This window comes from Hemiscyllium ocellatum, chromosome 1 (genome assembly GCF_020745735.1).
Source record: "Hemiscyllium ocellatum isolate sHemOce1 chromosome 1, sHemOce1.pat.X.cur, whole genome shotgun sequence".
NCBI classification, from domain to species: domain Eukaryota; kingdom Metazoa; phylum Chordata; class Chondrichthyes; order Orectolobiformes; family Hemiscylliidae; genus Hemiscyllium; species Hemiscyllium ocellatum.
The window spans coordinates 165,129,079-165,260,768 of NC_083401.1; the positions used below are offsets into that span (position 1 = coordinate 165,129,079).

At 45.6% G+C, this 131,690-nt stretch overlaps 1 protein-coding gene and 1 non-coding gene across 5 annotated transcripts; both read right to left on the bottom strand.

The window, feature by feature from the left end:
- Window positions 1-8,050: 8,050 nt before the first annotated feature.
- On the bottom strand, window positions 8,051-77,216 carry LOC132820735 (transmembrane protein 154-like). Of its 4 annotated transcripts, none has more exons than XM_060833017.1 (7): window positions 77,079-77,216; window positions 52,835-53,257; window positions 51,329-51,358; window positions 43,794-43,830; window positions 40,129-40,214; window positions 33,271-33,328; window positions 8,051-8,665 (listed from the first exon to the last, which is right to left on the bottom strand). In XM_060833017.1, the coding sequence occupies exons 1-7, from the start codon at window positions 77,164-77,166 to the stop codon at window positions 8,650-8,652; spliced, it is 738 nt and encodes a 245-aa protein (XP_060689000.1). In that variant the 5' UTR covers window positions 77,167-77,216; the 3' UTR covers window positions 8,051-8,649. The 4 variants fall into 4 exon arrangements, with proteins under 4 accessions (XP_060689000.1, XP_060688991.1, XP_060689018.1 ...); XM_060833008.1 differs by lacking the exon at window positions 8,051-8,665 and adding an exon at window positions 13,204-13,245; XM_060833035.1 differs by lacking the exon at window positions 8,051-8,665 and adding an exon at window positions 13,204-13,245 and having other exon boundaries at window positions 77,148-77,210.
- trnae-uuc (transfer RNA glutamic acid (anticodon UUC)) lies at window positions 60,353-60,424 on the bottom strand. The gene has a single exon. It is a non-coding gene; the product is annotated as a tRNA-Glu (tRNA).
- Window positions 77,217-131,690: the final 54,474 nt, after the last annotated feature.

The window sequence follows — 131,690 nt, forward strand, 5'->3', positions numbered from 1 at the left end:
ATGCAGAAAACAAAGAGATTGCTGGTTGGTGGAGACCTGATGTTTCCACCACACTGTCCCATTACCTGAGAACCAATCACACCATTGTTGGAAAGCAGAAAACCTTTGTCATCAATAACTGGTCCCATGTCCACAACTAATCAGCTTTTTGTTACTGCATCTGTACACAACCCATCAACCCCAGGTCATCTGTAACGTAGCTATAACCTAGAGCTGTACAAACAGAGTTCACAAACAGTATCAAATTACTTACCTTCAATTCAACCAGTTATCCTGGGTTTTTAAAACAGTTCTTTCCTCATTTCAGTCCCCAATTAAACAGCACAAAGAAACAAAAAGACATGGTTTTTAATTATCCAAACAGTCATGTGAAAGGATTTATCAAAAGCAGTACCTGAATCCTCAGCAATCTCTTGTCCATCATCAGTATATTGTTAACACGACTCTTCACTGAATATTACAATGTGCCGACATATTCACTGTCTGGGGATGATTAAAATCTTGGAGATGTCTCTGAACAGTTGAAGTCTTCTGCATCACTGTGGCACCTGGTCTGTTGCCTTGACATGCTGATGTGACAGAGGTAGGAAAAAGGTCTTCTCTAGAACCAGGATGGCGAGCAGTGTACTATATTGGGAATCAAGTAAAACTTCTCTTTGCTGGTGTTTCACACTGCGTGTGGTCATTTGCCAGTGCTAGGGGGAGGGGAGGAGGGGACTGCTCAGTCTGAGATTTGATGCCCTGGTTAGGTCGCTCAGTCCACTGCACTATCCCCAAGTTTCACTTCCCACTGGACTCTACCTATTTTAGTCTCAGTCCATTGCCCCTCTCTCTGGAGTCTGAGCTTGCCAGGTTCTGTCAGGTTTAGTTCAGGTTCATTGGTGTGACCGAAAACAGGAGTCTGACTATTTTGACTGCGACCAGTTTTGTCTGTTTGTTACATTTATTGCTGCTGTTATTCCAGTGTCAGGATATGGCTGTTGTTGCTGTCTGCCTTAAGGTTTGTCTTCTACTGGAGAGAGCTCACCTTCATTTGCTTCCTTGTGCAGGTCTTTTGCCTTTCTGTGGCTGTGCCCTGCTTTGACAAATTTTCTGGAAGTGGCTTATTGTTTTACAATTGAAGTATTCTGTTTTAACAGCGGAATATTGTTTGTAATTGTAGGGTTTCTTTGGACCATTGTGCTGGTGGCTGTCCTATCTGCAGTGGTGGCACAGTGGCTCAGTGGTTAGCACTGCTGCCTCACAGCACCAGGGACCTGGGTTCAATTCCCACCTCAGGCAACTGTCTGTGTGGAGTTTGCACATTCGCCCTGTGTGTGTGTGGGTTTCTGCCCACAGTCCAAAAATGTGCAGATTAGGTGAAATAGCCATGCTAAATTGCCCGTGGTGTTAGGTGAAGGGGTAAATGTAGGGGAATGGGTCTGGGTGGGTTGCACTTCAGAGGGTGGGTGTGGATTTGTTGGACCGAAGGGCCTGTTTCCACACTGTAGGGAATCTAATCACTGTACTGGCTTATCAGATATTTCTTTAGTGGTATATAACTTGGGAATTGAATGGGATACAAAGGTTTGCTACACCAAGTTTAATTTTCTCCCCTTCGGACAGAGATCCATGTTGCTTTCAGAGCATTGCTTCACTCGCCATCTGAATGGGCTTGTCTTGAGTCTGGGCTTCTTTGCACTATAATAAATCTAAGTCTGATCCATAATCCCAGCAGTATTTTGGTTACTGATTAATACAGGCTTTATGTCATGAAAATCACATCTATCCCCCAGTCTATAGAGGTTATTAATGAAATAGTCTATGGACTTTTGTCAGTGTTGTGTTCTTCTGCTAAATATTGTATTTTTAGTTCTGACGTTTAAGTGATTGTCAAAGGCTTCCAGTACCTCTATGAATGTGTTTGTTGTTTCTTTCACTTCTTGGTAAGAAATAACTGCATCTGCTATAATCCCAATTGTGTACAGCTGTGTATTTATTTGTTCATCTTCTGACTTATCACCAGTTTCAAACACAGTCCATATTTCTCAAGGATTGTTTTTTTCAGCTGGTCTAATTTTGTTTAGTATTTACCCCATCACTGAAATGAAATCTTCCTGGCAATCCTATTTCTTATGCTATTGTACCCTGATGTGTGAACCTACTTTGAAGATTTCCATGTTACAGTCTTGGTGGTTCCCGCACTTTGCTGTTTTCCTGGAGAGTTTCCCTAATCTTTGCAGCTATGATGGAGGAATCCCAGGTTTTTGTCCCGATAGTGGAGGAAAAGCAGCTCTACAGGAGATTCCCTGCCTTTTAAAGATATCATGGAGGTTTTTCCCTTCACTTGTGCCTTTATTGAAGAATTTCCTGTGTTCAGTGGCTGCAATGGCATCTCCTGCAAAACTCCTTCCTGCGTTAGATCAGGATTGCTGACTTATTAAAATTTCCCGATGTTTATTTGCTTTAAATGGCTACATTTACAATTTCCTCACTCCGCAGCCCCAGATTACACAAGCTGCCGTCCGGCCTCTCTAGGTTCTGTTTTTCGCCATCCTCATGGCACCCATGTGTATGATGATTGCAGCCAATCCGAGCTACAAATTGTTGCTTTAGAATCTCACCTTTTCAGCCTGAAGTACTGTGCTACTCAAGGTTCTCCCCTTGTACCAGAGATTTTTAAAAATTTTGATTCACTCAAAATGAATGCATGTTGGATCATTGGCTGAACTGGGATTTGAGTCTGCACTCACAGACCATGGGGTCTCCAGATGTGGTCTGGAACTCTGACTTTGTGCTGCAGATCTCTTCTGGGCTGACATGTCTTTAAGTAAGTCGGAAATGCTTTCTATCATTCTTTGAATTAGTCTCCAGTATTGAATGTTTCCACAAGGCATTTTTGGGGCTTGCTGTTCCTCAGCAATCAGTATTATTTGTCTTCCTTGAAGTCTCTCTGGGTTACCAACATGTTTGCTGCTAACTCGTGCTGCTAACCTCAGTCTTCCAATCACTATCCGATATGTACTGTCATCCATATCTCCTAAGTGTGTTGGTGATTTAGGGTCTTACGTGGTCTAATGAGTATGAGGGTAGCCACTTTCTGATCAAACAAGAAGAATCTTGTAAAGATAACAAGATGTAGCTGACTGCACTGCTCCCATGACTTACAGATAGCGAGAATAGGCCCACCTTTAATAACAACAGCTTACATTAGCCTGACATCTGTCCTCCACAAGATCCTCATGTACCAGTCCATCAAGTCCCTCAGAATACCATCAGAGTGGCTGGTGCTCATTGCACATGCAATCATGTCTTAACCCTTCCAGACCCATCAACAACAGGAACAAGCATCATCTTGTTATGTGAGAAGAAGAGAGGAAATGGGGAACTAAAGAGTAATGGGGGACATCACCCTCAGAAGAGTTGTGGAGCTGGGAGGAGTACTCCTATACTCTTTTGGATCACATGTCAAGCTGTGAAACAAACCAATGTCTCATAAGATGTCCAGGCTCTGACTTTAAGGTTGTGTCTGCTTCTCCTAGACAACTGAATCAGCAGGGAAAAAAAAACTTCTCTCAATCTGCTTCATCAGTTCCTTTCAAAACCTTAAATACCTCAGTCAAATAGTCACTTATCAAGCTGTATTCCAGGAAATATAGCCCCAGTTTATGTCATCTTTCCGCAGAAGCTAGTGCTTGGAGTCGCGGTGATATCCAGGTGAATGTGGGCTGTATTACTCCCAAGTGAGAGCTGGAATGTATGAAGAGTGGGCATTCCATCTGGAGATCGGTGGGAGGGCCAATTCCTGACTCCATCTTTGGAAGATGGTGCCTAATGTGCAGCAGCCAATCATATGCCACCTAGTGGCCAAGGGCATGAACACCAACCAAATGCTGTCATTTCTCGCCGGGGAAATTGAATCCCAAAGTGGGGATATTATATTTCAGTTATCCCGGGCACAGGAGAGACCACATCTCCGGGACTGTGCCCTGCAGTAGAGACCTTATTGAATGGGGGATGTTAACATATTGGAATATTTCGGAGTAGGATCACTAGATCACTACCAAGAATGAGTGGGTCATAAGGAAAGGTTGGACAGGCTCGGTTCATATTTCCTAGAGTTTAGAAGATTTAACAGCCCTGCCAGCTTGGATAGAGGGGACAGAGGAGGTCAGTAGCCTCCAGCAACCCTGGCTGTACTGCCACAACAGGCTCCATTCACTTTTCAGGTCTCCGAGAACGAGGGGGTCAGCGTTCTAGGAAGGGTCACGTGTGGAACAGGGAGTCAACTCTGGGATGGTGTGATGTGTTGCACACGTGTGTAAGGTGGTGTGATGCAGACATAGCATCGGCACAGCAGTAGGGGCTTGAAGGTAGGGCCGTGTCAGTAAAACATTTAATCCTGTATTTTGGTAAAAGGTGTTGAGGGGACTGTCCTGTGACCGAGTGCCATCCCATGGCTTACATGGTCTGACATTACCTTCACATACTCCCTCAGGGAATGCAGGAGAGGCGGCACCTCCCTGAGTCAGGAGGGCCAAATGTGAACCAGCCTGACCCCAGGAGTACATTTTTATCATCCCATCATCATTCACAAGCGGCTGGGGGAGGGGCACCAGATGTGAAACTGGTAGGAAGTGCACATTGATGGATTAAGACTTTGAAAGCTTGACCTACATCATGAAGCAATGGCCACTTGCGTGGTGAATGGTGTGACGTTCAAACGCTGACTCATACCTTCCAATGGTTGCAGTGTTTGTTATGATGAAGTGCGTCTCAGCACCCTCACCTCCTTCCTTTTTGTTTCCTACATGGACACAAGACCAGCTGGTGCAGGGACTGGCCCTGGGGCCAGACCAATGTTGGGTTTTGAGGAGAAAGAGAATGCCTGAAAGCTGCAGTGTCACATCCCGCACAACACTGTGCACCCGCTAAGAGACACTATGGTGAGTGTGTGGCTGTGGTTCGGCTCTGGTACCTGAGAGTGCTGGAAGAGGTACATGTCATGGCGAACCTGCACAGTTGTTTGACTGCAACAGAGCACAGTCTACACACTTCTTCTCTGTGCTGTCCAGCTGGTGAGTTGATGGGTACAATCGGTCACCCTGTACCTGTGGGCAGCAACCATGGCTGCACATCCTTTGCCTCTTTCTGCTTGACCTGGTTTGTTAAATATAAAAGAAACATCCCGATGGACATGATTAAACATGACTCCAATAAAGACCTGAAGACCTGAAGACTGGGTGCTGTGGGGTTCCACTGAGGTCTCCACATGAGACCCGAAATGAGCTGGAAGTAAAGAAGTTCACAACTACAGTTGTCTTTAAGGCCACAGACATCAGTTGGTTACCCACACAATTCAAGATCACTGCATCTCATCCAAAAGCATGTCATAGAGGAATGTTTCAGATGTCGTAGACAGTCTCTCCTCAAAGATAAAGTCCCTAGGGCAATGTTGCTCCTTTGCTCTATGTTAGATCACCCTGACCATGTACACTCAGATAACGCTGGGATCTCTGCCTACCTCTGACTGCTGCTGCCTCCCATACATAGCCCCACACTTTACAGTACCTTTCCCACCTTCCTGGATCTCATGTCATAACTATCGCTGGCCAATGGCATCTTCCTCCTACTCACTGTCCCCTCTCTGACCAAGGTGCCTTCTGCAGATCGCACAAGTTCCTCAAAGGAGACAGTGCTTCCCAGTACAAATGCTCAGTGATGACAGGAACACCTCGTTGCTGGCCCATTCCCTGAGATGGGTGACAGTTAGGGAAAAAGCACTATCTCCAAGCCAGGTACCAGCAGCCCTCAGTATAGGGCTCATCTCCACCTTTTCAGCAGGCTGTGAAATAGAGGGTGCCTTTTTTTTTGGTGCGTCCACCACAATATGACACGAGGCATGGTTTCTCCCAGTTAACTGAAGTTTCAAATATATTAATTGCTGGTTGATATTATCTTAAATGATAGATGGATTCTGACGTTCAGAGACTGGAGTGTGGTCTTACTGAAGGGATAGCATCTACTTCCCAACCTAATTACCCAGGCTGGATGGACCACCAGTGGGACTACAGTAATCATGCCTTTGTCAAGTGAAAATCAGCTCTTTAAACTTATCTTTATATAATCTTTTTTGGACGTGCTGCCTTAGATTAGATTACTTACAGTGTGGAAACAGGCCCTTCGGCCCAACAAGTCCACACCGACCCGCCGAAGCACACCCACCCAGACCCATTCTCCTACATTTACCCCTTCACCTAACACTACGGGCAATTTAGCATGGCCAATTCACCTAACCTGGACTGTGGGAGGAAACCAGAGCACCCGGAGGAAACCCACACAGCCACGGGGAGAATGTGCAAACTCCACACAGTCAGTTGCCTGAGGCAGGAATTGAACCCGGGTCTCTGGCGCTGTGAGGCAGCAGTGCCACCATGCCGCCTTATATAAACCTCTTCCCTTTACATTCTAGTCTTATATTTTCACAGAATCCCTTCAGTGTAGAACAGGCCATTTGGCCCATTGAGTCCACACTGACCCTCCAAAGAGCATCCCACCCTTACCCTTTGTGGAAAATATGTTTGTGAAAAATGCGTGTAAGTGTTACTTCTGCAGAAACCCCGAACAAGAGAGAAAGGGTTGCTTTAGCAAAAGCCACAATGCAGAAGTCACATATGCAGAAACCATAATACTCAGCTAACTTGTCACGAACAGAGAACTGGATAGGGTAAGGGTAACCAAATAAGGCTAGAAATAAACTAGCTGAAGAAAGAGAAGTAAACAAGGGCGGAGAGTTATGAATACTTGAGATTGGGTTGATGCTTTGCATGCTAAGCCAATAAGGTAAAAGGGGAAGAACTGAGAGACTCAAAGAAACTGTATAAAAATGTGCTGATCTTATCCTGGGGTGTGCCTACTTCGGGTCACCTGTTCTTGCAAGAACGTCTGAATAAAGACTGCTTCGGAATTTGACTCTGACTCAAATTATTTGGTATTGGGCTTCATTTCCCACACCTTTCCCTGTAACCCTCCATTTCCCATGGCCAATCCACATAGCCTCTACATCTTTGGACTGTGGGAGGAAACTGGAGCACCTGGAGGAAACCCACGCAGACACGGGGAGAATGTGCAAACTCCACACAGAGAGTTACCCGAAGCTGGAATCGAACCCGAATCCCTGGCCTGTGAGGCAGCAGCGCGAATCACTGAACCACATTGCCTGTCCTGTTTTTTTAAATACATTCATGCTAATTTCCCCTTTCTTGAGTATTTTCTCTACCCAATTATTACATTTTTGAGATTTCTGTGCATGGACCCCTTTTTTTTTGGAACTCTACAATCAAAGAACAAAGAACAGTACAGCCCGGGAACAGGCCTTTCGGCCCACCAAGGCTCTGCTGACACCGGAAGCCTTTCTAAGCATCTTTTGTTTCTACAGTCAGTATCCTTCTAGTCTCTACTTTTTCATTTAGTTATCAAGTTCCCTCTGAAATGTTGCGATTGTTTCCTCCTCCATCACCAGCTCCTCTGGCAGTACATTCTAAGCACTTACCATCCTCTGTGTGAAAAACTTGCCTCTCACATCTACTTTAAACATACCGGCTTTTATCTTAAACTTATGTCCCTAGTAATTGACATTTTCAGCTAGGAGGTTGAGTGGTTTTGTGTGCTGAAGTCAGCTTCAATAAGCATATAATATACGTGTAGACTATGTATTTCTTACACAAAGGGGTAAATGTAGGGGAATGGATGGGTTGCGCTTCGGCGGGTCGGTGTGGACTTGTTGGGCCGAAGGGCCTGTTTCCACACTGTAAGTAATCTAATCTAATCTAAAAATGTTTGAAATCTATAGAACTATCCATCAAATTATATATTATTGTCCTCACTATTCATTAATGTGACACCATATGTCTTTAACTAGATCTAATTGAGTGCGTGAGGGGATTATAATGTTAAAACAAGGGCCCAGATGGTCATCTTTAAAAGATGATTATGGTAAACTGAATAAACAGAATGAGTTTACATCTTAGAAATATTATTTACTTCCAAAATTCCATCCTGCCTCTACATATTTAGACATAGTTGTGCTGCATTAACAAGTGAGAAATGCAATACTGCATGTGTATTATTTTTTCCTCTCCATCTAATATTTGTCTCATGTTTGTCTTACATCAACTTTAACCTTGCTGAGCAAGTTACATTTTTTTAAAAACAGAATCTTAGTAGGTTCAGTAAATCAAATACATTTCTGTAGGAATCACTAAAAATCAGCAAAATCTATTTCATAAAACAGCTACATGTACAATAAAAGAAACAGAAAATTCTTGGAATAAGTAATTTTGCCAGCAGCTGGGAAGTTACCATTTCAGATCAGGCCCCTTCCCCAATTTACTCTTCTAAGCTTTTACAGACTTGCTGTACATTTCCATCATTTTGTTTATTTTATAAATTTCAGATTTTTAGCCTCTGCAGTACTAACCATTTTGCCTTTAAAAATCTGGTTAACAAACGAAAAACAAATACTTCCTGTTTAAAACATTCGTGAAATATGAATCCATAAACAAACATCTCTAAAAGAAGAAATAAAGCCTTCACAGATACACTGTTGTACAAATGAATGTCTCCATTCAAAGACAGGAATCAGTCTTTGTCAAAACTTGAAAAAAGGTTTCATAATTCCGGATCCCTGTAAAACAAGTTGAAAAACAGACAACTATCAGTCACAAGGAGTCTGAACAGCTCAGAAAGAAATAATACACTCCTTCATCCCACACTGCCATTCACAAAGAGCTCTGTATAACCAAGTAAATGCAGCACTGATGGAAACCCAATGTTGGCTGAAGGAGTTGAACCAACATTGAAAATGACAAGATTCCAACTTGAATTCACCAATAAGAATTTGCAGAAGTCCACAATATATGACATTGATTTTATTTTTCCAATTATTTAAACAGCTGTGAGCATCTGGTGATCGAGAGACACATTGAAAGGACAACCAAGGAGGTGCCAGGTTTAATTTCTAGTTTATGCTCAGTGAGCTGACATAGTTAAAAACCACACAACACCAGGTTATAGTCCAACAGGTTTATTTGGAAGCACTAGCTTTCGGAGCGACGCTCCTTCACCAGGTGGTTACGCTGACCAGCAATCTGTACTCTTCAATTTTCTGCAACAGTCCTGGATAAGAGAAGGGGACAGCCACCACGCAATGGCATTTCTTGTCACTTTCCAGTCACATCAGCTGGAATTTCTGTGCATCGTGTGAGGGCAGGGCCAGCTATGATGCCTATTTTCAGAGAATCGACCTGTTAAATCTAACTGGCTGAACTTACAGGTGAAAAATGATGCCATTTGTGTATTTGCAAAGTCCTGGCAATTACCAATACCTTTGCGGCCATACTCCAGAAACTGTTAGCAACTTCAGGGGAGAAAGGAGAAATGGGAAAAGGACCAAAAGGGATCGTTTGTGAAATCTACCATATATACTCATGTATAGGTCGATCTCATGTATAAGTCAACCCCTTATTTTGGCCAAAAAAATCCAGAAATTTCCAAATAGCTCATGTATAAGTCGATCCTAGTTTTTTAGAATTGTGTGTTGTATAAATACCTTGACCACTGGCTCATGTGCCTATTAGCTTCTGCTCGTGTGTAGACCTACATGCACATTAAGGCAGTGGTAACTGGAATAACAGTGTGACAGTACCATTCTACTGTTATTTTGTAGATAAATATTCAATAATGGCCATAAGTCTTTGTCCTTTTGTTGCTTTTTATTTTACGTAGCGATCTGGCTCTTATTTGTCCATGTTTTGACTCATGCCAAGCATGAATTTCATCCCCTTGAAGACAATACCTGGTGAATAAGTCGACCCCCCTAATTCCAGCTTTAAAAACTGTCTTCAAAACTTGACCTATACATGAGTACATACAGTATTCATCACTACTTGATAACAACAGAGGCAATTTAGACAGAGGGTGGTGGTGGTGGGTTGTTTTTCAGACTGGAGGCTTGTGACCAGTTGGAATGCCACAAGGATCGGTGCTGGGTCCTCTACTTTTTGTCATTTACATAAATAATTTGGATGCGAGCATAAGAGGTACAGTTAGTAAGTTTGCAGATGACACCAAAATTGGAGGTGTAGTGGACAGCAAAGAAGGTTACCTCAGATTACAACAGGATCTGGACCAGATGGACCAATGGGCTGAGAAGTGGCAGATGGAGTTTAATTCAGATAAATGCGAGGTGCTGCATTTTGGGAAAGCAAATCTTAGCAGGACTTATACACTTAATGGTAAGGTCCTAGGATATGTTGCTGAACAAAGAGACCTTGGAGTGCAGGTTCATAGCTCCTTGAAAATGAAGTCGCAGGTAGATAGGATAGTGAAGAAGGCGTTTGGTATGCTTTCCTTTATTGGTCAGAGTATTGAGTACAGGAGTTGGGAGGTCATGTTGCGGCTGTACAGGACATTGGTTAGGCCACTGTTGGAATATTGCGTGCAATTCTGGTCTCCTTCCTATCGGAAAGATATTGTGAAACTTGAAAGGGTTTAGAAAAGATTTACAAGGATGTTGCCAGGGTTTGAGGATCTGAGCTACAGGGAGAGGCTGAACAGGCTGGGGCTGTTTTCTCTGGAGCGTCGGAGGCTGAGGGGTGACCTTATAGAGGTTTACAAAATTATGAGGGGCATGGATAGGATAAATAGACAAAATCTCTTCCCTGAGATGGGGGAGTCCAGAACTAGAGGGCATAGGTTTAGAGTGAGAGAGGAAAGATATAAAAGAGACCTAAGGGGCAACTTTTTCACACAGAGGGTGGTACGTGTATGGAATGAGCTGCCAGAGGATGTGGTGGACGCTGGTATAATTGCAACATTTAAGAAGCATTTGGATGGGCATACGAATAGGAAGGGTTTGGAGGGCTATAGGCTAGGTGCTGGCAGGTGGGACTAGATTGGGTTGTGATATCTGTTCAGCATGGATGGGTTTGACCAAAGGGTCTGTTTCCACACTGTACATTTCTAAGACTCTATAAATCTAAGGCGACAGTGACATCTCTATCTGACAAGATATAATCAGCAAAATAAAAATAGATTAAAATGCAAATTTCAAAAACTGGCCAAAGCCAGCACTGAACTGTTAATATTCAGATTCTTGAATCAAATCATGATGTAAAATTACAGATGGAGGTTATGGTTAGCTGAAAGATTACAAACATTTCATACTATAAATACATTGAAAGAAAATGTTTATCCTAAAGTGCGAGCGATTAAGCAATCCTCCATCCAAAGTCACAGACTGAAAACTATGCCCCACACAAATTCCTCTGATTTTTGAGCAATCAGTGAGAATTTTGAGAGAATTGAGAATGTTTGCTGGGGTGTCAGCCGCACAAACACATCTCACATCCACTGCCTTGAAATGGCTCCCACCATATGGACTGATATGGACTGACCTGCAACTGTCGGTCTCTTTTTGCTCTTGTATTTTGTGAAGAGAGGGATAACAATTTCAATCCTTCAGTCCTCTGGACATGTTTAACAAGCACTGGACAATTGTGGACAAAACACCCCGATTTCAATCTCAGTAACCAAGGATTCTTCTGACACGGACAAGGTAATCCTTACTTTGAACCTGTTAACTATCTCATCTTTACCTATTTCTATCTTCTCCAGTTTCTCGACTGCCCGCTCCTTTGCTGTGACAGTGGTGACAACATCCTTGTTGATGTGAAGTCTTCATCTCAAACGTCTGCCTCATTCTCAAACTCCACGAGTAGATTTTTCTCACCAAGATTGACCCCATGCTTTAATTGACTACACTTTTAGGGTTTGGATATTTATTAAAATTGTTTTAATCTTTTATGCCATCTCTTCTTTGCTCTTCATCACATTTGTTAGTTGTACATTTATTCAGGCTGGTTCTCTACTGAATTATGAACCAGACATTTATCATAAGCCTCCTGTTCCTGCATATTTTAATCTCAATAGGTTTATTTATCCAACTACTCTAGAATTGGATGCTTGTGGAACTGTGCCTAGTTCTGGACCCAAACAATGCTGTCTTTAAAGCTTGTTTTGCAGTGATGGGGTTGTTGTGAGGTGCTGGGGCCAGGGTGCACACCTCCATCTTACGTTCTTTCACCAGAAGAACTGGGAGGATCATAGACTCCTTACAGTGCAGATGGAGGCTGTTCAGCCCATAGAATCTGCACCAATCCCCCTAAGAGCATCCCACCCCACCCACCACACCCTATTTCTGCATTTCCCATGGCTAACTTACCCAGCCTGCACATCCCTGGACACTACGGGCAATTTCCCATGGCCAATCCACCTAACCTGCACATTTTTGGACTGTGGGAAGAAACCAGAGCACCCGGAGGAAACTCACACAGACACGGAGAGAACGTGCAAACTCCACACAGTCAGTCACCCAAGGCAGGAATCGAACGCGGATCCCTGGTGCTATCAGGCAGCAGTGCTAACCAGAAAGAATGCTACCATTAAGAATGTATTTCAGACAATGTTTATATGTTGAGAGATTGTGTTCTGTGCTGTTTAAACCATGGTACATTTATATTTTAATCATTGTATTAATGAGTGTGTAAGATTAGATTAGAATCCCTACAGTATGGAAACAGGCCCTTCGGCCCAACAAGTCCACACTGACCCTCCGAAGAGTAACCCACCCAGACCCATTCCCCTTCGCTATATTTACCCCAGACTAATTACCTATTACTATGGGCAATTTTAACACGGCCAATCCACCTGACCTGCACATCTTAGGATTATGGGAGGAAACCGGAGCACCCGGAGGAAACCCACGCAGACACTGGGAGAATGTGCGGAGTTTGCTCAGTCACCCGAGGCTGGAATTGAAACTGGGTCCCTGGTGCTATCAGGTAGCAGTGCTAACCAGAAAGAATGCTACCATTAAGAATGTATTTCAGACAAGGTTTACATGTTGAGAGATTGTGTTCTATGCTGTTTAGACCTTGGCATATTTATATTTTAATCATTGCATTAGTGTGTGTGTAAGGAATGAATGCTTTGCAAACAGTGATTGACTCCAGGCCTGAGCTGAGGGAGCCTCTCACCTTGCTTTCTTTCATATTTGTCTCCTCATCCACAATTTACAAGGTTTCTTTTTCTGCTGGGACCTAAGGTATCACATAACTGTTACCCTACCAGTCCTCAATGCCTACCCTATTTCAAATCTTCAATTGCCATGTTTATTATCCAGAAGCAAATATAGAGCGATATCTGCTGTAAAAAAAAGAGAAGGAGAAATGTGTCACCGCTAGTACACAGTCTTGCTGCTGTCTCCTGTCCTTAGCTCTACATGCTGGGAGCTTGTGAGAGCATAGCCCATGTATATTCCTCCTTGGCAGCTTTCATATCTCAGAGGCGATGATTAAGACAGCAGTGAAAGCCACAGTGGTGAGTGTTCAGGAAGTGAAGAGGTTATCCTCTCCCCTATTCATTGTGAAGCAACATTGTAATATTTGGTAAAATATGATGAAGGCTGCCCTGATTACCTTTAAACTTCCTATGTATTTATTGACAGGTGAGGTGCCATGCACCTGTCCTATTGATTCCATTCATACTGTGAGCCGTTGCACAATTCTCCCCATCAGATAAAGGACCATTCTTCTGGTTAATATCCCTGTTCCAGCATCTCTCAAGCTACAACTAAACATGACAGAGATCTGCAGTTTGAGCTTCCTGAATACTCAGAAGCAGCACAGCTTGAAGGTGAACAGCGGGTATTTTAGAATTTCTGCATGAACTAAAACATCCCCATGATCTGTGCACTTTCTGTGTGCAATATGTGCTCTATAATGTAGGAATAAACTGATCGAGTGTTATGATGTACGATCAACTCAGTCTACAGTGCCCACATCAAACTGACTCCTGCCATAATGCTACTTTAAACTCAACACAGACCTGGACACAAAACCACTCAAAGTCAGGTAGTTAGTGTACTAGATGAGAGCAATTTATTCAATACTGAAGTCAAAGAAAGCTGTCAGAATTCATTCCTTTGTGAAATAATGACTGAAACAAAGATATAACAAGGGAACTGGCAGAACTGCAAATCCTTTGCAAAATGTTCACCAGAGCAGTGCTGGATGAGTTCCTGACATTTATATCAACTGGACCTCAATAGTTTCTTTATTTGAAAAGACTCAGTAAAATGCCAGGACTGAATCTTCACACAGAGCTTGAACAGTGCAATATTTGCCTCAATGGTACAGTTGCCTGGTATTCTATCCTTAACTCTAGAGGTCAGGCTTTGAGCTATTTGTAATTCGATAAATCAGAAGCAAGCCTTATGTTATGGAAAACCTCCATCTAACATATTCTCCAAGTCTTTTTGTACTGTCATCAACTCCAATCTCCAGCCAGAATATCAAACAGATGATCAATCTCAGCCTGCTCCAATGGTCTCCATCATCATGGATCCCAGCCCTGAGCCAATTCAATTTATTCCACATGACATCAAGAGATGGTTAAGGGCACTGGATGCTGCAAAGTCTTCGGCTCTGACAACATTTCAGTGATAGTACTAAAGTCCTGTACTCCAGGTGAAGGAAAATAAAGGGAACAAACAGCAAATGCTGGAGAAACTCAGAAGGTCTGGCAGCTTGCATGGAGCTGGACCCCTAGCCAAACTGTTTCAAAACAGCTACAACCCTGGCACCGACCCAACATTGTGGAAAATTGCCCAAGGTACATTCTGTACATAAAAAGCAGATTAAACTCAACTTGGCAAATTGTCATTCCCATCAGTCCACTCTTGCTCATCAAGTGACCCTGTCAACATCGCTATCAAGCAGCACCTACTCAACAATAACCTGCTCAGTGATGCCCAGTTTGGGTTCCCCCAGGACACTCAGCTCCTGACCTCATTACAGCCTTGGTTCAAACATGGACAAAAGAGATGAATTCCAGAGGGGAGGGGAGAGGGACAGCCCTTGACATCAAGGCTGCTTTTGACTGAGTGTGACATCAGGAACCCTGGCAAAACTGATATCAATGAATATCAGGGGGCAAATTGCCCACTGGTTAGAATTATACCTGGCAAAGAGGAAGATGGTTGTGGTTGCTTAGAGGTCAGTAATCTCAGCACCAGGACATCTCTGCAGGAGATCCTCAGGGTAGTGTCCTACGTCTAACCACCTTCAGCTGCTTCATCAATGACCTTCCCTCCATCATAAGGTCAGAAGTGAGGATGTTTGCTGATGAATGCACAATGTTCAGTATCACTCATGTCTCCTCAGACACTGAAGCAGTCCGTTTCCAAATACAACAAGCTCTGAACAATATGCAGTGATAGGTGGAAGGCATGTAACTTATGTGCCACACAATTACCAGGCATTCACCATCTGCAACAAGAGAGACCCTAATCATCGACTCTTGACATTTCAATGGCATTATAAATAATAACTCCTCATTGTTAACATCTTGGAGTTACCATTGACCAGAAGCTGAACTGGACTGGCCATTTAAATACTGTAGCAACAAGAGAAGGTCAGAGGCTAGGAAACCTGCCGTGAGTAACTCAACTCTTGTTTCCTCAATGTGTGTCCATTATCCACAAGGCACAAGTCAGGAATGTGATAGAGTACTCCCCACTTGTCAGGATGAATACAACTCCAACAGCAGCCAAGATTCTTTCACCATCCAGGACAAAGTAGCCAGCTTGATTAGTACTCCATCCACCAACTTCAACACTCACTCCCTTCACCACTGAAGCACAAGTGGCAACATCATGCACCATCAACAAAACACACTGCAGTAACATGTCAAGACATACTCAACATCACCTCCAAACTCACAACAACTAGCACCTAAAACAGCGAGGGCAGATACATGGGGACACCACCAACTGCAAGTTCCAGTTCAAGCCACACACCAGCCTGACTTAGAAATATATCCCGGGTGATCCAAGATGGCGGCGACCCAGCAAGACTGAGTCCACAGTGCTCTACCCAAAACTTGGGCAAAGTGGATCACCCACCCCCACCACACTCACTAAACCATTTATAATAGTTGTTAACCTTAAATAGTTACCTATTAGTACATTTAAATAGTCTAATACTAGCTGGAAAATGAGTAAAGGGAAGGGAACAGGCGGCTCTAAGAAAGCAGGGACCCCTCCCCCACCCTCTCCCTCTTCAGCTGCAACAAAGGTGTCTTCAGCTACTTCAGGAGATTTACCAATGAAGATGAGCTTTGAGGAGATGTTTGCCAGGTGGGAGGCGAAGATTGATGCTTTTATCGATGAGTCTCGGCAGAGCAGAGAAGCACTATCAGCCGAGCTGCAGAAGCAGGGCAGAGACATTCAGGAATTGGAGTGCCGAGTCAGAGAGGTGGAGTCGAAGGCCGCAGCCTCAGAGACTGCGATAAAATCACAGCCGACCACATCCGTTTTCTCGAGAATCGAGTCCAGAACCTAGAAAACCACATTGATGACCTCGAAAATTGATGTCGTAGAAAAAATATTCGGTTGTTGGGCCTGCCCGAGCAGGAAGAGGGAGGTCAGCTGACAGCATTCTTAGAGCATTGGCTGCCACAACTTTTAAATCTGCATAATGGATCAGGCCAGGTAAGGGTAGAATGGGCCTACCGGGTCACAGTACGTGGGCCCAGCTCAACCCAGCGCCCACGCCCAGTCCTGTTCCAGCTGCAGAGCTATAGGGAGAGGCAGATGCTCCTGGAAGCCTCAAGAAATCTGGGAAAAGATCCCCAAGCTATGACCCACAAAGGATCCAGGATCATGCTGTTCCAGGACTTCTCCCCAGCTTTGGTCCGAAAGAGGAAGGCATTCGATGAGGCGAAGAAGCGTTTAAGGGACTTAAATATCCAGTACTCCTTACGATATCCAGCGACGCTACGCCTTAGCCACGAAGGATCCATATATAACTTCGGATCACCGGAGAAGGCTAAGGAATTCTTGGACTCTCTTAAATAAACTGTAAGAGATTGTGGACGCTGGTCTGCCTTTCCCATTATTTTGGTTTACATCCCTCCATCTTTTCTTATCTTTCCCCCTATGTGTGTATGTATATATATATGTTGGTGCGTTTGGTTAATGTTGATGGGGAGAGGTGGTTACCTTATTCTATTTTACTTCTGTTTTTAGGAGCGGGGTTGTTTTTCTTTCCCCTGTTATTTTGTGGTATTATATTTAAGTATTACATGTTGAGATTGTAATCTTATAGTTATATATGGTATTCATATTCCCAAATATATTTAGGTGTGGGTGTGGGTGGGGGTGGGGTGTTCACTGTTAACTCTAGCTTTATATTATATTTGAATTCTCCTCATTTTATTGAGGAACACCTGGGTCAAGGGTGGGGCACTGGTTGGAAGAGGGTAAGATGGACTGTGGGAGAGGAAGTGACGCTCTCTGGGAACAAGGGAGAAAATCTCCAATTCGGAATGTTTTATATCTTTTATACTTAGAAAGAGTTTTTTGTCATATTGTTTTGAGTGTATCAGAGAGTCTTTACTTTTGTAAATCTTGTATGCTCCATGCTCGGGATGTTCTAGATAGGGTTTCCCCTCCCGAGGGGTCTCGGATCTGTCCAGACGATTATGGCTGAACAGTCGGTTAAGTGGTGCACCTGGAATGTCAGGGGGAGTAATTATCAAATCTTAAGAAGGAGAGAGTTGATATAGCTCTCCTACAGAAGACACACCTGTCGGATAAAGAACACTTAAAATTACGACAGGGCGGATTTGATCAGGCCTTTTTTTCCTCTTTTAATTCAAAAAGCAGGGGAGTCGTTATCCTTGTCCGGAAGAACTTCCCTTTGAAAATTCTAAATCAGATAAAAGACGAATCTGGACGATATATTCTGATTAAAGCCCTCATAAATGGAGAGGAATATGGGATCTTAATTGTGTACTGCCCCCCGGCACACCCCTTTAAATTCATAACGGAAGCTTTTTCAAAACTGATGGCCTTTGGTGCCCGTCATACAATTATAGGGGGAGACTTTAATTGTATTATGGATCTGGAAATAGACAGGATTCCCAAGAGTGCCGCCGGAGTATCTCCCAGATCTAGACAACTGGCGGACCTGAATAAAGAATTAGGATTGGTAGATGTATGGAGATGTCTCCATCCACAAGGTAGAGATTTTTCTTTCTACTCTAATCCACATAAATGTCACACAAGAATTGATATGTTTTTTGCCCCATCAATTTTTCTAAATTCTATAGCAACCTGTAAAATAGGTACTATAGCAATCTCTGACCATGCCGCTGTATACATGGAAACTAAGGTAAAGAACAATGGGACATCTGCTCGGCATTGGCGTATGGACCCCTTCCTGATAAAAGATAGCAAATTTTTAAAGTACTTCTCCCAAGAACTTAAAACTTTTTTAGAAATTAATACTGGTACGGCTAGCAATCCGTCAATGATGTGGGAGACCATCAAAGCTTATGCACGAGGTTTGATCATCTCCTATTCAGCGACCCAGAGGAAAATGAAGGGAGAGCAACAGCGTCTGCTCGAAGCTCGCCTAAAAGCAGCCGAAACAGCATACGCTGATAGACCTTCTATCACAAAATTGCAGAGGATTACAGCTCTTAGGACAGCTTTAAACACCGCGCTTACTCAAACGGCTAAAAGGGAAATATTATTTGCGAAACAAAGATTATATGAATATGGCGACAAACCGGGTAGATACTTAGCATTTCTTGCAAAGAAAAAGAAAGCCCCTCAAACTATTCCGACCATCAAGGAAAGTACAGGTACCCTGACTCATGATCATAAAAAGATCAATGCGACCTTTAAAGAATTTTATTCTGAACTATATAGATCGCAGGATTGTGAAGATAGGATTAGGAGGATGCAGTCATTTTTTAAAAATTTGACCTTCCCGGGCCTGACTCCGGAACAGGTGTCGGCCCTAAATACCCCTTTAACAGTCCAAGAAATACTTGAGGCAATTAGGCAACTTCAGAGCGGAAAAGCACCGGGCCCGGATGGTTTTCAAGCTGAATTCTATAAAGAATTTACAGGAATATTGGTTGACCCACTTATGGATATGTATAATTTTGTGCATAGTCAGGTCTGTCTCCCACCCACGCTGAAAGAAGCAAATATTTCTCTTATCCTCAAAAAAGGAAAAGACCCAGAAGATTGTGCATCTTACAGACCAATATCCTTACTAAATGTAGACTTTAAAATTCTCTCAAAAATGTTAGCACTAAGACTAGAAAGGGTACTGCCATATATTATAAAGGAGGACCAGACAGGATTTATTAAGGGCCGCAGATCATCCAATAATATCAGAAGGGTCTTGAATATGATCCAAGCCTGTCATCAGGGAAAGATACCAGGAGTAGTAATTTCATTGGATGCGGAAAAGGCATTTGACAGGGTTGAATGGTCATATTTATTTTACACATTGGAAAGGTTTGGCGTTGGACAGGTGTTTACCAAATGGGTTTCAACATTGTATAATGACCCCAAAGCAGCTGTTATTACTAATGGGTTAAGATCGGATGGCTTCAGTGTGGGTAGGGGCTGCCGTCAAGGATGTCCTCTCTCACCATTGTTGTTTACACTGATAATCGAACCATTAGCAGAAGCCATCCGGACTGATCCTAATATAACGGCCCCGAGGATTGGTACAGGTAAACACAAAATTACCCTCTATGCAGATGACGTTCTCTTATTCCTCAGTAATCCTTTAATGTCAGTGCCTCGTCTAATTCAAGTTATTAATACATTTAGTGCATTCTCAGGCTATAAAATTAATTTTTCAAAATCGGAAGCCATGCCAATGGGTGGTCTGGCTATGATACCCCACTTAATGGACGGATCCCCTTTTCCCTTCCGTTGGTCCCTGGAGGGCTTCTTATATTTAGGTATTTTTATCACGCCAGTATTTGATCAGCTGTATAGGGCTAATTTTGTACAATTAATGGAAAGGATAAGGCAGGACCTCCAGCGATGGAGAGACCTTCCGACTTCCTGGCTAGGGAGAATAGCATTAATTAAAATGAATGTTCTGCCCCGTCTCTTATATCCTATGAGAATGCTCCCGCTGATGCTGCCAAGGCTAGCCCTACGTAAATTATATGGCTGGTTGGGCTCCTTTATTTGGAACCATAGACGGCCCCTTATTAAGCTGAAGAAGCTACAGCTTCCACAGGCAAGGGGAGGACTGGACTTCCCAGACTTTAGGAAATATCAGTTAAGCTCCCTACTAAGTTACATAGCTGATTGGGTTTCATCTGATTCACAATCAATTTGGCTGGATATCGAAGCCTCCCAAGTAAAATACCCACTTATTAACCTTTTATTTTCAGATAAGAGGAAAATCATTACAGACCACTGTAAAAATCCCATAATATTAAACACAATTAAGGCCTGGAATATAATGCGGCAAAATGAGGGTAACTCACATAAAACATCCCCCCATGCACCAATAGTAGGCGCATGGGGATTCCAACCGGGGATTACAGATGCCACCTTTAAACTCTGGAGATCCAGGGGCATCTCATGCTTAGGGGACCTATTTAAAGATGGGATCCTGATGTCCTTTGAGCAGCTGCGTCTGAAATTCGGAATACCTAATGGGGATCTCTTTCGATACTTCCAAGTTCGAGATTATATACAGAGGAAGACTACATTAATAGATAGTCTTTATAAATCAGACAGAGAACGTAATGTCTTACGACCAGCGGGGGCATCCTCCGTTAGTACTATATACCATTTGCTACATGATGGAGTCTCAGGAGACATGGATGACCTGCTTAAAACATGGGAGCAGGACTTGGGGCTAGAAATCTCTGAGGATATGTGGAATGACATTTGGGAAAATGCTAGAAGAATTGCTATCTGTAACAGAACTCAGGCTATCCAACTAAAGATACTTCATAGGGCCCATATAGCTCCGGCTCGACTGGCAAAATTTAAGGCAGGAGCATCTCCAATGTGTCCCAAATGCAAAATAGAGGTGGGTACTCTTGCACATTGTCTGTGGACTTGTCAGAAAATCCGCAGATACTGGACTAAAGTGGCAAATACCCTGACAGAAATTTTAGGAACGGAAATTAGGGTGGACCCTGTATCTCTCCTTTTGGGCTTTTCGAACCTCTCATCTCTGGATATGCATGGGAAGAGACTATTTTCTATTCTCTCTTTCTGTGCAAGGAAAAATATTTTGGTGAACTGGGTGGCTGAGGGCCCCCCTGGACTTTCAAATTGGCACAGATTAATTATGGAATATATCCCCCTTGACTTCCTCACAAATATGGTGCACCGAAAGACTGAATTATTTTATAAAATATGGCAGCCCTTTTTGAATTATATAAATGCAGATATTTCGGCTATCCTAACAAGGGCTTTTATTTAGTGAAGATTTCAGACCGGGCTGCTCCGGGGCCCCTTGGGAGAGGAATCCTGCGCGAATACGGGTTTTATTATATTTGATGTTTATACATTCCGAGCATGTAAGAGACTTAGGTATACACTCTGGTTAGTTATAGGTTAGATTAGTAGAAAGTTGAGTTTTTTTTCTTTCTTTTTTCGTTTCTTTTTTTTTCTCTTTTTGTTTTCTTTCTTTCTCTTTTCTTTGTTAAATGACTATTGTATATATGATTTAATTGTGTACATCAATGTTTGTATTTGAGAGTTTTGTTTATTTTTGTAAATTTGCAAAAATGTTAAATTTCAATAAAAATATCTACAAAAAGAAAAGAAATATATCCCCTTCCCTGCAGTCTCACTGGGTCACTAGAATGGAACTGCCACCTTAACAGAATTGACAGTGTAGGAAAACTTCAAGGAATCCAGCAATTCAAGAAGGCAATGCCCCACTGACCTCTCCAGGGCAATTATGGATGAACAATAAATGCTGGCCCAGCCAACTATGGCGACATTGGATATACAAAGGATGGAGTAAAATCCTCAAACACTGTGTTACTAGTGTCTATCATCACGTGAGCCTTATAATTGCAGAGGTAGGATGGTTGGATACTGTCAAAGTAAAGAAAGAAGGTGAAGGAAAATATCGGGAACAAACAGCAAATGCTGGAGAAACTCAGGAGGTCTGGCAGCCTCTGTGGAGAGAGATAGAGTTAATGCTTCAAGCCTGGTATGACTGTACTTCAGAACTGAAAGGTGTTGGAAAATAGGTTTTTATTTACACTTTTGATAAACGTGGAGGAGGAGCAGGAGGACAGATGGTGTAAAAAACAAAGGGGTTGTGAACAGTGGAGAAGGAAGCAAAGAGATGTAAAGCGAGTGAAAACTGAAGTGTGACTGGGGGGGGAAGGGGATTATTCCCCTCGAAGTGCAGAGTAAACAAGATGCAAATGTGACAGCGTGAGGGAGGCAGCGTGAGGGAGGCAGTGTGAGGGAGGCACTGTGAGGGAGGCAGTGTGAGGGAGGCAGCGTGAGGGAGGCAGCGTGAGGGAGGTAGTGTGAGGGAGGCACTGTGAGGGAGGCACTGTGAGGGGGGCACTGTGAGGGAGGCAGCGTGAGGGAGGCAGCGTGAGGGAGGCAGCGTGAGGGAGGCAGTGTGAGGGAGGCACTGTGAGGGAGGCACTGTGAGGGAGGCAGTGTGAGGGAGGCAGTGTGAGGGAGGCACTGTGAGGGAGGTAGCGTGAGGGAGGCAGCGTGAGGGAGGCAGCGTGAGGGAGGCAGCGTGAGGGAGGCACTGTGAGGGAGGCAGCGTGAGGGAGGCAGCGTGAGGGAGGCAGTGTGAGGGAGGCAGTGTGAGGGAGGCAGCGTGAGGGAGGCAGCGTGAGGGAGGCAGTGTGAGGGAGGCAGCGTGAGGGAGGCAGCGTGAGGGAGGCAGCGTGAGGGAGGCAGCGTGAGGGAGGCAGCGTGAGGGAGGCAGTGTGAGGGAGGCAGTGGGCAATGGAAGGAAAATGGACACAAATGTTATTGTGGGGTTTGAGCCTTATCTTTATAAAGTGCATTCTGGGTGAGTGGGTTGGGGTGCTGACAGAATGGGATGGGATGAGCAGAGATTTACCCAGCTCAGCAGGATTAAATCGATTTGGTTGTGGCACTGTTAGTAACAGGCCCGTTAACCTAAGCCTGTTCAACTTTGGAGCTGCAGAGCCAACTCTGGGCAACTGAAGAACCCAACTGGAGTGAGGGAGGGAGGGAGGGAGGGAGGACTGAAACATCAGGGTGAAACTTGACAAGCAGTTCCCATCTCCAATTGGAAAATACTGGGCCGAGGGTCTGAGCAGCAATGTCAACAACCTGGTCTGGGGATGACATGAGTACAGTCTCTCACCACCCCCTCGGCTCACAGCCTCATTCCTGGTGAGGGGCGTTTGCCCAAAATCCTAATTCTCCCACTCCTCGGATGCTGCCTGACCCTCTGAGCTTTTCCAGCACCACTCTAATCTTGTCTCTAATCTCCAGCATCTGCAGTGCTCACTTTCGCCTTGGAGTACAGGAGAGTTAACTGAAAGGAAGTAAATGTCCCTGCGAAGGAAAACAACTGGTTAAACGGAGGCTAAGAAAAGACAAAAAGCAAACAGTCCTTGGAAATTTACAGCAATAGAAACCAGTTGTGGTTGTGCTCATCCTTGAGCAGCCCTTGTTTCTTTTACTCTTTCTGCTTGTTATCCTTCCTCAATCCCTCTCGCAGTTTTCTCTCGTCTCCCTGGGCAATGGCGATTGCCAGTCCAATTGTCACCACATCGCTTCGGCTCTCTAATTCCTGGCAATTTCTCCTGCCAGGCTGGCTCTCCTTTCCCAGACAACACCCTCCTTCATGGCTGCAGCTGCTCCTAGATTCCCATTTGAAGTTTATCTTCTTGCACTTTCAGACACAGTTAATAAAAATAAAAACCCTGCATCAAGCAGTCCTCGGTAACAAGGAACCGGAATATCCCTGAAAACAGAGACATGCAGTAACCTTCAGGAATTAACTGTGCTTCCTTGGGCAGCACCTTCCAAGCCCACAAGCCAGATCCATCCAAAAGGTCAAGGATATATATCGTCTTCCAATCCTCGCTACTGGTCATCGCTAAATGTGAACATCTGCTTTTGCTTTTAATTTGTTGAAATAAGAAGACATGTTGACACGGAGGAAATCAATGGACATGTCTGTTCCCGTGCTGTATGTCTCTATGATTCTGTGATTCTATCTCATGACTGCTTGAAGCTATCATTTGTTATCTGTGTTCCCTGACAATTACTGATCCGAGGTGAAGCATATTTGGAAGCAGATGGCTAGCATTGCTTATTCAGTGACAACATGATTGCAATTGCTCCTTGGAGGGCCATGAAGTGAATGGTGCAAGTAAGGAAAGGAAAAGGACCCTGTAACGTCTGCTTCCCACTTCACATCTGCCCTCAGCACCTGACATGGCAAGGTTCCAGTCTCATGTTCAGGCCCCGACCCACAAACTCTCCCCCCACTCTTCGTTCCCTTTTCTGTTGCTGCAGCCTAAGGGCCCTTCGGCCTCCCCGCATTTCAGTTTATCATCTTCACATCTCTATTAATGTGATTCATGTCACCATCTGAGGTGGGAAGGTGGAGCAAATCAAATGGTAGAACCAACACAAAGCAAATACAAAATGAACAGCAGACCATGACAGGAAAGAAAAGATGCTCCAAATCTAAAGTAAACCAATCGATGAGACAAGAATGTATGATAATGATGATATGAGCACCACAGAGAGATATGACCCAAGTTCAGGAAACCAGGTTGTAGAAATGGTATGACTCTATAAGTGATGAGAAATGATAAAGGCAAGAAGTCACCCCTGCACCTCTTCTCCCAACAGTAACCACATGACAAGGTGAAGCATAAAGGAAGACAAAATGCCAGCTTATCAGAAGGTCATGTCAAAGGTTAGGGGAGATTTTAATCTACCCTTCGACGACCAAGTTAGATGGGCAAAGCTAGCCTAGATTAGGAGTTCATAGAATGTTTTTGGGACATTTTCTTAAAACACCGTGTTCTGGACATTTTCTTAAAACACCGTTGGCTCCAGCAGGCAATACTCCACCTGTTTGTGCGAAGAGACAGGATTAATTAACAAGCTCATAGTGACGGTATCTCTGGGTAGAAATGACCCAGGTTAATATGGTTGAAGTTTACAATCTGTTTAAAGGAGGGGGAAGTGGGTCTAAGCCTACTCTTTAAAATTTAAATAAGGACAATGAGACAGGCATGAAAACAGAGCTGGCAAATTAGATTAAAGGCTAGACCAATGGAGATGGATTGCAAACATTCAAGCGAGCGTGTCAGAATACACAGAATAGATATGTTCTGGAGTATAAGAAAAAGTCCAATGGATAGACAACCATCTGCGGTCATGTCGAAATGAAAATTAAAGAACGAATAGATAACTCTGCGGAGAAAGGTGGCAAGTCAGAAGATTGGAAGAATATGAAAAACAGCAAAGAATGACCAAAATAAAGCAAAAACAAAATTGGAGTACATGAGAAAATTAACCTGAAATATTAAAACAGTGCAATGTTCTGTGAACATTCAAAGAAAATAAAGATAACAAAGTGAACACTGGTCGACAAAGTCAATCTGGAGAATTAAAAATGGAAAATAAAGAAATGAGAGATGAATTGACCAGGGATGGTGCATCAGTCTTCATTATTAAAGATACAAGTCACATTGCAGAGTCATAGAGATGTACAGCACGGAAACAGACCCTTCGGTCCAACCTGTCCATGCCGACCAGATATCCCAACCCAATCTAGTCCCACCTGCCAGCACCCAGCCCATATCCCTCCAAACCCTTCCTATTCATATACCCATCCAAATGCCTCTTAAATGTTGCAATTGTACCAGCCTCCACCACTTCCTCTGGCAGCTCATTCCATATACGTACCACCCTCTGCGTGATAAAGTTGCCCCTTAGGTCTCTTTTATATCTTTCCCCTCTCACCCTAAACCTATGCCCCTAGTTCTGGACTCCCACCCCCGGGGAAAAGACTTTGTCTATTTATCCTATCCATGCCCCATAATTTTGTAAACCTCTATAAGGTCACCCCTCAGCCTCTGATGCTCCAGGGAAAACAGCCCCAGCCTGTTCAGCCTCTCCCTGTAGCTCAGATCCTCAAACCCTGGCAACATCCTTGCAAATCTTTTCTGAACCCTTTCAAGTTTCACAACATCTTTCCGATAGGAAGGAGACCAGAACTGCATGCAATATTCCAACAATGGCCTAACCAATGTCCTGTACAGCCATAACATGACCTCCCAACTCCTGTACTCAATACTCTGACCAATAAAGGAAAGCATACCAAACGCTTTCTTCACTATCCTATCTACCAGCGACTCCACTTTCAAGGAGCTATGAACCTGCACTCCAAGGTCTCTTTGTTCAGCAACACTTCCTAGGACCTTACCATTAAGTGTATAAGTCCTGCTAGGATTTGCTTTCCCAAAATGTAGCACCTCTCATTTATCCGAATTCAACTCCATCTGCCACTTCTCAGCCCATTGACCCATCTGGTCCAGATCCTGTTGTAATCTGAGGTAACCCTCTTCGCTGTCCACTATACCTCCAATTTTGGTGTTATCTGCAAACTTACTAACTGTACGTCTTATGCTCACATCCAAATCATTTATGTAAATGATAAGAAGTAGAGGACCCAGCACCGATCCTTGTGGCACTCCACTGGTCACAGGCCTCCAGTCTGAAAAACAACCCTCCACCACCACCCTCTGTCTTCTACCTTTGAGCCAGTTCTGTATCCAAATGGCTAGTTCTCCCTGTATTCCATGAGATCTAACCTTGCTAACCAGTCTCCCATGGGGAACCTTGTTGAACGCCTTACTGAAATCCATATAGATCACATCTACTGCTCTGCCCTCATCAATCTTCTTTGTTCCTTCTTCAAAAAACTCAATAAAATTTGTGAGACATGATTTCCCACACACAAAGCCATGTTGACTATCCCTAATCAGTCCTTGACTTTCCAAATACATACACATCCTGTCCCTCAGGATTCCCTCCAACAACTTGCCCACCACTGAGGTCAGGCTCACCAGTCTATAGTTCCCTGGCTTGTCCTTACTGCCTTTCTTAAACAGTGGCACACATTTGCCAACCTCCTGTCTTCCAGCACCTCACCTGTGACTATCAATGATACAAATATCTCAGCAAGAGACCCAGCAGTGATTTCTCTAGCTTCCCACAGAGTTCCGGGGTACACCTGATCAGGCCCTGGGGATTTATCCACCTTTAACCGTTTCAAGACATCCAGCACTTCCTTCTCTGTAATCTGGACATTTTGCAAGATGTCACCATCTATTTCCCTACAGGCTATATCTTCCATATCCTTTTCCACAGTAAATACTGATGCAAAATATCCATTTAGTATCTCCCCATTTTCTGTGGCTCCACACAAAGGCCGCCTTGCTGATCTTTGAGGGGCCCTATTCTCTCTCTAGTTACCCTTTTGTCCTTAATATATTTGTAAAAACCCTTTGAATTCTCCTTAATTCTATTTGCCAAAGCTATCTCATGTCCCCATTTTGCCCTCCTGATTTCCCTCTTAAGTATACTCCTACTGCCTTTATACTCTTCTAAAGATTAACTCGATCTATCCTTTCTGTACCTGACATATGCTTCCTTCTTTTTCTTAACCAAGCCCTCAATTTCTTTAGTCATCCAGCATTCCCTACACCCACCAGCCTTCCCTTTCACCCTGACAGGAATATACTTTCTCTGGATTGTTGTTATCTCATTTCTGAAGGCTTCCCATTTTCCAGCCGTCCCTTTACCTGCGAACATCTGCCCCCCAATCAGCTTTCAAAAGTTCTTGCCTAATACCGTCAAAATTGGCCTTTCTCCAATTTAGAATTTCAACTTTTAGATCTGGTCTATCCTTTTCCATCACTATTTTAAAATGAATAGAATTATGATCGCTGGCCCCAAAGTGCTCCCCCACTGACACCTCAGTCTCCTGCCCTGCCTTATGTCCCAAGAGTAGGTCAAGTGAGCAGCACGGTGGCACGGTGGTTAGCACTGCTGCCTCACAGCGCCAGAGACCCGGGTTCAATTCCCGCCTCAGGCGACTGACCGTGTGGAGTTTGCACGTTCTCCCCGTGTCTGCGTGGGTTTCCTCCAGGTGCTCCAGTTTCCTCCCACAGTCCATAGATGTGCAGGTCAGGTGAATTGGCCATGCTAAATTGCCCGTAGTGTTAGGTAAGGGGTTAATGTAGGGGTATGGGTGGGTTGCGCGTCGGCGGGTCGGTTGGGCCGAAGGGCCTGTTTCCACACTGTAAGTAATCTAATCTAATCTAAAAAAGTTTTGCACCTTCTCTAGTAGGTACATCCACATACTGAATCAGAAAATTGTCTTGTACACACTTAAGAAATTCCTCTCCATCTAAACCTTTAACACTATGGCAGTGCCAGTCGATGTTTGGAAAGTTAAAATCCCCTACCATAATTACTCTATTATTCTTACAGATAGCTGAGATCTTACAAATTTGTTTCTCAATTTCCCTCTGACTATTGGAGGGTCTATAATACAATCCCAGTCAGGTGATCATCCCTTTCTTATTTCTCAGTTCCACCCAAATAACTTCCCTGGATGTATTTCCGGGAATATCCTCCCTCAGCACAGCTGTAATGCTATCTCTTATCAAAAACGCCACTCCCCCTCCTCTCTTGCCTCCCTTTCTATCCTTCCTGTAGCATTTGTATCCTGGAACATTAAGCTGCCAGTCCTGCCCATCCCTGAGCCATGTTTCCGTAATTGCTATGACATCCCAATCCCATGTTCCTAACCATGCCCTGAGTTCATCTGCCTTCCCTGTTAGGCCCCTTGCATTGAAATAAATGCAGTTTAATTTATTAGTCCTACCTTGTCCCTGCCTACCCTGACTGTTTGACTCACTTCTGTTCTCAGCTGTATCCGTCTTAGAGTGATCTCTTTCCTCACTATCTCCCTTGGTCCCACCACCACCCACCGCCACCCCCCCCCCCCCCCAACTCCCTCACCTTACTAGTTTAAATCCTCCTGGGCAGCTCTAGCAAATCTCCCTGCCAGTATATTAGTCCCCTTCCAATTTAGGTGCAATCCGTCCTTCTTATACAGGTCACTTCTACCCCAAAAGAGATTCTAATGATTCAAAAATGTGAACCCTTCTCCCATACACCAGCTCCTCAGCCATGCATTCATCTGCTCTATCCTCCTATTCCTGCCCTCACTAGCTCGTAGCTCCGGGAGTAATCCAGATATTACTACCCTTGAGGACCTCCTTTTTAAATTTCTGCTTAACTCTCTGTAATCTCCCTTTCAGACTCTCAACCTTTTCCCTTCCAATATCGTTGGTTCCAATGTGGACAATGACTTCCTGCTGGCCCCTCTCCCCGTGAGAACATTCTGCACCCTCTCTGAGACATCCTTGATCCTGGCACCAGGGAAACAACACACCATTCTGCTTTTTCTCTGCTGGCCACACAAACATCTGTCTGTACCTCTGACTACAGAATCCCCTAACACAATTGATCTCTTGGAAGCTGACATACCCCTCGTTGCATTAGAGCCAGTCTCAATACCGGAAACTTGGCTGTTCGTGCTACATTCCCCTGAGAATCCATCACCCCCTACATTTTCCAAAACAACATACCTGTTTAAAATGGAGATAGCCACAGAAGACTCCTGCCCTAGGTGCCGACCTCTCTCACCCTTCCTGGAGTTAACCCATCTATGTGACTGTATCTGAGACTTTCCCCCCTTCCTATAACTGCCATCCATCACATACTGTAGCTGTTGCAAATTCCTCATCGCTTCTAACTGTCTCTCTAACCGATCCACTCGATCTGATAAGATTCGCATCCAACAACATTTATACAGATGTAATCTGCAGTAACCCTTAAACTCTCTTTAAACTCCCACATCTGACAAGAAGTACATATCACTGCAAAGGCCATTTTTGTTCCTTCACAATCTACAGACCCAGAAAATAACACCGTCTTATTCCTCTACAAACACTGCACCAGGTTAAATTAATAGCTATGGCTTATATTTTAAGTTTAATCAAGAAACGTATCTCCAAAAACACAATGAAGAAAGAACCCACTGTACCCACTACTGCAGCCTTTCTCTTGGACAGACTTAAAACAACAAATAACTTATCTGATTCTGTGCTGTGAATTTCACCCAACACTTCCTCCAAGATTAGTTGTGAATTTCACTGTTTGTTAATTTTCCCAGATGCACTCCAATGTCCAGCGATGCATGAATTCAAACAGCAAAGGCGGTAACTGTGCAGGTTCTCTCTCTCTCTCTCCTGCACTGTCCTCACCATGTACTTCCTTTGTCTGCTCTTCTCCCTTTTAAACTGCTGTTGTTTTGACTTTCTTTTCCCAAAGTTCCAAAACAATACAACAGCGTATAAAACAGTAACTCCCGCTCCTGGGATTTGAGGAAATCACCTCCAGCACCTAAAATACCTCAAAAAAGGAGCAGCTCTTACAGCCAGAAATGTTTCCCGCCCTCCATCTTGGATTACCCAGAATCCAGAGATGTGATTACTCAGAAAACAGAAGGGAGAGATGCTCAGGAAAATCACAATCACTGGGGAAATGAGCAAATTGTTGGAGCTGTGGGTCAACAAGTGCCCGAGTCCGAATGGACTTCATCCTTGGATTTTAAAAAGAGGAGCTAGTGAGATAGTGGACGCATTGGTTTTAATTTTGAAAAACTCCCCTGACTCGGGGCGGCTCTATAAGATAGTAAACGTAACAGCTTTATTCAAAAAGAGAGGGAGGTAGAAAATAGGAAATGTCAGGCCACTCAGCGTCACGTCTGTCAAAGAGAAATGTTTAAAAGCTGTTATTGAAGAAGTTATAGCAGGGCATTTAGAAGAGCTCAAGGTAATCAGGTGACGACAATGCAGCTTTGTGAAAGGGTGATCATGTTGAAATGCTCATTAAGGAAGTAAGACATGCTGTATGGCTGCGAGCCCCTCCCCCCCTCCCCCCCCCCAACACCCCACACACCACCCCCCCCCCACCCCCAGCCCAATCACTCGCACCTCTTCTCCCTAGGCAGGTACACCACCCAAACACACTGCGACACAATCACTGCCCTCTTTCTGCCCTCTTCCTTGCAGGATTATGTAGTTCACAGTTGAATGGAGCAGAGCTGTGCTGCCCGGACACAAGGACACCTACATCTCCCCACACACACACACACACACACACACACACACACACACACACACACACACACCCCTCCCACCCCTTCCCTACACTCCCCACCGTGAAGGAGGTGATTTTTTTCACATCATGGTGTGGGCTGTGTGACAGACCCTGTGGCATCACTGAGGGTGATGGTGTGTGCCCAGCTCCCTCCTATCCTTCGATAGTGTGGGAGGAACAAGCTGCTTGATGGTGTGATCATGATCCTGTCACCTTGCTTCCCCACCACCCTTCATTCACGTTAACGTGCCCGTTCAGATTTCTTCATTTTCGAACAGCCTGCCAAGCCCCAGCAAGGGGACAGAGAGCAACTGCACAGCCCCTGATAGATAAGCCCCACCATTGAGTCTGAGGCTGCCACCAGCTCACATACTGGCATCTTCAATGTGGGCAGCATTAAAACCTGCACCAGCTGTGTCACTGGGCATAAGTGGACTTTACCCACTGGGGGGTGGGGAATGTTTAGTGCATCCATTGCCAGGAAGAAGAATGAAAGGAGTACACCCCCTCACAGACAGCATGGAAACAGGTCCTTCAGCCCAACAAGTCTAGACCAACTCTCCAAAGAGTAACCCATCCAGACCCAGCTCTGCCAACAGGCAGTGGAGGAGTCCACTGCCCAGCTGGTAGAGGGCATTGATAGATCTTGTTCACATCCTCTGATCCATCCCTCTGTCCTGCTATGGACACTGAGGCACGGTCACTACCATCTTCCTTTACCTTTGTAGCTTTTATCAGGATCACCAACTGCTCTGTCTTTTTTGAGAGGGTTTGACAGCATTCCCTGCTAAATCCAGGAACTCAACAAAAATCACGTCGAAAAGCATTCCAGAGTCCATTTCAACACTTTGCAATAGAGATCAAAACTTCCCACCGGCGTTTTAGCTGCTTGGCTGGTGCAAGGAAGAGAAGGGCAGAGGTCGCCTTGCAGCCTCATTCCCTGACCTTGCTACAGAGATGTACAACTTTGTTGTTGGCATAGGTGTTGCCCAGATTTGGGATCTTCCATTCCATCAGCTGGTTGGATAGCACTTCTCCACAGGCCCCTGAGCCAAACTGGCCATATCCTTGTGGGAACTATCTCAAACAGCCTTTACCTGCTGTCAGTGCTGTGCACCACCTGAAAGCATGACCATGCTGGTGCTAAGCAAATGAACTCCACTCCTATAAACTTTGACTTTGCAATACTTTCCTGTTTTGAAAGCAGAATTCTAACCCTGAAATATACTAAACACTGAGCCATATACACTTTTTATCTTGTATTCAAAATAATGAAACTTTTATTTTAAGAATCCCTGCAGTATGGAAACAGGCCCTTCAGCTCAATAAGGCCACACCAACCTCCCAGACACACTCCCCTATTACTCTACATTTCCCCCTGACTAATGCACCTAACCTACACATCCCTGAACACTATGGACAATTTAGCATGGCCAATTCACCTGACCTGCACACCTTTGGATTGTGGGAGGAAACCCACACAAACAAAGGGAGAACATGCAAACTCCACACAGACAGTCACTGGAGGATGGAATCGAACCCGGGTCCCTGGCGCTATGAGGCAGCAGTATTAACCACTGGGCCACCATGCCACCTACTGCTGTTTCATGACAGGGCTTTTCAATTACAGATAATGTTGGCTTCTTGCTTTCTTACAGTGTCAACATGTCAGAATTTGGCAGTGCCACAGCTCTTGTTATTATCAAACTAAATTGTAACACTCCCTTTAATTCTCATTGCCAAGTTACAATGAATCATCTTTCTGCTTTTGAACCCAGTCTTTGTGCTGCCTCTGGTGCTGTATTCTGTACTTGTGCTGTCTGTCACATGAGTCGGAACCACTTCCTGCTAGTTCTTGCTGGGGCATGCCACAGTTCATATAATTGTGGCTTTCCAGTGGAAAGTGTAATGAAATACACTACTGTATAAATTTGATTAATGTTGATAAATTATTTAATTAACCTGTAACCAGCAAAATGTTTCAAAATTCGTCATGATTTGTTTTTATGCTACATTGCCAAAGCAATTAAATACAGTGAAATATTTTCCTTCGGAATTATAAAACTGAGATTTTCTTTCCCTCTTACTTTCTCTCTGTCACCTACCTTGATTTGGATTTCAGGTCTTTTTCTTCACTGATGTCTGGTAAACTGTCTTGTGGAGCTGAAAGGATTTAGGAAATTATTTAGGATTTCACAGATGGAACGCTTCAACACATCGAATGTTACATCGTGTCTGACTGGTGAACAAGGGCGCTCCTCGTTTGAGAATTTTCTAAGCTTCTTTCTAAGCTTAAAACAGAGCTAAACTTCACAGCGCCACTCAGGACACGGACAAGGAAAGCTAACATCAAAACACAACAGGTCAGACTGGAACCGCAATGTCCATACCTTGCTTCCAGATGTGAATGAAAATGGCAAACATACAAACATTTCACACATCAGTGCAGCAGGGATAGCATTAAACATTTAGAAACAGGTTAACTGGAATTTCATGGCGCATTTCTGATTTTGCCAAGGGTACATGGGGGTTATGGAACATCGGAGTCTTACAGGGTTAAAAAAGGCAGCAAGTTAGCAAGAGCTCAGGGTTGGTTCCCTGAGACAGCCATTGAGAGAGCCAGGGTAGGTGAGGGAAGGTAAACACAAGGTAGGAGTAGAGAAAGGTAATAGCACTGCCTGGAGGTCAGGGTGGGGTTTGTCCCTTATAATGAGGGCTCTCCACAAAGAGGGAGACCCAATTACCAAGAGTCTCATCTCCCCACGATTCAGATTCTCCATTGAGGAGGAGCAGCAGCATCAGAGGCAGGCAGGAGTGGGACATCGCCAACTTCAGAGCCTGCAACAGACCAACATCAGAGTAGGCAGGACAGAGAAATGCAGAGAGGAATATGGCGTCTGCTTCCTGCTGCAGAACAGGCTAATCCCAGGAGAGTGTCTCATGTCTGACTGGCTGGCTGGCAGTGAACCCCACAAATCTCTCATGCGGCAGCCATGGAACTCTGTGCCATCCTGTAGGGATGAGCTGGGATCCCTGGGGTTCAATGAGCTACCAATACTAAAGGTGCTGAAAGCCCACCGTGTCTCTGAACCACACCTCCCAATATTGCAGAGATCCTCAGAGCAGTCTCCCTGTCTGCAGCTCTTTGTGACATCAGGGAGGATAACTGGTGCCTAGCACCAAAGGTGACAATCAGGTCAAAGGTTCTACCAGCTTCAAGGCCATTGCTGGACACCCCCAGGGCTAGCCAGGCCCTCATCACCAGAAAGGCTTTCCACTCACCCAGTGTCTAACTGGTCTGTGACCACGGGAGATAGAGCCTTCAGGACTGTCTCCAGTTCTTGCGTAGCAGACGCGACATGTGTGTACTTCAGAAGTCTGAGGTGCTGCAGCTTTAAAAGTCACAAGTGTCTTCCAAAAATGGAAACTAGGGGACAGGAGCTATCTACCAAAGGCATGGATTTTCAGGCCTTTGAGAATCCCACACACAGGTGCAACATACAGGACAATCCATCATAGGTCAAACAGGGTGACAATCCAGCTAGGCCAATGAGCTCCTGAACAGGAGGTCTGGAGCCCAAACCAGTCTGCTGCAGGTCTTCAGTATGCCCTGGTAAAGGCCTCCTGAAGGTGGAGACATTGCTCACTGAAGACCTCCATGGATAGTGATGCCTCCTCCCAGGACGAAGTGTGGAGGGTTCCGTTGTCCTGGTGACACAAGATGGTGGATACTTTGCACAAGGAGAAAGTGAGGACTGCAGAGTCGAGAGTGTGGTGCTGGAAAAGCACAGCAGGTCAGGCAGCATCCCAGGAACAGGAAAATTGATGTTTTAATGATGTCCTGATGAAGGGCTGGTACCTGAAACATCGATTTTGCTGCCTGATCCCCTGAGCTTTTGGGTAAGGCTCAGTAAGATACAAACAAGTGGGGACAGGAAATGCTAATACATTGACACTTCTTACAATCCTGATGCCCATCCAAACATATTCCCTGTAGCTTTGGGCTGAATCTTATCTTTTTTGGCGAAATGTTAGTTCACCAAGTTTCACAGAGGGTTTCCCTCCATGAGGCCGAATGCATTTTCTCACTGCATCTTGCCAAACCTGCCTAACTAACCACCTAGCCCATCCCTACGGCTACCTGCTCGTCCAGCTCTAGCCTTATTCTGCCACTCGTTGGGCCCGGAGCAAGGTCCGGCATCCCCGATGCTGGTCCCATCTTTACAAACCTGCTTTGGGCACGCACTGTCAGTCTGGAGCTGCCCTCTGTGCTTCCCAACAGTGGCTGATGTCGCGGGATCACTGTCCTACTTTGTGGGCAGCTTCAGGAAGTGCTGGGAAATGGGATTTTGATCGGGATTTCCTCTTTGCCCAGGGATGATGGTGGCAGCTACAACGCTGGAGGTCAGGCCCCAGACCTCTCAGGCCCCCAGTGAAGTCTCGCCGGTCTGGATAAATGCCCAGCGCTGTCGATAAAACGTCAATGAGCTTCTCCAATCCGCCATTGCCTTCTCTCTGAGACCTCATGCTCTGTGTAACTGTGCTCCTGCTCCCACTCCTACCAGGCCACTCTCACTTTGGCACAGAACATCTTCTCTAACTCGTGTTACGACATAGGATAAACCCCTCTGCTGATTGAAACCAGCAGCACAGAAATGGTTTAACCTGTGCTGTCATTTGTGAAAATTCTAGAGGCAAAGAACTATCCCAAAAGTCACTACTTAAAGTAAAAATGAACAAGTTTAATTTTTTAAAGCCTAACAGAGAATAATTAACTATAACTATTAACAACTTATTTACCTAAACCTAACTTTTACCATCCCCTCCACAATACAGGTCTGATAAACCCCCCTGATTAAGATTTACTGAAAAATTCAAATTTCAAAACCAGCCAGCTGTCGAATCTTCTCTTTGTAGATTTGCTCTCCAGGTCAGTGTCGATGTTTCTGTCTGTGCCAACCCCTTCTCCAGACAGGTACCTAGCAGAGAGTTCTCACTGGCAGCCTGCTGATCGTTTTTCTTTTGGTTTTATGCCCCAAAGCATTGATCGTTTCATCTGTGTTAAATTCAATACTACACTCAAACGTGATTGGAGCTTTGGTATTTTGGGGCATAATTTAAACTGATTGGCCGAATTTGAATTTAGTTTTTGTTTCCTAGCCACCCAGGTACTGCGAGCCGCTGTACATTCTCCAGCGCCCCATGTACTTGCTCAATCCCTCAACTCTCGTAAAACCCCTTACACCTTCATAACACCTCACCCCTTAAGAAAAAAGGCACCATCATAATGAAAAGATGGCTTCATTTTTCTCTACTCTTTAAACATATTACCATAACATACACATAACTTTCATCTAAGTTCATCTTAACATTTTCCATAGATATATATTTTATATATATATATAAAAAACATTGCATAAGCACAAATCTCATCTGAAATTTATCCGTTAAATCTGCGATAATGCATCTGCAATTACATTCTTACGACATCCTTGCAACATTTACAGTTTTTAAATTAAAAGTCTGTAACCTCAGACTCCAATGAAATAGTCTCACATTCATAGAACATAGAAGAATACAGCGCAGTACAGGCCCTTCAGCCCTCGATGTTGGGCCGACCGAAGCCTACCTAACCTACACTAGCCCAATAACCTCCATATGCTTATCCAATGCCCGCTTGAATGACCATAAAGAGGGAGAGTCCACCACTGCTACTGTCAGGGCATTCCATGAACTCACAACCCGCTGAATAAATTCTTGTTTTTAAAATTTCCAACGCCCACCTCAGTCCCCAACATCAGTAACCCTGCATACCCTCTGCACTGCCTACTCATTCACTTGAGAAATGGCCCCATCTTTACCAACAGTGATTACTGTGCCACCCACTTTCACTTCCTGTAATAGCTACCTCTCAAAGAGGCTGGGCAAGGCAGTGAGCACCCATGTCAGCTCAGAGTGAGTGCGTGCTGGGATAGTGAGTGAAGAGCAGTCCCGGAGTTGGGTGCATGTACCCCTGAGAGCACAGTGCCCTTGCTGCTGCATTACAATGTGAGTTGTCAGTGCAGTCTGAGGTACAGAACCTTCCTGCGGTTGGATCAGAGATATGCCATGTGTGGTTATACAGGCTGTTGAACATTCACGTCAGAAGCCATTATCAGTGACTGGGACGAGGATTACAAATGCTGGAGGTCACAGCCAGGTCAGACAGCATCCAGAGCTGGGATCCCTGGCTAACGTTTCGGGTCTAGATAACTCTTCATCAGAGCTGTGACTGTGAGGTGCATGTGGTTGGTGTCTATGGAGAACACTGAGATGTTGGTGCCTGGCTTCCAGCACTACACGAGAGCGAGGCTGGTGAGGGGCTTTCCTGAGGGCAGTGAGAATTGGAAAGGGAAGTAACACTTGCACGTGAACCCTTTCTAGAAAGCATAATGGCGGATTGTCCATATTTTCCATTCTCCTGTGAGATATAAGCACAGTGAGGTGCTCTCCTTAATAAAAACAAATTACTGCGGATTCTGGAATCTGAAACCAAAAGAGAAAATGCTGGAAAATCTCAGCAGGTCAGTTAGACTCGAAACGTCAGCTCTTTTCCCTCCTTACAGATGCTGTCAGACCTGCTGAGATTGTGGAGGTGCTCTCCTGTACCTCCAGCTGGTGGAGAGGCAGTTGCTGATCACACAGCCTTCGGGATTGGTGACTCCAAACCCACTCAGCCCTGGTCCACTGGCGTGCAGCACCCACTCCTACCCACTACTGCTAATATCATAGTTACTGAGAGCACTGTGAGGGACTGTCCACACACAGGGCTCCATCACAGGAACTCTTACCAGAGACTCATCCTCCATTTTACAGCTGGAGTAGGTGGACTGTTCAGTGCCTGTGTCCTCTCTTCTTGCCAGTGTTACATTGAGCTCATGGAGAAAGCAATCGTTTGTAAGACTGTGCGTATCTCTGGAGTTCACGCAATGGTCGCTTGTATCTAGCTGCCCGTGGGGTGTCACCACCCTCTCGATGGTAGAGATCAAGAAGCACATCATCTCTCCTGGCCTTGACGCACTCATCCACTATCCACACCCGGGGGGTTCCAGAGCTCTGCAATCGCCATCAGATGCCTCTTCCCTTCTTGCTGCAATTTTGGGTGGGTTACCAACAATGTCGGAGGCCTAGCAGCAGCCCAGGGCTCAGCCTATAACTCAGACATCCCCCCTAGGCCCTGAACTGTCAGTGGCTTCACTGTCACAGCCTTCCTCAGCCACAGGGACATGCCTCGGGCCCTGATGATAGACCAGGCTGGGGATCTGACCCCACAGGGAGCCAGCAGGTGATACCACTCATGCTGGTGAATGGAAAGAAGGAAATGCACCCCCTGAGGATCCCTCCTCCTCCTCCTCAGGAACCAGTCCTCCCCAGACCCTCCAGCTCTTCACTCTTCAGCCAGTCCCCGGCCTGCAGCAGATAACAGCAACGCCGAAAGGTCAAGGGCTGCCTGTCTCCTCTTCCCAACTGCCATTTCTGTGGGTGTCCAAATGTCCGCTATGTCCCTGTGCTCACTCATTCACCCGCTTGGTTGGCACGGTCAGTGGGAGGCTTCCTTACTGCTGTGCCATGCCCAGAGCCTGCTCACGGGGTTGGGAACATATAGGTTTGCCAGGCCCTATGCTGAGCTTGGACCTTCCCCTGCTGTGGCTTGCTCACACAAGACAGAACACCGCCCCACATCACTCACATTAGAGGCAGCCCTGATCTCTGTGACAGGGCTATACAAATACCTCACAGATATGGCCGTTCTCAAGAGGTGTGGGGCTAAGGGATCAGTAGTGAGAGTTGGGCACCTCTCTCCATGTTGCTGCTCTGTTTCTGGCAGAGTACGGTCTTTGCTGGCCGAGAGATATGACCTATCAAGTCCACACCTTGGCAGGCTGAAGGAGCGCAGTGATGTGCTTGACCCAAGTTCTCTGGCTGACCCTCCCCTTTGATCCCTGGCCGGACTTTCAGGGTCATGCTTGGCTGGATTCCTCCTCTGGTCCCTGGGAAGGAAGACCCTGATTGGAATTGTAGCCGGGACAGGAAGCTGCCAAGACAGTGAACTGTCGATCCACCTTCCCATGTCTCCATCCTGCCTTTCTGGCTGAAGGCTTTTGCTCAGTTCATTCCGTGCAGTCAGTGGTCAGACGGGCGATTGTCCATGTAAGGCGGGCAGACCCTTAAACAGGGTGCTTGCTCCTGCCCTGGCATTATCCACTGCCATCTTTGTTTCCTGTGTTTACCATTCCATTGGTCGGCCCCTGTTCCTCGCCTGATCTGATTGGCTGTTATCTGTAAGATGGCGTGGGCCTGAAGGAACGAAAGTGGCACCTGCTGCCTGCCAGCTCCTGCTGCCTGGCCTTGGAGTCATGCAGTAAAGCCCAGCCCAAGGTCTCTCCACTAGAACCTAAACTGTGTTACTAATGGACATTTGGCCAAAAGATATTACAACTGCTGAAAAATGTGGTTCTGGAAAAGCACAGCAGGTCAGGCAGCATCCAAGGAGCAGGAGAATCGATGTTTCGGGCATAAGCCCTTCTTCAGGAAGGATCCTGAAGAAGGGCTCATGCCCAAAACGTCGATTCTCCTGCTCCTTGGATGCTGCCTGACCTGCTGTGCTTTTCCAGCAACACATTTTCTGCTCTGATCTCCAGCATCTGCAGACCTCACTTTCTCCTAAAAGACATTACAATGATGGAGTGTTAGGAGAGATTAGCGAAGGAGGGGGTGAGAGGGCTGGCAGCAGAAGAAAGTGGTGAAAGAGATAAAGCAGAGTCGAGGGAGTTCCATCATGTCAATACATTTCACATTGAACACAATGGCTTCCTGCAAACCCATTAACGTACAATCACTTTTGTAGAGAACCGATGAAAATTATTTAAACAGGGCAAATAATCACTATTGAAGAATTCTGCACTGTTGGATTCTGCACTTACATATCTTCTTCATGTTGCCCATCCATCTATCGAGTTCATCCATTTCAACTTCCATCACCGAGGCGACATCATCCTCAAAGATTGGGCTGCGGAAGGAAACGCACAATGAGCTGTTCGTGTCTTCACCGTTTTCAAAGCAGTGTGCCAAACGGTGGGCAGCTTTTCACTTTGTCAAGAATATTGGAGCTGAAAGTTTTCAAGGCACAATCCTGACTAGAATTCTAAAACCATGCCCCACCAGCTGCTCCCTCCACACTGCTGCCTTCTGGTCCTGGTGCCTGGTTTATGAATAGACACAGGGATGTCCAGTCGTTTTCATACAGAGAGCAGATGCACACTCTATGGCTAGCTGTCAGCTATCTACCTCCAAAGGTGATCTTACAGTCAATAACTAAGGCCAGATACACTTTATTTGTACCTGCCAAGTCTTTGAAGGCAAAGGCCACAACCCACAGCTGTTACCATAGCGACCACTGGACCTCTTCCTTTGCCAGGTTTCCAAGCCTCAGAAGTTCCAAGGGGTTTCAGAGATGCCAGGGCCATCAGCCCCAGTGCTGCCCTGCCCATGACAACAGGTTTGAGTAGGAAGAAGGAGGAGCTCTCTGACTGCGGTGGGTATTTGACAGCTTCTAGTTACACTGTGAACCTTCCATTGGAGCAAGAGAGGGCAAGAAGTAAAGACATCCCACTCCGAGCCCTCAGTGGTGAGTGATTGGAACAATGGTTAGGTCACACAGGGTGTGTAAACTATTGGTTATTTCTTTATCTCTCTCTCTCTCTCCTGCTGCAGAACCCTGATGCTGTGAGTCAGATCGATTTTGTTGAGCTGCTCAAGGACATCTCATGACAAGGACAAATTGACCAGCCATTGATATCCTGTTGGGTGAGACCAGTCTGTACAATTGATCAAAGAAAGATCCATAACCGCATCAGCACTGGCAACACTCAAGCACTCTACATTGTGGTCATAGTTTAAACAAGTTTCATTGCTACTGGGATCGCTCAATGAATTGCTCAAATTTAGTGGAGGCTAGTATGACAAAAGATTGAATAGGCCATTTATAAAAAAGTATTTAAAATACTCCAAACCTAATACATCTGTAAAAACTGTATAAACATCAGCTGCACGGTTAAATCTGGCTATTCAGTTGCTGGTTAGTGTCAGTATGATGGAGACAGTACACTCTACAGTATCACAAGTGCCTGAAATACCATCCTGCTGCCTCTCCCCTCCCCTTCTGTTTGAGTAAGTTTGTGGAAATCAAAAGTTTTTAACTTCAGAGGAAACCACAACAATGTCTGTGGTGTAAAATATCAAAATTCACAGGGTAAACTCTGAATTTTTATAGCCATTGACAGCAGTTTGATAACCAGTGAGAAACAAACATTTATCTCAGGCTGGAGGCTGGATGTGTATTTGAATTCGGGCATGAATCTTGATAAACAGGTAGTTGTCTAATGCATGATCAGGCAGGCCTTGTCAGGAACAGTTTAAGTTTCAATTGATGTACTGAGCAGCCATTTGATTCCAAGTCATTTGCCCAAGGAGGAAGCAGTGCTGACTCATCTCTGAACATCACAGCCACAAAGCAGCTACATGTGTAATGTCGCACCATTTATAGCTGGATTTCATCTGAGAGTGTCATACAGGGGTAAGCTATTAATGAAGTACTGGAAATATTATAGGAGAAGTTAGATAATGGAACAGAGAAGTTTGATGTGGTCCCTAAATTTCAGGTTGGATGCTGCCTCACCCCAGCTGCAACTTTAGAAAGAGTTCACCAGAACCCAACAAAAGGTGGCAGAGACTTAATTCTACTCTGCCAACCATTCCTGCAGTTTGTAGGTTTGTCTAATAACAGGAGGAATCTCTATCCACCCCTTCCATGCTCAAACATATCACAGCAGAGCACCCAAAGGGGTTAAGGTTAGGCATTCCTACATTGGGAGTTTCTGTTTTTCCAATTCACTTCAGACACACTTTTGATAGCAAGACCCATTGATCTACAGTGATGTGCAGCAGAAGGTCAAGATGAGGGGGATGGCCCAGGTTTCGGAAGTTAAGAGAAAATGTTTTTCTGTGCAAGTCTAGATCACAAACCTGCTCTCATCCCACCTGTACGGAGGAGTTAGAAGGAAGTTCTGTGTTCCTCCTCCACCTGAACAGCTGATGGGTTTACTGATCACACAGGGCTAAGAGGGATTTGTACTGGCATGGACACCACTTTCCCCAAACTGGTCTCCTACTGGGCTGCAGTCTCACATGGACCAATCACATTCACTGGTCTCCTACTGGGCTGCAGTCTCACATGGACCAATCACATTCACTGGTCTTCTACTGGGCTGCAGTCTCACATGGACCAATCACATTCACTGGTCTTCTACTGGGCTGCAGTCTCACATGGACCTATCACATTCACTGGTCTCCTACTGGGCTCCAGTCTCACATGGACCAATCACATTCACTGGTCTCCTACTGGGCTGCAGTCTCAGGGGGACCAATCACATTCACTGGTCTCCTACTGGGCTGCAGTCTCACATGGACCAATCACATTCACTGGTCTCCTACTGGGCTGCAGTCTCACATGGACCAATCACATTCACTGGTCTCCCACTGGGCTGCAGTCTCAGCGGGACCAATCACATTCACTGGTCTCGTACAGGGCTGCAGTCCCAGATGGACCAATCACAGTCCATCACAGAAAGAAAGACAGGGAAAGAAATTAAGAAAGACTTCCTTTTATATCATACTTTTTATGAACTTAAGAGTGACCCAGTATGCTCAGCAGTCAATGTTCTGAAGGATTACAAGGAAGATTTGATTTAGATTTAGATTTGTATTGCCATGTGCGCTCAAGTACAGGAGTACAGTGAAAAATACATGATGTCACCACACAAGGTACCATCTTGGGTACAAGTACTGAGCTACAGTGTCTTAAGAACAAGATAGAAAGAAATAACAATGGTTGTAGTTAAACATTGTGTTCAGTAGAAAAATAAAGAAATAAAGTTAAAAGTCGAAGATTACAGTCTTTTGAAAATGCAGGGAGGCAGCTGTGGAAGACTGGGGACAGGACAGAATAGGAATTCCTTCAGTGGAATAGGTCTCATGATACAGAGCGACTGACTGGCTTACAGTCTCCTTTTGTCTGACTAGTTGTGAGGGATTGATTGCCCTTCATAGATACTCATTAGCAGTTATCAAATTATTGTTGCAATTCATAATGGCCTTTAGTCTCAGTAGTCTGAAATAATCTGAGTACAGAAGCCAAGCAGAACCAGAGTTGATTGATTACTTGGATGGGAGACTGCCTGGGGCTTCCAGGGGTTAGGTATCTTGTGTAGCGCCCCTCCCTCTAGGCCTGTTTCAAAATCCATTTCCCTGGAAGTGTGGCACAATGTGTCTGAACATATGAAAACCATGATAGTGAGAGATTTCTCAGATAGGTTCCACAGTAACACAAATGTGGTAGACCTTAGGTTGGTCGTCTCTAACAGTGACTATGTCCAGCATTATAGATTAATTCACAACTGGGTGGAAAGGACACTGTTGTAATACATTTACTGCTTGCTTCTGGGAAACTATTCCTATTGACAGACCTTTTCAATGTGTATATTTCTTATGTAGTCTATGTAAAATGTTATAAACAGCTTAAACACCATACCTGGCTGGATTTTCACTGTTAATCTCATGATTAAGAGCTGAAATATAGAAAGTTTTTGCATGTTTAGTAAATATATGTACTCAAGCATGTTTTCTGAAAATAAAGGAATTCATGAGCATATTTAACAAACACCAATAATGTCCAAGTGGTTCCCAGTCATAAAATACACAGAAATTGTTGTAATGACAGAAACACCATGACTAATTTATACCCTGCAAACTGCAAGCTCATCATCAGACCAGGGCCCAGAAATTCCAGTCAGGGCCAGGAATTCTTTTTCCGAAACACATTAGACTAAAAGTACCCTTCTTGTTTGATTTGCCTTTAGGATTCCCAGGCAAGAGAGAACAGCAGAAACCAACCTGGCTTCCAGAAGTGCAGGGAATCAGTGTGGAACCATCCTCTCCTTTACAGCTGAACATGCGATTAAATGTTCAGTGATTAAATCTGCCAGGTCAGTGTGAGGTAACCTGGCAGGGTGGGGTGAAGAAGGCTGAGGGGGTCAGGGTGGCAGCTACGGGACAGGGGGAGTATTGGGTAGGGGACCGAGTGCTTCGGGTGGGTTGATGAGTTGGATGTGAGGATTGGGATGGGGATGGGTGGCAGCATTAGCAGGTGGAGTGTTGTCCAATCACGGGTGAGAATGGGTGCCCTCCGGGGCGATAGAGATGTCATGTCAGGATTGGTTCAGTCGGGTGTGGGGTCCAGTTGTGTGCAGTACTGGAATGGGAGAAACGTGAGGAGGGCTTGGTCAGTGTGATGGGATCACTGTCAATGTGTGGGGGCGGGGGGGGGAGGGTCAGTGTGTGGGGGTGGGGTGTCAGTGTGTGAGGGCGGGGGGGGGCCGGTGTATGGGGGCGGGGGGAGGGTCAGTGTGTGGGGGTGGGGTGTCAGTGTGTGGGGACGGGGGGTCAATGTGTGGGGGTGAGGGGGTCAACGTGTGGGGGTGAGGGGGTCAGTGTGTGGGGATGGCTTTAGTGTGTGGGGGCGAGGGTTCAGTTTGTGGGATCAGGGGTCGGTGTGTGAGAATGGGGTCAATGTGTGGGTTCGGGGGTCAGTGTGAGGGGATCTGTATCAGTGTGTGGGGGTGGGGGGGTCAGTGTGAGGATTCAGGGGTCAGTGTGAGGGGATCTGTGTCAGTGTGTGGAGTCGGGGGTCAGTGTGTGGGTTCAGGGGTCAGTGTGAGGGGATCTGTGTCAGGGTGTGGGGTCGGGGGTCAGTGTGTGGGGGTGGGGGTCAGTGTGTGGTTTCAGGGGTCAGTGTGAGGGGATCTGTGTCAGTGTGTGGGTTTGGGGGTCAGTGTGAGGGTTCAGGGGTCAGTGTGAGGGGATCTGTGTCAGTGGGTGGGTTTGGGGGTCAGTGTGAGGGTTCAGGGGTCAGTGTGAGGGGATCTGTGTCAGTGTGTGGGTTTGGGGGTCAGTGTGAGGGTTCAGGGGTCAGTGTGAGGGGATCTGTGTCAGTGTGTGGGTTTGGGGGTCAGTGTGAGGGTTCAGGGGTCAGTGTGAGGGGATCTGTGTCAGTGTGTGGGTTTGGGGGTCAGTGTGAGGGTTCAGGGGTCAGTGTGAGGGGATCTGTGTCAGTGTGTGGGTTTGGGGGTCAGTGTGTGGGTTCAGGGGTCAGTGTGAGAGGATCTGTGTCAGTGTGTGGGGGTGGGGGTCAGTGTGTGGGTTCAGGGGTCAGTGTGAGGGGATCTGTGTCAGTGTGTGGGGGTGGGGGTCAGTGTGAGGGTTCAGGGGTGAGTGTGAGGGGATCTGTGTCAGTGTGTGTGTTCGGTGGTCAGTGTGTGGATTCAGGGGTCAGTGTGAGGGGATCTGTGTCAGTGTGTGGGTTTGGGGGTCAGTGTGAGGGTTCAGGGGTCAGTGTGAGGGGATCTGTGTCAGTGTGGGTTCGGGGGTCAGTGTGTGGGTTCAGGGGTCAGTGTGTGGGTTCAGGGGTCAGTGTGAGGGGATCTGTGTCAGTGTGTGAGGGTGGGGGGTCAGTGTGTGGGTTCAGGGGTCAGTGTGTGGGTTCAGGGGTCAGTGTGAGGGGATCTGTGTCAGTGTGTGAGGGTGGGGGGTCAGTGTGTGGGTTTGGGGGTCAGTGTGAGGGATCTATGTCAGTGTGTGGGGTCAGAGGTCAGTGTGGGGGGGTCAGTGTGAGGGGTCAGAGGTCAGTGTGTGGGGATGGGGTCAGTGTGAGGGGATCTGTGTCAGTGTGTGGGGTTGGGGTCAGTGTGTGGGGTCAGAGGTCAGTGTGTGGGGATGGGGTCAGTGTGAGGGGATCTGTGTCAGTGTGTGGGGTCGGGGGTCAGTGTGAGGGGATCTGTGTCAGTGTGTGGAGGTAGGGGGTCAGTGAGTGGGGTCAGAGGTCAGTGTGTGGGGATGGGGTCAGGGTCAATGTGTTGGTTCGGGGGTCAGTGTGTGGGGTTGGGGTCAGTGTGTGGGGGTCGGGGGTCAGTGTGTGGGGTCAGGGTCAGTTTGTGGGGTCGGGGGTCAGTGTGTGGGGTCAGGGTCAGTGTGTGGGGTTGGGGTCAGTGTGTGGGGTCAGGGTCAGTGTGTGGGGTCAGGGTCAGTGTGTGGGGTCGGGGGTCAGTGTGTGGGGTCAGGGTCAGTGTGTGGGTTTGGGGGTCACTGTGTGGGGTCAGGGTCAGTGTGTGGGTTTGGGGGTCACTGTGTGGGGTCGGGGTCAGTGTGTAGGGTCAGGGGTCAGTGTGTGGGGTTGGGGGTCAGTGTGTGGGGTTGGGGGTCAGTGTGTGGAGTCGGGGTCAGTGTGTGGGGTTGGGGGTCAGTAAATGGTGGGGTTGGGGTCAGTGTGTAGGGTCCGAGGTCAGCGTGTGGGTTTGGGGATCAGTGTGTGGGAATGGGGCCGGTGTGTGGGGTTGGGGGTGAGTATGTGGGGTTAGGGTCGGTGTGTGGGCTTATGCTCGAAACGTCGAATTCTCTATTCCTGAGATGCTGCCTAACCTGCTGTGCTTTGACCAGCAACACATTTGCAGCTGTGTAAAAATAGCCTGGCCATCAGGGTGCCTGGATCAATCTGTGTCTGATACTGACTGAGGGGGTGAATATTGGCCAGAACACCTGAGAAACCTCAAAACTCTTCTGCCAAATACGACATTAAATCTCTTATATCCACCGTACAGACACCCAGTTTAACTTCTCTGACAAAAAACAGCCATCTCGAACCATAGAACACTCCCAACAGTGTGGCACTCCTTCAGTTTTGATTTCTCTGTTTAAACCCTAGAGTGAGACTTGAAGCTGAACTCTTCTAGCCCAGAGTTACCACTACCACCTGGCATTGACCTTATTCTTACCTCCTGTTACTGGCAGATCATTGACACCTAGGTCAAAGGTTAACTTCCAAATGAAATCAAAGCAGAAACCAGTTCCATTATTACAGGTATTCTCAGGATCTCAACCTGATTTATATAGACACTGACTGGTTGAAAACGAACTTAACGTGTTTTCTTCCTAAACTGAATCATTAATTTTTCTTTTGATGATTTTGTACCCTATGAAGTTAGACTTGGCAGAGTACTCTTTTTCTGAGGTTGTAACTTGCCTGTCCCATAAGGTCTCATCCCCTGTGTTCCCCCAGGATGTCTCAGATTGTGAAGATGTTTTGGGATTGTTGGAGTGGTTCTGCTGCTGAGGTAACCAGCCCATAAATGTGGTAGTGTTCATTTCTGAAAACCTAACTGGCCACTTCACTTAAAGAAATACTTAAAAAAAACACATCGAGGTCACTCAAAACCCTTCTGCAGAAGTCAATGTGTTGCTGGCACACCTTCCTTTGCACAGCACTCAGGGAAACCATTAAATATACAAATGCTGACTTCTGCTGGGTTTTATTTTGGCCCCAGTCCTGTCCACTGCAGGTTTATGTGGTGGCTCTGTGTCTGGATGTGACTGCAGATTAAATCAGGCCAGCGCTTCTGCTCTGGGATAGGGCCCTCACCTTCCACAGGGACAGCCTCTCGCAGATCCTGAATTAAAATAGCCACAAACTGGAGCAGGTTGCCAAGGGGAGATGTAAGCTGCCCCTTTTCTGAGCCCTTGCCTCCCCTGTGTGGTTGAAATCCAGCGTTTGACGCTGGTGTGAGATGATTTCAGCATCACTGACCCAACCACCCATCTGCTGACATGATCTTCCTGCTCAGCCATTACTGAGAGGTAGGCAAGGAAGGCAAGCAGTGAGAGAGTTATATCTCCGTCAGAAACTGTGCCTTTGAGTAATGGAGACTACAAAGGACAAATTCCTTCAAATGAAATGAAAATTCATGTCTAAAAATGGGTTGAAAATAATTTTTCACTTCTGCATTGACAGAAGTGCAGTCATTAGGAATGCATATATGAGGATTCATGCACCAGTGCATCAGAATTTCCACCCATTAAAGTTCATTATTATTACATGTTTCAGTGGGTGACGCACCCTATCAGTAATGATATTCTTAACAGGCCCACTTTCAGATTGGAAACCAGCATCAACACGTTCGCAAAGAGAAGTACTTGTGCTGGAGTGCTTTAAGTAGCAAGCTGAGTATGACGGGTGGATGATAAGCAGGTCAGGTTGGAAATCTGAAAAAGACCTTCACATCCCACTGTTTCGTGTTTGTGTTCAAAGCACATTGAATTTCTTTCTGTGTTTTATGAACAATAGATTTAAATATCTAACACAGAGGAAGGTGGTGTGGTTGTTGGACATCAATTATCTCAGCCCAAGTACGTCACTACAGGAGTTCCTCAGGGTAGTGTCCTAAGCCAAACCATCTTCAGCTGTTTTGTCAATGACCTTCCCTCCATCATGAGGTCAGATTTGGGAATGTTTGCACCATTCATGACTTATCAGATACCGAAGCACTTCATGTTCAAATACAACAAGATCTGGACAGGGTCCTCGTATCGATTCCAGCCTTGGGGAAACTGTCTGTGTGGAGTTTGCACATTCTCCCCGTGTCTGTGTGAGTTTCCTCCGGGTGCTCCGGTTTCCTCCCACAGTCCAAAAAATGTACAGTTCAGGTGAACTGGCCATGCTAAATTGCCCCTAGTGTTAGGAGCATCAGTCAGAGGGAAATGGGTCTGGGTGGGTTACTCTTCGGTGGGTCGGTGTGGAGTTGTTGGACCGAAGGGCCTGTTTCCACACAGTAGGGAATCTAATCTAATCTAATCTAAGCTTGGACTAACAAATTACATTCATATCATACAAGCGGCAAGCAATGACTATCTCGAACGAGAGAGAATCCAACCATTTCATCTTGACATTCAATGGCATTGGTCACAATTGACCAGAAACAGAATCAGGCAGGCCATGTAACTACTGTGGCTACAACAGCAGGACAGAGGCCTGGAATTCAGTGCCAAGTGGTCAAAAAGGCATTCTGGCACACGTTCGCCTTCCTTGCTCAGTCCTTTGAGAATAGGATTGGCACGTAATCTTGTGGTTGTACAGGACATTGGTGAGGCCTGTTCTGGAATACTGTGTCCAGTTCTGGTCACCCAGTTGTAGGAGGGATATTATGAAGCTGGAGAGATTTACCAGGAAGTTTCTAGGAATGGAGGGATTGAATTATAAGGAGAGGCTGGACAGGCTGGGACTCCTTTCACTGAAGCATAGAAGTTTGAGAGGTGACCTTATAGAGGTTTATAAAATCATGAGGTGTATAGATAAGGTGAGTGGCAGGGGTCTTCTCCCTAGGCTGTGGGATTTCAAGACTAGAGATCACACTTTTGAGATGAGAGGAGAAAGGTTTTAAAAAGACACGAGGAGCACCTTTTTTGACACAGAGAGAGTGGTTCATGTGTGGAGTGAACTTCCAGAGGAAGTGGTGGACACGGATGCAGTTATAACATGTAAACGATGGTTGGGTGGGTACATGAATAAGGGATGTTGGAGTGTTATGAGCCAGGTGGGACTAGTTTAGTTTGAGATTATGGCTGGCATAGACCAAGGGGTCTGTTTCTGTGCTGTATGACTCCATGACTCTATGACTCACAATGTAACAAATCTCCTGTCTCCCCAGTTCTTGCTCACACAACACAAGTCAGGAGTGTGATGGAATACTCCCCCACTTGCCTGGATGAGTGCAGCTCGAGCAACACTCAAATAACTTGACACCATCCAGGACAAAGCTGAAAATGTGTTGCTGGAAAAGCGCAGCAGGTCAGGCAGCATCCAACAAGCAGGGGAATCGACGTTTCGGGCATAAGCCCTTCTTCAGGACAAAGCAGCCCACTTGATTGGCACCACACCCACCAGCAGGAAACTTCACTCCCTCCACCCACTATCACGCAGAGTCAGCAGTGTGTACTGTGGACAAGGTGCATGGCAGTAATGCGCCAAGGGTCTGTTGATAGCACTTTCCAAGTCAGCAACCTCTGCCACCCAGAGCACCAGGGAAGTAGAAGCCTGGAAGTGGCACAAACTCCCCTGCCATCCACACACCATCCTCACATCCAATCAGGTCACCATTTCTTTGGTGTCACTATGTTAAATTCCTGGTGCTAACTTCCTTAACAGCACTATTAGAGCACTACCTCTCCCAGGGCCTGGAGGGAGTCAAAAAGGACCTCTTACACATACCCTCCTTAGGGTACTTAAGGATGGACAATATATATTGGCCTAGCCAATGATACATCACATCCTGAATTTTTTTTTAAATCCCAGATTCTGAGTTAGCCATAGTTGCAAACAGCTATGCAAGAATACCTTAGGATATGACTGATTTATTCCAATTAGTTTCGAATTAGATGATTTTTGTGTTGTGTTTTTAAAAGGATGAGAGCTGTAGGTAATACTGAGTGACTACACTGCCATTTCACTTGGGTACAAATCCATCGCAGTCTGATTAAAATTCCTCTCTGCTGGGAAGCAATGTAATGAGGAAACGACACTGAGTTGGTTCTTCAAACAGTTCATAACAGCTTGAAGAACATTCCAGAATTTGTGTCGATTCAGATTAGCCATTGATACTTTTAAGGAACAATTCCAAAATGTATATTCTCATTTATCCGAGGAATTGTGTCTTCATTAACATACTGATGAAGTGCAGTTCTTGGTCTCCTGATTACCCAGAAACACGCCTCCTAAATGTACAACTGCTTTGAAGACACCAAGTTGTTTGATCAGAGAGAGAAAAACATACCTTGAAAACTGGCCAGAACAAAAAGTCGCATTTGGCAAACCGTGGGGATTGTTAATTCAAATCTTTCTCAATAAATAAGGATCTGTGACAGATTGGCCACTGAAGACCAGGTTTCTCTTTATCAAGAGCTTGTTATATATTTCACTGTTAATCCCCCTTGAGAACATCCCATAATGAGTTGTTCTTTTCTGACTGCACTAAATAATTGGGAATTGTGTAATATTTACCAAGTATTGTATATTCTATGAATGGATATAAAGAACAGCATCCTTAGAGATTTGAAAAAAATCTTAACAGTTCTTGTTGCAATGAGTTCAGTCTTTCAACTGTTATTTAGAATTATACAGTCTTCAGTTCAAGCCATCACAGGCTACAAAGAAACCAATATAGTGCAGTTTCTGCAGAGACTTACCCACTTGATCCTCACTCGCATGCTCTGCACCTTTTTAACAGAGGCATCAAAACAAAGGAATTAGGAAACAAAGGAGCAGCAGGAGGCCATTCGGCCCATTGAGCCTATTATTCCAGATCATGCACCTTTCTGCTGCACTATCCACACTCTTGCTAATCAGCAAATACCTCAGCAGGCAAACATGGGCCACTCTCAAACTCAGGAGTTGAAATCTGCTGCTGTCGTCCCAACATGACTAGGAATTGCTTTGTTGGCATCCGGGGCAGCCTCAATAAAGTAATTGGTGTGAAGTAGCCGGCACAGAACAGGGGCCCGAAAAAAAACAGGAGCAATTGATCTCGTTTTTAAAGTTTGTTCGGTCAGATGGAGCAGCAGTGTTATTCTGACCACTACAAGTGAAGTCTAAAGCCCTTCCCAGTCTCCAACTGAATATTGTCTGAAAAACATCAAGAATGATTACCATAGATTCCTGGCCCAATTCTTTTGTTGGTTCATTTGGTGAAGTTGGCACCAAAGGTTGGGAAGGAAAAGGCCCTGGGACAATTTAAAGTTGATGAGCCTGCAGCTCATACTGTTGGCCCATCTCTCACTGTTACCTTCTGGTTAAAATGAGGTTTATGTGTAATTATAGGGACAATGCAACTACAAAGGAAAAGTTATTACAGTCAATGTAAGCATGAAGTTTCAAAATTCCTTTCCAAATAAAGATTCATCAACTAAGTTGGTTCAAACAAATAGGCATTCCAAACCAAGAGGATTTGTTCATTCATTTGAATGGACCTCCCAGGACATTGCTTGCAGCAGGAGCAGGTAGAAGGAGTGATAGAGGTAAGGTAGCAACTCTACCCCAGCATTCAACTTGTTCAGATTCCCAGTGTCTGTATTATACAGCTTCATAAAATGATGAGTGAGGCATGGATAGAATGAGTAATCAAAATCTTTTCACCAGGATGGGGGAGTCCAAAACTACAGGGCATAAGTTGAGAGGGGAAAGGTTTAAAAGTGACATGAAGGGTGACTTTTTCACACAGGAACTGAAGCATGAATGGAACAAGCTGCCAGAGGAAGTGATAGACTCAGGCTCAATTACAAACACTGAAAAGACACTTGGACAGGTAAATGCATTGGGAAGATTTAGAGGGATATGGGCTAAATGCAGGCAAATGGGGTTAGTTCAGTTCAGGAAATGTGGTTGGCATGGACGAGTTGGGTTGAAAGGCTGTATGAATCCATGACACTGGGGGATAATTTTAACCAAACATTTGGGATTGGGAATGGACGGGGTCAGTGTGGCTGCTTGGCTGGGTCACTGGGAAGTAAAATCACTGACCCCTATTGTGCCCCCAAAACAAACCGAGAACGATGCTACTTCAAGAATAACAACATTTCCACCTTTACAGACCAATCATTTCCTTTCGGCTGTGTGCTATTTCCTCATTTAAATATCACACTATTTTGCATTAAGTTTGGTTCAGCAAATCAATAAAACAAAACGTTATTGCTTACGTTGTTTTTTCTCATGAGTATGATTTATCAGGAAGGCTATCACTAAACCAACCAAAGCAAGACCCAGAATTGGAAGCACAATCATCAAAATTACTTTGTTGTTCTCCAGGGGCGTCTTTGCAATATTTTTAGTAGCTGGCGGGGAGACCGATGGAGATGTAGAATTCCACAGGTGTTCATCGGTGGTTTTGCTGCTTGCAGCATTCCCTTTGTGGAAAGCTTCCAGAAATCTCCTTGTAGGTGTGTTCTGTGGAACAGTTGCTGATGCTTGATTACTCACTGGTAATGTGAGGCTGTTGTTAGTACAGAGACCATGATGTGTGATTGCTGTCGATAATGGAACAAATCTGTCTTTTCCTGATGGAGCTGGCTGGGTTGCATGAATCATTGATGTGGTGGTTTCATTTTTTTGTGATGAATAACCTGTTGAAATGAATCGGAGAAGTAAAAGAAAAATTTTGTTTGTGCTGTGCATGAACCTAGAGCAAGTCTCAACTCTTCTAGAGAATGCCTGCCTGGTTTCACAGTTCTGCTGTGATTTTCCCGATTCTAAAGCAGGGCTGAGGCAGGGGAGTGTGAGGCAGAAATGTAAATATGACCGTCACTTTAGATAAGTTTGTAATGGTCCACATACCCTCCATTCCATGCATAATACTCTTAACCCCGTGAACTTTGATGGGGTTAGTGACGGGCAGAACTGCTGGACACAAAGCCCAACTCCATTTCACCCAAAATATCAACCTTTCTTTGTTCTGGAATGTGTTTTATTAAAGAATTATAAAATAGAATCTGGTCACACAGTAGGAGGGCAGCAAAGATTCATGGGGCTGCACCAGGGATGCAGGTTTGTCAGATGAGGAGAGATTGGTTTAATTAGGCCTATATTCATTCAGAATATTTAACAGAGCTAGGCAGACGAGATACAGGAAGAATGTTTCCCCTGGTTTTGGAGTCTCAGAGCAAGGGACGCTGTCCTGGGATACAGGGTAGGCCAGTTAGTTCTGAAATAAGGAAACTTTTTTCATTTACTGTGGAACTCACTAACACACAAGGCTGTGGAGGCTGGGTCACTGAACATATGCAAGGTTTAGATTTGAAAAACATCAAGAGTAGGAGGAGAAAACGGGAATGTGGTATTAAGATAAAGGATTGGCCATGATCATTTTGAATGTTGAAGCAGGTTGAAGGGTTGAGTGAACTATTCCTGGAATTATATCATAGATTCCCTGCAGTGTGGAAACAGGCCATTTGGCCCAACAAGTTCACATTGAGTTACCCACCCAGACACATTCCCCTACCCTATTACTTTACATTTCCCCTGACTAACGTACCCAGCCTACACATTCCTGAAAACTATGATCAATTTAGCATGGCCAATCCACTTGATCAGCACATAGAGTCATAGAGTCATAGAGATGTACAGTATGGAAACAGACCCTTCAGTCCAACCCATCCATGCCGACCAAATATCCCAACCCAATCTAGTCCCACCTGCCAGCACCCGGCCCATATCCCTCCAAACCCTTCCTATTTATATACCCATCCAAATGCCTCTTAAATGTTGTCATTGTACCAGCCTCCACCACATCCTCTGGCAGCTCATTCCATACACACACCACCCTCTGCGTGAAAAAGTTGCCCCTTAGGTCTCTTTTATATTGTTCCCCTCTCACCCTAAACCTATGCCCTCTAGTTCTGCACTCCTCGACCCAGGAAAAGCCTATTTACCCTATCCATGCCCCTCATAATTTTGTAAACCTCTAAGAGGTCACCCCTCAGCCTCTGATGCTCCAGGGAAAACAGCCCCAGCCTGTTCAGCCTCTCCCTGTAGCTCAGATCCTCCAACTCTGGCAACATCCTTGTAAATCTTTTCTGAACCCTTTCAAGTTTCACAATATCTTTCCAATAGGAAGGAGACCAGAATTGCACGCAATATTCCAACAGTGGCCTAACCAATGTCCTGTACAGCCGCAACATGACCTCCCAACTCCTGTACTCATTACTCTGACCAATAAAGGAAAGCATACCAAACACCTTGTTCACTATCCTATCTACCTGAAACTCCACTTTCAAGGAGCTATGAACCTGCACTCCAAGGTCTCTTTGTTCAGTAACACTTCCTAGGACCTTATCATTAAGTGTATAAGTCCTGCTAAGATTTGCTTTCCCAAAATGCAGCACCTCGCATTTATCTGAATTAAACTCCATCTGCCACTTCTCAGCCCATTTGCCCATCTGGTCCAGATCCTGTTGTAATTTGAGGTAACCCTCTTCGCTGTCCACTACACCTCCAATTTTGGTGTCATCTGCAAACTTACTAACTGTACCTCTTATGCTCGCATCCAAATCATTTATGTAAATGACAAAAAGTAGAGGGTCCAGCACCAATCCTTGTGGCACTCCACTGGTCACAGGCCTCCAGTCTGAAAAACAACCCTCCACCACCACCTGTCTTCTACCTTTGAGCCAGTTCTGTATCCAAATGGCTAGTTCTCCCTGTATTCCATGAGATCTAACCTTGCTAATCAGTCTCCTATGTGGAACCTTGTCAAATGCCTTACTGAAGTCCATATAGATCACATCTACCACTCTGCCCTCATCAATCATCTTTGTTACTTCTTCAAAAAACTCAATCAAGTTTGTGAGACATGATTTCCCACACACAAAGCCATGTTGACTATCCCTAATCAGCCCTTGCCTTTCCAAATACATGTACATCCTGTCCCTCAGGATTCCCTCCAACACCTTGCCCACCACTGAGGTCAGGCTCACTGGTCTATAGTTCCCTGGCTTGTCTTTACCACCCTTCTTAAACACTGGCACCACATTTGCCAACCTCCAGGCTTCCAGCACCTCACCTGTGACTATCGATGATACAAATATCTCAGCAAGAGGCCCACTTCTCTAGCTTCCCACAGAGTTCTCAGGTACAGCTTATCAGGTCCTGGGGATTTATCCACCTTTACCCATTTCAAGACATCCTGCCCTTCCTTCTCTGTAACATGGACATTTTGGAAGATGTCACCATCTATTTCCCTACAGTCTATATCTTCCATGTCCTTTTCCACAGTAAATACTGATGCAAAATATTCATTTAGTATCTCCCCCATTTTCTGTGGCGCCACACAAAGGCTGCCTTGCTGATCTTTGAGGGGCCCTATTCTCTCCCTAGTTATCCCTTTGTCCTTAATATATTTGTAAAAACCCTTTGGATTCTCCTTAATTCTATTTGCCAAAGCTATCTCATGTCCCCTTTTTGCCCTCCTGATTTCCCTCTTAAGTATACTTCTACTTCCTTTATACTCTTCTAAGGATTCACTCGATCTATCCTGTCTATACCTGACATATGCTTCCTTCTTTTTCTTAACCAAACCCTCAATTTCTTTAGTCATCCAGCATTCCCTACACCTACCAGCCTTCCCTTTCACCCTGACAGGAATATACTTTCTCTGGATTCTTGTTATCTCATTTCTGAAGGCTTCCCATTTTCCAGCCGTCCCTTTACCTGCGAACATCTGCCCCCAATCAGCTTTTGAAAGTTCTTGCCTAATAGCGTCAAAATTGGCCTTTCTCCAATTTAGAACTTCAACTTTTAGATCTGGTCTATCCTTTTCCATCACTATTTTAAAACGAATAGAATTATGGTCGCTGACCCCAAAGTGCTGCCCCACTGACACCTCAGTCACCTGCCCTGCCTTATTTCCCAAGAGTAGGTCAAGTTTTGCACCTTCTCTAGTAGGTACATCCACATACTGAATCAGAAAATTGTCTTGTACACACTTAACAAATTCCTTTCCATCTAACCCTTTAACACTACAGCAGTGCCAGTCGATGTTTGGAAAGTTAAAATCCCCTACCATAATTACTCTATTATTCTTACAGATAGCTGAGATGTCCTTACAAGTTTGTTTCTCAATTTCCCTCTGACTATTAGGGGTCTATAAAACAATCTCAATAAGGTGATCATCCTTTTCTTATTTCTCAGTTCCACCCAAATAACGTCCCTGGATGTATTTCCGGGAATATGCTCCCTCAGCACAGCTGTAATGCTATCCCTTATCAAAAATGTCACTCCCCCTCCTCTCTTGCCTCCCTTTCTATCCTTCCTGTAGCATTTGTGTCCTGGAACATTAAGCTGCCAGTCCTGCCCATCCCTGAGCCATGTTTCTGTAATTGCTATGATATCCCAGTCCCATGTTCCTAACCATGCCCTGAGTTCCTCTGCCTTCCCTGTTAGGCCCCTTGCATTGAAATAAATGCAGTTTAATTTATTAGTCCCACCTTGTCCCTGCCTGCCCTGATTGTTTGACTCACTTCTGTTCTCAACTGTACCCGTCTCAGAGTGATCTCTTTCCTCACTATCTCCCTGGGTCCCACTCCCTCACCTTACTAGTTTAAATCCTCCTGAGCAGCTCTAGCAAATTTCCCTGCCAGTACATTAGTCCCCTTCCAATTTAGGTGCAATCCGTTCTTGTACAGGTCACTTCTACCCCAAAAGAGATTCCAATGGTCCAAAAATGTGAATCCTTCTCCCATACACCAGCTCCTCAGCCACACATTCATCTGCTCGATCCTCCTATTCCTGCCCTCACTAGCTCATAGCACTGGGAGTAATCCAGATATTACTACCCTTGAGGACCTCCTTTTTAAATTCCTGCCCAACTCTCTGTAATCTCCCTTCAGAGTGTCAACCTTTTCCCTTCCTTTATCATTGGTTCCAATGTGTACAATGACCTCTTGCTGACCCCTCTCCCCTGTGAGAACATTCTGCACCCTCTCTGAGACATCCTTGATCCTGGCACTAGGGAAACAACACACCATTCTGCTTTTTCTCTGCTGGCCACAGAAACATCTGTCTGTACCTCTGACTACAGAATCCCCTAACACAATTGATCTCTTGGAACCCGAGGTACCCCTCATTGCATTAGAGCCAGTCTCAATACCAGAAACCTAGCTGTTCGTGCTACATTCCCCTGAGAATCCATCACCCCCTACATTTTCCAAAACAGCATACCTGTTTGAAATGGGAATATCCACAGAAGACTCCTGCCCTAGGTGCCGACCTCTCTCACCCTTCCTGGAGTTAACCCATCTATGTGACTGTATCTGAGACCTTCCCCCCTTCCTATAACTGCCATCCATCACGTACTGTTGCTGTTGCAAATTCCTCATCGCTTCTATCTGTCTCTCCAACTGATCCACTGATAAGATTTGCATCCAACAACATTTATGACAGATATAATCTGCAATAACCCTTAAACTCTCTTTAAACTCCCACACCTGACAAGAAGTACATATCACTGCAAAGGCCACTTTTGCTCCTTCACAATCTACAGACCCAGAAAATAACAGTCTAATTCCTCTACAAAACACTGCCCCAGGTTAAATTAATAGCTATGGCTTATATTTTAAGTTTAATCAAGAAACCTATCTCCAAAAAATATATAATCAAGAAAGAATCCACTGTACCCATTACTGCAGCCTTTCTATCTTTGGACTGTGGGAGGAAATCGAAGCAAACCCACACAGACATGGGGAGAATGAGCAAACTCTATACAGATGGTTGCCTGAGGCAGGAATTAAATCTGGGACCCTGGTGCTGTGAGGCAGCAGTGCTAACCACTGAGCTACTGTGCCACCGTTTTGAATTAGCACACTAGTTCCAGCTCCTAATGAGAGCTAGCCAATTAGTCCTATGGTTTTGTTCTTTTCCATTTTTCTTCTTCAAATGATTACCCTATCTCTCCTGAAGATCAATTTTGAATAAGTTTCCATCATATTTTCAGGCAATGATGCCAGATCATAAAATTGTCTACACAGAAAGGATCTCCTCATCTCCCGCTCAATTATTTTAACATTTAACTTGAATCTGTGTCCTCTGGTCAGACATCTTCTGCCAATAGGACCACTTTCTCCCCATGGAGAAAGTGAGGACTGCAGATGCTGGAGATCAGAGTGAGAATGTAGTGCTGGAAAAGCGCAGCAGGTCAGGCAGCATCCGAGGAGCAGGAGAATCGACAGGACTGAGATTTATGGGACGGGGGCACTGAGAGATAAATGGAGCAGGGGTGGGGTTGGGGCAAGGTAGCTGAGAATGTGATAGGTAGGTGAAGGTGGGGGAGGGGCGGAGCAGATAGATGGGGAAAGATGGTGGACGGGTCCGGAGGGCGGTGCCGAGTTGGAGGCTTGAGACTGGGATAATGTGGGGGGAGGGGAAATGAGGAAAATGTTGAAATCCACGTTGATCCCGCGCAGTTGCAGGGTCCCAAGGCGGAATATGAGGTGTTCCTCCTCCAGGTGTTAGGTGGTAACAGTTTGGCAGTATGTATGCAATTAAATTCCAACTAATTTTGAATAATCTACATTAACCGTCTCTGCTCTCAAGAGAACAACCCCAGTTTCTCCATATAACTAATCATTTCTGGTATCGTTCTTGCTGTTTCCGTCAAAGTGTATCAAATCCTTCGCTCAGGTGTGACAAATATTATACCCTTCTCCCTCCTGAGGAGGAACTGTTGACAATTAACAGACTTCAAACCAATCTAGCAGCTCAAGACTGGGCTTCCCTGAGATGCTGTGGGCCATCAACAGCAGCAGAACTGTACTCCAGCACAATCTGTAACCTCATGGCCCGGCATATCCCCCACTCAACCATTACCATCAAACCGGGGGGGGGGGGCAATCCTGGTTCAATGCAGGAGAGCAAGCCAGGGGCAGCATTGGACATACCTGAAAATGAGATGTCAACCTGGTGAAGTCACCAAACAGCATGAACAGTAAGTGACAGACAGAGGTAAGCGATCCCACAACCAATGGATCAGGGTCTAAGCTCTGCAGTCCTTCCACATCTAGTAGTGAATGGTGGGGGACAATTAAACAACTCACTGGAGGAGAAGGCTCCATAAACATCCCCACCCTCAGTGACGGAGGAGCACAGCACATCAGGGCAGAAGGTAAGGCTGAAGCTTTCACAGGAATCTTCAGCCAGAAACGCCAGGTGGATGATCCATTTCGGCCTCCTCCAGTGGTCCCCAGCATCACAGATACCAATCTTCAGCCAATTTGATTCACTCCACGTGTTATCAAGAAACAGTTGAAGGCACTGGATCTTGCAAAGACTATGCACCCTGTCAATATTCCAGCTATAATACTGAAGCCTAGTGCACCAGAACCTGCCGCTCCCCTAGCCAAGCTGTTCCAGTACAGTTACAACACTGGCATCTACACAGCCATGTGGAAAATTGCTCAGGTATGTCCTGTACATAAAAAGCAACAAACCCAACCCGGCTAATTCCTGTCCCATCAGTCTCCTCTCCATCATCAGTAACATGATGGAAGGGGTCAGTAACAGAGCTATCAAGCAGCACCTGCTCAGCAATAACCTGCTCAGTGACTTCCTGTTTGGGTTCCCCCAGGGTCACTCAGCTCCTGACCTCATCACAGCCTTGGGTCAAACATGGACAAAAGGAATGTTGACAAATGTTTGCTTTCTCTACGTGACAGTAATCAAAACACCCGTTCCCTGACCGGGAATCGAACCCGGGCCGCGGCGGTGAAAGCACCGAATCCTGGCCACTAGACCATCAAGGAATGTTAAATTGACAAGTGTTTGCTTTCTCTTAATATTTTGATTAACATTCCTTGGTGGTCTAGTGGTCAGGATTCGGCACTTTTTACCGCCACGGCCTGGGTTCGATTCCCGGCCAGGGAACGGGTGCTTTGATTACTGTCACGTAGGTATTATTGTATCAAAATATTAAGAGAAAGCAAACATGGAAAAAGGAGCTGAATTCCAGGGGCAATTTGACCGAGTGTAGCATCAAGTGCAGCGCCACATATTTTGACTCTGATCTCCATCATCTGCAGTCAAAGAACAAAAAGAACAAAGAGCTCTTCAAGCCTGAACCGATCCAAATCCATGTCGAAACCTGTCGCCCAATTCCTAAGCGTCTGTATCCCTGTGCTCCCCATCTACTCATGCTTCTGTCCAGATGCATTTTAAATTAATCCACTGTGTCTACCTCTACTACCTCTGCTGGCAATGTGTTCCCACCACCTACCACCCTCTGTGTGAAGTACTTTCCGCATGTATCCCCCTTAAACGTTTCTCCTCTCACCTTGAACATGTGACCTCTCATTATGGAACCCCTCACCCTGGGAAAAAGCTTATCTATCCCTCTGTCTATACCCTTCATCATGTGTAGGCCTCAATCCTCACTTTCTTCTAGTGAAGTAGTCCTTGCCAAATTAGAATCAGTGAGTAGCAGGGGCAAACTCTCCACTGGTTGGAGTCATAGCTGGCACATAGGAAGATGGTCATAATTGTGGGAGGTCGGTATTCTCATATTCAGGACATCTCTGAAGGATTTCCTCAGGGTGGCAGCCTAGGCTCAACTATCTTCAATTGCTTCATCAATGGCCTTCTAATCATCATAAGGTCAGAGGTGGGGATCTTTGCTGATGATTGCACCATGTTCAGCAATATCCACAACTCCTCCAATACTGAGGCAGTCCATGTTAAAATGCAACAAGATCTGGGCAATATCCAGGTTGACTGATAAGTGACAATAACATTTGCACAGCACAAATGCCAGGCAATGACCACCTCCGAAACAGACAATCTAATAATTTCTCTTTGACATTCAATGGTGTTACCACCACTGAATCCCCCACGAGCAACATGCTTAGCATTACCACCAACAGAAACCCATCAATAAACACAGTGTCTGCAAGAGCAGGTCAGAGGCTGTCCGTTAGCGACAAGGCACAAGTCAGGAGTGGGATGGAATATTCCCCACTTGCCTGGATGGGCTCCAACAACACTCAAGAAGCTTGATACCATTCATGGCAAAGCAGCCCTCTTGATTGGCATTGCATCCATAAGCAGTGACTTCCTCCACCACTGCTGCTCAGTAGCAGAAGCGTGTACCAGCTACATTCTCCCCGTGTCTGCGTGGGTTTCCTCTGGGTGCTCTGGTTTCCTCCTGCACTCCATTGATGTGCCGATCAGGTGAATTGGCCATGCTAAATTGCCCAGAGTGTTAGGTGCATTAGTCATGGGTAAATGTAGGGTATTAGGGTAGGGGAATGGGGCTGGGTAGGTTGCTCTTTGGAGGGTCGGTGTGGACTTGTTGGACCAAATGACCTGTTCCTACACTGTGGGGAATCCAATCCGATCTAACCTAAGATGTACTGCAAAAATTCACCAAAGATCATAAGACAGCACTTTCCAAACCTATGAACACTTCCCACTAGAAAGACAAGGGCAGCAACTGTATAGGAACCCCACCACCTGCAATTTCCCCTCCAAGCCAATCAACATCATGACTAGGAAATTTATTGCCGTTCCAACACTGTCACTGGGTCAAAATCCTGGAATTCCCCCCCTAAGGGCATTGTGGGTCTACTCACAGCAGCTGGACTGCAGCGGTTCAAGGGGCAACTAGGGACAGGCAATAAATGCTGGCCCATCCAGTGATGTGCATCTCCCGCGAGTGAATCTTAAAAAGTTATCATTCACCAACCCCCAGCCAGGTGGTTCCAGTTAGCTTTGCCACCATGGGGCTTTGCATGGCCATGAATGTTTGTTCTGATACCACAAGCTGCCTGTACAACAGTACTAGGTCACAGATATACAGGAACTTGTTGGGACAGTCCACCCAGCCACCCACATCTACATGGTAGTTACTTTAATTACAAGGAACTAAATTAAGCTTCTTTCAAAAGTAAAAATTCTGATATTAGCAATACTGGTCCTTTGAGAGACCACAAAGAGATTGCATGGAGAACATCTCTGTGCAAAAATGGAAATGCATTCCAGTGGTGATTTCAGGTGATAGAGATTACCACAAGGGGAAAGCGGAAAAGCTATCTGCCATTTTCAGAGATGACTATTATTTAAAACAAGGACTGTAGATGCTGGAAACCAGAGTCTAGATTAGAGTGGTGCTGGAAAAGCACAGCAGGTCAGGCATCATCTGAGGAGCAGGAACATCAACATTTCGGGCAATAGCCCTTCATCAGGAATCCTGCTCCTTGGATGCTGCCTGACCTGCTGTGCTTTTCCAGCACCACTCTAATCTAGACTATTATTTAAATTAGATTATTTAAATTAGCTGCTGGTGACGTTCAGATTTTTAACTGAAAATAGTAAATCTACATCACTCCAGAACAGGTTAGTTCTAACTACATGTGCACGTTCCCTTGTTCTATCATTCCCCCAAGCAGGAGAAATAGTTTGTCTCTGACCATTCTATCAAACTATACCCCCATTAAATCCATCATTCTCAAAGAAACACAACTCTTATCTATGCAACCTGTCCTCATCATGTAGCTGTTAATCTTTGTCTCATTATGCTGAGCCTTTTTCAAGACCAAAATAAGACTGAGATGTGATGCCCAGGACTAAGGCTCAATATTAAACACTGATGGTTTGGTTAAGACATTTTCTCTTGCTTTTTCATCACATCTTTTCAAGAGTGGATCCTAATCCACTTCATGGGTCAGTGGGAAAATTGTCTCCATGATGCAGTTCTGAACCATACAGATCAAAAGGCACACAGCGTCCTGTGTGGTTTGGCAGATTTTGGATGGTGCTGAGATAAATTTGTTTAGGCAGGGCAGCAATGGGCAGGGAGAGAGTGGGAGTGCGTGGGGGTGGACACTTCAGTGGTGTCAGTACTTGTGTTTGGAAAGGGAAGAAAAAACAGCTTTACTTCCCATGGCAGATTGCTGCCTCGTGCTGGCTGCGGGAGAGGATGTGTTTGTGTATTTGCAAGTGGAGACCACCATGACAACAGTCTGGGCAGACTCACATGGCATCGAACAAAGTGAGTAGTAGGGACCTGGAAGACTACCTTACTTCAATGGTGAAGCAAAGGGATTGGAGAGTGAGTTGGACGATTGATTCACCACTGTCTAGTCTCAAAATGTTAGCTTTAAACATTCAACAGGACCCCACTCACTTTCTGAGTCAACATTTCCCCTTTTCCCTCACATCAGAATTTCACACTGCTAATGACTTCACTTTATTCACAATCATTAATTTAATTCTTTCCATTTACCAAACCACCTCTTCCCACATTTAAACAATGGAGAGGCTTTCTCAAATGGATAAGTTACAGGATAGAGCCCACTCTGTTAAACATCTCTCCCTTCACGGAAGGTTCTTTATAACCTCTTTAAAATTGAGCTAAAAACAATACTTCTCTTACTCAAAATGTAACATTTGTTCTAGTGAACAAGTAGAATTATTTTTTAAGCCCTGTGTTATTCCATAAAAATATAAGAACATGAAGAACAGGAGCAGGGGTCGGCCATCTGGCCCCTCCAGCTTGCGCTGTCATTCAATAAGATCACGGCTGGTTTCTCGTGGACTCTGTACCACATACCCACCCGCACACCGTAAACCCTTAATTCCCTTTTTGTTCAGAAAGCTATCTTTCTCTTAAAAACATTCAACGACGTAGCCTCAACTGCTTCACTGGGCAGAGAATTCCACAGCTTCGTGACCCTTTGGGTGAAGTAGTTCCTCCTCAACTCAGTCCGAAATCTGCTCCCCTTTATTTTAAGGCTGTGCCCCCCAGTTCTAGTTTCTCCCATCCAGGGGAACAACCTCCCTGCTTCCAACTTTTGTATTTTCTTAATTTATATGTTTCTATAAGCTTCCCTCTCAATTTTCTAAATGCTAGAACAATCTCCAACAACCTGTCTGAGGAGGTTGAAAAATGTGTTGCTGGAAAAACACAGCAGGCCAGGCAGCATCCGAGGAGCAGGAGAATCAACATTTCGGGCATAAGCCCTTCTCCAGAACCGAAACATTGATTCTCCTGCTCCTCGGATGCTGCCTGACCTGCTGTGTTTTTCCAGCACCACACTTTTCAACTCTGGTCTCCAGCATCTGCAGTCCTCACTTTCTCCTCCCTGTCTGAGGGAGCCTTCCAGCAGAAATGCTCCCTCTGTCTCTATGTCCTGGCAGTTTACTGCTTCAAACACTATGCACTGGGTCTGGAATCTTGGGTCTCAAAGTTAAGTTCTGCCCTTACACAACTAGCACACATCCAGGAGAGATCATAGCATAACTATCCAAGAATATGGAATGCGCTGCCAGAGGATGTGGTGGAGGCTGGTACAATTGCAACATTTAAGAGGCATTTGGATGGGTACATGAATAGGAAGGGTGTATGAATAGGAAGGGTTTGGAGGGATATGGGCCAGGTACAGCAAGTGGACCAGATTAGGATAGGATATCTGGTCAGCATGGACAAGTTGGACCGAAGGGTCTGATTCCGTGCTGTACATCTCCATGACTGTAGTGGTTGAGATTTAGATTAGATTACTTACAGTGTGGAAACTGGCCCTTCAGCCCAACAAGATCACACCGACCCACCGAAGTACAACCCACCCATACCCCTACCTTTACCCCTTCACCTAACACTACGGGCAATTTAGCATGGCCGATTCACCTGACCCGCACATCTTTGGACTGTGGGAGGAAACCATTTGATAACCGACTTTGTGGTTGATAAAGCAAACCAGAAGTAAGCCTCCTGGAAGATAAACAGGTGAAGAAATACCGAGCTTTCTCCCCTTCTTTTATCTGGAAAACCCTCAATGAGGTATAATGATCCCATCACTGCCTGAATTAAGATTAAGGGCCAACATGGAACCTTCCTGCATTGTTTGGCTCAGTAAATCTAATCTGACCTCCAGCATCTGCAGACCTCACTTTTTACTCAGTAAAACTAAGGCTCACCAATCTATCAGCATTGTTTTAGGTCTCTGGGAATCAAAGATGAATCATTGGGTTACCATTGCCAGCAACTGGGGGAGAAAAACAAGTTGTTAAGAAAAAGGTGTTTTGTTTATCATTGTCTTTGAAATCTTTCATTGTTTAGTTATAAAAACATTGGAGATGGGAAAAAAGGTTATTAACTGGGTGGAGAGTTGGAGGCAATGGTCATGTGATGAATCCTCTGGGAACGCACGCAACTGGAAATGGTGACCTTGGTGAAATATTGAGAGTGTGAACAACACATTTGTAATTGCAGATGCCCCTTTGAAATGCTATCCTTACTGCTCCTGACCCCCTTGGGTATTCATGGTCCCCCGGAATATTCATAACTTGTGAAATGTTACATTCCAATCAATTTTACAGCATTCGTCTGTACAACTGTTGATTTTAATCTCAGTGTATTATTGAAAAGATTATACGGTTCCATTTGTATCTGAGGCACCAGCACGTCCCCAAAAAACTTCCTCAATTAACACTTCCCTGTCCTTATTCAGAGAAACACGGCCTTTTTTTAACCTGCAGTTCAAGTGATATTCTGACACATTTCCCTCTTTCACAGAGACGTAAATATGCTCCTCTCCTTCACCCAGCCAATTCTGAGAGGCAGTACCTCATAAGTCAGTGGTTCCCAAACTGGGACTCAGGGCTAGTTTACAGTGGAGATGCAGAAACATGAGGATATCCGCGCTGGGCGATGAGACCAGAATGCCATCACTACATGTAGCGCAGTGGGCTATGCCACCCTAGGGTGCCTGCAGTTTGCATGTTCTCCCCGTGTCTGCGTGGGTTTCCTCCGGGTGCTCCGGTTTCCTCCCACAGTCCAAAGACGTGCAGGTCAGGTGGATTGGCCGTGCTAAATCGCCCAGAATGTGCAGGCTCGGTAGGTTAGCCATTGGAAGTGCAGGGTTACAGGGATAGGGTCTGGGTGGGATGCTGTTCAGAGTGTGAACTTGATGGGCTGAACGACCTGCTTCCACAATGTAGGGATTCTACGATTGTTGGAGATCACAGATTTGAGGTAATTGGCTGGAAAGCATTGAGGGGAAACCTTGCAAGTGGCGTATGGTTAAACTCTGGAATACACTGCCTCAGAATATGATGGAGGCCAGTCCAACTAAGGTTTGTTTTTTCATTCATTCATGATGTGAGGGCCTCAGTGGCCAGGCCAGCATTTATTGCCCATCCCTAGTTGACCAGAGGGCATTAAGTGTCCATCACATTGCTGTGGGTCTGAAGTCACATGTCGGTCAGCCTGGGTAAGGGTGGCAGATGGATACACAACTGATTGGCAGAGAGGAAACAGTAGCAATTAATGGTCCTTTCAAATTGACGGGCAGTAACTAGTGGTGTGCCGCAGGGATCAGTGTAGGATCCCCAGCTATTCGCAATATATTAATGATTTGGATGAGGGAATAAAATGTAACATTTCAAAGTTTGCAGATGATACCAAGTTGGTAGGGAGGATGAACTGTGATGAGGATGCAGAGATCTTTCAGCATGACCTGGACCGGTTGGGTGAGTGGGCACATCAATGGCAGATGCAGTATAATTTGGATAAATGTGAGATTATTCACTTTAGAAGCAAAAACAAGAATGCAGATTCTGACTGGAATGGCTATAAATAGGGAGAGAGGAGGGTGCAGTGAGACCTGGTGTCCTTGTCCATTAGTCGCTGAAGCTAAGCATGCAGGAACAGCCGGCGGTAAAGAAGGCAAATAATGTGTTGGCCTTCATTGCGAGAGGCTTCGAGTATTGGAGCAGGGATGTGTTGTTGGGCTGTTCCGGGGATGGTGGGACTGGTGTATGAGGACAGATCAACCAGGTTAGGATTGTTTTGCTGGAGTTAGTCAAATTAGGGAGGGGGGTGTCTTACAGAGACTTATAAAATCCTAACCGGACTAGACAGGGTAGATATAGGGGGGATGTTCCCCATGGTGGGTGTGTCCAGAACTAGGGGTCACAGTCTAAGGATTCGGGGTGGACCATTTAGGATGAAGATAAAGAGACATCTCTTCACCCAGAGAGTGTTGAGCCTGTGGAATTCATTACCACAGGAAGTAGTTGATGCCAAAACATTGAATGAATTCAAGAGGTGCCTCAATATAGCCCTTGGGGTAAATGGGATCCAAGGTTATGGGCAGAAAGTAGGATTAGGTAATTGAGTTCGATGATCAGCCATGATTGTGATGAATGGCCGAGCAGACTCAAAGGGCCTCCTCCTGTTCTGCTGTTTCTATTCCTTCCCTGAAGGACCTTAGTGAACCAGATGGATTTTTCCAACATGGCGCATGGTCATCGTTAGACACCTACTTCCAGATTTTACTGAATTTAAATCCCACCATCTGCTGTGACAGGATTCGACCCCAAGTCCCCAGAATGTTACCTGGGTCTCTGGACAAACAGGCATGCGACAATACCTCAAGACCATTGCTTCCCCCAACAGGTAACAACTGTGATGTTCCTCTGGTTCCTGGCCTCCCTGTTCATTGGTCATTAAAGCTCAAGTCAACAAGAAGCCATTTATCACCGAGGAACTTGTAGAGAGATCTTGCCTAAGGTTTACAATGTTGTGTCAAGAATGTCTCCAGCTCACAGTTCCAAATGACCTTTTGACCTTTCTTAATTAAAGATCAGACCTTCACAGCACTGAAACAGCAAAACTCATTTACCCCTACTTCCCAAGTAAAGTAGTAATAACAATAACAACAATATATTATAAATCTTCATTGCCCCAGACCTACCCAGTACATGAACAGCAAGTATGGGCAAATAAAACTGTGAGGTAATTCTCCTCAAGGAGTTCAACATTTCCACACACTTCCCCGTTCACATTCATCTCGAAGAACAAAGGATAGCAGGGCTTAGACACACAGCAACTCTGTCCGAATATAAAGGCACATCATCTCAGGTAAACTGGAGTCTGAAGCTGTCAAGGACCACAGAGGGATAAGTGCAAGAGAAATCCCTTGGAGACAGGTTAGAGAGAAAATAGGAACCAGGCAGAGGAAACCAAACTATCTCTGGCCATTACTTGGAGAGATTGGTATGGGAGAATGATGGGAAACTGCCTGAATTACTCCCACTGTAGGAAACCCAGGCATTTAAGGGAAAATTGGTGGTTTCAGTGCCCTCTGGAAAGTCTAGCTAAAAGTCCAGTGTCTGCAGCATTAATAATAGTCATTGTCTGTTCAGGCATGACTAAGGACCTGTCAGGAATTAGGTTCAAAGGTATGATCTCCACTCACTATTTAAAGTAGCCAGAGAGCAAAATATACTCATTAATCAGAAAGGACAGCCCCGAGAAGCTGGGAAAAGGTGAGCAGCAATTGACAGGAAAGCTGGAAAACAGAAGGAATTTGGCAACGGTACAGGGAACAGTAATTACCTGGGCTATCTGAGAGTTAGCGTCACTAAAGAGTGATGTCAGGAGTTAGACCATCAGGGGACAGTAATTACCTGGGCTATCTGAGAGTTAGCGTCACTAAAGAGTGATGTCAGGAGTTAGACCATCAGGCTGTGGCACGTAGGCCAAGGACAGAGGGAGATTCGGAAGCCGAATGGGGGACAGGCTGGGTCACTGAATTGAAACAGGACTGAAACCCATCCAGAAGATTCAGAAAGGGTTGGAATAGATCCCAAAGGAGCCAAACAGGCTCAAAGAAATCCACATCTCTGGCTTACCACATGATGAGTTCACATACTGGGAGGCAAAAGAAATGCATGTGGAGCATTCAACTTGGACAGCAATGGAACAGCCTGGGGAAGGTGCAGGAGGAGCTGGGCAGCTACGTGAAGATAGAAATTAATTGGTAACACCAAGAAGCTGGACACTTCTCTCTCTCTCCAATTCAAACTCAGCGCTCAATAATAAAAAAACCATTTGCCAGGTGACCAGAGGATAGCTGATGTGGTTCCTGTGTTTAAGAAGGGTAGCCGGGATAGGCCAGGGAATTACAGAGCAGATAGTCCGACAGCAGGGGGAGGGAAATTATTGGAAACAATTCCGAGGGACAGGATTAACTAATACTTGAGAAAGAAGGGATTGATCAGGCATAGTCTGCATGGATTTGTTAGAGGGTGATCCTGCCTGACTCATTTATTTGAGTTTGTTGAAAAGGTGACTAAATAGCTTGATAAGGGTATGCAGTTGATACGGTTTACATGGGCCTTACAATGGTCTTTTGTTTCGGGAAAGGGAATTTGTAGGTACTTTTGTGGTCTTGACCATTCACGTGAGGTCAATGAAGTTCATGTTACATTGTATCCAGGTCCTTGAGAGTGGACTCTTACCATTGATTACCACGGCATTCTGTTCCTACTGCTGTCTTGCTGCTTGTCTGGAGAATCTAATGCTTAAAAATGTGTTGCTGGAAAAGTGCAGCAGGTCAGGCAACATCCAAGGAGCAGGAGAATCAACGTTTCGGGCATGAGCCCTTCATCAGGAATGAAGAAGGTGTGCCAAGCAGGCTAAGATAAAAGGTAGGGAGGAGGGACTTGGGGGAGGGGCGATGAGAATGCGATAGGTGGAAGGAGGTTAAGGTGAGGGTGACAGGCCGGAGAGAGGGTGGGGGTGGAGAGGTCGGGAAGAAGATTGCAGGTTAGGAAGGCGGTGCTGAGTCTGAGGTTTGGGACTGAGATAAGGTGGGGGGAGGGGAAATGAGGAAGCTGGAGAAATCTGCATTCATCCCTGTGGTTGGAGAGTTCCTAGGCGGAAGATGAGGCGCTCTTCCTCCAACCGTCGTGTTACTATGGTCTGGCGATGGAGGAGTCCAAGGACCTGCATGTCCTTGGCGGAGTAGGAGGGGGAGTTAAAGTGTTCAGCCACGGGGTGGTTGGGTTGGTTGGTGCGGGTGTCCCAGAGGTGTTCTCTGAAACATTCCGCAAGTAGGCGATCTGTCTCCCCAATGTAGAGGAGGCCACATCGGGTGCAGCGGATGCAGTAAATGATGTGTGTGGAGGTGCAGGTGAATTTGTGGCTGATATGGAAGGATCCCTTGGGGCCTTGGAGGGAAGTGAGGGGGGAGGTGTGGGCGCAAGTTTTACATTTCTTGCGGTTGCAGGGGAAGGTGCCGGGAGTGGAGGTTGGGTTGGTGGGGGGTGTGGAACTGACAAGGGAGTCGCGGAGGGAGTGGTCTTTCCAGAACGCTGATAGGGGAGGGGAGGGAAATATATCCCTGGTGGTGGGGTCCGTTTGGAGGTGGCGGAAATGACGGCGGATGATACACTGTATATGGAGGTTGGTGGGGTGGTAGGTGAGAACCAGTGGGGTTCTGTCTTGGTGGCGGTTGGAGGGGCGGGGCTCAAGGGCAGAGGAGCGGGAAGTGGAGGAGATGCGGTGGAGGGCATCGTCGATCACGTCTGAGGAGAAATTGCGGTCTTTGAAGAAGGAGGCCATCTGGGATGTGCGGTGTTGGAATTGGTCCTGCTGGGAGCAGATGCGGCAGAGACGAAGGAATTGGGAATATGGGATGGAGTTTTTACAGGGGGCAGGGTGGGAGGAGGTGTAGTCCAGGTAGCTGTGGGAGTCAGTCGGTTTATAGTAAATGTCCGTGTTGAGTCGGTCGCCCGAGATAGAAATGGAGAGGTCTAGGAAGGGGAGGGAGGCGTCTGAGACAGTCCAGGTGAATTTGAGGTCAGGGTGGAAGGTGTTGGTAAAGTGGATGAACTGTTCAACCTCCTTGTGGGGGCACGAGGCAGCACCGATACAGTCATCGATGTAGCGGAGGAAAAGGTGGGGGGTGGTGCCAGTGTAGCTGCGGAAGATGGACTGTTCCACATATCCTACGAAGAGACAGGCATAGCTGGGGCCCATGCGGGTGCCCATGGCAACTCCTTTGGTTTGGAGGAAGTGGGAGGATTGGAAAGAGAAGTTATTCAGGGTGAGGACCAGTTCAGTCAGTCGAAGGAGGGTGTCAGTGGAAGGGTACTGGTTGGTACAGCGGGAAAGGAAGAAGCGGAGGGCTTTGAGTCCTTCGTGATGAGGGATGGAGGTGTATAGGGACTGGTCCATGGTGAAGATAAGGCGTTGGGGACCGGGGAAGCGAAAATCGTGGAGGAGGTGGAAGGAGTGGGTGGTGTCCCGAATGTAGGTGGGGAGTTTTTGGACTAAGGGGGACAGGACCGTGTCGAGGTACGTGGGGATGAGTTCATTGGGGCAGGAGCAGGCTGAGACAATGGGTCGGCCGAGGCAGTCAGGTTTGTGGATTTTGGGCAGGAGGTAGAAACGGGCGGTGCGGGGTTGTGGGACTATGAGGTTGGAGGCGGTGGATGGGAGATCCCCTGATGTGATGAGGTTATGGATGGTCTGGGAGATGATGGTTTGGTGGTGGGAGGTGGGGTTGTGGTCAAGGGAGCAGAAGGAGGAGGTGTCCGCGAGTTGGCGTTTAGCCTCAGCGGTATAAAGGTCAGTGCGCCAAACTACTACCGCGCCTCCCTTGTCTGCCGGTTTGATGGTGAGGTTGGGGTTGGAGCGGAGGGAGTGGAGGGCTGCATGTTGTGAGGGTGAGAGGTTGGAGTGGGTGAGAGGGATGGACAGGTTGAAGCAGTCAATGTCGCGGTGGCCCCTTGTGAACAGAGGATCATTATTCCCTTGTCTCCTCCTCTCCCAGGCATCCTGCATCATGCCAGATGATATTTTCTCACTCTCTTCACCAAATGATTCTAGCGTCTGCTGTAGCCAGAAAGTATTGTTTTTCCCACATTAAAGAGGAATTGTTTAGCTTTAAGAAATGCAGATAGCTTGAAGTGGTGGTTACATTACCCAAACGTGGGGCCTTGTAGCAGCCTGGAGTTACTCAGCAGTACAGTTACCGCTGGTGTTTTGCTGCTATCATGAAAATGATCAAGCTGCACAAAGTCTGCATGCAATCTACATGAGAATGGCGGGCACCAGTTAATTACACAATACACGTTATCTTATCTCGGATCAGGCCCTGTTCAGTGGTTCAGCCTGCAGCCACTTAAACATCTTTGAAACTCTCTTTCTGACACTTTACCCTCAGCTGCTTCTCTTTGTTTCTGAACAGGTTTACTTTTTAATCATCGAACTCTTTCACTGCAGCCCAGCGAGTGCTCGGACACATCTGAAGCAGCTTGGAACATTTGTTATTTAATACACGAGGTAAAAATGAAAGTTGTTGCAATAGAATGGGTCAGAAACAAAGTGAAGATCCCTCATGCCTCCAAAAGCAATGTAGCTGGACCACAAACTCGAAACAGAAAACAAGATGACGTTGACCCCTCATCCCTTGGTCCTTCAAGGACAGTCAAGGTGGAGAGGGGGTCTGTGCCAGATGGCACTGTGTTCCTATCCTCAAGCCCATCTTACACAAACTGAAATCAAACACAACAGGACACTTCCTAACCCAGAGGAGAGATGGTCTCACTGAAACAACAAAGTTTCTCCACAATGATACAGTTGGGAACTGGGGCCATTTTGCTCCCAGGAGACCAGAGCATCATCTTGTCTCAGACTTATTAACATCCGCTGCCAGTGAACAGCTCCCACAAAGATGCCCACTGAAATGTCCTATCAGGCCCAAGAAGAATACCAATCTTTCCCTGATTGTGAATGTTACTGATCCTGACCCTTTCTCTCCTCCTTAAGGACTGTTTGTGTGGATCCCAGTGGGGGCCCAACCTTCCAGCCTCCCACACCAACCCACCGTGTTAATCTTATTCCTGTTGGTTCTGGGAGCAGTCCTGATCAGGCAGCCACATGACAGTTAAAGATCTTACTGCACTCTTTGCCTTCTGTGACTCAGTTTTTAGTCTGAACTAAAACTGAGGATTCAAAAAAAAATCTCTCCAACCAAGGGGATTAAACAAAAACAAAGGGTAATTTAATTATCTGTATTGAGAGAACAGTTCACAATGGAATGACAGACATAAATGTCACTGTCACATCAAACCCTATGAAACTAATTGATATCCTGCAGAGAAAAATACTTCAGATCCTAGGTCATGGATCAATAACAAGCTAAAAAAGTCTCGTTGTCTTCTTACTAGGTGAAATACAATCAAAATATAACAAAACAAATAACAAAAAAGATTCATCAGACAGCGATCTAAATTAATTATTTCCATTTTTTCAAACTAGAAGTGATTTCTGTGTACTTTTATTTTGTGAAGCTTTCCATTTTGCAATCTCTTTGCATTGGCAATTTATTCCCACAATGTCTTTCATTGAGAAAACAATTTCCAAATGAACACCAAGTAAATATATTTCTTTTGAAAGATCTTGTTTACCGTAGAAACTTTTGTAGGAGTTTAGCAGTTCGACATTGAATTGAACAATGAATATTTTTAATGAGGACAGTGGGGATAAAAGCTCAAATGTCACAAATTCAAAACACAAGATTGTTTGGGCTGGTTACTTCAACCCCGATGCCCAGGTGTACAGAACTTCAATTATTTTTGTGATTTTTTTTGTTCTCCCTTTTAGTTTCTCACTGCTTTCTTTCTCTGAGCAGTCCCCTCATCTTTGCCGAGGAAGACTGAATGAGCAAAGATCCTGATCACACTCGCAGCCAACACCATTTCATGATCAGCCCTGATGGTTAATCTGATGGGATCCTACCAGATTCCCCACGCCTTGTCTTCCCTTGAAATGCAGCCACTTACGTCTACAGTCCGAGCTGAAATTCACACATTGGTTTCGTTCACAATGTTCTGATCCCAATTCAGGGAGTCTGGTTCAGGGTCTGACTCCAACAACATCAAGGTGACATTTTAACGCAGTGCACTCTTGGAGGTCCCATCTTTCGGGTGATCCCCAATCTGCCGACGTATGTAGACGGGAGAGATTCAAAGGCACGATAGCCCAGAAGAACAGGGTATCACAACTAATATTTATCACAGAATCACAACGTTACTATCGAGCATGAGGAAGTCAATCTGCTCATCTTGTCTGCACTAGTTCACAGAATGAGCATTTCACTTAGTACCATTCCCCAGTCTTCTCCATGTGACCCTGTATATTCTTCCTCTTCCAATGACTGGCCTATTCCCCATTGAGTGCCTCAATAAAAGAAACCTCCACCACACACAAGCAGTGAGTTCCAGAACCTGCTGCATGAAAAGCTTCTTCTACAAGTCGAAGAACCAGTTACTTTAACTACTCTGTCTCAATATCTGCTCCAAGTGAAAACAGTTGCTCCCTCTTTACTCTGTCCAGACCCATCATGATTTGGAGACCTGATGAAGGAGCGACGCTCCGAAAGCTAGTGCTTCCAACTAAACCTGTTGGACTATAACCTGGTGTGGTGTGTTTTTTAACTTTGTACAGACCCATCAAGTTTTCACAATCAACGTCAAAAAAAAACAAATGATCCAAACACTCTGACATTGCTCTCTGGGGGACACATTGGCTGCCATGGCTTCTACCTCACAATGGTGAACACACTTTACAAAGGAATTAATTGACTGTAAAGAGAGGCATCCAGGTGGGGTGAAAGTGTTATATAAATGCACACAGGAGGTGTTGGCCTATTGGTATTGTCATTTGACTACTAATCCAGAGACCCAGCTAATGTTCTAGAGAGCTGGTTTGGAATTCCACTTTGGGAAATGGTAGAATTTGAATTCAATAAAAGAAATCTGGAATTTAGTGTCTAATGGCGACCATGAATCAATTGTCGAGGGAAAACCATTAATGTCCTTCAGGGAAGGAAACTGCCATCCTCACCTGGTCTGGCCTATGTGTGACTCCAGGCCTACATGTGACTCCAGACCTACATGTGACTCCAGACCCACATGTGTCTCCAGGCCTACCTGTGACTCCAGGCCTATGTGTGACTCCAGGCCTAGCTGTGTCTCCAGACCTACATGTGACTCCAGGCCTACCTGTGACTCCAGGCCTACATGTGACTCCAGACCCACATGTGACTCCAGGCCTACCTGTGACTCCAGGCCCTACACGTGACTCCAGGCCCTACATGTGACTCCAGGCCCTACACGTGACTCCAGGCCCTACATGTGACTCCAGGCCCTACCTGTGACTCCAGGCCCTACATGTGACTCTAGGTCCACAGCAGTGTGGTTGACCCCTAACAGTTCGGGGCTGGCAGTAACTGCTGCTTCAGCCAGCAACAGTCTCATTCTGAGAATGAATGTCAAAACATGTTTTCTTCCCCTTTCTTTGTCAGCGGTCTATATTTCACTTCAGTACAAAAAGACACAGACAATGTTGTACCCGGGTTATACGTGGAATCTGGCACAAGTCCCGTGTTTAGAAGTTGAATTCTGTGAAATTGGAAGAGGCAATTTTATCAGTTGCCCACCTTTAACAGGCACCTGGTACAAGATTAGATTAGATTCCCTACAGTATGGAAGGAGGCCCTTCGGCCCAACCGGTCCACAACAACCCCTTGAAGAACAACCCACCCAGATCCATCCCCCTAACTAATGCACCTAATTAGCATGGCCAATTCACCTGACCTGCACAGCCTTGGATTGTGAGAGGAACCCCACACAGAGACCGGGAGAATATGCCGACTCCACCCAGATCCCCAAGGCTGGGATTGAACCCAGGTCCCTGCCACTGTGAGTTAACGTGCCACCACAAATAGGCTGTCTAACACGTGTTTAAGACCTAGGATTCAGACCTGTCCCATTTAGGATAGAAGAAAGCAGCATTAGTCATCTTTGAAAGCCAAATTTCAGAAAAGTATGTTTTTTTTCAAAAAGAACACTTTTGTATCTTTATCTTCGTTCCACAACCACAAATGCAGGATCCAAGGTAGCAACAAATTTCTCACAACTCTACGGCACATTGGTTCTGTCTACAGGATGTTATTGATCAGTGAAAGCGCACTCATTTAAAAAGTAACATTCAGGAAACAGTGGTAGGGGAACAGTTCTTCAGTAACTTGTGAACATTATCATGAAGGAGAGGAAATGACAAAAAGTAGATGAGTTGAAATTTTTACAAGTATTGCATTTCTGGACACGACTACCTGAATATAATGCTCAGCCAGTCAATGTCAGATTTACATTCATTGTTGATAAGAGAACAATTACTAGTACAAATTTCAGAGTGGATTACATTTTAAAGCAAAATGTAGTATCTTTTGTATGATTACAGAAACGTTAGTGCTGCGTCTTTTTAGCACGTCCTTATCTGATGGACTTTGCAACTGGGTAGGAGGAACCAAAGAATTGAGTATAACCACAGTCTATGCAGGGAGATTTGAAAGGAATTTTCAAATAACAACGTAAATCAGTCCAAACCAATTATTGTGTTGAGAGAAAAATTATAGAGAACACCAGGTGAAAAAAAAACCTGAAAGAGACATACTTGTTTAAAAGTGCACTTAAACACTAAGGTATATTGCTGTCAAATTTCAAACATCTGGGTGTAGCTATTCACTGAAGTAAGCCAGAGGCTGATAGCAGGTAATGCAGCCGAGTCCAGCCACATTCAACACAACAATGTTTGACAGTGACACTTACTGTTGGCAGAAAGTAAGAAGGCCCCCGACAGAATCAAATACAATCTCCAATTCTGCTGGTTCATGTTACCTTTGCAGATGGTGTGCATACCCAATTTTATTCTGCTCTGATTTCCTCTCTCGCTCAAAGAATCGTCATATTTCCTGTTTCCTGTGAGTGTTTCTGACTCTAATATTTCTTCAGGAGCTGTTCTTGAATGATCTTTTTTTAGGAAGTGATGCAATGTAACCTGAACGAGCTGCTGTGACAGGTTGATTCGTTCTGAAAGTGCTTTCCTTCTTATTTATCTGCTTGAAAGTGGTTCATGTAGGCTTTTCAATTAGATCTTTGTTAAAACAGTCCACCTTCTCCAAACCCCAGGGGAGACATATCTTTGTTATCCACTCTAGTTTGTGAACACAGCAGATGAGTATTTGATGTTAAGAAACATTATGCTGTGAAGTGTTTCGATAAACCTTTAATACAGGACAAAAAATATCATGCGAACTAATTAAACCCATTGCTTCCTGCCATCTGAGAAGTTCACATGTGTTAATATTTCTTCTGTAAAATTACCCTAAAGCAGAAAGAGATTAAAACATAAACTGTTCAGATTATTGTTCCACAGTTTTTCTTAGTTTGATGTTATCTTCACTTGTCTTTCATAATTATCGCGTCAGAGAGTTATCTAGTCATACAGCACAGAAACAGACCTTCAATCCGACCAGTCCATGACAATCACAATCCCCAATTAAACTAGTCCCATCTGCCTGCACTTGGCTCAAGATCCTCCAGACATTTCTTATTCAGGTATTTATCTAAATGTCTTTCAAATGTTATAACTGTACCCACATTCACCATTTCCGCTGAAAGTTCATTCCACACACGAACCATTTCCTGTGTAAACAAATTGCCCCAATGTCTTTTTAAAAATTTTTTGCCTCTCGCCTCAAAAATTCGACCCCTAGCCTCGAGATCCCCTACCCTAGGGAAAAGACATTTGCTATTCACCTTATCTATGCCCCTAATTATCCTATAAACCTCTGCTCAATCTCCTCTGCTCCAGTGAAAACAGTCCAGCTTTTCCTAATAAATCAAATCCTTCAATCTTGGCAACATTCTGGTAAATCTCTTCTGAATCCTCTCCAGTTTAATAATATCCTTCCTATAGAAGGGAGACCAGAACTGGACACAGTATTCCAGAACCAATGTCCTGGACAACCCCAACATAAGCCCACCGTGGGCGGCATGGTGGCACAGTGGTTAGCACTGCTGCCTCACAGCGCCGGAGACCCGGGTTCAATTCCTGCCTCAGGCGACTGTCTGTGTGGAGTTTGCACGTTCTTCCCGTGTCTGCGTGGGTTTCCTCTGGGTGCTCCGGTTTCCTCCCACAGTCCAAAGATGTGCAGGTTAGGTGAATTGCCATGCTAAATTACCCGTAGTGAAAATGTGTTGCTGGAAAAGCACAGCAGGTCAGGCAGCATCCAAGGAACAGGAGAATCGATGTTTCGGGCATAAGCCCTTCTTCAGGAACGAGGAAAGTGTGTCGAGCAGGCTAAGATAAAAGGTAGGGAGGAGGGACTTGGGGAAAGGCGTTGGAAATGCGATAGGTGGAAGGAGGTTAATGTGAGGGTGATAGGCCGGAGAGGGGTGGGGGCGGAGAGGTCAGGAAGAAGATTGCAGGTTAGGAAGGCGGTGCTGAGTTTGAGGGATTTGACTGAGACAAGGTGGGGGGAGGGGAAATGAGGAAACTGGAGAAATCTGAGTTCATCCCTTGTGGTTGGAGGGTTCCCAGGCGGAAGATGAGGCGCTCTTCCTCCAACCATCGTGTTGCTATGGTCTGGCGATAGAGGAGTCCAAGGACCTGCATGTCCTTGGTGGATTGGAAGGGGGAGTTAAAGTGTTGAGTCACGGGGTGGTTGGGTTGGTTGGTCCGGGTGTCCCAGAGGTGTTCTCTGAAATGTTCCGCAAGTAGGCGGCCTGTTTCCCCAATATAGAGGAGGCCGCAGCGGATGCAATAGATGATGTGTGTGGAGGTGCAGGTGAATTTGTGGCGGATATGGAAGGATCCCTTGGGGGGAGGTGTGGGCGCAAGTTTTGCATTTCTTGCAGTTGCAGGGGAAGGTGCCAGGAGTGGAGGTTGGGTTGGTGGGGGGTGTGGACCTGACGAGGGAGTCACGAAGGGAGTGGGCTTTTCGGAACGCTGATAGGGGAAGGGGAGGAAATATATCCTTGGTGGTGGGGTCCGTTTGGAGGTGGTGGAAATGACGAAGGATGATACGCTGTTTACGGAGGTTGGTGGGGTGGTAGGTGAGAACCAGTGGCGTTCTGTCCTGGTGGCGGTTGGAGGGGTGGGGCTCAAGGGCAGAGGAGCGGGAATGGAGGAGATGCGGTGGAGGGCATCGTCGATCACGTCTGGGGGAATCTGCGGTCCTTGAAGAAGGAGGCCATCTGGGCTGTATGGTATTGGAACTGGTCCTCCTGGGAGCAGATGCGGCGGAGACGAAGGAATTGGGAATATGGGATGGCGTTTTTACGGGAGCAGGGTGGGAGGAGGTGTAGTCTAGGTAGCTGTGGGAGTCAGTCGGTTTATAGTAGATGTCCTTGTTGATTCAGTCGCCCGAGATAGAAATGGAAAGGTCTAGGAAGGGGAGGGAGGCGTCTGAGATGGTCCAGGTGAATTTGAGGTCGGGGTGGAAGGTGTTGGTAAAGTGGATGAACTGTTCAACCTCCTCGTGGGAGCACGAGGTAGCGCCGATACAGTCATCGATGTAGCGGAGGAAAAGGTGGGGGGTGGTGCCAGTGTAGCTGCGGAAGATGGACTGTTCCACATATCCTACAAAGAGACAGGCATAGCTGGGGCCCATGCGGGTGCCCATGGCAACTCCTTTGGTTTGGAGGAAGTGGGAGGATTGGAAAGAGGAGGTGTTCATTGTGAGGACCAGTTCAGTCAGTCGAAGGAGGGTGTCAGTGGAAGGGTACTGGTTGGTACAGCGGGAAAGGAAGAAGCGGAGGGCTTTGAGTCCTTCGTGATGAGGGATGGAGGTGTACAGGGACTGGATGTCCATAGTGAATATAAGGCGTTGGGGACCGGGGAAGCGAAAATCATGGAGGAGGTGGAGGGCGTGGGTGGTGAACCGAACGTAGGTGGGGAGTTCTTGGACTAAGGGGGACTGGACCGTGTCGAGGTACGCGGAGATGAGTCGGGTGGGGCAGGAGCAGGCTGAGACAATGGGTCGGCCGGGGCAGTCAGGTTTGTGGATTTTGGGCAGGAGGTAGAAACGGGCGGTACGGGGTTGTGGGACTGAGGTTGGAGGCGGTGGATGGGAGATCCCCTGAGGTGATGAGGTTATGGATCTGGTTCAGTCTCTGACTGGACAGTGACCTTGCTGTAACTGCAGCCACGGACTGGACAGTGTCCGTGCTGTAACAGCAGCCTCTGACTGGACAGTGTCCGTGCGGTAACTGCAGTCTCCGACAGGACAGTGTCCGTGCTGTAATTGTGGTCTCTCACTGGACAGTGTCCGTGCTGTAACAGCAGCCTCTGACTGGACAGTGTCCGTGCTGTAACTGCAGTCTTTGACTGGACAGTGTCCGTGCTGTAATTGTGGTCTCTCACTGGACAGTGGCCGTGCTGTAACTGTAGCCTCTGACTGGACAGTGTCCGTGCGGTAACTACAGTCTCTGTCTGGACAGTGTCCGTGCTGTAATTGTGGTCTCTCACTGGACAGTGGCCGTGCTGTAACTGTAACCTCTGACTGGACAGTGTCCATGCTGTAAATGCAGTCTCTGACTGGACAGTGTCCGTGCCGTAACTGCAGTCTCTGACTGGACAGTGTCCGTGCTGCAACTGTGCTCTCTCACTGGACAGTGTCCGTGCTGTAACTGTAGCCTCTGACTGGACAGTGTCCGTGCTGTAACTTAGTCTCTGACTGGACAGTGTCCGTGCTGTAACTGCAGCCTCTGACTGGACAGTGCCCGTGCTGTAACTTAGTCTCTGACTGGACAGTGTCCGTGCAGTAACTGCAGTCTGTGACTGGACATTGTCCGTGCTGTAAATACAGCCTCTGACTGGACAGTATCCGTGCTGTAACTGCAGTCTCTGCCTGGACAGTGTCCGTGCTGTAACTGCCGTCTCTGACTGGACAATGTCCGTGCGGTAACTGCAGTCTCTGACTGGACAGTGTCCGTGCAGTAACTGCAGTCTGTGACTGGACATTGTCCGTGCTGTAAATACAGCCTCTGACTGGACAGTGTCCGTGCTGTAACTGCAGTCTCTGCCTGGACAGTGTCTGTGCTGTAGCTGCAGCCACTGACTGGACAGTGTCCGTGCTGTAACTGCAGTCTCTGACTGGACAGTGTCCGTGCTGTAACTGCAGTCTCTGCCTGGACAGTGTCCGTGCTGTAGCTGCAGCCTCTGACTGGACAGTGTCCGTGCTGTAGCTGCATTCTCTGACTGGACAGTGTCCGTGCTGTAACTGCAGCCTCTGACTGGACAGTGTCCGTGCTGTAACTGTGGTCTCTGACTGGAGAGTGTCCGTGCTGTAACTACAGTCTCTGTCTGGACAGTGTCCGTGCTGGAGCAACAGTCTCTGACTGGACAGAGTCCGTGCTGTAGCTACAGTCTCTGACTGGACAGTGTCCGTGCTGTAACTGTAGTCTCTGACTGGACAGTGTCCGTGCTGGAACTGCAGCCTCTGACTGGACAGTGTCCTTACGGTAACTGTTGTTTCTGACTGGACAGTGTCCATGCTGTAATTGTGGTCTCTCACTGGACAGTGTCCGTACTGTAACTACAGTCTCTGACTGGACAGTGTCTGTGCTGTAACTTTAGTCTCTGACTGGACAGTGTCCGTGCTGTAGCTGCAGTCTCTGAATGGACAGTGTCCGTGCTGTAATTGTGGTCTCTCACTGGACAGTGTCCGTACTGTAACTACAGGCTCTGACTGGACAGTGTCCGTGCTGTAACTGTAGTCTCTGACTGGACAGTGTCCGTGCTGTAACTGCAGTCTCTGCCTGGACAGTGTCCGTGCTGTAGCAGCAGCCACTGACTGGACAGTGTCCGTGCTGTAACTACAGTCTCTGACCGGACAGTTGCCGTGCTGTAACTGCAGCCTCTGACTGGACAGTGTCCATGCTGTAATTGTGGTCTCTCACTGGACAGTGTCCGTACTGTAACTACAGTCTCTGACTGGACAGTGTCCGTGCTGTAACTTTAGTCTCTGACTGGACAGTGTCCGTGCTGAAACTGCAGTCTCTGACTGGACAATGTCCGTGCGGTAACTGCAGCCACTGACTGGACAGTGTCCGTGCTTAGCTGCAGCCACTGACTGGACAGTGTCCGTGCTGTAACTACCGTCTCTGACCGGACAGTGTCCGTGCTGTAACTGCAGCCTCTGAATGGACAGTGTCCGTGCTGTAACTGCAGTCTCCGACTGGACAGTGTCCGTGCTATAGCTGCAGCCACTGAATGGACAGTGTCCGTGCTGTTACTACAGTCTCTGACTGAACAGTGTACGTGCTGTAACTGTTGTTTCTGACTGGACAGTGTCTGTGCTGTAACTGTTGTTTCTGACTGGACAGTGTCCGTGCTGTAACTGTTTCTTCTGACTGGACAGTGTCCGTGCTGTAACTGCAGTCTCTGACTGGACAGAGTCCGTGCTGTAACTGTGGTCTCTGACTGGAGAGTGTCCGTGCTGTAACTGCAGTCTCTGACTGGACAGTGAACGTGCTGTAACTGCAGTCTCTGACTGGACAGTGTCCGTGCTGTAACTGCAGCCTCTGACTGGACAGTGTCCATGCTGTAACTGTAGTCTTAGCCTGGACAGTGTCCGTGCTGTAACTGCAGTCTATGACTGGACAGTGTACGTGCTGAAATTGCGGTCTCTCACTGGACAGTGTCCGTGCTGTAGCTGCAGCCACTGACTGGACAGTGTCCGAGCAGTAATTACAGTCTCTGACTGGACAGTGTCCGTGCTGTAACCGTAGTCTCTGAGTGGACAGTGTCCGTGCTGGAACTGCAGCCTCTGAATGGACAGTGTCCGTGCTGTAACTGCAGTCTCTGACTGGACAGTGTACGTGCTGTAACTGCAGTCTCTGACTGGACAGTGACCGTGCGGTAACTGCAGTCTCTGACTGGACAGTGTCCGTGCTGTAACTGCAGACTGCGACTGGACAGTGAACGTGCTGTAACTGTTGTCTCTGACTGGACAGTGTCCGTGTTGTAACTGCTGTCTCTGACTGGACAGAATCCGTGCTGTAGCTACAGTCTCTGACTGGACAGTGTCCGTGCTGTAATTTTAGTCTCTGACTGGACAGTGTCCGTGCTGAAACTGCAGTCTCTGACTGGACAATGTCCGTGCGGTAACTGCAGCCACTGACTGGACAGTGTCCGTGCTTAGCTGCAGCCACTGACTGGACAGTGTCCGTGCTGTAACTACCGTCTCTGACCGGACAGTGTCCGTGCTGTAACTGCAGCCTCTGACTGGACAGTGTCCTTGCTGTAACTACCGTCTCTGACCGGACAGTGTCCGTGCTGTAACTGCAGCCTCTGAATGGACAGTGTCCGTGCTGTAACTGCAGTCTCCGACTGGACAGTGTCCGTGCTATAGCTGCAGCCACTGAATGGACAGTGTCCGTGCTGTTACTACAGTCTCTGACTGAACAGTGTACGTGCTGTAACTGTTGTTTCTGACTGGACAGTGTCTGTGCTGTAACTGTTTCTTCTGACTGGACAGTGTCCGTGCTGTAACTGCAGTCTCTGACTGGACAGAGTCCGTGCTGTAACTGTGGTCTCTGACTGGAGAGTGTCCGTGCTGTAACTGCAGTCTCTGACTGGACAGTGAACGTGCTGTAACTGCAGTCTCTGACTGGACAGTGTCCGTGCTGTAACTGCAGCCTCTGACTGGACAGTGTCCATGCTGTAACTGTAGTCTTAGCCTGGACAGTGTCCGTGCTGTAACTGCAGTCTATGACTGGACAGTGTACGTGCTGAAATTGCGGTCTCTCACTGGACAGTGTCCGTGCTGTAGCTGCAGCCACTGACTGGACAGTGTCCGAGCAGTAATTACAGTCTCTGACTGGACAGTGTCCGTGCTGTAACCGTAGTCTCTGAGTGGACAGTGTCCGTGCTGGAACTGCAGCCTCTGAATGGACAGTGTCCGTGCTGTAACTGCAGTCTCTGACTGGACAGTGTACGTGCTGTAACTGCAGTCTCTGACTGGACAGTGACCGTGCGGTAACTGCAGTCTCTGACTGGACAGTGTCCGTGCTGTAACTGCAGACTGCGACTGGACAGTGAACGTGCTGTAACTGTTGTCTCTGACTGGACAGTGTCCGTGTTGTAACTGCTGTCTCTGACTGGACAGAATCCGTGCTGTAGCTACAGTCTCTGACTGGACAGTGTCCGTGCTGTAACTGCAGTCTCTGACTGGACAGTGTCCGTGCTGTAACTGTCGTCTCTGTTTGGACAGTGTCCGTGCTGTAGCTGCAGCCACTGACTGGACAGTGTCCGTGCTGTAACAACAGTCTCTGACCGGACAGTGTCCGTGCTGAAACTGCAGTCTCTGACTGGACAGTGTCCGTGATGTAACTGCAGTCTCTGACTGGACAGTGTCCGTGCTGTAACTGCAGCCTCCGACTGGACAGTGTCCGTGCTGTAACTGCAGTCTCTGACTGGACAGTGTCCGTGCTGTTACTGTTGTTTCTGGCGGGACAGTGTCCGTGCTGTAACTACAGTCTCTGACGGGACAGTGTCCGTGCTGTAACTGTAGTCTCTGACTGGACAGTGTCCGTGCTGGAACTGCAGCCTCTGACTGGACAGTGTCCGTGGTGGAACTGCAGCCTCTGACTGGACAGTGTCCGTGCTGTAATTGTGGTCTCTCACTGGACAGTGTCCATGCTGTTACTGTTGTTTCTGACTGGACAGTGTCCGTGCTGTAATTGTGGTCTCTCACTGGACAGTGTCCGTACTGTAACTACAGGTTCTGACTGGACAGTGTCCGTGCTGTAACTGTAGTCTCTGACTGGACAGTGTCCGTGCTGTAACTGCAGTCTCTGACTGGACAGTGTGCGTGCTGTAGCAGCAGCCACTGACTGGACAGTGTCCGTGCTGTAGCTGCAGCCACTGCCTGGACAGTGTCCGTGCTGTAACTACAGTCTCTGACCGGACAGTGTCCGTGCTGTAACTGCAGCCTCTGACTGGACAGTGTCCATTCTGTAATTGTGGTCTCTCACTGGACAGAGTCCATACTGTAACTACAGTCTCTGACTGGACAGTGTCCGTGCTATAACTTTAGTCTCTGACTGGACAGTGTCCGTGCTGTAACTGCAGTCTCTGCCTGGACAGTGTCCGTGCTGTAGCTGCAGCCACTGACTGGACAGTGTCCATGCTGTAGCTGCGTTCTCTGAATGGACAGTGTCCGTGCTGTAATTGTGGTCTCTCACTGGACAGTGTCCGTACTGTAACTACAGGCTCTGACTGGACAGTGTCCGTGCTGTAACTGTAGTCTCTGACTGGACAGTGTCCGTGCTGTAACTGCAGTCTCTGACTGGACAGTGTCCGTGCTGTAGCTGCAGCCACTGACTGGACAGTGTCCGTGCTTAGCTGCAGCCACTGACTGGACAGTGTCCGTGCTGTAACTGTACCCTCTGCCTGGACAGTGTCCGTGCTGTAACTGCAGTCTCTGACTGGACAGTGTCCGTGATGTAACTGCAGTCTCTGACTGGACAGTGTCCGTGCTGTAATTGTGGTCTCTCACTGGACAGTGTCCATGCTGTAACTGCAGTCTCTGGGTGGACAGTGTCCATGCTGTAATTGTGGTCTCTCACTGGACAGTGTCCGTGCTGTAACTGCAGTCTCTGGCTGGACAGTGGCCGTGCTGTAGCTACAGTCTCTGACTGGACAGTGTACGTGCTGTAACTGTAGTCTCTGACTGGACAGTGTACGTGCTGTAACTGCAGTCTCTGACTGGACAGTGTTCTTGCTGTAACCGTAGACTTTGACTGGACAGTGTCCATGCTGTAACTGTAGCCTCTGACTGGACCGTGTCCGTGCTGTAACTGTCGTCTCTGACTGGACAGAGTCCGCGCTGTAACTGCAGTCTCTGACTGGACAGTGTCCGTGCTGTAACTACAGTCTCTGACTGGACAGTATCCGTGCTGTAACTGCAGTCTCTGACTGGACAGTGTCCTTGCTGTAACTACAGTCTCTGACTGGACAGTATCCGTGCGGTAACTGCAGTCTCTGACTGGACAGTGTCCTTGCTGTAACTACAGTCTCTGACTGGACAGTCTCCATGCTGAAACTGCAGCCTCTGACTCGACAGTGTCCGTGCTGTAACTGCAGCCTCTGACTGGACAGTGTCCGTGCTGTAACTGCAGTGTCTGCCAGGACAATGTCCGGGCTGTAGCTGCAGCCTCTGACTGGACAGTGTCCGTGCTGTAACTGCAGTGTCTGACTGGACAGTGTCCGTGCTGAAACTGCAGTTTCTGGACAGTGTCCGTGCTGTAGCTACAGTCTCTGACTGGACAGTGTCCGTGCTGTAACTGCAGCCTCTGACTGGACAGTGTCCGTGCTGTAACTGTAACCTCTGATTGGACCGTGTCCGTGCTGTAACTGTCGTCTCTGACTGGACAGTGTCCGTGCTGTAACTGCAGTCTCTGACTGGACAGTGAACGTACTGTAACTACAGTCTCTGACGGGACAATGTCTGTGTTGTAACTGCAGTCTCTGACTGGACAGTGTCCGTGCTGTAACTGCATCCTCTGAGGACAATGTCCTTATTGTAACCGTTGTTTCTGACTGGACAGTGTCCGTGATGTAACTGCAGTCTCTGACTGGACAGTGTCCATGCGGTAACTGCAGTCTCTGACTGGGCAGTGTCCATGCTGTAACTGCAGTCTCTGGGTGGACAGTGTCCGTGCTGTAATTGTGGTCTCTCCCTGGACAGTGTCCGTGCTGTAACTGTAGTCTCTGACTGGACAGTGTTCTTGCTGTAACTGCAGCCTCTGACTGGACAGTGTCCGTGCTGTAACCGTAGACTCTGAGTGGACAGTGTCCATGCTGTAACTGTAGCCTCTGACTGGACAGTGTCCGTGCTGTAACTGCAGTCTCTGCCTGGACAGTGTCCGTGCTGTAACTGCAGCCTCTGACTGGACAGTGTCCGTGCCGTAACTGCAGTCTCTGGCTGGACATTGTCCGTTCTGTAGCTACAGTCTCTGACTGAACAGTGTCCGTGCTCTAACTGTAGTCTCTGACTGGACAGTGTCCGTGCTGTAACTGCAGTCTCTGACTGGACAGTGTCCGTGCTGTAACTGTACCCTCTGCCTGGACAGTGTCCGTGCTGTAACTGCAGCCTATGACTGGACAGTGTCCATGCTGTAATTGTGGTCTCTCACTGGACAGTGTCCGTGCGGTAACTGCAGTCTCTGCCTGGACAATGTCTGTGCTGTAACTGCAGCCTCTGACTGGACAGTGTCCGTGCTGTAACTACACGCTCTGGACAGTGAACGTGCTGTAACTGCAGCCTCTGACTGGACAGTGTCCGTGCTGTAGCTACAGTCTCTGATGTTTGTGAGTGTGGGGTGATGGCAGAGACTGATGTTTGTGAGTGTGGGGTGATGGCAGAGATTGATGTTTGTGAGGGTCTGTAGGCCAGACTGCTGGGTCTGTAGACCAGACTGCTGGGTCTGTAGACCAGACTGCTGGGTCTGTAGGCCAGACTGCTGGGTCTGTAGGCCAGACTGCTGGGTCTGTAGACCAGACTGCTGGGTCTGTAGACCAGACTGCTGGGTCTGTAGGCCAGACTGCTGGGTATGTAGACCAGACTGCTGGGTCTGTATACCAGACTGCTGGGTCTGTAGACCAGACTGCTGGGTCTGTAGGCCAGACTGCTGGGTCTGTAGGCCAGACTGCTGGGTCTGTAGACCAGACTGCTGAGTCTGTATACCAGACTGCTGGGTCTGTAGGCCAGACTGCTGGGTCTGTAGACCAGACTGCTGGGTCTGTAGGCCAGACTGCTGGGTCTGTATACCAGACTGCTGGGTCTGTAGACCAGACTGCTGAGTCTGTATACCAGATTGCTGGGTCTGCAGACCAGACTGCTGGGTCCATAGTCCTGACTGCTGGGTCTGTAGACCAGACTGCTGGGCCTGTATACCAGACTGCTGTGTCTATATACCAGTCTGCTGGGGCTTTAGACCAGACCGCTGGGTCTGTATACCAGACTGCTGGGCCTGTATACCAGACCGCTGGGTCTGTATACCAGACTGCTGGGTCTGTAGTCCAGACTGCTGGGTCTGTATACCAGACTCCTGGGTCTGTATACCAGACTCCTGGGTCTGTAGACCAGACTACTGGGTCTGTATACCAGACTGCTGGGTCTGTATACCGGATTGCTGAGTCTGTATACCAGACTGCTGGGTCTGTAGACAAGACTGCTGTGTCTGTATACCAGACTGCTGGGTCTGTAGATCAGACAGCTGGGTCTGTATACCAGACTGCTGGGTCTGAATACCAGACTGCTGGGTCTGTAGACCAGACTGCTGGGTCTGTTGACCAGACTGCTGGGTCTGTATACCAGACTGCTGGGTCTGTAGACCAGACTGCTGGGTATGTAGACCAGACTGCTGGGTCTGTAGGCCAGACTGCTGGGTCTGTATACCAGACTGCTGGGTCTGTAGACCAGACTGCTGGGTTTGTAGGCCAGACTGCTGGGTCTGTATACCAGACTGCTGGGTCTGTAGACCAGACTGCTGGGTATGTAGACCAGACTGCTGGGTCTGTAGGCCAGACTGCTGGGTCTGTATACCAGACTGCTGGGTCTGTAGACCAGACTGCTGGGTATGTAGACCAGACTGCTGGGTCTGTAGGCCAGACTGCTGGGTCTGTCCGACCTGTGGGACAGAACATTCCCAGAGATGGTGATGGTGGTGTCTGGGACATTGTCTGTGAGGTATGATTCCATCAGTGTGACTAGTGTGTGAGACAGCTCTCCCAACTGTTACACTAGCCCCCAGATGTGAGTAAGGAGGGTTTTTCAGGGTCAACAGGACTGTTTCGGCCATTGTCTTTAACGTGCCTCGGTCAATACCAGATAGTTTGTCCAGTTTCATTTCTTTGTTGAGAGTTTGTAGTGATTGATAAGCTGAGTGATTGGAACGTAGAACATAAAACATGAACCATAGAACAATACAGGACTGTGCAGGCCCTTCGGCCCTTGAAGTTATGCTGACCTTTTATCCTACTCTTAGATCAACCTAACCTACATACCCTACTATCATCCATGTGCATATCCAAGAGTCGCTTAGATGTCCCTAATGTATCTGACTTGACTACCAATGCTGGTAGTGCATTCCACACACCCACCACTCTCTGTGTAAAGAACCTACTTCTGGCATCTCCCCAAAACCTTCCTCCAATCACCTTAAAATTATGATAGCCATTTCTGACCTGGGAAAGAGTCTCTGGCTATCCACTCTCATCATCTTCTACACCTCTTTCAAGTCACCTCTCATCCTTCCTTGCTCCAATGAGAAAAGCCCTAGCTCTCTTAACCTTTCTTCATAAGACATGCCCTCCTGACCAGGCAGCATCCTGGTAAATCTTCTTTGCACCCTCTCCAAAGCTTCCACATCCTTCCTAAAATGAGGCAACTAGAACTGAACAAAATATTCCAAGTGTGGTCTAACCAGAGCTGTATAGAGCTGTAGTATAACCTCGCAGCTCTTACACTCAATCCCCCGCTAATGAAAGCCAACATACCATACACCTTCTTTACAACTCTATCAAACTGGGTGACAACTTTGAAGGATCTATGGACATAGACCCTAAGATCTCTCTGTCCCTCCACACTGCCAAGAATCCTGCCTTTAACCCTGGATTCTGCATTCAAATTTGACCTTCCAAAGTGAATCACTTCACACTTTTCCAGGTTGAACTCCATCTGCCCCTTCTCAGCCCAGTTCTGCATCCTGTCAATGTCCCAGTGTAACCTACAACAGCCCTCCACACTATCCAGCACTCTACCAATCTTCATGTCATCGGCAAACTTACTAACCCACCCTTCCACTTCCTCATCTCAGTCATTTATAAAAATCATAAAGAGCAGAGGTCCCGGAACCGATCCCTGTGGAACACCCCACTGGTCACCGAGCTCCAGGCTGAAATACCACCCTCTGTCTTCTGTAGGCCAGCCAATTCTGTATCCAGACAGCCAGACTTCCCTCTATCTCTCTATCTACTTTCTGAATGAGCCTATCCTGGGGAACCTTATCAAATGCCTTACTGAAATCCATATACACTACATCCACTGCTCCACCTTATCCCAAAGCTGGTCCTTTTTCCTAAAAGCTGTTCCTTTTCTCAAGGATACTATGTCCTTGATGTTTTTGTCAGAGGGGTTATAAACAGGCCAGGCTCTGAAACGGCTGGGTTTGGTACAGGGATGGAAGGCCTTATTGTTTATACACAAACAGATGAGACTTTAGACCAAAGCTTTTATGTTTTTAGAAGTAACCCGCGTAAGGCAAGGGGGCGTGGCCAGGTCCCGAGCTGAGCAGTTCAGTCCAGAACTAGTTAGGGTGTTCAGCAATGGGGCTGTGTGGGAACAGGCTGCTAGATTCTCTCTCCTTCTACCCTTCTAACTTCGACCTGTCTGCCTTTGTTTCATTTTTACTGTGTTTAAGGGGGTTTGCTTCTTGGGACAGTCTTGCTGGTTAAAGCACAGCAGGTTAGGCAGCATCCAAGGAACAGGAAATTCGATGTTTCGGGCCAGAGCCCTTCATCAGAAACGTCGAATTTCCTGTTCCTTGGATGCTGCCTAACCTGCTGTGCTTTAACCAGCAACACATTTTCAACTGTGATCTCCAGCATCTGCAGACTCACTTTTTACTTGCTTCTTGGGACTGTTGTGTATATTTGGAGCAGCATAATGAAGTCTAGTTTGGATAGACTGAATTCTGTAGGAGTTCTTTGTTCTGTTCTTTATGTTTCATTCATAAAACAGACAAACATTTATTCAAAACCCGGTAGTCACCCGAGCTAACTTACTCTGGGTAATTTGCTCTGTACGTTTACTGAAACAAATTGCAAAGTTACGGTCTGGGCTGCCTGCTGAAGGCTGTTTTGAGTGGTCTGGCTTAGTCCATAACAACCTTCATCAATGTGTTTTATCACGTCTTCAAAGAATTCAGTCTGGCTTTGTGAGACACATGATCTGTCCCTCACAAAGCCATGCTGACTATCTCTAATCAAACTATGGTAGGTGGTTTGCTCGATGATTTCGGGGGCAGTTGAGAGACAACGACATAACTGTGAGTTTGGAGTCACAAATAGGCCAGATCAGGTAAGGATGGCAATTTTGTTCCCTGGAGGACATTAGTGAGCCAGATGGGCTGTTTGATCATCAACAATGGCTTCATGGTCATCAGTAGATTCTTCATTCTAGATATTTTTTATTGAATTCAAATTCTACCGTCTGCCATGGCAGGGATTGAACCTGAATCCCAGATCTAACCTGAGACTCTGGATTGATAAGAGAAAGTGAGGACTGCAGACGCTGGAGTTCAGAATTGAGGGTGGGTTGCTGGAGAAACACAGCAGATCAGGCAGCATCTGAAAAGCAGGAGAATCGATGTTTCGGGCATGAGCCCTAATCAGCTCATTCCTGATGAAAAGCTTTTGCCCGAAACGTCGATTTTCCCACTCCTCGGATGCTGCCTGACCTGCTGTGCTTTTCCAGCACCACACTCTTGACTCTGGATAATACCACGGGGTCTCCCTACCTCTGCTCACCTGTTCCTCTTACAGCGTCAGGTCCAAGTCATTTATATACGCCACAAACAGCAAGGCCCTCAATCCCAATGTGTGTGGGACCCCACAGGACATACATTTCCAGTTTGGAAAAACACACCTCAACCATCATCCTCTGCTTCTTCCCAGTCAGCCAATTGTGGATCCAACTTGCCAAATTTCCTCGGATCTCCTGGGTTCTTACTCCTTGTTATCAGTCTCCCATGGGAGACCTTGTCAGAAGGCCTGCTGATGTCCAGGCAGACTACATCAAAAGCATTCTCCTCATCGCCACACCAGGTTACCTCTCCGAAAAATCCAGTCAAGTTGGGCGGACATCCCCTCCCATTAACACAGCCATGATATAAGAGTGAATTTCTGCTGATGCTAGAATCTGAACTGAAAACAAAAACAAAGTTGGAGATCACAACTGCTCCGACAGCATCCACAGAGAGAAAGCAAGGTAATGTTCTGAGGCGAGAACTGAAGTGAGGTGTGGAAGGGGCAACCTTTTCACTATAGTGGGGTGGAGGGCGGGGGTGTTGGAGTGCTGGTGAAGGAAGGATGTTGATAGTTCAGATTAAGTGTTCAGAATGTGAGAATGACAGAGCAATGGTGCATCTGACTGCCAGGCTGGAAAGAACAGACATTTCCACTGGGGTTGGAGGAAGGGAGACGGTGACAGAGAATGTAACAAACAAAGCTAAAAGAAAGCTATTCCTGAGATGCTGCCTGGCCTGCTGTGCTTTGACCAGCAACACATTTTCAGCTGTGATCTCCAGCATCTGCAGACCTCATTTTTTACTAAAAGAAAGGCAAGGATGGGTTCACAATTTGAAACCAATGATGACTGTTCTTGACTAATCCCTGCAAATTTAGTCTAATTGTATCCCTCAGAATTGCTTCGAATAGTTTCTCCACCATTGATGTTAGACTGAATGGCCTGCATTTTTCTGGTCCGTCTCTTCCTTACTTTGTGAATAATGGTAACACATTGGTTGTCCACCAGTTCTCTAGTATATCTCCTGTAGCCAGCAAGTAATTGAAAATCATTGCCAGCACTTTTGCTAGTTCCTCCCTTGCCTCACTCAAAAACCCGGGAAACATTTCATCCAACCCTGGAGATTCATCTACCTTTCACTCTGCGTGACCACTCAGAACCTCCTCTCTGTCTCTGCGGATTTCTTTAATTGTATTACACATCTTCTACCTGATTTTGATATCCATAATGTCTCCATCTCCAGTGAATACCAGACACACAGCATTCATTGAGAATTCTACCTATGTCCCCTGGCTCCGCATGTAAACTACCGTCGTGGTCCTTTCTCTTGTTATCCTTCATGTACTTGTAAACAATTGAGGATTTTCCTTTATTTCACCTTCTACTACTCCTTCATGTCCTTTGTATACTTGTAAGGTCCTTTCTAATTTATCTCTTGTACATTAATCCTCTAGGTCTTCTGCTATTTTGAGTCCTCAGTCGGGCTCATAGTATTATCACTAGATTATTAATTCAGAAACACAGCTAATATTCTGGGGACCCAGATATCAATCCTGCCCTGACAGATAATGGAATTTGAACTTAGTTATTAATAAAAACAAATCTGGAATTTAAAAATCTACTGATGACCCTGAAACCATTGCCGATTGTTGGGGGAAACCCATCGTATTCACTCATGTCCTTTAGGGAAGGAAAGCTGCCATCCTCACCTAGTCTGACCTACATGTGACTCTAGACCCACAGCAATGTGGTTGACTCTGAAATGGCTTCGTGAGTCACTCAGTCCAAGGACAGCTGCGAGTAGGCATTAATGCTGTAGGTATTGGAGATGAAGATGTTGAGGGAGTCTCTGACCAGCCAGAAATGCCTTTGTCTACAAGTGAATTTTAAAAAAGCATCTGCCATAAATCTCCCTTTTCTTGAAATTCATTGCTGTATATCCCTCAATATCTTGGGATATCACAGGATTTGACGGTCTCACCCTTTCTCTTTAAGGGAACATGTTAGTCCTGTACGCTCTACATCTTCTACTTGAATGTATCCCTCTGATCTCAAACAAATATACCTAAAAGTATCTGCTACCAGCCTACTCTGGCCAAACCGTACCTGATCATTAAACTAAGCCTTCCCCTAAGCTTTGAGGAGAAACCGAGGTCTGCAGATGCTGGAGATATCAGAGCTGAAAATGTGTTGCTGGAAAAGCGCAGCAGGAATTTCCTGTTCCTTGGATGCTGCCTGACCTGCTGCGCTTTTCCAGCAACACATTTTCAGGTCTTCCCCCAAGCTTTGACTTTAGGCCCACTCTTGTCCTTCTCCATAACAATCTCGAGTTGAATGGAGATATAATCACTGCCTACAAAATGCTCCCCCTCTGATACTTCAACCACTTGCCAGGCTATGTTACCAAAATACGAGCTTAAAAATCTCTCGTGGATTCATTTTAAAAATTCTGCTCTCTCTAAACCCTTCACACTATGACCATCCCGGTTAATGTTGGGTAAGTTGAAATCCCGCCCTCACCAACACTAACCTTTTTCTTTTTGCACTTCTCTGATGTATATGCACTCCTATTTCTCCTAGTATTTTAGAGTGCCTATCATACACTTCCAACAATTTGATGCATACTCTCATGTTTTAATTTGCACCCTTAACTCATCTGCTTTGTAAGACTCTATCCAAAGTTGGATATATGAACACCATCCAACCTTACCAAACTCGCTGCCTTAACTGACCTTTAATTTCTATACCTTCCTGACTCACGTACTGTTTTCTATTTTGACCTTGTAACTCTCCCTGCTGAATTTTCTCTCTGGTTTCTCCCTCTCCTCAGACAAGTTAGTTTAAACCCTCCCCAACAGCAGGAGTAAACTTTCCCCAAGGGTGCTGGTCCCTTTCCAGTTCAAGTGGAATCCACCCATTTTACACAGGTCCCACTGCTCCCAAAACCACTCTCAATGTTCCAGAAATCTAAAGCCCTCCTTCCTGCAACATCTCTACAGTTGGGCATTGACCTGGACTAAGCTCCTACTTCTGTACTCATTACTACGTGGTACCATTAATAACCCAGAGATTACCAGTTTTGAGGTCCTGCGTTTTTTTTAAGTCCACTTCCTGGCTCCCTGAATTCTGCTTGCAGGACCTCAGCCCCTTTTTCTATCTGCTATTGGTACCGAAGATGTAGCACAATCTGTCCATTTTTATCTTCCTCCTTCAGGATACCCTGCTGCTGTTTAGTGTGGCACCTGGGAGACACCATATCCAGCTGCAGTCTGTATCATGGCTGCAGAAATGCCCACCTGTTCCCCTTAGGAATGAATCTTCTACCACTACCGACCTGTCATTCTTCTTGCTCCCCTCTTATGCAGCAGACCCATCCATGGTGCCATGTAGTTGGCTCCCAGTGCTTTCCCTGTATAGGTTTTAAAAGAGAGGTTTTAGTTTCTGAGCTGACACAGAATATTGTCATTCAGTTTGAATTACCTACAGGTTTTTCTCTGCTTTGGGAGATGCGAGAGGTGGAGCTGTAATTTCTTGAACAGCTGTTCAATGTAGTTGGCTGCTCTCCCCCACATCATTCAACAACGAAGCACAGAGCTTGAGCAGTGTTCATGTCGATGCACATTAAGCTGCATTCTACTATCACCACATGGAAAATCCTCCCAGCCAAACCTGAACACTCTTCTCACTTCCCAGAACAGAAAATGATTAGCTTCTGAAATGATGTCAAAAGAAAGGAAGAAATGAGCAAAAGCAACGTGTGTCCCTGTGGATCTAAGAATCATTGAATCCCTACAGTGCGGAGAGAAGGCCATTCAGCCCATCGAGTCTGCAATGACCTTCCAAAGAGTATCCCACCCAGATCCACCCCTGGAACCCCACATGGGGTTTTTACCATGGTTAACCCGTCTAACCTGCACATCCCTGGACACTATGGACAATGTAGCATGGCCAATCCACCTTACGTACATACCTTTGGACTGTGAGAGAAAATCATACAGTCACAGGGACGTTGTACAAACTCCACACAGCTGAAGGCTGGAATTGAACCCGGATCCCTGGCGCTGTGAGGCAGCAGTGCTGAACACTGTGGCACTGTGCCACCACTAAGTCAGCAGCAATTATAATGAGGAATAAGGAAATGGTAGGGACGTTAAACAAATATGTTGTCCCTGCCATAACAATGGAAACATAAAGAAACTGGAAATAATGGAGATTGAAAGGTCAAATGAGAGTCAGAAACTTAAGTTAGTTACTATTTGTGAACAAAAGTGACTGTGGAAAATAATAGAATTGAAAGGGGACAATCACCTGGACCTGATAGCTGCAGTTAAAAAAGGGTGATGCTGAGAGAATGAAGACATTTTATTTGATCTTTCAAAATGCCAGTGGATTGGAAGGTAACACCACTATTCTAGAAAGGAGGGAGAACCTCAGACCTGTTAGCCTGACTTCAACTGTGGGAAAATGCTGGAATCCAATATTAAGGATATGGTGGTAGGACACTTAGAAAATGATAATAAGATTAGGCAGACAAAACATGTCTCTATGAAAGAGAAAGTATGCTTTTAGAGGTTGTTTGTTGAGGTAATTGGCACTACACTTATAGGGGAAGCAATGGATATTGTATAGGTTGTATATTTTTATTTTTCTGTATTTTTGATCTTGAACTAATATGGGTAAAGGATTATTTTAAGAACTGAGGATTGGTGAAGAACTGCTGTACTCCTCAAAAGTAAGTTATTGGACATTGATTGTGTCCTGTTTATCCTGCTGTTTGTTCAAACAGGTGGGGAGACCTAGTTACAACTGAAGGCTGGCAGCATGTATCAATTGAGCTTCAGCCAATTGGTTAGTGGTGTGTTCTGATGGCTCTGCTCTATGCTGACCAGTTGTCTATAACAAAGTCCAACTGCCTGCCAAAAGACAGGTTCCCAAGGAACTGAACAACCTCTGGGTGTGAATGTTTAAGACAAAAGCCATCAAATGGAAGGAGTTGTCCCATTTCTCTGCAGTAAAAACCACCTCAAACTGGAAGAAAGACAATTTATTTTTCCCACAAGGTTTCCGGTGAGCTGTGGCTTTTTAACCAGTGGCCACTTTGGACAAGTCCCCTAATCTTATTGACATGTCACACTCATCCATCACAGTCACCCTCCTCATCTACTCTTCTCAAACCAATCTGTTTCTCAGACTCACAGCTCTGTCTCCTTGCATTTGAAGACAACACAACTTCAGGGAGAATTAAGGGTGACCCTTCTGTCATAGCCGTCCTGACCACTAAAAGAAGGAGGTGTTTGAAATCACTGGATTTGCAGAGTGTCTGTGCATTGGTGCTGGAAAGTGGGCAATTATCCAGATAACTGCTGAGACAATTGGACATCATGTTGCCACAAATGGTTTGTCACGTTGATGAGCTGACATCTGTAAGTAAACTGGCACAATGACATCCTATCCCCTTTTCCAATTCTAATTCATGTCTTCTGTCTTCCACAATCGCTTTCTGAGGCACCCCACTGTGTTGCCTGAGCAACATTTCTGTCTCAGATCTCCGGCAGTGCTCCTGCAAGGATCAGCGCAATCTGGAAGACCGGCGTCTCATTTTCATCTTGGAGATCCTGCAACACTTCAGGACTCAATGTGAAGTTGAATAATGTTAGAACCTGAGCACCTTAGTTTGTGTCCTTCACCCATGTGCCCAAACCCGCCCCTGTGCCCACCACCTCTAATGACATTGGCTGCTTTCAGCAAACCCATTTCCACTTACTTATGGTCCCCATTAGTAGCTCGTATCCCTCCCTGGCTTACCATCATTGGTCTGTTCGCCTGCCTCACTGCCTTTCTCTCCCTCTGGGCTCTGTCTCCACTTATCACTTACTCCTTCACTCAGCCCTGTCTTCAGCATGCATACCAACCTTTTCCTGGCAACCATCAGTTCTGAAAAAGGGTCACTGGGCCTGAAACACTGACCCTGCTTTCTCTCCACAGATGCAGCCAGACCTGCCGAGTTTCTCCAGCAATTCCTGATTTTGTTAGAGGGACTGGAAGTCTGTCAGCTGGGAAGGTAGGTGGTACCAGGCCACAGTCAGGGTTTGGAGGAGACAGAGGGAGAGAGGGAGCAATATCGGGGAGGGGTTTGTCTGGAGAGGTCAGCGTGAGGGGCTGTCAGGAGCAGCTGGGGAGGGAGAGGGAGATGGGAGGGATCTTGGGAGGGAAGCCAATTGTGCGAAGGGAGGTGAGAAATCAGAAATCGAGCTAAAAGAGGAGCCATGTTGCCTCATCAATTGTCTACAATTGATCACTGTGGACACACTCTCTCATACTGGGAGACAAAATTGCAGTATGTGTTTCACATCAACCCAGAGCAAGTCAGAATCTGGAAATGGTGCTGATGCTAGAACTAAAAAAATGCTAGCCCATAGCTTTTGGTTCTGTTGGGATGGGATATTCTCATTTGGAATTCTAGGAGAAGCTTTGGGATACTCACATTTGAATAGGTGCCTCTCCACCCATTTCACAGTCTCCTGTCACCTTCATGGTTGAGATTTATTGGATGGAGATAGTTTGTCCACAGAAGATTGTGATGCCCCTTATGGGGGCTATTCCTCCTACCTTTGCTGGGAGCTTTGCGGACTCTTTTGCCTTCCTCCCCATTGTAACATCCCAGCGAAGTGGGAAGGCATTATCCAGGGATTAAACTTGAAGAACTATGAGATAAGATCCATTTTAAGACAGACTTTAGTCATTGCTTTGGATCAGACCAGACCTCCTCAAAATATTTTGTGAAAGTGGCCTAAGTTTTCTTATTTTAAAGGTAAATATCAGGTGCTGAGTTTCAGATAGAATTTGATTGGTCAAACAACTCAATGTTAAGCAAAACACAATTTATTCAAACACCACAGTTAAAATATAACAAAAGAAAGAACAACTTGGAATAACTTAAAACTATTGGAAACCTTAACAAAATAATAGATACAGTAATTATTAATAATTAATTGTTTCAATATAGTAGCACCCCTTGCAAACAGGCAAATTCTCACATGCAACGCTGCATTAGGAAGAGAAACCTGTGCTTTGAGCTGAAACTGAGAGAGAGGGAAAAATCGTTTCTACCTCTCCAAGACTCCAGCAGCTTCAGCTGAATCTAAAAACAAAACCAAAAAGACTAGAAATCCTGGTCTGTGACCACTGGCCACACCATCCAGGCTGCTTCTATTGTTCCAACTTTTAAACAAAAAAATCTGAAGACCTGATAAGCTGTTTACATTACCACAGACTGCACTGCACTTCTCGTTCAAAGGTCTCTCTTAAAAGAAACCAGAACAAAATACACCTCTTAAAGCCACAGCATCGTCACATTGAAAGCACTGGAGCTAAATGCTTAGTTTTTTCTTAAGTTTAACATTACCCGTAAGTGCAGCCAAACTGTCACCTTATTGCAAATTCAATTGTCTTGCTGTATCCTCCTGTTTGACACCCCTCAGAAAGTCTTGAGGGTGGGCTCGAACTCCTGTCACATGACTCTTCTGTTCCAGTGTGTAAGATCCACCTTCTTTCATTCAGGAGGATCTCGCCAATTGTGTCATCCTATCCTTGGGGTCAATTCATTATCCTGCTCCCACTCCTATTCTGTCTTTGTCAGAAGGACAAAAGTTCTTTGGAAAGAGGCCAATTGACTCAAAGTCTGCACCAATCCTCCAAAGAGCTGCCCACCCAGACTAGCCCCTGATTAGACCTCACCTCCTTTTCAGGGTTCATCAAATATCCTCCTGCCTGCAGCTGCCACACCCTCCTACCAATGGTTATCCTTACCTTACTGTGCCTTCAAGGGGGATTTGTTCTGTGCTGTTTGTCTTGTAGAGAGGTGTTGCCACAGTGGGTGCTGAATATCTGCTACAGAAGCAGGACATTAACAGCTTTGAGCTCTGTGGGGTTCTTTTAAAATTAGACAAAAGAGACATGAGAGGGTAGAGTCAGACTCACACTGACTCAGAGTTTTAGTTGTGCTTTCAGTTAGGATTTGGAGTTGGCTGTTGAAGCTGATAGATACGGCTCTCTCTCTGTTGCAGAGAAAAGATTTAGTTCTCCCTCTGCTACGAGATTGTTTCTTTCATTGTTCCTTTCTCCCGGACTGGAAGGGAGGTAGCACATGAGGTAAATCTGCTTTGCTGAATTTGCCTTTGCCTAGGGTGTTTTAATGGGATGCTGCTAGATTGGAACAGTTGATGCTTAGTAGTTAAATAATATATTATTCTGTTAAGTACTTCAGTAGGGTTAAATGTAAGCCAATTCTTTTTTTGTTTGTATTTTAGCTGCGGTGTAAGAATAAAGTATGATTTGCTTAAAGCTGAGTAGTGGACCAATTGAATCATATCTGGAACAAGGTACCTCATACTAACCTCTAAATAAAATAAAAATTAGGATCTAGGCTATTTCCTTTATACATTTTGAAGGGGTTTAGTCTTGTCCGTAACACCCTTATTATACAGCACATTCTTAAAAAAATTAGAAACTGATTTGGGAGTTCATTATTTGACCGGATGGTTATTTTCAATCAGACATCCCCCTCCTGGGCCTCTATCTGTGTCACAGTCCAGAATGAGCCAAATTATTTTATGAAAATTGAAAACTGATTTTACTTGATGTTCCTTTGATTTTTCTCCCATGTTACACAGATCAGGCAAACTGGGGATTTTCTTTTCATTCCTGAGGGTCCAGGGTAAACTGGAGGATGAGCAACCTTAATAAGACCATAGATGGGAATGTCTGTAATGAGGTATCTGACTAGAGCTGTGTGGCAGTAGATTAGAATGCAAATGATTTCCCAGTTGGAGAGCTTCCAGAATCATTTTTAGCTGCAGAGAGGAGGAAGACTATTTTAGAATCATTTCATTCAAAGTAGATATTTCAGGCAATAATTGTGAAAAGTCTATGGTTGTGAACTCAACCTGTGTTTAGTTTGAGAATCCCTCCAAGTGGCTTTCTCTCCTCCAGATTTAGCTGAAATTAGGTTCAATTCTCACATAAATGGTAGAATTACTAACCCTTTATTCTCCTCCCTGTTCCATATGTGCATCATTGATTCATTATCCATGTTCCCAGAGGGAACATACTCCTCTTTACCTGATTGGATTAATTTTGACTGTTAGTAAATTTCTATAGTATCTTCAGTATTTTTACAACAATAACTGAAAGTGTTTGAAGCCAAATGGAATGAAAAGAATGTTTTAATGTCCTATTCTTGTTGTCTCCGGTTTCTCACTGACGTTTCCTGGAGATAAATCTTTAATTTCTGGAGATGCTCAGGAGCGCTGACAATGCAAAATTTGGTTTAGATCCCTACATCACTCTTTCCTAAAACTACTTCTGTGAGCTAACATTTGGTAAACTCTCCCGATTCCTGTTTCTTTCACTTGGCATCGATCTTCATTTTTGCCTCTGTACAGTCCCTTGTGCTAAGTGGTGTGCTTGTCATTATGATTTCTGAGCTTCTGGAAATAAGAAAGGCAGAAGTTGAAAGAAAGTGCCGAGCTTAGCAATGAAGATATATAACCCAATCTTCTTGCTGAGGCTCGATGATGACTTGTAATAGAAATAGAAGAAAGAGTTTGCTGCATATACTGCTTCCATCGCTCACTCCAAAACCGAGTGCTTGTCCTGGGTCTTCGATCTGGTTAGCGGGCGTTCAGACCTGTCAGTTACATCCTGAGGATTCTGAGACCAGGCACCTATGTCTTTTGGATGTTGTCTGCCTCTCTTCAATGAAATTTGATTGGGACAGACTGAGGGAATTAAAGTGAAAACTGAAACTATCATTAACCCCTTTTTTTAAAAATTGTTTCAAAAATACATGGAGCCTTTCTGCTATTATGGAGAAAGTTGACATTGGCCATGTATAACAACAGTTTTCACAGCAAGAAAAGTCTCAATCGTAAATCTTCACCTTAGTATGCCGCTAAAAGGAGGAGAAAGTGAGGACTGCAGATGCTGGAGATCAGAGCTGAAAATGTGTTGCTGAAAAAGCGCAGCAGGTCAGGCAGCATCCAAGGAACAGGAGATTCGACGTTTCGGGCATAAGCCCACAAACCTGAAGAAGGGCTTATGCCTGAAATGTCAAATCCCCTGTTCCCTGGATGCTGCCTGACCTGCTGCGCTTTTTCAGCAACACATTTTCAGCTATGCCACTAAAATCCAGTCACACTGCCTTCAACAAAGTGCAATTTTTCCAATAGTTTTCACAATGAGACTAAAAACATAAAATGCCAGGTTCTTGTCAATTCAGTGATTAACCAAGTGCATTCTGGGAGCACTTCAATGGTAGGCATTATGGAGAAGTCTGGAATCAATGATAGCAACCTTTGGATTGCCATGTTTAATAGTGTACCTAGGAACTCCAGAAGTTGCTGTCAGTTTCAGAGAATTAACAGTGTCAGACAGTTCTGTTGTCAGTGTACTAACAGAATATGGGGCCATAAAGAACAAAGAATATTACAGCCCAGGAACAGGCCCTCTGGCCCTCCAAGCCTGTGCCGATCCAGATCCCCTATCTGAACCTGCTGCCTATTTTCCAAGAATCTGTAACCCTCTGCTCCCTGCCCATTTGTGTATCTGTCTGGATACATCTTCAATGTCATTATCGTTCCCACCCCTACCACCTCCATGCTCCAGGCCCCCACCACCCTCTGTGTAAAGAATATTCCACATTTATATTCCCTAAACCTTTTCCCCTCACTTTGAACTTGTGACCCCTAGTAACTGAGTCCTCTACTCTGCGAAAAAAGTCAATTTTTCCAAAAGTCTCATTCAATTTCAGCCCTGACCCCAGAGTCCCTTGCCCATCAGACAAAGGAATGAATTGCCCACTGTAGGGCCTCAGTCGGCATCCAGGTGCAGTTATATATCTTCATTGCTAAGCTCTGCACTTTCTTTCAACTTCTGCCTTTCTTATTTCCAGAAGCTCAGCAATCATAATGACAAGCACACCACTTAGCACAAGGGACTGTACAGAGGCAAACATGAAGATCGATGCCAAGTAAAAGAAACAGGAATTGGGATGGTTTACCAAAACTTAGCTCACATAGGTCCCAGAATTAATCAGAGGAAGGAGGGAAGGCAGTTAGAGCACCAACGCTGCACCCTCATAGCCAATTATAATCCCATCCTCCACCTTTCAACCTCACTTTTTGGAGGGGGCATTAAATTCAGTTCAATGTACTGCTTTCATGCACATTTGCATTTGCAACATGTAGTTGCTCTGTTTATTAAAGATAGGTTCCAAACGATGGCGAATGTGATCTATCAAGAAACGGGACAGAAATGCCGAGAGTTTGAAGTATATGCCTCTGAGTTGATGCTGGTATGAAAGTGGCTCTGAAGAGATTTCATTTTATGGTGGAGTTATTTGGAGCTTCAGGCAGATGCAGAGGTCATTGTGACCCCTCATAAACTTTGTAAACAAGATATAAATTTGTTTGATCGGTGCAAAGTGGAACTGATCCAGAGCCAGGCCATGATTTCTGTAGCAACATAAAGAACTGTGATCAATATTCTTTGAGTTCTGCGTCTATACCACTTGGCAGATTTTTCTTCCCATAATCCCCATGCGCTTCATCATGTATTAGGTTGAATATTAATGTAGCACTTCTAGTTTGCCACTTTCTTTCCCTCTTGACTATTAGGTTTCCATAAGCCTTTTTAGTTCTTGTGTAACTTATGTTTTGTCAGCAGCTCCAGAAATGGCATTGCCAGACTTCTTGCTGGGAAGAAGGTGAGCAGGGAGCCCACCATAGAAAAGCTAGGCAGGCTGGGCTGCTCTGTGCCAATGCACAATCCTTACTGCAGCTAGAATGACTTGATCTCTCTTCATAGAACATAGAACCTGACAGCGCAGTACAGACCCTTCAGCCCTCGATGTTGTGCTGATCTGTGAAACCAATCTGAAGCCCCACCTAACCTACACCATTCCATTCTCATCCATATGCCTACCCAATGACAATTTAAATACCCTTAAAGTTGGCGAGTCTACTACTGTTGCAGGCAGTGCGTTCCATGCCCCTACTACTCTCTGTGCAAAGAAACTACCTCTGACATCTGTCCTGTGTCTATCACCCCTCAATGTATGTCCCCTTGTGCTAGCCATCACCATCCGAGGAAAAAGGCTTTCACTGTCCAGCCTACCTAACCGTCTGATTATCTTATATGTCTCTATTAAGTTACCCACCAGGGATCCAGGTTCGATTCCAGCCTCGGGCAACTGTCTGTGTGGAGTTTGCACATTCTCCCCGTGTCTCCGGGTGCTCCGGTTTCCTCCCACAGTCCAAAGATGTGCAGGTCAGGTGAATTGGCCATGCTAAATTGCCCGTACTGTTAGGTGCATTAATCAAAGGGAAATGGGTTTGGGTGGGTTACTCTTTGGAGGGTCAGTGTGGACTTGTTGGGCCGAAGGGCCTGTTTCCACACTGTAGGGAATCTAATCTAATCTCATAACCATCTTCTCTCTAACGAAAACAGCCTCAAGTCCCTCAGCCTTTCCACATAAGAGCTTCCCTCCAGCAAGAAACAGTTAACTGTGTGCAGAGGGTCTAACATTCAATGTCAGCTGCTGCTGTAAACCCCATGTCATGGATATAAATGTACATCAGGCTGTCTAAACCCTGTGCTGGATAGTTACAGTCCAAAAAAACACAGCAAGTTATGTGTGTATGATTTAATACTAAATTAAATAAGCCAAGCCAGAGTGATCAACAGCAGTTGGTGCAATATCAGCAAATATATTGGAAGCCTCTGCTGCTCTTAAGCAGAACCAACTGTGAAGAAATATGGCCAAAAGGTCTGAGTCAGCATAAAGCCCAAGGCAGGGTTGTGCCATCTCCCCCAAGGCCACCTGCTACTAACATGCACGACAGTGCTGGCACTACAGGAGACAGCGTTTCAAACCCAGACACAAGATTTTACTCACCCTTCACATCTGAGGAACCTTTCTCAAGCTGCTCTCCAATCACCACTGCTCACCGGAACTCCCCGCGCCCCCACGCCCCCTCCCCCAACCACCACCATCACCACCACCCCCATCCCACCCCCACCCCCCTCCCCCAACCACCACCACCACCACCCCCCACCCCACCCCCACCTCCCACCACACCCCTCACCACCCCCCCCCACCACCACCACCCCCCACCACCACCCCCACACCACCCCCACCCCCCACCCACCACCACCCCCACCCTGCATCACAACACCTGTGTGTCCCGAAACTGGAACAGATATTTCATAGGAATCTGTGAATAGTTCTGCACGGAAACTCATTTGGGAATTTCGAACAATAGAAGCATATTTAAATTCAGGCAGAATTGGGATTAGTTGTTAATATTTCAGCTATTATATACTTTACTCCAGTGGCTGAAAATTATTTCCAGACTGTTTAATACATTTCAGCGAGACGAGGGTGTGCTGAATGTATGGAATAAAAATACCTTCAGAGCTGCCAACTGGCTGCACTGCCTTGGGTTGCCTGCTCTCTGCAGATGTTTTGTTCAAACCTGGACTGACCTCTGGAATCATAAGAAGCCAATGAGGAATTCTAAGGATTTACCCCCCATTACGAAGGATGCAAGGCATTTCTCTGGAGATATTAGCAGTGATTTAATTACTGATATTAGACACAGAGTATTGGAACTTGACACAGGGAGAAAATATGATACTGGATCGCACTGGCATTCTCTGTGCCACAGATGGATGCCTCTGCCTTCTTCATGAGTGAAATGAATGTTTTTCTGCCTTTCAATGCCCAGAGCACAATGCACGTCCCCTTGCAGAATTTTGTAAAGAAACACCAGAGGCTTCAGTCTGAAAAAACCTTCTGAATAAAATCATGTTTAAATTCTGCATCCTGAACTCATAAACATCTTAAACTCCAAACTTCCTTCGTCTTTCAGACTCTTTCTTTGAATCATTTAAGTTTATCTTTCTGTGGCCTGAAATAAATGCTGCTACTTTTCTCAGGTCTGCAGCCTTGATGCCAGTTAATTTTTCTGGCCCTGTGTGGCTGTTCCTTGTTTCACTACAGTTCCCATGAACGGTGTTGACTATTTGTTGGCTTACACATTTCAGTTGCAAACTAACTGTTTATGTCTTCTTAAAGTGGTAAAAGTATTTTAAAAAGAAAACTTACTTGTCTTAGAGTCTTAGAGTCATAGAGTCATACAGCATGGAAACAGACCTTTGGTCCAAAGTGTCCATGATGACCAGGATTCCTAAACTGAACTAAGCCTATTTGCCAGCATTGGCCCATATTCCCTTAAACATTCCTTTTTCATGGGCCTGTCCAAATGTCTTTTAAATGTTGTAATTGTAACCACCTCTACCATTACCTCTGAAAGTTTATCCCTGCTCTGTGTGAAAAATTTTCACCTCAGGTCCCTTTTAAATCTTTCCCCTCTCACCTTAAACCTATGCCCTCTAGTTACAGATACTGCTACCCTTGGAAAAAGACCTTGGCTGTTCACCTTATCTCCGCCCCTCATGATTTTATGAACTTCTATAAGATCAGCTTTAATCCCCCGATGCTGCAGGGAGAAAGCTCCCAGCCTATCCAGCCTCTTCTTGTAACCCAAGCCCTCCAGTCCTGGCAACATCCCGGTCATTTTTTTTCTCTACTCTTTCTAGTTGAACAACATGCTTCCTGTAGCAGGGTAATGAGAATTAAGCGCAGTATTCTAAAAGTGGCCTCACCAATGTCTTGTATAGCTGCAACATGATGTCCCAACTCCTGTTCTCAATGCTCTGACCAGTAAAGGCATACTTGCCAAACACCTTGTACACCACATTGTCTACCTGCAATGCTTTCAAGGAACTATGCACTTGCACCCCTAGATCTCTCTGTTTGAAAACACTCCCCAGGCACCTCACTGTGTATGTCCTGTCCTGTTCTGCCTTAGCAAAATACAACATTTCGCATCTATCTAAATTGAACTCCATCTGCCATTTCTTGTCCATTAGATAAGCTTTTTCACTGTCCACAATGCCACCAATTTTGGTGTCTTCCGCAAACTTACTAACCATATCTCCTTTATTCTCATCCAAATCTTCATAAGAACAAATTCTGGAACAAATGAATTCTCTCACAATTGTTACCTCGAGGTTTTCCAGCGATGGTCTGCACCTCCAATCACAATGTTGTACTGGATTCGGAGTGGCTGAGATACAATGATGCTATCAAAGCTCCTTTTTGTGCTAAGTCTAAGTCTGTTTAATTATCAGCAATACAGAATTAAGCTTATCGACTTACCATTTGTGATTAAAACAGGATTTTAATTCAAATCATCTGTCAGCTATAGGTATATAGGGAATAACGAATGACTGGAGTAAGATTAGGGCCAATCAAGGACGGTAGTGGGAAGCTGTGTGTGGAGTCAGAGGAGATGGGGAAGCGATAAATGAACACTTTTTGTCAGTATTCACACCGGATAAGGCAATATTGTCGAGGAGAATACTGAGATACATGTTACTAGACTAGATGGGATTGAGGTTCACAAGGAAGAGGTATTAGAAATTCTGGAAAGTGTAAAATAGGTTGGGATTTATCCTGGGATTCTCTGGGAAGCCAGGGAGGAGATTGCCGTGCCTATGTCTTTGATCTTTATGTTGTCATTGTCTACAGGAATAATGCCAGAAGATTGGAGGATAGCAAATGTTGTTCCCTTGTTCATGGGGAGTAGAGACAACCCTGGTAATTATAGACCAGTGAGCCTTACTTCAGTTGTGGGTGAAGTGTTTGAAAGGGTTATAAGAGATAGGGTTTATAATAATCTCAATAGGAATAAGTTGATTAGGGATAGTCAACACAGTTTTGTGAAGAAGAGGTCATGCCTCACAAACCTTATTGAGTTCTCTGAGAAGGTGACCAAACAGGTGGATGAGGGTAAATCCGTTGGTGTGGTGTATGTGGACTTCAGTAAGGTGTTTGATAGAGTTCCTATGGTAGGCCACTGCACAAAATATGGAGGCATGGGATTGAGGGTGATTTAGTGGTTTGGATCAAAAATTGGTTAGCTGAAAGAAGACAGAGAGTGGTAGTTGGTGGGAAATATTCATCCTGGTATTCAGTTACTAGTGGTGTACCATAAGGATCTGTTTTGGGATCACTGCTGTTTGTTAATTTTATAAATGATCTGGATGAAGGCGTAGAAGGATGGGATAGTAAATTTGCATACAACACTAAGGTTGGTACAGTTGTGGATAGTGCCGAAGGATGTTGTAGGTTACAGAGGGACATAGATAAGTTGCAGAGCTGGGCTGAGAGGTGGCAAATGGAGGTTAATGCAGAAAAGTATGACATGATTCACTTTGGAAGGAGTAACTGGAATACAAAGTACTGGGCGAAGGGTAAGATTCTTGGTAATGTAGATGAGCAGAGAGATCTCGATGTCCAGGTACATAGATCCCTGAAAGTTGCCACCCAGGTTGATAGGCCTGTTAAGAAAGCATATGTTGTGTTAGCTTTTATCAGTGGAGGGATTGAGTTTCAGAACCATGAGGTCATTCTGCAGCTGTAAAAACTCTGGTGCGGTCGCACTTGGATATTGTGTACAGTTCTGGTAACCACATTTTCGGAAGGATGTGGAAGCTTTGGAAAGGGTTCAGAGGAGATTTACCAGGATGTTGCCTGGTATGGAGGGAAGATCTTATGAGGAAGGGTTGAGGGACTTGAGGCTGTTTTCGTTAGACAGAAGAAGGTTGAGAGGTGAGACATATAAGATAATCAGAGGGTTAGATAGGGTGAACAGGGAGAGCCCTTTTCCTCGGATGGTGATGGTTAGCACGAGGGGATGTGGCTTTAAATTAAGGGGTGACAGATATTGGACAGATGCCAGAGGTAGTTTCTTCACTCAGTAGTATGGGCGTGGAACGGCCTGCCTGCAACAGTTGTAGACTCACCAACATTATGGGCATTTAAATGGTGATTGGATAGGCATATGGATGAGAATGGAATAGTGTAGGATAGATGGGCTTCAGAATGGTTCCACAGGACAGCGCAACATCGAGGGCCGAAGGGCCTGGACTGTGCTGTAATGTTTTATGTTCTAGCTACAGGGTTGAATAGGTAGATGTGGGAACAATGAACAGTGTTTAAAAGACACTGAGATAAGTACATGAACAGGAAAGGTTTGGAGGGAAATGGGTCAGGAGCAGGCAGATGGGACAAGTTTAGTTTGGGATTATGTTCAGCATGGACATGGTTGGACCAAAGGGTCTGTTTCCAAGCTGTATGTATGACTCCAAAAAATAGAGCTGGAAACTGTGTTCCGGACATGTTTCTGTCCCCCAACAGTACATCTCGGAGTACGTGGCCAAATTATCAATTACAAGGTCCTCAAAAACATATTAAAATTCAGGACCTCTGGTGCAATTATAACCCAGCACACTTTTAATTAAAAGTTATAGCAGTCTCACCTCGTTCCAGACCCAACTGTTCAACCTGCTGGCAAGCAAATCCAGGACCATTAGATGCTCCGAAAGTCATGGACACTGCCACCTCACTGCAGGCTTAATTCGATTCTGAGTTTAGATCACTGTGGTGCTGGAAACACACAGCAGGTCAGGCAGCATCTGAGGAGCAGGAAAACTGACATTTCGGGCAAAAGCCCTTCATCTGAACTCAGTGCCAGTCTGACTCCCACTGTAGCATTTTCTTGAGTGCTAGGGACCGTTCCATTAGCCACCAAAGAACTTGGTTCTGCCGAGGTAATACTTTATACAGGATTGAAATTATGTCTACAAACTAATACCTCTGCTGTGTCAAGCTTGAGGGGACCAGAGGGTTTCCCATCTGCACAGCCACTGCCCTTGGGACTCTGACTGTGAGTTGCAATTCAGACGAGGAACTGAGGTTGCTGGCTGTGCTTTGTCTAATACACTGTGAGGTACATGAAGCATTCCTTTATCTCAGTCCACAGTCTATTAGCTGTGAGCTTTACTGCTGGCTATCTTCATTTTTCTTATTCAATGTTATTATCGGATTAAATTCATTCTGTCTTGTTTTGATCAGTCCTTCGATGCAGTTTTAGATTAGATTAGACTTACAGTGTGGAAACAGGCCCTTCGGCCCAACAAGTCCACACCGACCCGCCAAAGCGCAACCCACCCATACCCCTACATTTAACCCTTACTTAACACTACGGGCAATTTAGCATGGCCAATTCGCCTGACCCGCACATCTTTGGACTGTGGGAGGAAACCGGAGCACCCGGAGGAAACCCACGCAGACACGGGGAGAACGTGCAAACTCCACACAGTCAGTCGCCTGAGTCGGGAATTGAACCCAGGTCTACAGGCACTGTGAGGCAGCAGTGCTAACCACTGTGCCACCGTGCCACCCATTCTTTTATTTTGACTGAATGACAACATCTTTCCTTGATATTGGTCTGCAAGTTGCATAACGTGCTTATGACTTTATATTCTGAATTTACTGCTTTTAAAAAGCAAGAGATGCCTCTTCAACTGGTCACTCAGGAAAGCAAATTTCACCATTCCAGGGTCGGAATCATAATGCTGAGCAAATCTGCAAGTATCTCATGTTTTAAGTAAAACACTCCAAAATACCTTAATTCTCTGTAACTCACTGAGAAGGCCATCTTTACACTGTAGGTCTGTTCACATTCAATGTAGAGCCAAAGTAGATACAAATTCTGTCAATAGATCAAATTTATTTGAGTCAAAAATCTATTTATTGCTATTTTGTGACCTGCAGCATCTGTGTTCTATATTTTTGTCATTGTTTGTCAATAGTTTATCACTGTTAAGTCATGTGACACAAAATTACAATTTGTGAAATTAAATGGTTTAAGTTAAAAAAGTCACCTGATGAAGTCCAAAGATGTGCGGGTCAGGTGAATTGGCCATGCTAAATTGCCCGTAGTGTTAGGTAAGGGGTATGGGTGGGTTGCGCTTCGGCGGGTCGGTGTGGACTTGTTGGGCCGAAGGGCCTGTTTCCACACTGTAAGTAATCTAATCTAAACTAAAAAAAAATGAAGGAGCGTCGCTCCGAAAGCTAGTGCTTCCAAATAAACCTATTGGACTATAACCTGGTATTGTATGATTTTTAACTTTGTCCACCCCAGTCCAACAGTGGATTCTCCACATCATTAAATAGTTTAGTTAGAGATGGTCAGCACCGCTTTCGAACGTGACATGCTGACCAGCAATATATAAAAAAGTTCAGTCAATTGTGGCCCTGAGACTGTTGCTGTGTGATTTCAGCGTTTGAACACTTGATGTGTTATATAAAGTTTCACTGTCCCTTATTGTTATAGGGGTGTTGACACATTTATTTTAACTATGTCATGGCCTCAGTTAAAAGCAATTACATACAAAAACACAAAGCTTTCCTCTGGTCATGTTGTAATTTTATGGAATACACTTGCCCACACAATAACGTTTTGGAGTGTTATCAATGCAGCAGCACAGCTCAGGTTTAAAATTAATTCAGTCCACTTTTTTGACTTTCATTCTTACATTTAATGACAATCTGTCAAACTCGGAATCCAACATGGCCTTCTAACAAATGCAGACCTGTATTTTAAAAGCTGTACAAAGTGCAGTGCTCAATCTAAATGAGAATGAATTTGAATGTCAGAACATTTTATCATTCCAGTGACTGCCTTCAAGCTTCCTCTGGCGTTGAGTTCTGCCAAGATAATCCTGAACACAGTAACACGGGATATGTGGCTGCCTGTTTGTTTATCAGTGTCCAATTAAAATGATAATTTATTTAATTGTTAGAATGTTGGCCTGTCCAGGTAAGAACTTTAGAATGGTATAACTGACTTTAGAAATATGGACATTGAATTATGGGTTTCTCTGTACAAATAAGTATGTGGTAATGAGAAAGGAATGAGGTGAATGAGGTCATATAGCAATTCCTAAGGCAGCAGAGAATGGAATATTATGAAAGATTCAGCTACCTGGTTTCCATCGCAGTCATGTGGCAGTTTTTCATTCTCTAAATGTCAGGTTTGCATAAATGATAATTTTATTACAAGTGAAAGTACATTATACATTTTGTAACTTATATTTATTCATTCAGGGATGTGAATTTTGCTGGTCACACCAGCATTCATTGCCCATCCCCAGATGCCCTTGAGAAGGTGATAATATCTTCTTGAACTCTACAATCCATGTGCTATGGATTAACTCACAATGCCATTAGGGAAGAAGTCCCAGAATTTTGACCCAGCGACACTGAAGAAACAGGAATATTTTTCCAAATCAGGATGGTGAGTGGCTTGGAGAAGAACCTGCAGGCGGTGATGTCCACATGTATCTGCTGCCTTGTCCTTCTAGATGGCAATGGAAGGGGCTGTCTGAGGAGCTTTGTGTTATTCTGAGGGTATCTTATAGAGAGTACACACTGCTGCTACTGAGTGTCGGTGGTGGAGGGAGGGGATGTTTGTGGATGTGGTGCTAATCAAGTGGACTGTTTTGTCCTGGATGGTGTCAAGCTTCTTGAGTGTTGTTGACCTGCCCCCGTCCAGGCAGGTGGGGAGTATTCCATCACACTCCTGACTTGTGCCTTGTAGATGGTGGACAGGCTTTGGGGAGTTAGAAATTGAGTTCCTCACTGCAGGAATCTTAGCCTCTGACCTACATTTTCAGGCATAGCATGTATATGGCTGGTCCCGTTCAGTTTTTAGTCACTGGCAAGCCCAGCATGTTGATAGTGGGGGATTCAGTGATGTTAACACCATTGAATAACAAAAGGGCTAAGAGTTAGATAGTCTCTTTTTGGAGGTGGTCATTTGTGTGGTGAGAATGTTGCTTGCCACTTATCTGTCAAAGCCTGGATATTAACCAGTTTTGCAGTATTTGGACATTAACTGGTTCTGGACCTGAGCAGTATATTTATCTGTTTACACACTTCAATTGACAGAATTTAAATTCTTATGTCAGTATACTCTGTCCTCTCCATCATCCTTTACCTATTATCAGTCTACCTGCTTTTCACATTTCTGTCCCTCCTGCTGTCTATTCTTCATTCACAATTTTACTGTATCATCGAATTTCTATCTCAAAGTCTTTGGGAAAACAGGTTTTGACTTGGACTCAGATTTTGGTGCTCAAAGTTGTTCACTTTGCCAGAAGCCTGGCTAACTTTAACTCCCAGATTTCATCCACTGGGTGAACTGCCATCCTAAAATTAATTGGTGCCAGGCCAAAAAAATGTAGGCACCAGGTGACCCTAAGAGCCAGGGTCACTGACTCGAAGGTTAGTCACAGAGCAGAGGAAAGGGGGAACCAAGGCTGAAACCTTCCTTAGGACTTCTTCCGGTCCTAAAGCTCTTCTTATGGCAGTGACCTGTCAGTAAAAGTTTTGCATTTCCCCCACTCAGGTGTGGGAATATGTTACAACATGTGTTCAAGCTTACTGCAGGAATGAGCTAACAGGAGTCAGAACATGTCGCTGTGGAAACTAATCAAAGACAGCCAATCAAGTGGCTCATAGGGGTTTTGTATGTGGACAGGTGGCCAGTGGCAGAAAGGCTTCCAAGATTGGTTAAGAGCTACAGTCAAGCATGCTGGGAATTTTGGTCAAGCTTGTTTAAACTCCGACCTTGATTAAAACTGCAGCCAGGACCTGTTGTCACGTGCAGTTTCTTCTGTTGGCCAAATAAAACAAATATCACTGAGTTTCTAGACGGACTGGCATCATACTTACCTTATATGGGCATGGAGTGTGGCTGTTTATGATTATACTAGTGTAAACATTTGGGAGTTGTGTACCAGTAAACCCCATTGACTGGGATCAGGATTTGCTTGATTCATTGGCTGAGTGCCAGAAAGGTTTCTGGAAAAGGAACATATTTTGAGGAAAGTTGGCAGAACAAAGGATTTTCTGGAGAAGGTTTTGGGAGCACATTTGAGAAGTACATGCCCTGTAGTTATCTTCAGAGAAGACAAAGAATCATGAAGCTAGACTTACATGGACAGCAAATGTGGCCACTTCACCCCAGTCAGGGTAGTATTTGATTCAAACCAAACTTGTAGAGTTAAAGTTAGGGTTAGAATCCCTACAGTGTGGAAACAGGCCCTTTGGCCCAACAAGTCCACACCAACCTTGCAAAGAGTAACCCATTCCCCACTACTCTACATTTACCCCCAACTAATGCAACTAGCCAACACATTCCTAAACACTATGGGTAATTTTAACATGGCCAATTCACCTGACCTGCACAACTGTGGACTGTGGGAGGAAACGAGAGCACCCGGAGGAAACCCATGCAGACACTGGGAGAAATGTGCAAACTCCACACAGGCAGTTGCCCGAGGCTGGAATCAAACCCAGATCCCTGGCGCTGTGAGGCAGCAGTGCTAACCACTGAGCCACCCCTGGTTACATGTGAATTAAGTTAAAAAAAAGTGGTGAAATGAAGTGAATCAAAGCTGAAGTTATGTGAGATGAAGTAAGAAGTAAATGTAACAATTAATGTATGTTTTATATTGAGAATTGGTACTTAAGGAGCTAAAATAAAAAAGGGTTTGTTTTATTAAATTCTGGGTCAGTTCCCTGCCTTTTGTCTGTCACACAATGGAAGAATGGCTGGGGAAAAAGTTTAAGTGCTCGTTTTACAAGTGCACAAAAACTGTTGGATTTATTGACAAATTATATCAGTTGTGACCCATTCTCTTGGATGTCACATAGGAAAGAATTAAAAGAGCAGACCAGGCCCAAAATATCCTTGAAGCTTATTCTGCTTATTTTAAAGAAAGGGTCCCACCAATTTCAAGGAGTCTTTGTTGCCTATTCAGAAAATCAAACTAAATTCAAGACTGAAGTGAAGCAAACAAGAAAGCAGTAAGAAAATCATCAGTTTTATTTTAACTGCTAAACAGGTAAACTGAATTAAAATCACCATTCATTATGGGATATTCTGCCATTGACAACTAGTAGACAGCAGAGTTTCAGGCATCACCAACCATTCAACAACTGACCCTAAATCTCTCCAGGGCGAATTGTGCTGAATTTTCATCAGTGTAGGATAAACTGCCTCATTGATCACCTGCTAGAATTATAGTAGCCAGCCAAATTACATTCCCTGTAGTTGAAATAAATACATTAAAATGCATAGATTAGATTACTTACAGTATGGAAACAGGCCCTTCGGCCCAACAAGTCCACACCAACCCACCCAGACCAATTCCCCCCTTACCTAACACAACGGGCAATTTAGCATGGCCACTTCACCTGACCTGCACATCTTTGGACTGTGGGAGGAAACCAGAGCACCCGGAGGAAACCCACACAGACGCAGGGAGAATGTACAAACTCCACACAGTCAGTTGCCTGAACCCGGGTCTCTGGCGCTGTGAGACAGCAGTGCTAACCACTGTGCCACCGTGCCACCCACAATTCTGTGCCATGATGTTGGAGTGATGCCTCAGTCTGTGGGTATGCGGTGTATGTAGCTGCTGCCCACACAATGTGCCCCAAGATGTCAGTGCTGGGTGTCCAAGTTGGAGAGTGGGAGGAGCAAGCAGCGAGTTGGAGTCACTGAGTACCCACACTGACTAAATACCGGGAATTCCCTCATCTCGATTCTATCTGGCGAGTGGGAGAATGGGAACTTTCATATGACTGAGGTGTGATGAAGTAATAATGAGACATAAGCCCATCCATGGGCCTCTCAGCACACATTCATGAGAAACTCCTGTCAGCATTCCGGACTGGATTGGAAAATGTTCATCTTGATAAAGCCTCTCTCGATCTCTTCACAAATTTTGCTGCATAGTTCATATGGTCCAGGGCGCAAAAATATTCCAGCCTTTGTAACTAAGGGTGATAAGAGATTTATTTATAGTCAGGAGATTAAAGCAGTCTGTAAGAGTTCCTTACTAATTTGAGAGTCAGAACACTAATTAACCTACTGCCCAACTTGTGTTCCCGACCCCAACTGATTTTGTGCTGACTGACCCCACTGGGTAACACTGAGACCTCTGTTTGTATTGTAGTCATTTAGTAGGAACAGGCATTTGATTAATCCCAGTGCATCGAACAGTGACTATTATACTTCAGTGGTGTGACAGCGTTACTTTGGCTTGGAGAATACTATGACCATTAGAAATGATAGTTGAAGCCTCTTGCCGTTTGACAGGAGCAGCTGACTCAGTACTACTCAGTGTTCAATCATCCACTGTAATTAAACATGCTGAGTTATGTTTTCATCTCATCGTCTGGACATAAAACTAGCATCATGACAGATTATATTTTTTCAGTTTAGATGAACAGACGTGTGCAACACAGACATTGGCATAGACCAGTCAGCCTGAATGGCCAGTTACTGTGCTGTTAATTCATTGCTCGGAAACAACTTGCCTTTAAGTTGTAATGAATTCTATAACAGGCAATGTCCTTGCCAAATGCTCAGGCAGCAAGGTATAAATGTACTGCACAAGGATAGTCACAAGAGAATATATATTCCTGCTTGCTAATGCTAGTGGAAGACAAGCAAGACCCAAGAGTTGGAAAACATGCCAATGTGAAGACCTGATGCTCTGCTGGAAGCGTAGCACTGAGCTGAAGGTAAATGATCTTCCAAAAATGGGTCAATTCACATAGTAGAAAGTCCATTCTTCTTGTATGATATCAGTGAGGAGAACTTGGCAGCGTTCCTTATGTGCACATGGAACAGAAACCTGATTCCATATTCTGTAACTAAATGCAAAACACTGTGGATGCTGGAAGTTGGAAATAAGCACAGAGCATGCCAAAGAAACTCACAGGGTTGGCAGCTTCAGTGTAGACAGAAACGGAGTTAAAGTTTCAAGTCCTGTCCTACTCTGCTTCAAAGCCGGACTTCTGAAGAACTGTCATACTGAAAATGGTCACCTTGTTTCTCTCTGTCCACAAATGCTCTATCCAGAGTTTCTCAAGCATTCCCTGTGTTTGTTCCAGAAGAACATAACAATCTTCAACATTTACAACACCTCTGTGAATGGCCAGATAAAGATATTGAGATGTTGGTGACTGGCTATGTTGGCGAAATAAATAAGTAATATGGCATTTAATGCAGAGTAGTTAGTAAAGCAATGTGCACTACCACCTTTAACTCACAGTCTCGGAATCAGCTTTCAAGTAATAGTTTTTGTAACGTTAACTGTTATATAAGGGTGCAGCATAATTAACAATACCATTTATTCAGATAGACAAAAATGTTCGAAATATGCATAAATTATTTTTAAAATGCACAATTATTATGTATCTGATTGCAAGTTCCTTCAATTATTAATCACCATGGAACTGGAAGCCAATCTTTCTTCTGCTCTGGAATTAAAACTAGGCAAATGAGAGTTCACCTGATGAGTAGCACTTGCTGGCTTTTTTGGGTGGCATGGGCGGTTCACCCTTGGCGCCATGCTAATCAGTCAGATTAACAAGAACAATGAGAAATAGAAGTCTGCAGTGCTGGGATTTCACCACTTGATGTCACCATCAGATAAATGATTTGGAGAACATGCCCCTCATTTTACAACAAGGGACATTCAGAACCAACTATATCAGGGAACAAAGACGTCTTGCCAGATTGGCATACTGTGTTGAAACAAAGGGAAAGATTCAACAAGTCTGTTCTGTGAGTCCTACACAATTGTTTTAGGAGTTTAAACAATTTGAAATATTGGGTTGTGCTATCATTTGGCTGTAATTGGCCTGCATTTTTATCTAAGGGTATTGACAGCATTCAAGTTTAGTCCCATTAATGTATTTGCCTGATTGCAGTCCAGAGTTCAGCACCCCCGAAGCTGCAGGCTGTTTCTGAGCTTAGCAGGGGCCTGGAGCAGCGTTCGTTGATAATGCACTGCCAAATTCTTCTCTTAATGGAAATCTGTTCCTCTTAAAGGGAAGCTGCAGTAAATAACAGGAGGTCGCTGCTGAGTACTTGGCAGTGGAGATGGACAGGAGGAGAGATGCCATAGTTCTGTTGGGTTGAGTTGGAGAATGGGGGATGGGGGAGGAGAGTGGCGGGGGTGAGGGAGAGTGGGTGAATAAAGGTGGTGGAAAAGATCTGTGAATGAAAAATCACCCCTTTCAGTCAAATGAAGAGGAGCACCCAACACTGAGTAGGTCAACATAGTCACAAAACGAACCAACCATTCATGAGACAGCCCATACAGTTTCCCCTTCCAATGAAAATGGGATGTGTAATTGGCTGCCAATTGCTGTTGTCCCCACCAAAGTTGAGTTTCATCTCCATTGATTTTTCTTCCAGTAACATGGTTTCGGCCTGGATCTCTTGTCATGAGTTGGTGACATGCCAGCAGTGTGGTATTCCCTCCTACTGCTTCGTTTCCACATCAGCATGATGCATTTCCCTGGTTGACAATCACATTGGCTCTGCAGCCTGGATTCCATCACCATTGGAAGATATGAAATTGTAACAAGAACTATGCTGATTGGTCCCTCAAACCTGCTCTGTCATACAACTGGATTACTGCTGATCTATTTTCCTGCCCAACCTCTACATCCCTTATGTCTTTAAGATCCAGGTATCTATTGATCTCCATCTTGAGCACATTCAATGATTTAGACCTCTCCAACTGGGGACAAAGTTTTGCTTTCCCCATGAAGGCTATTTTTGAATTTTGCCTAGGACTGCCACCCAATTTTTGCCACCAACTCCTTTCGCATTCTGTATTTATTGGATGATGCAGTCACGTTGTTTCAATAACTTTTGTATCTGAGTCTGCACATGGGGTATTAGTCTCATTCAGACATAGAGTTAGAAGAATTCACAAATGTTTTCAGTGAGTACCAAGATTTAAAGCCACCACCAAGGAAAGCGTTAAAAGGAAGTATGAAAATATCAACAAGACAACAAGCCGAAGTTAGAAGCAAAAATATTTTTCAAAATTAATTGACTCACTTCTGCAGAGAAAAAGCCATAATCCTTCACAGCTGATATGTTTCTATCTTTTGTTTTTTCACTTGTGGGTGTTGCTGGCTGGGTATTTGCCTGTCTCTAGTTGCCCTTGAGAAGGTGGTGGTGAGCTGCCTTCTTGAACTGCTGCAGTCCACTTGCTGTGGGTTGACCCACAATGGCGTGAGGCACAGGACTTTAGGATTTTGACCCAGCAACAGTGAAGGGACGGTGGTATATTTCCAAGTCAGGATGATGAGGGACTTGGAGGAGAACTTGCAGTGGTTGTGTTCCCATGTACCTGCTGCACTTGTCCTTCTAGATGGAAGTGGTTGTGGGTTTGGAAGGTGTTGTCTGAGGATTTTTGATGAACTTATGTCGAAAGTCAGGAGGCATGGGATAGTGGGAAATTTAGCCAGTTGGATAGAGAACTGGCTAACCGGTCGAAGTCAGAGAGTGGTGGTAGATGGTAAATATTCAGCCTGGAGCCCAGTTACAAGTGGAGTTCCGCAGGAATCAGTTCTGGGTCCTCTGCTGTTTGTAATTTTTATTAATGACTTGGAAGAGGGGGTCGAAGGGTGGGTCAGTAAATTTGCAGATGATATGAAGATTGGTGGAGTTGTGGATAGTGAGGAGGGCTGTTGTCAGCTGCAAAGGGACTTAGATATGATGCAGAGCTGGGCTGAGGAGTAGCAGATGGAGTTCAACCCTGCCAAGTGTGAGGTTGTCCATTTTGGAAGAACAAATAAGAATGCGGAATACAGGGTTAACGGTAGGGTTCTTAGTCAGGTGGAGGAGCAGAGGGATCTTGGGGTCTATGTTCATAGCTCTTTGAAAGTTGCCACTCAGGTGGATAGAGCTTGTATGAAGGTCTATGGTGTATTAGCGTTCATTAGCAGAGGGATTGAATTCAAGAGTCGTGAAGTGATGTTGCAACTGTACAGGACTTTGGTTAGGCCACATTTGGAGTACTGTGTGCAGTTCTGGTCGCCTCACTTTAGGAACGATGTGGAAGCTTTGGAGAGGGTGCAGAGGAGATTTACCAGGATGTTGCCTGGAATGGAGAATAGGTTGAGAGTGCTCGGCCTTTTCTCATTGGAACGGCGAAGGATGAGGGGTGACTTGGTAGAAGTTTATAAGATGATCAGGGGAATAGATAGAGTAGACAGTCAGAGACTTTTTCCCCAGGTACAACAGAGTGTTACAAGGGGACATAAATTTAAGGTGAAGGGTGGAAGGTATCGGGGGGGATGTCAGGGATAGGTTCTTTACCCAGAGAGTGGTGGGGGCATGGAATGCACTGCCTGTGGGAGTGGCAGAGTCAGAAACATTGGTGACCTTTAAGCGGCAATTGGATAGGTACATGGATAGGTGCTTAAGCTAGGACAAATGTTCGGCACAACATCGTGAGCCGAAGGGCCTGTTCTGTGCTGTATTGTTCTATGTTGCAATGCATCTTGTAGATAGTACACACTGCTGCTATTGAGTGTCTGGTGGAGGGAGTGGATGCTTGTGGATGTTGTGCCAATCAAGCGGGCTGGTTTGTCCTGGATGGTTTCAAGCTTCTTGAGTGTTTTTGAAGCTGCACCCATCTGACAAGTGGGGAGTATTCCATCATACCCCTGACTTATGCCTTATAGATGGTGGATCTTGGGGAATCAGGAGGTGAGTTACTTGCCACTGTATTCCTCGCCTCTGATCTGCTCATTTAGCCACTACATTTATGTGGCAAGTCCAGCTGAATTTCTGGTCAATGGTAACCCCAAGGGTGTTGATAATGGGGGCATCAGTGATGGCAACACCATTGAATGTCAAGGGGTAGTGAGTAGATTGTCTCTTATTGGAGATGGTTAGTGCCTGTCATTTGTGTAGCTCAAATGTTACTTGCCACTTAACAGCCCAAGCCTGGATATCAGAACATACAACATAGAAAAGTACTGCACAGAACAGGCCCTTTAGCCTACGAGATTGTCCAGATCCTGTTGTATTTGGAACATTCTTCAGTGTCTGAGGAGTCGTGAATGGTACTGAATATTGTGCAACTGTCAATGAACCATGCCCACGTCTGACTTCATGATGGAGGGAAGGTCATTGATGAAGCATCTGAAGATGGTTGGGCTTAGGACACTACCCCGTGGAACACCTGCAGAGATGACCTGGACCTGAGATGACTGACCTCCAATAACTACAACCATTGTCCTACGTGCCAGGTATAACAAAAACCAGTGGAGAGGTTGCCCCCTAATATCCATGGATTTCAGTTTCACTCGGGCTCCTTGGTGCTACACTCGGTCATGTACAGCCTTGACATCGAGGCCTGTCACTTTCACCTCAACTATGAAGTCCTCTCCCATATCCAATAATCTAAAGAGCTCACCACTGCTACACAATGACTATGAACACTTTTATTCTGGGATTGACATCACAAATGCTACCATGAATATAATCTCACATTTCATGTGCTCCACCTCTGAAAAGAAATGTATATACAGAAGGGAGGAAGAAATGTTGTCATTCGCTTTCATTTCAGATAGAGGAGAGAGAAGGAGAGAGAGAGAGAAACAGGGAGGATGGAATCGGAGCTGGTGTGTGGCTTTACCTGTAGTTGTATAACATTTGGAAACTGGAGAAAACTCCAGCTCCTTGTGTGAAAGCAGCTCAAAATGTGAGTCTAACAAAATCACAAACAAATCCTGTGATATAGCTGACAAACAAATTATTTGTAATTTAATTTAAACAAGAGTTTATTGTCTAGCAATCATAATAGCCTGCATTGTTGCTGTTAGTAGGCGTTAAAGTAACTGCTGTGCTCACATTCTTTGCCACAGTGACCTTGAGAAGATGTTGCAGGAGTAAGCCTGTCCTTGGTGTATAAGTATGCCATCTGGGTTCGGAAGTACGTGGTCTCAAAACGTTAACTCTGTTTCACTCCACAGATGCTGCCAGACCTGTTGAGTTTCTCAAGCATCTGTTGTGTTTGTTCCATCTGCGTTCTGTATCTTTAGTAAACCAATAGACTTCACCTCTTTATAAAATGAAATTATACATTAACTGCTTAAACAGTAGTATAACATTTCAACATTTATTATATTCTCTCAGATTTGTATTCACTTCACCCTGCATCATTGATCCAGATCAGGAGTTTATTGTCTAATGTTGAGACTTCCAATAGCCTAATCCAAGAGTGTAATATTGAGACTGTGATGCCTCAGAGTTCAGTGGTCTGATCCTCCTCTCTGCTCTCATACACACTTCTCCAGTCTTCCAAAAGGTAGGTTAACAAACACCCATGAAGTCAAATCCTGCACAAATTGTTAGGCTGCAAGCAAATACCTGGAGGTCGTGTGGAACACTGGGTAGCTACTGAGCCAGACGCTCCAGGTTGAACTCTTACTCCAGACTTGATGGTCACAGAAGGTTTGTTCATAATGTGGCCAAACAGGTTTTTTTTACTAACTCAATAAATCCCAGAAGCTAAGAGCAGGAGACCCTCTGCGTCAGCTGCACTGCTAATCACTGCAGACTCTTACCAAACATAATCATGGACCAGGGCCCATGGTTACCAACACCTCTTTGGATAAGGTACTGGAATAGAAAGGGAGAGAGAGAGAGAGAGAGAGAGAGAGAGAGACAGAGAGAGAGAAAAAGGAAAAGAGGAGGGGGGGGGAAGAGAGAGAGAAAGAGGAGAGAGAGTAAGAGAGAGAGAAAGAGGAGAGGGAGAGAGAAAGAGAGAGAGAGAGAGAGATAAGAAAAAGCCAATAAACCAATACCACACTGACTTTTACATCAGGCTAAAGTTCATGTCTTGTAAACAGGTTTTGAATGATAATTAGCTAGCTGTCTGACTAGGTTGATATTGTCTGGAAGGGTTTCCTGTTGCACTGCTGCTGGGTGGGTATGGGACAACTTCAGAATTGGAAGGTAGAGGGTTGAAGATCCAGTGTGACCCTTCAGGTCAGAAACCATGAAGCCTAAGGACCAAAACTAGGCAGCTCACTCAGGACAATTTGTGGCCAACTATAAACAGTGAAAAGCCCCCTACAGACAAGAGGCTTAGATTTGCTCCAAGACCCCTTGGGAAGTTTACCTCATTTAGCTCTGGAAATGTGCCATTCAGGTTCCATTTGATCTTAAGTGTGGCTTAGGAATCAGTTCCTATTGATAGGGTGACTTTTTTTTAAATTGAAAGAAAATTGAAGCCAAGGGGAAGCAAGGAGTACTTCCTTGGTCCTAACAACAGACCTGAGGGCTCAGATCAGCCTGATCTGTTGCACTTGCTCCTTTTCCACACGTACCTGAGGTTGGAGGCCCCATCTAAGGCTGCCCCTGGGCTCTGGTTCAGGCACAAGTTGCTTCTAATTGCAACTTTGGCACCAATAAAATTATTTCCACAAAAATCGCAAATTTGATTCTATATTAAGAACATAATCTTCTGAGGTCAAATAATCCCTAATCATGCAACATCTTATTTCTGACTCCTAACTATTGCATATAAATCCCCTTTACAATTCCTCTGTAAAGTATTTCACCAATTGATGACAAAAGAGCTTCTCAAAATGATGACTCCAAGCTCTAGCTGATTATCTCTCTTCATTCTGCACCGTCTCTATCATCAGACTTTTCTCTGACATCCTGTATGGGATTAACACAATCTTTTCCAGTGATACATAAGAAAGGCAAAACCAGTGGGAAGGCTGGGATTTTCCCAGCTAAAGGAGGCAGATTTGGAAACGTGTGGGGCCAGGAAAGTCACAATAAATGATGCTAGGCCAATATTTCGACATGCTCCCACCTCCTTCTGGGCTGACCAGAAGCAAGTCAGCAAAGGAGTTATAATTCCTCAAGTCTGAAGGAAGAAACCAATGACGGTAATTAAGCGGCCATTCAGAGGCATTGTGCATGTGCTGTGCTGACAGTGTGTTGGCAAGTTGTCAGTGTAGTGAAGGTAAGTGATTGGGGACTGAAGCTAGCAAGATGTCTACATTCTAAGGAACCGAGGCACAAGCCCGAAGTCAGTCATGAGCAAAGACTCATGCTGAGGGATCCAGGACCTTTAGGCTGCCTTTTCCCACTTCACATACAGCATGTCCCCTCTCCCTTGGCATGAACCATGACCCTGAGAGCTAACAGAGGAACGTGGGGTTCACATATTTCAAGCTCGGATGGCCCACTGAGGAAGAGCTGGAGCATCAGCAACTCCAGTAGAAGGGCCATCAAAGGGCTGCAACAGACCACCTACCCATTGGTCCTTTGACAGGACCGGGGTATTGATACAGAGAAATTGGGATGGATCAAGAAGGAAATGTTACCCCCACTGCAGCGTCTCAAAGTCAAGGATGACGTTTTGGATGACCGAGGACCAGAGCTCAATATTTATGACAGTGGTCACAAACCTCCATACTATCCTGCAGAAAGACTAATGATCTATGGGAGTGTGTGGCCAACCCATGCCAGTGGTTGTTATTCTAACTGTGGTACTCAATAGTTTCGCTTCCACATCATTTTAGGAAGCCACAACTGATAGGTGTAGGATTTTGCAACTGGCAACCCCTTACTGGATCAGACTGGTAATGGATGAAATGCAGAAGAGGGCAGCAGGTTGTTGCATTATTGTGGATCAGACAGGGCACTGTACCTTTAAGACAGTTGGATGACATTGTGACACAAGATGTTCAGGTGTAAAGGTACTCACTTCACCTTCAGCAGCCATGTTTGTCATTGGTGTAGCAGTATGACAGTGACAGTAATAAGCACAGTGCCCAGACAATGTCGAAGTCTTAGATCTTATAGCAATGTAAATAATTAATATTGTCAATAAACTTCAGGACATCTCTCTGTTACAAGGACTGAAATATAAGGAACATTCAGACCACATCATATTGGCTGATATTTGATCCAGCAAATACATTACATTCAAAATCAAGGACAGGTCTTCAGAGGATTCCCTGCCAGGAATCCCTTCGGTACAAGCTGTACCCTTCAGAGCCACAGTGGCTCCATCAGAACACATACTTGTAAAAGGAAAGTGAATTCATTCATCAGTGTGGTCCATATTAATCACCAGAAAAGGATCCTTCAAATGTGCATGAAAAGTCCTGAGCAGCTGCAAAGACGCAGTGACACTCTGGTAGTATTCCAGCTGCCTCAACCCTTTAGCCCACCAGTGTATCTCTGTGAATGGGCCCTGGTCACATGGTTAATTATACCAGTGTTGAACCCAACCCAACCACAGGAGATAAAATAGTTGCCCTATGAAGGTTAAGCCTTTGGCTTGTTTAATATATGATACTAGGATTGGTGGAGTAGCAGATAATGAAGGGGATTGTCAGAGTGCAGCAGAATATAGATAGATTAGAGAGTTGGGCAGAGAAATGGCAGATGGAGTTCAATCCAGACAAATGCAAGGTGATGCATTTTGGAAGATCCAATTCCAGAACGAACTATACAGTAAATGGAAACATCCTGGGAAAAATTGATGTACACAGATATTTGGGTGTTCAGGTCCATTGTTCCCTGAAGGTGGCAACCCAGGTCAGGAGAGTTGTCAAGAAGGCATACGGCATGCTTTCCTTCAGTAGATGGGGTATTGAGTACAAGAGTTGGCAGGCCATGTTACAGGTGTATAAGACTCAAAATTCCAAATATTCAGCCACGTTTGGAATACTGTGTACAGTTCTGGTCACCACATTACCAAAGGAATGTGGATGCTTTGGAGAGGGTGCGGAGCAGGTTTATCAGGATGTTGCCTGGTACGGAGGGTGCTAGTTATGAGTCATAGAGTCATATTCATTGGAAAGAAGGCGGACCTAATTAAGGCCTATGAAATCATGAGAGGTGTAGACAGGATGGATAGCAAGAAACTTTTTCTCAGAGTGGAAGTTACTAGTGGTCATGAATTCAAAGTGAGAGGGGAAAAGTTTAGGGGAGATATACATGGAAAGTTCTATACACAGAGGGTGATGGGTGCCTGGAATACATTCCAGCAGAGGTGGTAGGGGCAGGAATAATACTGTGAGGCTGACATTAACTTCACTCATTGCCATTCATCTTGCAGTGTCCATTGAACACTAGATCACAGAAAACACTATGAGAAATAACAAATGATGCCAACATTTATTACAATAATTATTTTCGTTTCAGTGACATGACAGCAGTGTCACAATGTATTCAAAAGTGCAATGGTTTAGATATTGTGCAGTTGCAATACTCGCTGAATTGTACCAGCATTGTGAGTCTGCAAGCAGAAATGGGGTCAGAAAAAGCTGCATAATAAAGGAGCCATTTGCTTGTGTACGTTAATTCCAGCCAGTCTCTGACTGTGTCTGGTCCCAAGACCCTCACTGCCATTCTAACGAATCTCATTGTGCAAAGACTATCCTTTCCAATGTCACTTTCTCTTAATTCTGTGCAATGCAACCTGTGTGGCTAGAACCGAGGTGGGGACATCCTGCTCATTCTCTTTCTGCTGCAATAACTGTCCTCTGAATGTAGGTACCTGTGATTTCTGAAATCACATGAAATCATGTTTGGTTCAGATGGGACTGTCCTTATTGATCTCTTGTCCTTACTTAAATGATGCTAGAGTTCTGCCAACATTCTATCCCACCTCCATCGCCCCTCCCCCTAGTCCCTCCTCCCTACCTTTTATCTTAGCCTGCTTGGCTCTCTCTCTCTTATTCCTGATGAAGGGCTTATGCTCGAAACGTCGAATTCTCTATTCCTGAGATGCTGCCTGGCCTGCTGTGCTTTGACCAGCAACACATTTGCAGCTGTGATCTCCAGCATCTGCAGACCTCATTTTTTACTCGAAGATTTTAACCTACTGCGAATCCTCTTACAAGGATGCCTTCCTTGAAGAAGCTCTCTTCCTCCCTCTACAAGGATTTCAGTGAGTCCCTCTCTCACTGCACCCCCCAGGTCATCTCCTCTGATCACCCTCACCTTGACCTCCTTCCACCTATCCCACCTCCATCGCCCCTCCCCCTAGTCCCTCCTCCCTACCTTTTATCTTAGCCTGCTTGGCTCTCTCTCTCTTATTCCTGATGAAGGGCTTATGCTCGAAACGTCGAATTCTCTATTCCTGAGATGCTGCCTGGCCTGCTGTGCTTTGACCAGCAACACATTTGCAGCTTCTGCCAACATTTATTGACTTTACGTTAACCTTGCCTCTCCTGTTCTGGATATTTGTTTTCTTTCTCAGATACATGTTATGGAAAAAGACTCAATGTCCTCGTCATTCAGGAGAATCTACAAAAGAAACAAATGATACAAAGTTTCATATGCCAACTCTAATAATCTTACTCTCGTTGCACTGCTCAAGAATGTTTACAGAGTCTGCTGAGGTAAGGACATACTCTTGCTGTGGCTTCATCTTGCCACAACGGCTACAAAGATTGCGAGATCATTAGCATTGCATCACTTCTTGTCATGATGCATACTGTATATCACATTCAGCCTTAACACTTTACACCACACCGGCTTGTACACAAATCCTTAACCATGTTATGGTAAGCTAATATTGCAGTTAAAAAAGTTACATGTCACATGAGTTTATAATTAGGGGAGTAAAATACTATATAATTGCAAAAATCATTTTCAGAACTTTATGAGCAGATGGCTAGCCCTTAACTTTTAGTATTGAAGACAATTTTGGGCACTAAATTTTACATATAAGACCTAAGACAGGATTCTGAGGAGGTTTACCAGGATGTTTTCAGGGAACAGGGGTTGACAAACAATAGGCAGGAGGTTTCTTCATACAAAGGTTTCCCTGAACCTAGAATACTCTCTCTGAGAAGATAATGGAGGCTGTTCCATAAAGCATTTGGAAAAGAAGCTTGTTAAAAAGTAGCGATCAATGAGGAATTTGCAGCATTAGAAATGGTGGGATGTGTTGGATAATGCACTATTTCACACCCCCACCATTTCCCTGTCAGAGACCGAGTACAGGTACAACAGGCTGAATTACCTGTGCCTGACACTCTATTACTATTCACCTCAGAAGGTGCTGCCAAAAAGAAAGAACAAAAAGAAAATACAGCCCATGCCAAGGACCCAAGCCCAGCTTCCCAAATTAAAATCAACCAGCTTAGAAAACAAATCAACATATTTCTAATTACCTACCAATAGTCTCTGTGAGGCACAGTATTGTTATAACCAGGAAGTTTGAGAAGGAAGAATTTTGGCAGCTGAACGAGGCAGATGCAGCTGCAATAAACCAGTAATTACAAGAGGTCATGGAAATTATAGATTAATCCTGTTACAACAAAGGAGGAATTTTGGGTTGCACAGTCCCAGGCAGAGGCCATACAGAACAACTCCAACTTATAATGATGTTTTAAAATGTTCAAGTTAGACCAATGTGATTCCATTATTCACAGTGCCCTAGACAATTAACCATACAGAGGAGAAAAAGGGTTGCTGACATGGTTTGGCTGGACTCAGAGCCTGTATTCAAGTTGGTGTTAGTTTTTATTTGAGAGTTAACAGTAGGCCAACTTCAAATACATTATCGTGATCTTTAAATTTTGACAAAGGAAGGGAAGTATGCTGTGTGCTCTGGTAGCTATAGGACCAGTATGATTTGGGATGTGAAAACATTTACACAGCGTTAGCAATTAATGCTACCACAGTAACTGATGACTGGACCACAATAGCTATTACTCCTTGGTTATGGAGGTTAAAAAAGATAAACTTGTTTTGTTCTGCTCTCTCATGAGAGAGAAACCACTGATGGTGATTTCAGCATTGGGTCACTACGGTGCAAGTGAGGACAGAGGATGTGAAAGTGGGACCTTCATAGCCCCTCAGCCAATACAGGAATTGGATACATGGTGCTGGCCTTGTGAACATCAACTGGCACTGTCATTGCTGTTATACGTGGCACAGGTCTGGCCTATTCCCAGAATCTGTGCCACTGCAGTCACCCAGGCCATCTTCCAGTTTATATGGAGATCAAAGATGGACCGAGTCCAAAGGGACTTGACATATAAAGATCTGGGCAATGGGGGGAAACACACACCCAATGCCACTCTCACCCTGATGGCCACCTTTGTGTGTGGCTGCATCAAGTTGTGCATGGATCCCCGGTACACAAACACCAAGTGTCACTACGTACTGAGGTTCTACCTGTCCCCGGTGTTGCGAAGGATGGGCCTGGCCTCACTGCCGCGGAACGCTCCGAGTAATTGGACCATTCCGTATCACCTGTCCTTCGTGGAGAAGTTTATGAAGAAAAACACCTTTTGACCACAAGTCCATAAGGAAGTGGTCAGTACGTAGTGTCCTCGAGACCCTTCGGGAAAAGGAGAGGGTGGATCCTATCAAGCGGTTCCCTGAGCAGACTGTCAAAGTCATTTGGCAGAATGCCTCATCGCCAGAACTTTCCAACAAGCACCAAGACATGGCTTGGCTGGTGGTGAGAAGGGCTCTGCCTGTGAGATCCTTTATGCATGCCCGGACTCTCAGCCACACCGCACGCTGCCCTCGAAGCGGCTGCGGGGGGGACGAGACTGTCACACACCTCCTTCTGGAATGTGCCTATGCAGAGGAAGTCTGGAGAGGAATGCAGTGGTGTTTGTCGAGGTTAGTCCCGAGCAGCGCCGTGACGCGGGACTCCGTGCTCTATGGCCTGTTCCCCGGGACGCACACCGAGACAAACATCAACTGTGTCTGGAGGATCATCAACTCGGTGAAGGACGCTCTCTGGGCGGTCCGAAACCTGTTGATCTTCCAGCTGAAGGAGTTGACCCTGACTGAGTGTTGCAGACTGGCACATTCCAAGGTCCAGGACTACGTGTTGAGGGACGCGCTGAAGCTTGGGGCAGCTGCCGCCAAGGCGCGGTGGGGAAAGACCACCGTGTAACATCTACCTGTCTAAGAAGAACAGGGAGCCCACGCAGTCATTTGGGCTCTGCTGACGCCTAAGCAGATGAGCTGGATAGTAAATGTACAGACTTGCATATATGAAGATAAATTTCGATGTGTGTATGTAAAGCAATATAATGTGTGCACAAGAATGGCAGGACCAATTGTATAGAGATCCAAATAATTTTATGAATAAAGTATATTTTTCAAATTAAAAAAATCACAAACCAAGCATCCAGCAAACTGATCTAACTGACCATTCAATGCTGTGTTTTTTAGTGAGCTGTGAGAATGTGTTTGAATTGGGTAAAATATTGGTTCCCTTTCTAGATCTTCCTGCATCCAATAAATAACTGTTCTGCACATCATGCCTTGAGGTTTATTTGCTTCAGATTCCATTCTCTCTCCTTTATTTGTGTAAGTGCCAAAGTCAAAAAGACAGGAAGCTGAGGCCCAGAGTACCATGCCATAAATGCAATGCCATCAAATTGGCATTAATGGCACAAACACAAACACTTCAAGTCAGTTAAACAAGTCAGAGACCATTGGCAGATTCTCTGTTGTGGTGCAGATGGATGACCTTCCCAACACACTGTCAAGTCAATCACAGTGAGGCCAAGAGAAGTTCCCACCATCATTACACTGAATCGCCATATTACAGGGATTGGGCAGACTCTCTGAATCTATGAGAGCTCACACTAGAAAGTTCAGTTTTAAAGGGAACTCAATTTCCCACAGTTCCGTCTGCGGAGCATGTCTGGCAGCGAAAGCAGGTGTTCTGCTGCTTGCCTCAGCATCTCAACCGGCTCCTGAATGGCCACATCCAGAGGGTCATCACCATGACTTGGCTCAGCAGAGAACTCCAACAGTTCTCCACATGTAAGAAACATCTTCCTCTCCAGCTATTGGCCTGTGACAGTGCTGTGCTCACCAGAATGTGATCCCAAGTCTACTTTAGACACATTAACCACTGAGGAGGATGTCTTTGTCCTGGTGGAGGGCGAGGAGGAATGCTCATCAGTACATCCTGTGAAGGATCGGTGCTTGGTGGGGCTGGCAGAGAGTGGGCTCAGGAAAGCTTAAAGGCTCTGCAATTGTGATCCTGAGGCTGCAGAGAAAAGCAGAGGACAGATTGGTGCTACGAGCTGCTGGCCTTACCAAAGATTGCTTAAAAGCTTTGGCTGTTGATGTGCAGATGAAAGAGGCTGCTGGAAGGCTTTCTCAATAGATAGCTGGACATATCTCATCTCAGTTTGGGAGCTGGTTCTCACCCCATGCTTTCAACTCGCTCAACAGCCTGCTCCTGCAAAAGTGCTGGGGACCTGGAGTTGTGGGGTGGGGAGGTGGGAATACCACCGTCTTGGCAACTTCCACATCTCCTGCACAAGGATAGCTGCATTAAAAAACCCACTGGCAATGTGACATGAACAGTTTGCCAGTGCTGAGAGATACAGGTGCAGAAGCGAACCCAGTGATTGTTCAGGTAAGCTATACAACAGCAGACAGTTATTGTGTGGATCTTGTGGTTGGAAGGATTCTGAATGGAAGGTGGTTGTATATCATGAAGAAGCGGGCCTGGATTTCACTGAAGATTCATATGATGAGCGTGCACAGTGGTCATCCGTGCTGTTGATAATCAAGCCACCTTGTGTAATGGTGCCCTCATCCCATTCATTCCCATTGGTGAGAAGCCATGTGATGTGTAGGTTGCTGGTTGCTGGAGGTGTGTGAACTGCTGAGGACTTTCTGTTTGAAATGTGAACACTGATATATGGGTGAAATCTGTGAGACTGACTCTGTTGCTCCCATGGGTAGGTACAATGAAGTGAGCAACCCGATCGAACATGAGGCATCTGATGGCGATGTCTGTATTCTAATGGTATGTGTGATAGCTCTGTACAGTGGTAAGATTAGTATGAGTGCACAGTCATTCAGTGATGAAAGAATTGGTAGACTGCGGTATTTACCCTGGATGGTGACATGAGATTCTTCTTGTAGCAATCATCAGTCATGCCTGGGATATGATTGTGTTCTGAGCCACTTCCACCCCCACTGTCTTTGCGATCCCTGGG

What these genes read in the sequence shown, in the direction of transcription:
- LOC132820735 (XM_060833008.1), bottom strand. Translation starts at nt 77,166, where the DNA reads ATGCACACCATCTGCAAAGGTAACATGAACCAGCAGAATTGGAGATTG. An exon ending in CTTCTTACTTTCTGCCAACA is followed by an intron (nt 53,258 to 77,078) that starts GTAAGTGTCACT and finishes TCATTTCAACAG; the next exon opens with GTTATTCATCACAAAAAAAT. An exon ending in AACAGTGAAAATCCAGCCAG is followed by an intron (nt 40,215 to 43,793) that starts GTATGGTGTTTA and finishes TTCCTTCCGCAG; the next exon opens with CCCAATCTTTGAGGATGATG.